General features: G+C 43.6%; 3 protein-coding genes across 5 annotated transcripts; 2 read left to right on the forward strand and 1 right to left on the reverse strand.

Annotated features, from left to right (window-relative positions):
* Positions 1 to 1697: 1697 nt before the first annotated feature.
* Positions 1698 to 16312, reverse strand: IMP4 (IMP U3 small nucleolar ribonucleoprotein 4). Its single transcript, XM_073599775.1, has 9 exons — positions 16201 to 16312; positions 13172 to 13280; positions 13008 to 13091; positions 11934 to 12043; positions 9513 to 9645; positions 4455 to 4609; positions 3353 to 3447; positions 3059 to 3132; positions 1698 to 1858 (listed from the first exon to the last, which is right to left on the reverse strand). Exons 1-9 carry the CDS (start codon positions 16201 to 16203, stop codon positions 1746 to 1748), a joined length of 876 nt encoding a protein of 291 aa, XP_073455876.1. The 5' UTR covers positions 16204 to 16312; the 3' UTR covers positions 1698 to 1745.
* Positions 16313 to 16317: 5 nt separating this feature from the next.
* Positions 16318 to 34192, forward strand: VMA22 (vacuolar ATPase assembly factor VMA22). Of its 2 annotated transcripts, none has more exons than XM_073599777.1 (6): positions 16318 to 16391; positions 17758 to 17935; positions 21501 to 21604; positions 23050 to 23156; positions 23812 to 23973; positions 34051 to 34192. In XM_073599777.1, exons 2-6 carry the CDS (start codon positions 17807 to 17809, stop codon positions 34062 to 34064), a joined length of 516 nt encoding a protein of 171 aa, XP_073455878.1. In that variant the 5' UTR covers positions 16318 to 16391; positions 17758 to 17806; the 3' UTR covers positions 34065 to 34192. The 2 variants fall into 2 exon arrangements, with proteins under 2 accessions (XP_073455878.1, XP_073455877.1); XM_073599776.1 differs by lacking the exon at positions 34051 to 34192 and adding an exon at positions 25861 to 26069.
* Positions 34193 to 34584: 392 nt separating this feature from the next.
* LOC141108290 (rho guanine nucleotide exchange factor 3-like) lies at positions 34585 to 95549 on the forward strand. 2 transcript variants are annotated; one of them, XM_073599773.1, is made up of 12 exons: positions 34585 to 34792; positions 44111 to 44162; positions 44240 to 44293; positions 50819 to 50926; positions 53611 to 53772; positions 57310 to 57372; positions 60149 to 60245; positions 61785 to 61861; positions 67940 to 68197; positions 71677 to 71847; positions 72965 to 73154; positions 94857 to 95549. In XM_073599773.1, exons 1-12 carry the CDS (start codon positions 34719 to 34721, stop codon positions 95093 to 95095), a joined length of 1545 nt encoding a protein of 514 aa, XP_073455874.1. In that variant the 5' UTR covers positions 34585 to 34718; the 3' UTR covers positions 95096 to 95549. The 2 variants fall into 2 exon arrangements, with proteins under 2 accessions (XP_073455874.1, XP_073455875.1); XM_073599774.1 differs by lacking the exon at positions 53611 to 53772.
* Positions 95550 to 144179: the final 48630 nt, after the last annotated feature.

The following is a 144179-nucleotide window of genomic DNA, read 5'->3' on the forward strand; positions in this document are numbered from 1 at the left end:
AGTGATTATAAAGGCAGAAGGTTTTTTTATCCTCATGTATTCTATGCATTAAGATAAAAAGCCTTCTGTGTGCAACAGCCCTACTAATACTTACATGAGGTCCCTCTAGATCCAGCGATTTTGCAGGAGTGTCTCAGCTGCCCGGGACTCCCCTCCTCATTGGCTGAGACAGCAACGCCATGCCATTGGCTCCCACTGCTGTCAAAGTCAGTCAGCCAATGAATGGACACCTGGAGCTGTGGATCGGCTCGGGTGCCCTCATAGCAAGCTGCTTGCTGTGGGGGCACGCAACAGGAGTGAGGGGCCAGGAGCACCGAAGAGGAACCCGAGAAGAGGAGGATCAGGGCTGCTCTGTGCAAAACCATTTCACAGGACAGGTAAATATAACATGTTTGTTAATATTAACTTAAAAAAAAAATTGACTTTACAATCACTTGAAGCACCCCTGAAATATCTACAATAATTTACAGTTGATCTTGCAGCACTACATATGGTAAAAACTATATAAAATACTTGGGATAAAAAGTTTCTTTTTACACATGTATACCTAAGGTACAAATATTTAGTCTTGGAGAAAATGCTTTAGTTGCAACCAAACAATAATGACAACATGCCAGGTTGGATTTAACCATCATCCCTGATAGTGGTCCCAGGAAGATATCTGTCAACTGTAGAATATGCTACATGCATACTCAATAACCCAATTGCCATTGCAGAGGCCAGAGCTTGACTTCATAACTATGATCTCATGCTTCCTAACTGTGCCTTTGTGCACTGGCATGTTGGTAAGGGATGCAGGAGGGTGAGTTTATTGAGGCTCAAAAAACTTGGCTGTACTGGAAAAGTACTATGAAGAGGTGGGGATAGATACTGCAAAAGGTTGGAGGGGAGGAGCACTAAATCTATAGAACGGTAGATGTATCCGTACACACATTTAAATGTTATCTGCTGTTAAAGCGTATCTAAATCCAAAAACAAAAATGTATATACTGTGGCTCACCAGTCCTTAGATGTGGTGGCTGTGGTTTTTTTTTTCATGCTTATTTCCTTTTTACCTAGTGTATTATGCCAGTAAGATGCTTGCTATCATAAGACGGGAATACTCACTAACCCTTCTGTATCAGAACAACAGAAGAAAGGTAGGCCTTATGCGCGAAAGGAGGGAGGTAGGATTCTATAACAGAAGAGTGTTTTTTAGTTCTGGTATTTTTTTATTATCGGACAAACAAAACACTTTGAACTGTTTTAGTTTGAGTTTTTGCTGCTTGGGAAATACTTGTACAATTTAGGCCCAGATCTTCGCGTTTTACCCCACGTTACCGCAGAGTGTAACAAGCGCACCATAAAACCATTCATTTTGAATGCCATTGCATAATAGCAAGCCATGCACCCACACTGCGGCTTACCACATTTTTGCTTATACTGGTTTGCTACCATCAAGCTGATGACTGTTGCCCAATTACTTCACGCCCCCCTCCCTCTATCTGTGCTTGATCAGTTTCAGTGAGGTCTATAGGAACACTAACTTTACTGTATTTTGTATTGAAAATTTGGGTTTGATAAACCTGTGCCCTATATCAGGTGGCATAAATTAAAGTTTGGGGGGGGCGTTAGGGCAGGGGCCCAAAATGTGCATTTCAACATGTGTGAAAAAACTGAAACTGGATTGTAAAAAAGTGATTAAGAAACTCATGACGTTAAGAAAAAAAAAAAAAACAACTTTATTTACAGAAAAACACATGACACTATTCAACACTGAGGTATTTCCTCTTCTTGGCTGTGTTGGTGTATGGGTGCCAGCGCCATTCCACCTCTGCTGTATTCTCATTTTCCAAGGTGCCCAATTTGATCATGTACACTGCAAAAAAAATGAAACAATTAGGAAGGATATTAACCTGGTGACAGTAACTGCACACAGACCTTAGAGGAGTTCCACCCAAAAACGGAACTTCCACTTTACGCACTGGTGACCCCCTGACATGCCACATTTGGCATGTCATTTTTTTTGGGGAGGAGCGGGTACCCTGTTTTTAGAGGCATCCAGCTCCCACTTCCTCCCCTGGCTCCGCGGCACCGGAAGGAACATCACCTCTCCCCCCGCAATCTTCTGGGACACGTCACAGGTCCCAGAAGATTGCGCGGCCATTCACAGCGCGCAGCATGGCTCGCACATGCACAGTGCGCACCCGGCTGTGAAGCCACAGCCAGGCGCCCACGGTAAAAATGCCGGCGCCTCAGAGAGGAGTGGGAGAGGAGCGGGGCTTCGTACACCCGCATCGCTGGACCGTGGGACAATTAAGTGTCTGGTTATTAAAAGTCAGCAGCTACACTTTTTTTTAGCTGCTGACTTTTAAATGGGTGAAACTCCCCTTTCAGCCTAGGTTCACACCTGTGCGATTACAGCGCCGGTTTCCACATCGCTTCTCTCCTGCAGGCAGTTCACACTACTTTGATGCAGCTTTGATCCAGAGACTGTAAAGTTGGATCAAAGTTGCACTCAAAGTCCCACTCTAAATCGTGCAACTTTGGGGTCGCAATAGTGGAAACGTAGCCTTACTGCTGGAAAGCATGTAATTGGCTGCAGCAAACTAGAACAAACACTGGATCGTTCTTCCATTGTGTGAAGTTGGTTGGTGCTTTGGCACATGCAACATTTGTCATTTTAGTAAGCATAGAATTAACACAGCCGTTAGCAAGGGTGAAGGCTCCAGGGATGCGACTGGGGAGTGTGACTTTGCACACCACATGCTCCCCTTATCCCCCCCCATCAAAATGTAAAAAAACTAAAAAGTGATATTCTTCTAACTATGTCTATTGTGCCCAGAGCCCCTGCAGGTCAAGATCCTCACATCCTCCTGAACGTATTAGCTTTCCTTCAGGAATATCTCACTTTTTGGATAACAGACAACCTAGTGTGGACCAAACCCCACCCTATTCAACCCAAGATGGAAACGAAATCTTTGGTATAGAATTATTTTCTATAAATGAACAGTTATGTTTGTAAGATGTAGAAATTAATGTACAGTATGTATTATGACTTTTGTTTTTTCACACTTACATTTCATCTCAAAGCGTGGGCCAATCTCAGAGAGCTCAATATTTCGATGGTCAGTTTTCCTGTAAACATGATGCCTGAAACAGAGAGCACCACTCAGTACCTGTAGCATATACACATGCGACACTGCCACATATTGCAATTTCTACCAGGAATTGTTGTACACTGCAGAAACATACACTCAAATAAAACATGTAAAAAATAACCCAAATATATTACAAAAAAAGCTTCTCACAATGTACAAATGAGACAGACACCGTAACAGTACTGAGACTATATTCAATGTTCTCCACATACCTCAACGAAATATAGTCGTCGTTATTAGAAAACGTCATCACTCGCTTGCTTTCTTCTTTTGGGACAGGGAACAAATATTTCAGGATGTTGGACACCTAGAGAGAGTAAAAGAAGAATTTAGTGCCTTTGCACACTTCAGTTGAATCTTTGGACATTCAGGTATTATGGCCTGTGCAGACAGGAACTTGATCATATCAGAACTGCTTCTCTCCCTATACAAGACAACAGGCACCGATCTCAAATGCAAGTGAACGTACCTAAAAGAACGCCGAATTCCCCCATTAACACAATATCTTAACATGCAGTAAATAAGCTTTAAAGTGACCCTTTCAGCACAGGGTGCAAGGCCTTACTTTTCCAGCAGCCCATTTGAGGAAACGCTGCCTCTTCGGTGCTTGCCAGCCACTGCCAGTAATCCACACCTCCAAATGCATTAAATACCTGCTCCCTCTTGCTGTGGTTTCTCCCACCAGCTCATATGCCACTAAAGAACATACTAGTCTGCGGGAGGAATATTGTGCAAGGTGGGAAAATAGGTACGTGACCTAGCTGGCAGGTCTAACACCTGCGGTGGCCAGTGAGCAGCATAAAAGTTTAAATTAATGGGTCACTGGACAAATAAAGTATAGAGCCTCTCTTATGACAGGTAATTCTTTACAAGTGGCCTTGAGCTGAGAGGGTCACTTTAAAACAACCCTTTCCCACCATCTACTTAGCTGCAGGCTCTGTAGAGCAATTAATCCTTAAAGAACACAGCATAAGCATTGAAGTTGTATAAGTTGTTCTTTTGGAAGGTCAGCTCTCCCCGTTTTCTCCAGTGACTTTGTAATCTCTAATGTAAGCACAAAGCAGAAGCTGTAGGAGGGGGGACCAAAGTGATGGACACTGCTTAGAGAGCAACTTGGAATACTTCAGTGCTTCTGCTGTGAATTTTGGGAATAAACAGCTCCACAACGCCTGCAGGTGCAGAGGTCAGTAAAGACTTGTTTTAAAGTTCTTTTACTACTTGATAAGTATGTATAAATACTTAACTATCCATAGCCTGGCCACTGATTAATTTTAAAATGTGATCTGTGTAACTATTCAAGAAGGAAGGCCTTACACGTTGTCCGAGGCGGGAAGTGAAATTGTGGAAGATGAGGTGCGGATAAGCTTCTGACATTGTGCCCAGGTCTGGAATATCATGCCTCATGACCACATTACAAAGGGTGAAATATGCTGTGGGTCCAAACGGAAGGTGGCACACAATTAATCCATCTAGAAGACAATAAGATTGTTCCTTATTAGTAACTTCAACTTAATAAATGTTAAATAAAATTTTAAAAAGGCATAACTGTCAAGATTATGCGGTTGCAACACACTTAAAGTGGCAAGGAATAAAAAAATTAAAAGAAAATTAGGACCCTTTGTTACAGTTATCAGCAGCCTTAATCTCTTAGCAACAGATGCTCAATGGCAGAGCTTGACAATTGCTGGTCATCATATTGTGATTAAAATTTTAGCTGATGCTGTGCAAGACAGACTGTCAGTGTGTAAAAAAGGTGGACTTAGCTCTCAGTATGTCTCGCTTAATGCTGACAGTCAACACAATCACATTAGCTGCTACATTCTCGTGTAGTGCCTGCTTTACCTAACTAAAGCCCTGGCATTTCAGGTCCTGCCACTCTAAGCCAATATTTCTCAGCTCCTGGACCATGCGACTTGACTGCGGTGTGGGAGCCAGGTACAGGCACCGTTTACTGTTATTTGCGGTTTAAAGTTGAACTGCTGGTAATCTGTTCTGTATTATTGTTAGTTTAAATATTAAAATGAAGTCTATTCAAAATTAACAGAACAAATGTTTTCATTTTTGCTATGCATTTTTTATCTACCTATATAGTCATATGTAGGTTGAGTAGTGCTGGCTCTATATTTTTAAACCTGGCTCCTAGTTTTGTGTTAGAACTGACTAGCCCTGCTTTAAAGCTATAAAAAAGCATTATGTACAGGTGCATCACAAAAAATTAAAATATCATCAAAAAGTTAATTTATTTCAGTAATTCAATTCAAGAGTTACACACAGAGTGATATGTTAATTATTTACTTTTTTTTAATTGTGATGATTATGACTTACAGCTAGTGAAAACCCAAATTCAGTATTTGAGAAAATGTGATTATTACATAAGACCAATAATAAAAAAAAAGGATTTTTAATACAGAAGTGTTTGCTGAAAAAATATGTCTATGCACGGTATAGTATGCACTATACCAATACTTGGTCAGGGCTCCTTTTACATGAATTACTGCATCAATGCGGCGTGGCATGGAGGCGACCAGCCTGTTGCACTGCTGAGGTTTCATGGATGCCCAGGTTGCTTTGATAGTGGCCTTCAGCTCATCTGAATTGCTGGGTCTGGTGTCTCTCATCTTCCTCTTGACAATACCCCACAGATTCTCTAAGGGGTTTGGGTCAAGGCAAGGCTAATCGCCTCCATGCCATGCTGCATTGATGCAGTAACTCATGCAAAAGGAGCTCCGACCAAGTATTGAGTGCATATTATACTGTACATGGACATACTTTTCAGTAAGCCAACATTTCTGTATTAAAAATCTTTTTTTTTTATTGGTCTTATGTAATATTCTAATTTTCTGAGATACTGGATTAGGGATTTTCAATAGCTGCAAGCCATATTCATCAAAATTGAAAGAAAAAAATGCTTTAAATATATCACTCTGTGTGCAACACATCTGTAAAAAATATGAGTTTCACTTTTTGAATCAAATTACTGAAGTAAATTAACTTTTTGATGATATTCACATTTTTTGAGATGCACCTGTATAGACCAGCAATACTGATTACATACTGGGGTATGGAAGAGAACACCAGAGAGATGTTTATGCTGCTAATCTCTTGGGTATGAAGAAACACAAAATTAAAGGGTAAGTTCACCTTTATAGAAAAATCTGTAAGGTGAACTTACACAGGACCCCCTCCTTACCACTTCCAGTCCCGCTGACCTGGAGAAATCATCCGCTAGGAGACATCGGGTCGCCACCTCACCGGTCCAGGGCTTAGAAATCCCCCGCAGCTTAATCTCCAAAAATGTACCTCGTCAGGAGGTTTGTTTAGAGCATTTTAATTGGTCAGCGGCGACCAATCAGAACCCGCGTAGCCCGTCCTGTCACCGCAGGCGAAGAAGAAAGAAAGCCGCGGCGATTTGAAATCCTCGGACTGGTACAGCGGCGATACAATCTGTCAGTGCAGGAGATCGCCGGACTCAAGATTAGCGGGACCCAGTGCATTGAGAAGGGGATCTAGTGTAAGTTCACCTTACAGATTTTCTGTAAAGGTGAACTTACACTTTAAAGTGCAGCGCTCTATAATAATGAAATAAATAAAAGTGGATATCCAAATGAAATCCCTATAAAATGTATAAACAGGCAAAGCTCTCTGAAAAGAAAGCAACACTCCTAAACTGGTGCTTCCTGAAGACATCCTGGATCAATGACACTTGTAGGGGCGTGGCTACGGCTGCTGATGTTATTTCCGGTATTTGGAACACACAATTGCACTCAGGTAATAGCAAGTGGAGTGGCGGTTCCTACACAGAGAGCTTGGCCTGCTAATCCAGGTGCCAGCTTGTGGCACACAATAATGTGAGTTTTATACATGTTTTTATTGCCAATTTAATAAACGTTGGTAAACAATGGAGATCCCTTCCCTGTCTTTGTCTTCCCCGATTTCTGTATGAGGAGAGAAGAGGAGGAGTGGCATTTGGATCTGGTCTTTACCCTGAGTACTTTAGAACACTGAATTATCCCTTGATGGCCCCCGTCAGCCTGGAGAGTGTGGAGGAGCAAAATGATACCTTTATCAAAAGTGCATATAGACCTACTTATTTATAAAGAGGTTACACTGGCTCTGGTGAGTGAGCTTTCTCGGGGAAAGATGCACCGAAGAGCACCTGTCTACAGTTCAATTTATGTGTAGCACGACAGCACTTATGCACTATAAATACTTTAAAGGGGTTGTAAACCCTCACGGTTTATCATCTCAATGTATTCTATGCATTGAGGTAAAAAACCTCTTGTAGTGCACCAGCCCCCAGAGCCCACCTTTTACTTACCTGAGCCCAATTGCTCCTGCGTCAGGGACGAGGACACCTGCTCCAGCCACTGTCTTGGGTCATGATTGAATAGATTGATAGCAGCGCAGCCATTGGCTCCCGCTGCTGTCAATCAAGTCCAATGATTTGATTGACAAATGAGTCGGGGGGCGGAGCTGAGTCCTGCTGTCTGTGTCAATGAAAGCAGCAGCAGGACAGGGGAGCGCGCCCACACGAGCGCCCTGAGGGAGAGCGCTTCTCCGACGGGGCACAAGAGAAGAGGAGGAGCTAGGATCGCCGCTGAGGGACCCCTAGAAGGAGGAGGATCAGGGCCACTCTGTGAAAAACCAACTGCACAGAAGAGGCAAGTATGACATGTTTGTTTAAAAAAAAAAAATTGAATGTTTACATATCCTTTAAATTTGTTTGTTGCACAATATATTAGTTCACCAATTGGCTTCCTTTTTTTTTTTCTCGCACAGGAGCTTATGCAATTGTTTTGGGATTGCGACGCAAGCTTGACCACTTTAATGATTCACCAGATTGTATTCCGTTTTTATGGATTTTTTTGCATTTTTTTTTTTTTTTTTTCATTTTTGGTGTCTTTATATATTTATTCAGATAATATATCTAGAGTGTTGTACTATACTAGTGATTCAAATTGGATGTTTATACACCCAATGAATACAATTCAAAGTACTAACAATAATTTACAAAGTCATTCATAACTCTGCCCCAGCTACATCACTAACCTAGTCCCAAAATACCAACCAAGTCGTTCTCTTCAGTCCTCCCAAGATCTCCTGCTCTCTATCTCCTTGTCACCTCCTCCCATGCTCGCCTCCAGGATTTCTCCAGAGCTTCTCCCATCCTTTGGAACTCCCTACCCCAATCTATCCATTTTTAGACGATCCCTGAAAACCCTTCTCTTTAAAGAAGCTTATCCTGCTTCTAACACTGTTTTACTTCCTCCATCAACTCATCCCCCACAGCTATTACCTTTTGTATCAATTGACCCTCCCTCCTAGATTGTAAGCTCTAATGAGCAGGGCCCTCTGATTCCTCTTGTACCAAATTGTAATGTAAATGTAATGTCTGCCTTTATTTTGTTAAGCGCTGCGCAAACTGTTGGCGCTATATAAAACCTGTATAATAATAATAATAATAAACTATAGGGATTTCATTTGGATACACACTTAATTTTTTTTATTAGTTTATTTATAGCGCTGCACTTGTAGTTATAGGTTTTGGGCGAAGTTTGGGTGAGTGCAGGTGTCCTTGTATATTATTGTGAAGAAACATGCCATGCAGTGAGCTACCCAACCACGAACATGGAGAAAAATGGTAAACTTATTTTTCCTTTGTTGCAACATTCACACGCGTTTCATAATTTCAGGAATTCATTGGAAAGGTGGCTTAGTGACAGTGTTTGAGAGCATCAAAACCTGCACTGTATGGCACCTTTATCTTCTCATTGCCAAGAGACTTAACAGAGGGCTAGATGACATCATTTAGAGAAAGGAGGCCTGCAGTCAACAGACAGCTGTTGCATTAGCTTTAATCAGCATTGTTTATTATGTCAAATTTTATATCATATTACTATATATATTTAGTCTTGTTATCACCCCAAAAGTCTTGTTATCATCCCAAATGGGCATGAATGATTGTTACATGAACAATGTGACATATCTGTGTCTGACTTTTTTCTTTCTGGCAATAAAAAACCCTCTATGTTAGTCTATGTGCCCATGCACACATAGGCGTTTAGAGGCAGAGGCTTTCAGGGGCAGAAAACTGAATGCGTTTGGGCAGAAAACACACTAAATGAGTCTAAAACACACACCTAAACACTAGGCTTGTTTAGTGCTTGAGCTTTCATTCAACGGCCAGAATAAATTATTATTCTGAGCAATGAAATGAATAAATGCTTGATGCAACTAAAATGAGTTTAAAAAAAAAAACACAGCTTTAGGCAAATTTTTAACACTGATTTTCTCCTGTCAGGAGAACAGCATTCGGAAGAGCATACTGTGTCTGAGGCCTAAAAGGGACAATAGACAGTTAACACAACCAACCTGGCATTCCTCTGTGCTCATGTACAATGAGGAGGTCAGTAACTTCATTGGCTTTACATGCTTGCACCAGTGCCCCCATCTCATGTTTTCCTCTGTTCATGCGCTGGGCATTGGGGAAAATAAGCTTCATTTCCTAAAAGAAAGACATTTTTAAAAATTTCAAAATTTATGAAGGCCAAGTATACCATTGTCATCACAGATAACATCCCAAACAAGGAAACACTGATCACCAGTTATTATGTGTTTGGGTGTACCCTGCACTACAGAACAGAAGCAGCTATGCTAAAGACTGCAGCTATAAACTGTTTAGGAACGTGTGACCGAGTCTTATTTAGTAATGTGGGTGAAATAGGACTCCCATTGTAAGCCCCTAGCAGCCAGTTAAAGTTTCTTTTCATTCTTCAAATGGTTTCAGTGGGTAATCACAGCAAATAGTTTTGCACACTGATAAAAAGAGGTCAACTGGATTTATGCTTTAAAAATGGCTGCTTTTATAAACTATACTAACCCCTTAATGCCGAAGGGTAAAACAAATCTTAATGCCTTAGCCCAATTTTGCAACTTTGACATGTGTTAGTAAAAATATACATATTATCACTACTTTGTGCATCCAGGTGGATTATACCTTGTTTTTTTTTTCAGGACAAAATTGGGCTTTCATTTGGTGGATAATGGTAAGGGATATCTCCTGATTTTTTTTTTTATTATTATTTAAGAAAAACTGGTCCAAAATAGTAAAAAAACATTTTTTTTTTAAATGTAACTGTATATTTATTGCTACTGCCATAACCTACCACAGAACAACCCAACTCCTGACAATCTCAGCAATACAACATATGTGTATGTTAGTTGTATGTACCCATAGTACAGCCCAGAAACAATAGTGTGCATTTTACTATTTTTTTTATCCTACCTAAAACACACTGACACTGATACTAATTAAAAAATATATATATATATATACCGAATCTGACCTTTGGTCTTGACCTTTGACCCAAACACTAATCATGGGGCTGACCTAGATCAAACCTTGATCTAGGTATTTTTTTAATTATTATTATTTTATTTTTTTTCCTACACACTTTCTTTTTCTATTTCTGCAAGGACAGAGAAAGATACAATGTCTCTGTCTCATCCATTCACAGAGTCAGTAGACATGGGGGCGGGTTTCACAGTGACTGATCACTATGATAGCTAATCAGAGGCATTCCAGGTTCCAATCATTAGAACGGTGGGACTGCAGTATCTGTGCTGGGAGCGCGTCATGCTTCCAGTACAAAGGGAAATAATCAAACATGCGGTCCCATGGAAAAAAAAGCACAGTCCAGTGAGGCCACATATTTGCATATGGTCGGCGTGAAGGGGTTAAAAGTATAAAAGGAGAAAATGGTTATACTCTCAACCTCAGATATTTTAACCAGTTTGGTTCTAGAGCTAATTTTTTGTTCATATTTGCACACATGTACAAATCTTTATTTCGTTTGGTAAAATATAAAAGATGAGGTTGTGTGGAGTAAATAGATATCAAAACATGGAAGGTCTCAAAATTGTGTGCGCCCGTGATATCGCAAAAAACGATGGTACCTAAAAATTTCCATAGGAGATGCTTGAGGCTGGATTCACACTATATGCGGAGAGACTCGCAGCAGAGGGTCCAGTGCATCCCTGTTCACCATTTCAGAGGTGAATCACATCCGAATTTTTGCCCAAATTCAGACTTGAAACGGAACCAAAGACGCAAAGGAATCTTCTGCAGTGCGCTCCGCGTCCTCCCTGGAGATGTGTGAACCGGCTCCATTGAGAGCCGGTCACAGCCTCCTGTCATGCAAATTAGATACGAGGAAACCCACATCCAATTCGCATAAGTCTGAACTAGTTAAAGCTCAACTCTAGGCAGATATAAAAAAAAAAAAAGGACACATTAAACCAGCTCTGTAATCCATAATGCATCATTAAATGTATTTTCTAAATGCAAGCAGCACATGTACTCAATTCTGACCTGGAATCAGCCTCTTGCAGTCCCAGTACAGCAGGGCTGGAGTGCAAGAGGAAGAAGCAGTACAAGGAGCCAGTTAAATCATGTGCCGACAAGAAGCATGTTGATTGGATAAGGGCACAGTGACAAATGGATATGCTTGTCACAGTGCTGCTTCCCCTTTCACTGTTCAGAAATAGGCTGGGGTGGGACCAGGATGACCTGGCCTTAAAAGAAGTGGGTTTAATGATGTTGGGCCTCAGACTGAGCACATGTAGTGGCAGAAAAAATTACTGCAGGGAAATTTTCTGAACCGAATGTGAATAGTGCACGGCTGACCAAGGAAAGCTGGATTTGTTATTTTATCTTTTAATGGGCTATTTTATCTTTTAATTTTTATCTTGTCAGTTCTGGCTGGAGATCTGCTTTCTTGGATGAACTTGTACCTTAGCGAACATTTTTAATCTAGAGCTTGGGTCTCTTGACGTTGTAACCATGATCTTTGGATCTTCAACTCCGGCCCACCTGTACTCATCATCCACATGGGAGGAGACCCCTAGGAGAAAGCACAACATGGTGAGTTCTATATAACTTCCATACATCTATATTGTTCTATGCATTATAAATTCTCATTATATACAGCATGTCACCTCATTTACTGCTAGGTATACTGTTCCCTAGAGGCTGTGAAAGTACATGTCCCAGCATACTCTGAAAGCTCAGTGCAGAGACCTCGAATGCCCAACCTTTGGTAATCGCTGTGTGGCTTGACTTCAACAGCTGTTAGTAAATGGGATGTAATAGTAGTAACCTCCAGTGGTCTCATGTGATAGCTCTCCAATATCCCTCCTTTGTGGGAACAGTTTGGGGATGGCCCCTTCCTGTTCCAACATGACTGCGCACCAGTGCACAAAGCAATGTCCATAAAGACATGGATGAGCAAGATTTGGGTGGAAAAACTTGACTGGCCTACACAGAGTCCTGACCTCAACTCGATAGAACACCTTTGGGATGAATTAGAGTGGAGACTGCGAGCCAGGCCTTCTCATCCAACATCAGTGGCTGACCTCACAAATGCGCTTCTGGAAGAATGGTCAAACCTTCCCATAGACACATTCCTAAACCTTGTGGACAGTTCCCAGAAGAGTTGAAGCTGTTATAGCTGCAAAGGGTGGGCCAACTCAATATTGAACCCTATGGACTGAGACTGGGATGCCATTAAAGTTCATGTGTGTGTGTGTAAAGGCAGACATCCGAATACTTTTGGTAATATGGTGCATATTAAATATTATATGGGCCCCTTTGGGCATCAGTTGCTGCAGTTCGGGCCCCATTTCTCATCAATGGCCCCTTATATCTCATAAGTTGACCATCACTGGCACAGACAGATGAAAACCATTTATCTCCAGGAAAGAATGCTACAAAGTCTTTCCAATCCTATACATAACCATTTTAGAGAGATCATTTATCTTCAAGCTTGAACCATTTTAGGTGATAAGGCACCCTTCCTCAGTGTTTACCTTCGCCACCTTCATCATCAAACTCGAGCTGCTTCTGTAAAGCGAGAGCCTCTCTGCGGATCTCTGTGGGGATCAGCCGATTTTCTGTGGACAGAGATACAAGTTTAGTATTTATCAAATCATACTGTGTAAGTCTGGTGTCAGCTCCCCTTCTTGCCACCAACCTTCTAAAGCTCTCTTCAGTCGTTGCTTCTTGTCCTCTATGCTGTGCTGTTTGGCTTCTTGAGCTTTTCGATAGAGGTATTCCCTCCGCAACCGAGCCTCCCTGCGTAGCTGTAAAGGAGACGATTAGACAAATCAGCTTTAGCATTAATGCATTCGACTTCAGACTCAGAAACAGGCTCGACGTAGCATGCTTTCAAAGAAAATGCTTTGAGTTTAGGGTAAGGCTGAGATGTATTTCAGACTAATTGAGGAATAAAAGCAAAATACATGTACACGGCACGATCAGCCATAACTTTATAATCACCCACCTACAATTTAGTAGGTCCCTCTTTTGCTGCCAAAACAGCCCCAACTGTCACAGCATGGATGCCAGTAGTCTACTGAAGGAATGCTGTGGTATCTGGCACCAAGCCGTCAGCAGCAGGTCCTTTAAGTCCTGTAAGTTGCAAAGTGGGGCCTTGATGGATCAGACTTGTTTTTCCAGCACATCCCACAGATGCTCAACTGGACTGATATTTGGAGAATTTGGAGGCCAAGTCAACACCTTGAACCTTTTTTGCAGGGTGACAGAGCACATTATTCTGCTAAAAGAAGCCACTGGCCTCAGGGAATACCATTTCCACAAAGGGCTGTGCTTGGTCACCAGCAACGTTGAGGTAGGTCAGTGGTGGCGAGATGTTTCGGAACTACATTTCCCATGATGCTTATGCACTCCACAGTGTAGATGGGCATCATGGGAAATGTAGTTCCAAAACAAATCTCTCCTGCGCTCAGGTGTCCAGGAACTGAACATGTGGTGCGACCACCTATACCAAGGTATTGCCTAGCGTCTTGCAGCCCTCCTCTGAACAATGGGTATTCATGCTAGAAAAAACAGAAAAAGAAGGAGGGCGCACTAACCTAGTGCATTACCACTATAAAACTTTATTGCAGCATAAAAACAGCAAAGATTATACTCACAAACGAGCTATTGAAGCCAGCTTTAAAAAGGGCGCAAATGCGCTGTTCTATGGATCGACACACCAGGACCTATTGCCAAGAGAATCAGACCGGTGCAAATGGCCAATGGCTAACGCGTTTCAGGGGAGCACCCCCTTCTTCAGAGCCTGAACGGGCAATGGCTAGTCTCTCGAAATTGCCTCTCTCAATGTAGTTCCAAAACATCTGGGGTGCCAAGGTTCTCCATCACTGAGGTAAGTGGTAAGTAACATCCACATGAATGTTAGGACCAAGGTGCAAAAAAATCTGATTCTCCACCAACACATTTGGCAGACAGTACTGACCACTAAAGTAAATTCAAGTAAATGAGGCTGTGCCGCAAATGCCCCACAACCGCTTGTAATACACAAGGTCGTGGCATGGTGGTGCAGGCTATTGGGTGGATTAAAGGAGCAGGTTACACCCTAAATACAGGTGTAATGTGTAACAAGAGCCAAAGGTGATATTATCCTTTAAAACAGGTGAAGGGGTGACAGAAAACCTCCTCACTGCTTGTTAAAGTGGTTATACACCCTGTACAACAACTTTTACCTACAGCTAAGGCTATATTAGGGCTTACCTGTAGGTGCTGGAAATATCTCCTAAACCTTCACGGTATAGGAGATATTTACAATAAAGCCGCGCGCCGATGTCTACGGTGCATGCGCACTTTACAAAGGGCAGATTGTGCCGATTCTAATGGGGTCATGCCGTGACTGGCGGCTCCCGCGCGCATGCACGAGTGTGACGCCACGCAACTCCGGCCAGTCACAGAGCCGGAGTTCGCGGCCCCGGAAGGAAGAGGGGTGAAGACGGACGCTCGCTGCTAGTGGCATCGCAGGCTTCGGTTTGAGGTAACACATAATGGGCCACTATGCTTTACCTTTGCAGGGAAATAAAGAGGAAGCAAAACCCATCAGGTTTTACTCTTACTCTTGAAATGCTATCTGAAAAGAAATCTACTATAGATCGCTCTTCAGAGGGCAACACAAGCGTAAACAAGCGCTTGCTGCAACTTCTTAAAAAGTATTAGCGTACGTTTTAGAGATGCACCAAAATGTTGGCCGAAAATTGTGTTTTCGGCATTTTGCTGATAAAGAAAAAGGTGCTGATTATGGCACTGGAAATGCATGCGATTTTGCGGTGCTTATAGTGTGTCAAAAGCCATATCAAGAATGAAACAACGGTGCGTTATTAATACTTTTTTAATGCATTTCAACAGGGAGGTGTGTTTTTGTTACTTTTTTTTTTTTTTTTTTTCTAACTGACCAAAAATGCAGCAAGCAAGATTTTTAACACCACAAAGGAAGCGCAAAGGACTGCGTGAAGACATGGATAGAATTTAATGGGATACATTTTTTCTTGAGCTTTTCTTGTGCTAAAGGTGCCAACAATGGCCTTCCAAATTTGTTTTCATTTAAATGTATGATATTAATTAAAAAGTCCAATATAATACAAATTTATATAACACACATATTTTTTAAGAACTGGCATTTTCAGTTTTCGGCCAAGTGCATCCTGAATTTTCAGTTTTGGCACCAAAATTTCCATTCGCTGCAACTCTAGTAAGTTTGGTTTTAATTTTTTAGTCAAGTCCATCTAATTCTGCTCGTACATCTAACATCACCCTCTCCCCAGACTGACAATGCTGCTGCCCAGAGGTGTCTCCATTGCTCCTGTATCCAAGACAGGAAGTGTGTTACTGGCCAGATTACCAGGTGAAAACAGAGGGGAAAAGGCCTAAAAAGGAAAACTAATGCAGCCACCACATCTAATGATTGGTAAGCTACATTATATTATATTTTTGGTTTGGGGCTTAATACCGATTTAAGCAGAAGCCCCAATCATGTAGAGACCAGTCCATATTATGAAGTATAAAGCACTGGGACAGGCAAGGCAGAGTACAGATCTGTCTGGACACCGAGGATCATACATGGGGTGGGATGGGTACAACACATAGAGGATTGCACTACAGATCAGCCTACTTCCAGGACACAGAGGTAAGTACACGGCGTAGAATAAGGTACATTCGGGAGATCTCTACACTCACCATGATAGCAGACGAGACCACACGTGGAAGTGATCAGCACGCCCTAACAGCAGCCGCCCAATCAGAAGCCTCCTTTCCCTTGCCCTTAGTAAACATGGCGGAGCCGCGGCAGGAAGTGACCCGACAGCAGATTCCAGTTCCGGGCCAGGAAAGTCACATGAGAAGCTCAGGTCATACGATAGAGCAGGAGGGTGAGTGATGTGTAGCCGGTGTATTGCGGGTCGGAGAGGCTCTGTGAGCTGTCCATCTTTAGGGGATGTCAGGAGGAAGGGAGGTCCTTGGAAATCTCTGCTACTGACAATGGGCTTCAGCAATTCTGTCTCCACACCTGTTGTCTTATTTTGCCATGTTCATTTAATATTGCAACCAAATGTGTCTTTAGTTTCAGATAAAGTGGGGAAAAGTTCAGCTTTCTAGTCAGGTTTTTATTTCTCTCTGTGACCCCTTATGAGAGTTTTCTCAGCACTTCCTGTCACTGTGAGGTGTAGCTGTTACCTGGACAGGAAGGTACAGACAATAATAAAAATACTGGGAAGTTCTAACCCTTCCTCACTCCCATTGTCTGTGTTCCCATTGGAGAACTTCCTTCCTATCCTGAAAAGGGGAAATTTCCCCAACATGGGCACACATTACATTAAATAGGTGAGCAGGGGCTCTAACCCTTCCCTGCTCCACCTAATACAATACCTAAAGTTTTGGCTGGTGTTGGGCATAGATAACCTCCTGAAATTGCAGCAGTTAAAAAAAGAAAAAGTGCCATTTGTTAATGAGGAGCAGGTCAGGAGACCTTAAAGTGGAACTTCACCCAAAAGGGTCTCAGAAAGCCAGAGGGGGTCAGCATGGCAGCCAAGCAATAGCTTTCTGAGACCCTTTTGGGTGAAGTTCCACTTTAAGGTCTCCTGACCTGCTCCTCATTAACAAATTGCACTTTTTCTTTTTTTAGGGGATGGATACCTGGTTTTGACAGGTACCCACTGCCACTTTGATCCGAGGAGACGTTCTTCTCCTCCCCTTCCCCCCTGCAGTTTTCTGGGTCCCAGAAGACTGCAGGACCATTCACAATGCTCAGTTGGCTGTGAAGCCGCAAGATGTGCGCCAGTGGAACAAAGGACACAGGTGAGTACAGCACCGGATCCTGGGACAGATAAGCGTTTATTAAAAGTCAGCAGCTACAATCTTTGTAGCTGCTGATTTTTAATTTTTTAGAAGTTTGACTGGAGCTCCTATTTAAGAATGCACTTGAGAAAAGTCTGAACTTCTTATCTACACATTTTGTTTCGTTCATCGATTCAAAGTATTGACCTGGAGGGTCAGCAGCCAGGCACACTGCCATTTCAGAAGCAGGATAGGAAAGGCAGTCTGGGTGTTTTTGTTGACAACTGTCCTTTATGTACAAAGCAACTTGTACAAGCAAATTCAAAGTGTGTATGGTTAGCCTTAGAGATTTGAAAAAGTACAGGCATTGCAATGTTATGTCTCACCTTATTTATCTGGTTCCTTATTTGGAGTAAAAACTGGATAGAACTGGATCTTCAACCTGTGCTCTGCTTGTTACAGAAACATAAGCATTGCCTTGTTTCATCTGGATTGCACAGCCCAGAACAAAATGGCACCAGCTACAAATGAGACGCTTACTGAGGTGAACGAAAGGCTGGATCAGCTTCTTCTCCAAATAATGGATGACCTGGAGGCCCTGAAGGAGAAAAGAGAAAACCTCAACAGCCTCATAGAGCAGGTATGTGTTCTGTATTATCTCAGGTCTGGAAATAGATCCAATCCAGTGTTTTGTTTATTTTTGTTTTTTTTTTAACATTGTGCACACTTTAGAATTGTGCACAATCCCAGGGCACACCAGTCTGAAGGCTGGTCCACAACATCTGAGCTTGCATGCTCCCCCCTCCTCCTCCGAGCACAAACTCTCTGCTCACAAACTGCCCCTCCCAACACAAATTCTGTTTATCTCCTTACTAAAGGAGTAGTGTCAGCAGCAGACAGGAAGAGAAAGCTGGGAGGAGGTGTGGGCTGTGCTCTCCCCCCTGTCTCTATACAGGAGCTAGTACAGAATTGCTCTCAGATTCGACTGTACAAGGTTTCATTGCCCCCCACCCACAGTTTTTCCTGGACAGGAACAGTGTGGGGAGAAGGTGGCGGGGTAGTAATTAAACCCTGTACGTTTAGATGTGAGAGCGATCCTGTGTTAACTCCTGTGCAGACAGGAGAGAGAGAACACAGGCCACACCTCCTGCCGGTTCCCTCTTTCTCCTCCCTGCTGCTGTCTGTACCATTGCTGACAAAACAGAAAGCTGTGCAGGCACTCTGACATGTCCTTGGCAACCAATGATGTCATTGGTTAGTAGAATCCGCGTGGGTGGCCCGCGCAGATTTCTGTTTTGTCAGCAATAATACAGATAGCAGCAGGGAGGAGGAGAGAACAAGGAGGAGGTGCGGGCTGTGTTTTCTCTCCTTTCTGTGCACTGGAGTTAACACAGGATCGCACTGAGTTTGGGCTGTTGCCGTGGCATCCCAGTATTAAAAAACATTCTCTAATCTGTTCAAAGTATTGTCCGTCAAACAGACCACTCTTGATCCATGACAGAACCAAAATTGTATCAGTTGCCTAGGAGCCAGTCACATTTCAAAGGCATGGAGTGTCTCATTCCTGCAAGCTGTATCAAGCCCCCCCCTTCAAATTAATCTGATAAATACAATTTAAAGCATTCTCTAGTATAGTCTAATTAAAGTGGTTGTAAATCCCCTGAACCTATTTTTACATATAGGTAAGCATATAATAAGGCTCACCTATATATATATATATATATATATATATATATATATATATATATATATATATACTGAAAATATCTCCTAAACGTGCGCCGTTTAGGAGATATTTGCCTTGCAGTGCGCCGATGATGTCATCAGCGCATGCACAGTGAAGAAACTGCCCTCCATGCAGCCCCGGAAGGAAGAGGGGCTAAGATGGATGCTTCCACCAGCGGGGACATTGCAGGCTTTGTTTGCAGGTAAGTGCCACATAATGGGCTAGTATGCAATGCATACTAGCCCATTATGCTGTTACTTTTCAGGGGAATGAAGAGGAAGTAAAACCCATCAGGGTTTACTTCCTGTTTAACCACTTCCAGCCCAAGGACGTCACATGACGTCCTTGACTTTCAGTGGGGATATCTGAATGATGCCTGTAACATCAGGCATCATTCAGATATCATTTTCTGCCGGCGATTCTGTGCACCGTAAGAATGATCATAGCAGCAGTCCCGGCGCCCTTCTCTGGGCTCTCCCATTTCATCGGGGACCCGGAGAAAGAATCCGCCGCCGCCGGATGAAGAGCATAGAGATTTCCGGTGACCAAATGGTCACCAGTCATCTCTATGATCGTCGGAGGCCCGGGTGCGACGTTATGACGTCACGTGTCGCGGATGTCAACAAAGCGGCAATCTCGGCTAGGAAGCATCAGATCTGTCTTTTTTTTTTTTTTTTTTTTTTCTCGATCTGATGTTTTTCAGCCTGGAGGAGAGATGTGGCTTCTTATAGACCCCATATCTCTCCAAGTGGACCTGTCACGCACCATTCCTATTGTAAGGGATGTTTACATTCCTTGTAATAGGAATAAAAGTGATCAAGAAAAAAAAGAATTTAAAAAGAAAGTGTAAAAATAAAAAAATTTAAATTAAATAAACAATAAGAAAAAAAACGCACACATAAGTCCCTCCCACATATGTAAACGCCGTTCAAACCACACATGTGAGGTATCGCCGTGTGTGTTAGAGTGAGAGCAACAATTCTAGCACTAGACCTCCTCTGTAAGGCCCCTTTCACACGTGGTGGACCTGCTTCCACGGAGTCCGCCGGCTCAGCGGGAGATCTCTCCGCTGAGCCGGCGGATGACAGGTCCTTCTCTGCTCACTGAGCGGGGAGGGGCTTGTCAAGCGCCGCTGCTGCCTATAAAGAGATCGGACGAAAACGGGCAGCATGTCCGTTTTCATCAGATATCACCCGATCCGATCCGCCGGTGGCGGATCCGAACATAGAGGCATCCGTCTGCTTTTAGTGGATCGGACCGAGTCTGATGTCAGCGGACATGTCTCCGCTGACATCCGTTGCTCCATAGGCTAGCATGGAGCGCCCGTTCAGGTCCGCCGTCAAAACTAACAAGCAGACCTGAACGTCTGACCGTGTGAAAGGGGCCTAACTCTAAACATGTAATCTGTAAAAAAGTGTGCGCAATTTTAAAGTGTGACATGTTGGGTATCTATTTACTCAGCGTAACATCATCTTTCACATTATACAAAAAAATTGGGCTAACTTTACCGTTTTGTTGTGTGTTTTTTTTTTTTTTTTTTAATTCATGAAACTGTTTTTTTTCCCAAAAAAAAGGCGTTTGAAAAATTGTTGCGCAAATAACGTGTGACATAAAAAGTTGCAACGACCGCCATTTTGTCTGCTAAAAAACTATATATAATGTTTGGGGGTTCTAAGTAATTTTCTAGTAAAAAAATTATCATTTTTACATGTAGGAGAGTGCCAGAATAGGCCCGGTATGGAAGTGGTTAAGCCTTTTCCTCTTGGAGTAGAACTTTTTGCCACTTTTTAAACTGCCAAGTGAGAGGGGGGGATGTATGTTGACGTCTGAGCTCCTATTTGAAATCATTAGTGTGATTGACTTGTTAGGAGCTGGGCTACTCAACCACCAGTCTGTCTAGTTCTAATGGTATGAACAGCAGCCTTCCCCTTAAACTATATCTACAGCCATCTTACATATTTATATTAGTGTAGGTAAGAGTTAGGCCTTCGGTTTTTATTGATGTTTTTGTCCTAACTGGTGAGATTCATCATCTCAGTTTTGTTCTCGATGACCATTGTCATTGAGACGGTAAGCAAGTAGAAAATCTGGAATTTTGAGTTGAGGCAAAATCCTTAAATAGGTGTCAGCTGCCTGAGATCAGATTTTATTTTGAAGGAATATCCTCCCACTTCTTGTGTCTTAATTCAGGAAATAAGGGCAAATCACCCCCAATGGGACAAGACAGAAAAGAAGTAAAGGGGTTTAAAACTGTTTTGACCTTTTGATGTGCTTTACCAACCAGTCCATTTCGGCTTTGATTGATTTCAGATGAGGGTTCAAACCTCAAATCTCCCTATGAAAGACAATAAGCCTATGTGTGTAAAATCACAGAACTGCTTCCTGTGTAAAATGAGGGGGAGCTATGCAATAAAATACTTGCCTTTTTATATATGGGTCACTCGGTCACTCCTTCTTCTTCCTTTTTTTTTTTCCCCAGGGGTGGTTCTACCTCTCTCAGTCACGATATTCAATGGGGAATAAATTTGTATCTTCTCTGCAATATAAACAAGACATGGTTCCCTCCGTCTGTGTCCAGGGCAGGTGAGTTGTGAGCAACATGCTTAATTTAAATACAATGAATATCTCTCTGAAAACTTATCAGGTCCCTTTTGTTCTCCTGAACGTTGCTATCCACAAAAATGATGTACACTATAGAATGACCTTATGGCTTGGGGTCCACAGTTCTTTAAAGTAGAACTGTAAGCAAAACTTTTTTTTAATTTTGGATAGAGTAAGGGAGGGTTATTTTCTTCCATCTGTGTCTAATTAGGAAGTCTTCCCTTCACTTTCTGACCCACCAAACCAGGACGTGAGGGGAAATCCATGCAAATTAAGGGAATTCCTTGGACCCATTGGAAGATGTCCCCTCTATTACTTTTCTGGGGACAGCCCACAATTTTACTTTTACTTTCACTTTTAATGATAATGGTAAACAGGACAAATAGAGAGGATGAATCTCCCTAACAGGAGAACAGGCAGCAATAAAAACAGACAGGTGTTTTAATCCCTCTCCACTCTGTCCAAAACTTGTTGGATCTTTCACACAAGTCAAGAGGAAAATGGCACAGCTCATTGCAGCCAAACAAAATTGTACTTGTCATTTTCACTGGTTAAAATAAAGAAGTGAAAGTTTGCTTGGTAAGCATACATGCACGTGCAGCATTTGCACAAAATAAGTTTTAAATTACATCATGCTGCAATGCATGGAGATAAGTCCACCTTTGTCACATGTTACACCTGTATTTGGGGCGTAATGTGTTCAGCTACCGGTAAAAACAAAACCAAAACACACACACCTATTATTTCCTAGGGGGTTAGTGCAGTCATGGACCCAAACTTCATTTGTGGAGTGAAGTTCCACATTAATGAAAGCTAGACTCCAGTTATAAAACATTCTTAAAGTAAAATCTTTTCTGCACTTCCTGCTGCTCTGTTCAGGTATCAAAAATAAAGAAAACCATCCCTCTGTAAACTTGTAAGTTGCTCTTGTTGGAGCTTACAAAGGCTGAGGACTCTTCCTGCCCCCATGTGACAGTGCTGGGCAAATCGCTTAGCTCCTGCGCTGTCATAGGCCTCTCCATACAGAATGCATCAAGTAATTTTTTTTTTTTACTCTTGATGGCTGAATGCTGCCGCAAGTAAGAAAAAATGTTTAAATATGTTGCTGGGGAGGAATGTATTAATATGAACCTTTTGCTTTGTTTGCTTATAGTTAACATAGTTGGTAAGATTGAATAAAGACATCAGTTCATCTAGTTCAGTGTGTATAAGTGTGTATGTGTTCATGGTACTACCATTTCCTATATCCCTGTATATTGCTCTTGCTAAGATGCACATCTAAAAGTTTTTTTTTTTGTTTTTTTTTTTTTTTGTTTTTTTTTTTTTTTTTTTTTTTAAATTTGGCATGGACAAAGCACACGTTAGCTTGATTATTTCCGTGTACTGTGTATGATGTATCCCTTTTTCATTTACATCTTGTAATTTAGCATCTCAGAGGAGGGTGTGACAATGTTTCATGTTGGGAATGTTGAGTCAGAAAAGGGGGAGCCTGAGGAAACTCAAGAGGTCGAGACAATCGGAGCAGTGGATCAAGGTAATTTTAAGTATGTATACATATATATTATGTATACTCTAGTAAAGTGTAATAATTATATATTTTATGTCCTTATTTTGGATATGGTTAGAAAGAGTGGGAACCTGTGTCAGGTTTTAAAGCCATAAGGTTTTCTCACCTTAATGCATTCTGCTAAAACTTATATGAATTGGTACTGTTTGTACCTTAAGGAAGGGGACATACCCCAAAAGCTTGTCCTGAAAAATTGTATGTTAGTGCAAATAAAAAAAGCATCACGGACAGTACTCAATTTTCTCTGTCACAATTGCACTAATATGGCTACAATCACCTCCATTTCATCTTTGTATAGCTGGTTAGCCTGCTCTCTAATTCAACTCCCTTTTACCTTTTTTCTCCGAGCCTGTGAATATGCATCCATCTTGTGTACCATTTGCAGCAATACCCTGTCTAAACACCAGGGAGCCCTGTGTACTGAAGCATAGGAACTGCAGTGGACAGAACTAGGTGACTGAAAGCTGCATCGCGCACACAAACCATGTAATAATGGAGTATAAGAAAACGCACTAACTTTAGCAGAGTTGATGTATTTTCTGGATAGTATTGGAATTAAAATGTATTTAAACTTTTTGTAAACCGTAAAAAAAATTAAAATTCTTTTTTTATTCCTTTCCAGTGCTGAGGCACCGAGGCCACAAGTCCTCCACAGAGACTCCTAAATACCTAAAGACTGAAGGAAATGAGAAACCGAGGCCGCTACCTAATAATGACCCGTTGCGCTGGTTTGGCGTTCTCGTTCCTCAGAGCTTACGCCAAGCACAAAATACTTTCCGCCAGGGTGAGTATATATATATTTTTTTTGTTTAATATTTGTTTATTAATTAAACAAGGAAGAAACAAGAATGTGTAGCAACACTATATGCATGCAAGTATAACAATTACAATATCCGAAGACACACAGGAGCAATAAAACGTATGAAATACGGCATACAGTTTTGTGTAAGGGTCTGGGAGGGTGTGAAATATGTAGATGCATATTATATAGTAAGGTAACTGAACAATTGATAGACAATTTTAGGGGGAGGGGGGAGGCTAAGGGAGAAAGTAAAGGGGAAGAAGTAGGAGGTTGGGGGAGAGGGGGAAGTGAGTGAAAGATGAAAGAAGGGGTGATAAAGAGGGTTAGGGTGGAGAAATGCTGGTAGGCGATGTGCTACATAAAACAACATAATGCAGGCTACATAGTATAACATTACATTAGGCTAAATCTAGGGTGAGTATATTTACAGCATACACCTGACGTAATGGGTTCAGTAAACAGCTTAACCAAACCTAAGTGCAAAAGGGGTTTTGAATAGAGTAGATAATGGTTTAAAACCCTGGTTTGTACAGTAGGAAGCAATGAAACCTCTCTTCTTCTTCTTTCTTCTTTCTTCTTCTTCTCTCTTCTTCTCCCTTCTCCCTTCTCCCTTCTCCCTTCTTCCTTCTTCCTTCCCTGTCAACTGGATCAGCAGGCTCCATTGAAATTACTCCCTTCACAATAGACTGTTGTTCGCCGAAAATTTACTAGCCTGCCATCCAACATTTGTTGGCGGAAAGTTGGACAACAGTTGTCTAAAGGAGCGTACTAACGGTCGGATTTTAGGACAACAATCTGTCATCACACAATCCCCTGCTAACAATCAGATTGTGTGTACAAGGCTTTAGACATAGGAGGTGCATGGGGAGCTGAAACAAGGTTTTCCCAACCACCCCAAGGGATTCTGGGTTTCCCCGGCCCGCCCGCCCAAAGTGACTCCGTCACAGGCTCTGCAAGCGAACCGCCCCAGTGTGAAAGTACTCAGGCTTTCACACTGGGGAGGCTTGAGAGGCGCTTTACAGGCACTATTTTTAGAGCTAAGACGCCTGAAAAGTGCCTTCAGTGTGAAAGGAGTCATAAAGAGATATAGAAACTCAACAGGGCTTCTAAACAATTTCCAATTTATCCAACAATAACAAAACATTTGAAGCAAACAGACTCCACTACACAGGTAGATCCAAACCAGAATAGACAAATCCTTAACCTCCAGGGGAGAAGAGCCCCGGGTGCTGGCTAATGCTGGAATAGGCAGGAAGTGTACAAAAAAAGTTCTGGACAGCCGCACACCGGGAGAAATTTCAAGTGTTTTTATTGAAGATACCGGATTATGAAGTACACAGGACACTGCAGCGAAAAAGTACAGGACAACAGCTGACGCGTTTCAGCTTGCTATGAGTAAGCACTTAGTATAAGTGTGAAACACGTCAGTGTGTACTTCATGATTCAGTATCTTCAATAAAGTCACTTGAAATTTCTCTCCCGAGGTGCGGCTGTCCAGAACTTTTTTCGTACACTTCCAGCCAATAACAAAACATTGCTGGGTTATACAATGGAGTGAACATGTCACGGTTATGTGGTAAAAAGGTTTTTAATATGTTAACACCCATTGATGAGATTACAATACGCTAATCTCATGTACTATATGTATGAAAATGGCTTTCAGGTTTCAGAAGTGTTGAAATTATCTGAAATATTTCCCTGTGCTGCCCAATTTTCTCTACTGTATATTTTTTAGTCCTTCTATATTTCATACAAGAATGAAATGAGCAGCAGACAGCCATGTGAACTGGTTTTATGTAATTTAGTGGAGAGGATGAAGGTCCAGCTTTGAGCCAAGTCAGCTCTCATCTCCTATGCTGTCTTCTCCAGGTATCCTCTTGACTGCTGAAGTTGCCTCTCTACAAAGCAGCATCGATGAGACCCGCAAACAGTACCGAGCATTACTGACTGATAAGCACCAGCTACAATCTCAGTCTGTCTGTGCATAAACTTTTTCCTTCAATAAGATTTAAAGGGTAACTCCACTTTCATGAGAAAAAAAAATAGCATATATTAAAAAAAAAAAAAAAAAAAAAAAATATAGCATATACAATTGCAACATATTGTAATTGAATGTTATTAAAAATTACCTTTCCTTTTCAATCTGCAGCTGCTGTAATTTTCTGTAAATGCAATGAAATATGGCAACCTGGAGATATTCTGTACACAGAATGTATACAGAATGCCCTCCCAGAAACATTTCCTGCTTGTGTGATTGGCTCACTGATTTTCCCAGAAGTCTACACTAAGTCCAGATTTTTGGCATCCTCTGCAACAAAAATGTATTTTTTGGTAAGATATTCCCAATAAGAAATCACATCTAAAGGGATGCAGCCCCTCATTAGAGCTCTACAGCTGCAGCAGCTGTTTGATATTTATGAAACCTCTCCCATTAGACTCACTGAACATGGGCACAGACAAACGCACAGGGATTTCTTCAGAATAACAAAAGGTAGGATTCTGCAACAACATTTGTTAAAATCCTTGTAATGTACATAGATCACCCAAAAAAAGTGGAGTTGCTCTTTAAAGGTCGATTCACCAAAAACTGATATTTCAACTCCGACTGGCCAATTTTGGACTTAATCAGGAGATACGGCTATGGGAAAATGGCCTATAAGAACAGGCATTAGGCCGCCTCCATCAGAGATATTAGGAAATTAATTAATGAAGTGAATTAGAACTATATGCAAAACTTTTTTCTTCATTTTTTTTTTGGATAGAGTAAGAGAGGGTTATAACCCGTCAATTTTCTTTTTTTTTTTTTTTTTTTTTTTTGCCATCTGTGTTCGGTTGCAGAAATCTCCCTTCACTTCCATTCCCATAGCCAAACAGGAAGTGAGAGAAAATCCCTGCAAATTAAGGGAATCTCTTTGGGACCCCCAGGTCACCAGAACTTGTGTCCCTATTGGAAAACTTCCCTTCTATTACTTTTTTGGGGACAATCCAACATTTTAGATTTTTCTTTTACTTTCACTCTCAATGATAATGGTAAACAGGATAAATATAGAGGGTGAATCTCCTTAGGCCCCTTTCACACGGGTGCCTCCGTTCTGCGGGATCCACTTGCTGAGCGGGGAATCGCTCCACTGATCCCCGTTGAGCAGGCGGATGACAGGTCTGTCTCTGCTTACTGAGTGGAGATGAACAGACTCCCGCTCTCTCCTTTATGGAAAGATTGGATGAAAACGGACCGCTTGTTGGTTTTTCATCCGATCCCATTCGAACCGATCCACCAGGTGGATGGAAAATAGGACCCCATCTGTCTGGTTTTGACGGAGAGGATCGGATCGGGTGTCAGCGGACATGTCACCACTGACATCCGCCGCTCAATAGAGGTGAATAGAGTGTCTGATCTGGTCTGCCTGAAAAACTGACAGGCAGACCTGATCGGACAGCCTTTGTGAAAGGGGCCTTAATGGGAACACATGCTGCAATAAAAACGGAAGGGGGTTCTAAACCCTCTCCACTCTGTATAAAACCAAATCGTTCTACTTTAATGTTCATCTTATCAACAGGTTACACTCAAATGCGGGTGCCCTCTATCTCTTGTAAGTCTTATATGTGCATTAGGTTGACTTGGGACCTTTTCTAGGGGTGCTGCTAACATCTTCATAAGTGACTTTTTCTATTGACTACCACTCTCCATTTGGTGCCCATTCTTGGCATCAGAGGTGCCACAGCAGAGCCATAGTTTTTTTGCATGGGATATTGGCTTACTTGTGTTCCAGTAGCTTTAGGGGTAAAATCTGCCTTCTGTCACTGCCTGTCCCCATCTAAGCCATTATGAAGCAATGCAAGGGGGTGGGGGTCTGTCATGGTGACCAGTCTATGCCATAATGGCTACCAGTGATGATTGGAACTAGAAACACTGGTACAGACCTTGCAGCTGAAATATCAGATTTGGGTGAACTTCAGTGTATTGGCTCAGGGGCTTTCTGTTTTATTTACACACAATTCAGACTTTATTTTTATTAGTTTATCTTCTTCTTCCCTTTTTTTTTTTTTTTTTTTTTTTTTTATATTTATTTTTGTTTTGTTTTAACTCATTCGGCTCAGAATTTCCAGCTTTCCTGGAAATGTTTGATCCCCAACCTTTGAATTACACACAACTGGTGGCTCTCGGCTCCCTCTAATGTTTTCCTAACTGAATCCCTTACTTTGGATCTGGGATCTGAAATCCCTCCTTCATCACACACTTCTCATGAGAGCGAGACCAATTATTCAATTGTTTAGTATTGTTAAATGTTTGAGTTCCTTTTAGGGCTCCAATTTGAATCTCTCTCATATGTTATGTGTGAGTGTAGCTCATCTAGAAACTACAGCTGTATAATTTATGTGCATTTTTTTCTGTCTGTAAATTAATATGTGTACTTGTTTGTTTACATTAAAAGTGTATTATTATGGCAATACCCATCCCTGGTTAATTCGGTGTCAAACATATTATTTTTATACAGCACCTGCATATCCAGTGTAAGGAAACATTTATTCACAAACAAAACACTGAGGACAGAACCTGCAGGAAGCATACCCAAACTTTCTATAGCCATGTGACTTTTTTTTGTTTTCCCTTTAGAATGATGCATATATAAAGTGATATACTGTAATTCAATCTCATGTTTGGAAGACACATAAACAGGAGGGAATAATTTCAAAACAACTCTGCTGTTTTGGGGAAAACCACCATTTTCTATGGTTGTCTAAGTTGTTTTTTTGGGCTCAATTTAGCTCTTGCTTTAGAGCAGTTAAATTCTGATGGGACATAGACATTACTTGTCTAAAATAAGAACTGTCTATTACTAATAGCAACCAATCTGAATCTCCAATTCTTCCCTTTTTTTTTTTCTCTCTCTTTGCTCATTGCTTTGATCAGTTGCAACACACGCAATGGGGTTTATTTACTAAAGGCAAATCCACTTTGCAATACAAGTGCACTCGCTGTAGATCCGAGAGGGACATGCAAGGAAAATAAAAAAAACAGCATTTTTGCCTGCACGTGATTGGATGAAAGAAATCAGCAGAGCTTCTGCCGATTTCAGATCTTCGCCTCAGATTTACAGCGACTGCACTTCCAAGTGCACTTGTAGTGCAGAGTGCATTTGCCTTTAATAAATCAACCCCAATATGCTGTTAAAATATGCAAACCTAGTCAACCTGATTAAAGCTGATCTCCAGGCAGATAGAAAAAAAAAAACACAAATTGTACTACTTCTTACAAGTAGAGATGGGCTTAACACTCCCCTGTTTGGTTTGCAGCAGAACTCCCGAACAGAGAAAAGGTTCTGAACTGAACAGCGAACCCTATTAAAGTCTATGGGAACCAAATGTGAAAAATCAATTATATGCCAGTAATTGGCCATAAAAAGGGTATGGGGTCCGAGTACTGCCCTGTTTTAAAAAAAAAAAACAAACGTTTTTACCGGAGCAGTGATTTTAATGATGCTTAAAGTGCAACAATAAAAAAAGAAAAAATCCTTTAAATATAGTGCCTGGGGGGTCCTCCTAGTCTGCCTGTAAAGTGTCGCGTCTGTACCCTGAATAGAACCTGCTGCAGCAAAACTAACATTTCTTAAAATAAAAAAAAATGAATTAAATCACATTACAAAAAATCATGGAGGACCCTTCGCGTCTGGTATGGGCATGAAAAAACAACTGGCCTGTGCCCCCCCCCCAAATCTATACCAGACCCTTATCTGAGCATGCAGCCTGGCAGTTCAGGAAAGGGGGGAACAAGCCCCCTCCCCCTCCTGAACCATACTATAGGGCAGGGGGTGTCATCCCCACAACCCTGGGATGTGGTTGTCTGCGCCTTAACAAGGAACCCCCAGATCCTGCCCCCCCATGTGAATGAGTATGGGGTTCCCCTACCCATTCACCAAGTAAGTGTAAAAATAAAAAAAAAACAGGAGGCAGTTTTTGACAATAACTTTATTTAAAAAAAAAAGAAAAAAAAGTGTCTCCCCCTCCCTCCACCTCAAATGATGCCACCCAGGTGCTCCGCGGCCTTACCCATATAAGAACCATCAAACGGCAAGCCAGGCATTCTTTGGTTTGTCTTAGTTGATGGCAGAGCATTTTTGTTTCTTTTCTTTTTTTTTTTTTCCGGGTCCAGGGGTGCAGTGGCGTTGTGATTGACGATGGATTTACATCGAGGGGAGGGATTGTGGTTTTTTTTTTTTTTGTTTTTTTTTTATAAAGGAATTTTTGACAATTTTTGGTGGATGGTTAGGGGTACCCCTATGTACCCCATACTCATTCTTTTACTAAAGGTTTTATTGATAATCATAGCAATTTCACAGTTAACAATGTAGAGAATGCATCATGAATAAACATAACATGAAATTTAGCATCTTATAAATAAAATAAGTATGCTAGTAAATCAGAGAAAAACAAAACAATAAGAATATAACAGAAGCTGAAAACAGTTGTACGTTGGAAACATGAGAGTGGTTGGACACATTAAGGTTTCAGGAATGCCCGTAGGCTTGCTTCCGATTTTTAACAAATACTTGAAGAGTTTGTCTCAACAGGGGCCTAACTGTAAATAGTCCTGAGTATCTATCCATGTAACCATCTCATCCAAGGCTATGCTCGGTGCCCAGATGGATTCTTAGGTGCAACTGAGAAGAAAGAGTATTGAGAGGGATGTTAAAGAAGAACTAGGGGTTGAGATTAGCTAAGAAGGGAGGAGTGAAGAATAGGGGGGAAGGAGGGGGAAGGGTGGGTCCTCGCGGTGGGGAGCAAGAGTGCATTAAATCCAAAGAAGGGTGGTATCAAATCTGGTGGGTTTAGTATATTCGACCCATGGCCTCCATACCTTCAGGAACTTATCATGAGTGTCCGGACAGCAGTCAGCTTTTCGTTAACCATTATATCGTCCATGCGATTCTTAACCGCCTCAAAACTTAGGGCCTGTGTCTTCCATGCCCTAGCTATCGTTAGTTTGGTTGCAGTAAAGAGATGCAGAGCCAGTTGCCGCTCTGGGAGAAGCAGTTCTGCAATTGGGTTGCGGAGAAGTGCTTCGTATGGATCTTTTTTTGAGGTCAGCATGGAGTATGTTTCGGAGGAGGGAGTAAACTCTGATCCATAACCTGCGTATCCGTGGACAGGTCTACCAGATGTGCGTCATTGTGTCCTCCTGGGAGCACCCTCGGAAACACAGGGGGGAGTAGGCTGGAATTAAACGGGCCAGTCTAGCCGGTGTGTAGTACCACCTGTAAAGTACCTTATAGGCATTTTCTAAAAAGATGACGTTCTTTGAGCATTTGGATATCGTTAAAGTCATGACCTGCCAGTCCTCCGGATCTAGCTGTTTCCCTAGTTCCCTTTCCCACTGAAGGCGATAGGGCCGTGTCGGTGGTTTTTTAGAGGTAATAATAGAGGAATAGATCAGTGATATTAAACCCGAGGTTTGGGGTCTTGCTCTGCAGAAGTTCTCAAAGGGGGTCAAAGTGTAATGGGTCGGTTGAAATTTTATAAGCCCCTAGGTAGCTGTAGTGTTCGCTTAACGGGATATCGTGAGAGCGTAGAGCCTCAAATGATATTATCCTAGTGGGGGTAAAAAGAGTGGATGTCCGTGAAACCATTTGTCTATAGTGGCCCATAGCGGCATTTGGTGTTGTGCATGGAGTTGGGATAACGGGACTATGTTTGCAGCTATATAGTAGGTTTGTAGGTTAGGGACTGAGAGTCCTCCATTGATTCTGCGGGCATATAGTATTTGCTCGTACCCCATACTCATTCACTTAGGGGGGTGGGGGCTGGGATCTGGGGGCTCCCTAGTTAATCTGGGCTTCCAGATTTCGATAAGCCCCTTGCCTGCAGACCCCCACAACCACAGCCCAGGGCTGTGGGGTTGAGGCCCTTGTCCCCATCAGAGCCCTGCCCCAAAGCACCCACCTCCTCGTGTTCAGGGCATGTGGCCTCCACCCCCCCCCCCCCTCCTTGCCTGGCTGCATGCTCGGCTAAAGGACTGGTGTGGATTTTGGTGGGAACCCCAACACCTGCCCCCCTTCTTCCCCCCCTTTTTTTTTTTTTTTTTATTCAGCTGTCAGTGGGGAAGCCCATAGACAGCTGATGACTCATCGATTGTGAAGGATGCCACGGCTCTGCTTTTTAACAACCAGCTATTCACTGCACCCTGATTGGGCAAAACTTTGCCCAATCAAGGCTTACAATGCACTGTGCAGCGAACAGGCGATGTTCGGGCCGAACTTTTGCTCGGCCAGAACTATTTGCCCAACTTTGCTTGCAAGGAAGAAGCAGTACTTCTTTTCACTATCCAGTAGCAGGCTGGGACAGCGGGAGACGACATGGGTTCAGATGAAATGGGTTGAATGTTGCTGTACTGAGGGCATCTAGTGGCAGAAAAAAGTACTGTGGAGTAAATCTCTGGATTGAAGGTTGGCACAAAATGCAGGTTTTGATATGTTACTTTTTAACAGGCTGCTAAATGATAATTTTTGCTGGAGTTCTTATTTAAAAAACTTTAAATTAATACACATACTCATGTCTGTAATCATATTATGGCTGCTTAGTATGGAGAGGGTGACCTCACTTTTCCGTGTGGTTTTGCAGACCGTGTCATTGGCCCTTTTCCTGCTGAACATATTGTAATTTCACTGCACTAGTTAGTGGTGCTGCTATGAACACTTGCCTTCCCTTAAAACCCAACCTGCACTTTCAAATTTGCAACTGGTGCAGAAACTTGGCACAAATGTTAGGTCACCACATTGTGACTTTAAATGTTGCCTGACTACTGAACAGAAGTTTTTATGCTGTAGATTTGCCTGGAGCTGTTCTTACAAGGGGCAGATCCACCCAAAACCAAAACGGATATTGAAATAATACTGTTGGTTTATCACCCACAAGCCTCTTGCTTCTCTGGAATAGTGGCAGTAAGATTTCCCCTACTAGATATCCAATTCCTTTAGTTACTGTGGCTATTTTGATTAAGGGCCCATTCACACTGATCAGTTTTTTTTTTATATGCTATTTTAGGATTTATAAAGTGGAAGAAAAATGCTTTAACAATGTATCCCTTTAAATCCTATGGAACTCTTCACACCATTGCACTGTGGGCATGGTGTGTTTTCAGAAGTCCTGCATGCTTTAAAAGCAAAAATGCTCCTCCCAATTGAAATTAATAAAAAATACATCAAAAATGCGCCACAATTTCATTTTTGGTGTGTTTTTTGAGTTGCATGTAAATGTTTCACAGGTGCATGCTGAGAGTCAGGCAAACCAGAAAACATCCAAAACACGGAGTAGTATGGAAGGGCCCTAAAGGTTTCTTGTTTTCCTTGCTGGATTCTATATCAGTGGTCTCTAAACTGCGGTCCGGGGCCAAAAGCGGCCCTTGGCTTGCCTTTATCCAGCCCTCTGACTTTTCCTCCCACTAATACAGGATCTATTTCTCTCACTGACACCAACAAATGAAGCAGAATTACTGCTATTGACACCAACGATGGGGCACTATTCCCTGTACTGACACCAACGATGGGGCACTATTCCCTGTACTGACACCAACGATGGGGCACTATTCCCTGTACTGACACCAACGATGGGGCACTATTCTTCTCCCAATACCAAAAATGCACTGTTTACTCACCAGGACAATTTCTACTCACACAGTGCCCCCCTAATGTCTGAAGGACAGTAAACTGGCCCTTTGTTTAGAAAGTTTGTGATTTAGACTCGGGTGCGCTGACATGCATTTGTTTTACCACATTCAAAAAATGCTTTTAATAGAGGTAAATAAAAGGCGGCTACAGCAAAAAAGGAAGGGGAATATAGGGAAAAATCCATACGAAAACAGAGAGGATCATAACAGGAAAAGTATTACAACCCTCTTGATGTGCATTTTAGCTTTGTGCTTTTGTAAAACTGAATTTCAACTGCCTTGAATGGCAAACTGAAAGGCACCAAAACTACAGCATGCTGCAGATTAGTAAATGATGTGAACAACCTTTTTAAACCAATAGGATATCACATGTTGATGCCTTTTTTTTTTGCTTGCAGCCTATCTTGTGTGAACAGGCCCTGAGTGGTATACAAATCTGAAGGATAAGGTTAGCCATAGATATGGAACAGAAAATATTAAGGCTGGAGAATAAATATGGGTACTGACTTATCTTGAATGAAACATTAGGGATTGTTGTACCATATGTGTATCTTTTTTTTGTTTCCCGAATATACAGTACGTCATCCAGGGGTGTCGGGTACTACCAGCCATTTTTTGACTGATTACGGCTGACATGCCATTAAAATTAAAACATATTTTTCAATGCGCTGATTCTTTAATGCCCGCCCACAAACCCACAAAATGGCTAACTCATGGCATACTGTATGTGAGTATTGCTTCTCTTTAATTATTTTCACAAGACATCTCCAGGACGATTCATCGTAAAATATAATACAATTCTGTGATGCAACTTCTAGTCAAGAAGCATTTCTCTTCACTAAGGAAGTATTGCTCAGAAGCTGACCACAGAGAGCCGAGGTAACAAGCCAGGAAGTGATGTCGTTTTCATATCGAACCATGACAGCTACCTATGACAGGAAGCCACAGCCACAGGGAGGAAACTAGAGAACAGCTTCAGAAGAGCCGGGGGGGCACACAGCATTCAAGATGAATCTTGATCTATGGAGCCAATGCTCACTATGAAGACCAGGAGCAACCTTTTTTGATGGCACCTGCAGTGAAAACCATGGACGGAGGTGAAAAGCCCCATGAATTCCTCGAGGAGGATGGCGAAGTTTGGTATGACAGATTTTGGGGATAATTGAGCACGGATTTAGCGTGACCTACTTTAAATAAAAGGAAATGTGTTCTGTGTAAAAAGTCTCTGCTGGATGCTGATGTCTTGACTCCTGATCATGTTTAGTTTCAGTTCAATGCGATGACTTCTACTAAATCTAAATTTTGCTTGTTTGGAATTAATGTGCAAGCCAGTAGTCAGAATGGCAGCTTCCATCAAAGCCTTCTCATATATTTTTGCATTAGGGGTGATTTCCTTTTTAAAAGCTCAGTAAAACAAATATGTAATTACATTATTGAAATACTAATGACACTGTTTGTGAGTTCTACTCCTGCACAGATAATTTAGGTATTTGTTATTCATTTACTGTAACTTCACAATACAGTCTATCATTCTATGTAAGTTGCCATTTTTGGCTAAACGAGGTTTAAAAGGGACAGTTGGCGCTGTTTTGTGATTACTGATATACATGGAAAGCCAGCACACAGCATGGGTAAAACTCAAAAATAAAATTTATATAGTTTCAATTTTAAAGTCTATATTTATAGACTGCAAACAAAATAAGACATATCGACTTTTCAGGGCCTCCATGGACCCTTTTCCTAGGTGACCGACAATGATGCCTGTCACCTTTGGAAAGGGGTCCATTGATTGTCTCCCTCTTTGGGAAAGGGGAGCAATGAAGTGTGCTAGTTTTCCATATGATTGAGCTACAATACGTCTCCTAAGGGGTGAGAAAGGTACAGTGCTGGGTGGATTGGACTGATTTGGTTATGTGATTAATGGACAGGAAGTCAGCTGTCCGTTTTGACAATTATCACTTCCCAAAACATCATCTTTACTGTTTCTTAGATCTAAAAAACCTCTAAGTACTCGCACGTATTATCCATGAATGTTTGTTTTTTTTTACTGGTATTCCTTTTAGCATTATTTTAGCTGTTCAGTGTTAATGATCACCAAAAACCCAATGTCACTAATAAAAATTTGGATATGTTTGTATGAATTATTGTTGCTACCTTTTGTCTGAGAGAGACTAGTGTAATAAGCTGCCAGATTGTGCTATGTGAATGGCAAGGTTATTTTCCAGCTGCCGTCATTCAAAACACCAGCCGCTAGCTACTGCTGTAGTATATAGTTACATAGTTAGTCTGGTTTAAAAAAGACACAAGTCCATCTAGTTCAGTGGTCTCCAAACTGTGGCCCGGGGGCTGGATTTGTTTGTCTTTATCCAGCTGAGGCATTATTTCTGCCACTGACACCAACAATGGGGCACAATTCCTCCCACTGACACTAACAGTAGGGAACTATTCCTTCCACCGACACCAACGATGGAGTATTATTCCTCCCACTGATATTATTTCTCCCCCTAATACCAAAGATGGGGCATTGTTTACTTCCACTGGGTACGATCTGCCCCCCCCCCCCCCCTAAAGTCAGTTATTTACTCACAGTAAACTGGTCCTTTGTTTAGAAAGTTTGGAGTCCCCTGCCCTAGACTGTTCATCAAACCAGAAAAATGACTGCTGCTGTGTGCCTGGCTGCTATTGCACCAATCTGGGAAAGGAACCTGGAACAAATCAGCGGGCCCCTTTGAGGGGTGAGCACTACAGTAACGTGCAGGCTGAGAGAACAAGAATAACTTCCAACAGTGCCTTCCCACAAAGGTGTTTGTTAAAAAAAAAAAAAAAAATGTCCTTTTTAAAAGCAAGCCTATTACTTGGATGATTGTGTTTAAGTGAGAAAAGAACCTAAAAGTACAAACTTCAAGATGCTTATATGTACTCTTAGTTCTGAAGTGCTCCATGGGGGCCCTGCACAAACCGTCAGATTGGAAAGCCTATATTTTCATCAGGCATTGCACAGTGCTGTGTTAATCTGAACGTCGCATGAATTTATTGGGCTAGGCACTCATGCCAATCGCTTTCTACCAGCGGAGCAATAACAACTCAGTCTGGTTATTGGTCAAAATAAACTCTGCTTGTGGATGTGCTTTGAATCCAGTGTCCACGTGGATGCTTTCTAACTGAGACTGTACCCATAAAGTTAACCTGCCAGGATAGAAAAAAGAAAAAAATGGTAGCCACCACTGGCGTCTAATTTTGGAAGCTGTAACACTTACCTTATTGTTTTACTGCTGGATATCTAACCCAGTACTGATTTGTGGCAAATAAAAAAACTAAATGTTTTTCATCATGTCATCTTCAGTAGATCTACAGAGAAGTTGCATTGCTGGCTAGAACCTGTGGTGTGTGTTGCTGTTGAATACGGAAAGCCCTGGATTTCTTAGTTCAAATCTCTGACGTGGTAATAGTTTCAAAGGCTTAGAGCAGGGGTCCTCAAACTTTTTAAACAGGGGGCCAGTTCACTATCGGTCAGACTGTTAGAGGGCCGGACTATAGTTCGGACGCGCTGTGATAAAAGTCCCACCCGCCTCCTACCTAGACCAGCTTGTGGCTCATTCTAGCGGGATGCACAGGGGGAGGCAGTGGGGTGGAGGGGGGCTGCAGAGTGGTCAGAAGGACAGTGGGATGCACAGGAGAACAGTGGGATGGAGAGGGGGACAGTGGGATGGAGAGGGGGACAGTGGGATGGACAGGGAAAAAGTAGGATGGAGAGGGGGACTGTGGGATGGAGAGGGGGACAGTGGGATGGAGAGGGGGACTGTGGGATGGAGAGGGGGACTGTGGGATGGAGAGGGGGACAGAGGGATGGAGAGGGGGACAGAGGGATGGACAGGGGGACTGTGGGATGGACAGGGGGACTGTAGGATGGACAGGGGGATGGACAGGGGGATTGTGGAATGGACAGGGGGACAGAGGGATGGACAGAGGGATGGACAGGGGGGATGGACAGGGGGACAGAGGGATGGACAGGGGGTCACTTACACATACGGACTTGCCTCTGACTGTCTCCCTGATCTCTCGGTTCTCACGTCTTCCTAGTAGGCTGTTCCCTGAAGCCTGCGCTCTCCCTGCTGGACTCCTCTTCCTCCTCGCTGTCCTGGGACAAGGCGAGCGTCCCCTCCGCGCCTCCTATCTGCCATGCCAGTGAGAAGTGAATCCGCGGGGCTGCGCTAGAAACTACACTTCCCAGCGTGCAGCGCGGCACATGGAGCCCTCCATAGAGATGACTGGGGTGGGGGAGACGGCTTGTGTAGCTTGTCAGAGGAGCGGACATTCTCCCCGCCGGAGCAGAGTGGACCTGCCCAAGATGAGCCGACCTGGCCCCGGCCCGAGCCAAGCAGATCCGCCCCCGTCCGTGCCGTTTATTAGTGTGGCTGTGTGTCCTGTCAGGAATCCGGCCCTGGGTGGGGTGGGCCAGATAAATGTCCTCGGCAGGCCGCATGTGGCCCGCGGGCCGTAGTTTGAGGACCCCTGGCTTAGAGTGTCCAGATTCATGATATAGGTGCACTAGCAACTACTTCTGACATCTTCTGGTACCATGGCACAGCATGAATGCTCCTGAAGTGTGAATCGGGGGCCTGTAAGTTTGATTCCCATGAATGAGCAAAGATGGTTCCTCAAAGTAGCACCAAGGCTTTGGGGGTTGTCGGAAGGGCGGATGGACTTGTGATGAAGTAGTCAGGACTTAGGTCAGTTGGGGTTTGATGGTCCTGTGACCCTAGAACTTGGGCAGGTATATGGTGAAGGAGAATGGTATGTTGATGAAAAATATGAGATTCACTGGTAAAATGCCCCAAAAAAAAAAAAAAAAAACACAAAAATGTCTTCCTCGGTCTTAGGATGTTTGTGTGGCATTTATTGACTTTGTGGGTTCATTCCTAAGCTTTCAGCACCTAACTTTCTATGTTCAAGTTCCCCTTTGTTCCATTATAGGGCACAGTATCCACTTTTCATTTACATGGTTTCAAGGACTCCCACTTGATGGTTGCATAGCTAGAATTAATTTAATTGAGGCTTCTTTCACATGGTACCAAGGTCACCCACATCATGGTTATACAGTGAGAAGGTCTGTTCCTTAACCCCTCTTTGCTAAGAGAGGCTCCCTTGCCACCAAGCACATAGTTGCTGTTCCACCCCAAACAGTTCTGAGTAGACACCTGCTTGATATGCTTTGGTAATCACAATTTTAGATTCCACATTCACCACCCTACATGCTGCGCCACAGACCTAGATGCTCAAGCCTGAGAGCTGTGCCTATACATCCTAAATTTAACCAAGATTCAAGCTGCAAAGTGTAGTAACCCATAGCAGCCAATATGAAGCGGATTCAAAAGAAGATTTGTTTCTATTGGTTTTTATACGTTTGTACAACGTTAATAAATACATCTTGAAAGGCAACCACCTAAGGATTTGAACTCGCAACCATTTCAAATTTGAGATTACATACCCTCAAGACTATAGTCTCAGATGGTGGGTGTTGTCTCTAGCCAAAGTTGTATTATGACATACCATATGATCAGTGGATTAATGTTCAAACATTGTACTAAATTGCCGTAATCTATAAATGTAATACTTCGGAATGTGCATTGTTTATTATACTGTTAAAAGTTGTTAATAAACTTTATTCTGATTAAAAAAAAAAAATTGCCATCATTTAACAAAAACTAGTTTCCCAGTTGACCTTCCAAAGGATGTTCCCATCTGGTAAAACTGTATTTTCAGGAATACGTTACCTTGAGCATTAGCTAAATTACATAGTTACATAATAGATGAGGTTGACAAGACACAAGTTCATCAAGTCTAACCTATGTGTGTCATTATATGTCAGTATTACATTATATATCCCTGTATGTTGTGGTCGTTCAGGTGCTTATCTAATAGTTTGTTGAAACAATCGATGCTCCCCACTAAGACCACCGCCTGTGGAAGGGAATTCCACATCCTTGCCATTCTTACAGTAAAGAACCCTCTACATAGTTTAAGATTAAACCTCTTTTCTTCTAATTTTAATGAGTGGCCACGTGTCTTGTTAAACTCCCTTCCGCGAAAAAGTTTTATCCCCATTGTGGGGACACCAGTATGGTATTTGTAAATTGAAATCATATCCCCTCTCAAGCGTCTGTTCTCCAGAGAGAATACGTTCAGGGCTCGCAACCTTTCCTCATAACTAATATCCTCCAGACCCTTTATTAGCTTTGTTGCCCTTCTTTGTACTCGCTCCATTTCCAGTACATCCTTCCTGAGGACTGGTGCCCAGAACTGGACAGCATACTCTAGGTGCGGCCGGACCAGAGTCTTGTAGAGCGGGAGAATTATCGTTTTATCTCTGGAGTTGATCCCCTTTTTAATGCATGCCAATATTCTGTTTGCTTTGTTAGCAGTAGCTTGGCATTGCATGCCATTGCTGAGCCTATCGTCTACTAGGACCCCCAGGTCCTTTTCCATCCTAGATTCCCCCAGAGGTTCTCCCCCCAGTGTAAAGATTGCATTCATATTTTTGCCACCCAAATGCATTATTTTACATTTTTCTACATTAAACCTAATTTGCCATGTAGTTGCCCACCCCAATAATTTGTTCAGATCTTTTTGCAATGTTTCCACATCCCGCGGAGAAGTTATTGCCCCGCTTAGCTTAGTATCGTCCACAAATGCAGAGATTGAACTTTACTCCATCCTCCAGGTCATTTATAAACAATTTAAATAGGATTGGTCCCAGCACAGAACCCTGGGGGACCCCACTACCCACCCCTGACCATTCCGAGTACTCCAAATTTTAACACCACCCTCTGAACTCGCCCTTGTAGCCTGTTTTCAATCCATGTACTCACCCTATGGTCCATGCCAATGGACCTTATTTTGTACAGTAAACATTTATGGGGAACTGTGTCAAATTGCTGCTTGCAAAGTACAATAACCCAAAGCAAACATAATGAAATAATACCTAGTCTGAAAGTAGATTGGCTATTATGGGCTTCTTCAGTTTATGTAACTTTAATAAATGAATCATGAAAAGGTGATTGCTTGAGGATTTGAACTTGCAAACTTATCGTTTGTGAGAACAGAAGCATACACGCAGGGCCATAGTCTCAGATGGTGGGCATGGCTTTAAACTAGAGCTTTAATATCATGAAATAACACGTGACTAGGGGCTTAATATTTGAATATTTTAAGTTCCTACCATCAAACCTTAGACTAGCCACTTGACCTAGAGGAAATTCCCATTAGGTAAAACTGTACTTTCAAGAGTCCATTGCCATAAACCACAGGGCACTATCTCAACTGCTGCCTACAAAGTGCAATAACACATAGCAATTAATAAGAAAGGATAAGTCCTTGCAATTTTAAATGTGTCTGAAAAGGTGGTTACCTGGGGATTCAAACTTGCAACCATTTTACTTGCCCAGTGTCTTACATACAATGCCACTGCCTCAGATGTGGCTTGGGTTCAAAACTAGACCTTTAATTTAATGGAATACAATATGACTAGTGGATTAATCTTCACATAATTTACTAAACTGCTACCATCATCAGACCTAGACAAATCTCTCACTCGGCCTAGCAGAAATTCTCATCTGGCAAAACTTTACCTTCAAGAGTCTCAACTGCTGCCTACAAGGTGGAATAACACATAGCAACCAATATGGAAGGACACCTCCTCTTAAAGTTGATTGGTTGCTGCAACTTTAATAACTAAATCTGAAAAGGTAGCTACTTGAGGATTTGAACTTGTAAACATTTATTTGTTAGCTCAGTGGCATACATACAAGGGCATTTCCTCTTATGGTAAGTGGTTTTGGGAACTAGAGCTTTAATATCATGGAATACCATATGACTAGTGCATTAATATTCAAACATTTTACTAAATTGCTACCATCAGACCTAGACTAGTCTCCCACTTCACCTCCTAATAAGAGCACTTTCAAGACTCCATTGCCTTGAACCACAGGATGCCATCTCAACTGCTGCCTACAAAGTGCAGTGACTCCCCAGCAACCAATCATCTAGTCTGAAAGCCAATTGGTTGCTATGAGTTTCTGCAACTTTAATAAATAAATCAAAGCATAAGACCACCTCAGGATTCAAACTCACAAGCATAGCATTTATGTAACTACTGCCATACACACACCACCGGCAAAGATGATATGAGTGCCCAAACCAGTAGTTATATTATTACATATTATAATATTAGTGGCTTCATATCTAAAAATTGTACTGAATTTCTATCCCCAGACGTAGATTAGTCTCCTACTTGGTTTACTAAAAGATCTTCTCATCTGGTAAGAATGTAGTTATTACCAGGCCATTCTCCTAAACCACAGGGCACAATCTCAACTGCTGCCTACTGTGCATCCGGAAAGTATTCACAACGCTTTACTTTTTCCACACTTTGTTATGTTACAGCCTTATTCCAAAATGGATTAAATTCATTATTTTCCTCTCAATCCTACAGACAATACCCCATAATGACAATGTGAAAGAAGTTGGTTTGAAATCTTTGCAAATGTATTAAAAATCACTGAAAAAAAAACCCATGTACATAAGTATTCACAGCCTTTGCTCAATACTTTGTTAAAGCACCTTTGGCACCAATTACAGCCTCAAGTCTTTTTGGGTATGATGTTACAAGCTTGGCACACCTATTTTTGGGCAGTTTCTCCCATTCTCCTTTGTAGGACCTCTCAAGCTCCATCAGGTTGGATGGAGAGCGTCGGTGCACGGCCATTTTTAGATCTCTCCAGAGATGTTCAATCGTGTTCAAGTCTGACTAGGGTCATTGTCCTGTTGGAACCTTCGAACTGAGGTCCAGAGTGCTCTGGAGCAGGTTTTCATCAAGGATGTCTCTATACATTGCTGGATTCAGCTTTCCCTCAATCCTGACTAGTCTCACAGTTCCTGCTGCTGAAAAATATCCCCACAGAATGATGCTGCTACCACCATGCTTCACTGTAGGGATGGTATTGGCCACGTGATGAGCAGTGCCTGGTTTCCTCCAGACATGATGCTTGCCACATTCAGGCAAAAGAGTTCAATCTTTGTTTCATCAGACCACAGAATTTTGTTTCTGTTTCTCATGGCCTGTGAGTCCTTCAAGTGCCTTTTGGCAAACTCCAGGCGGGCTGTCATGTGCCTTTTACTGAGGAGTGGCTTCCGTCTGGCCACTCTACCATACAGGCCTGATTGGTGGAGCGCTGCAGAGATGGTTGTTCTTCTGGAAGGTTCTCCTCTCTCCACAGAGAAACACTGGACCTCTGTCAGAGTGACCATCGGGTTCTTGGTCACCCCCCTGACTAAGGCCCTTCTCCCCCGATCCATCAGTTTGACTGGACGGCCCATTATAGGAAGAGTCCTTGTGGTTCAAAACTTCTTCCATTTACGGATGATGGAGGCCACTGTGCTCATTGGGACCTTCAATGCTGCAGAAATTTTTTTTGTACCCTTCCCCCAGATCTGTACCTCGATACAATCCAATCCTGTCTCGAAGTTCTACAGACAATTCCTTGGACTTCATGGCTTGGTTTGTGCTCTGACATGCACTGTAAGGGTCCTCTCACACGGGGCGGATCCGTGATGATTCGCCCCTTGAACATCCGCTTGCTCAGTGGGGATCGCTCTGTGGATCCCCGCTGCGCAGGCAGATGACAGGTCCGTCGCTACACAATGTGCAGCGATGGACCTGTCACAGTGCCGCTCTCCCCTATGGGGGATCGGATGACGACGGACCGTAGAGTCCGTCGTCATCCGATCCGAAAACGAATGGTAAAGTAGGTTTTTCCTCCGTTACACTTTTTCGGATCGGAGCAGGTCGGATGTCAGCGGACATGTCACCGCTGACATCCGACCCTCCATAGAGGTCTATGGAGGGTCCGTTCAGGTCCGCCTAAAAAACTGACAGGCGGATCTGAACAGATCGTTCATGTGAAAGAGGCCTTAACTGTGGGACCTTATATACAGGTGTGCGCCTTTCCAAATCATGTCCAGTCAACTGAATTTACCACAGGTGGACTCCAATCAAGTTGTAGAAACATCTCCAAGGATGATCAGTGGAAACAGGATGCACCTGAGCTCAATTTTGAGTGTCATGGCAAAGGCTGTGAATACTTATGTACATGTGATTGTTTTTTTTTTTTTTAGTTTTTTATTTTTAATAAGTTTGCAAAGATTTCAAACAAACTTCTTTCACGTTGTCATTATGGGGTATTGTTTGTAGAATTTTGAGGAAAATAATGAATTTAATCCATTTTGAAATAAAGCTGTAACATAACAAAATGTGTAAAAAGTGAATCGCTGTGAATATTTTCCAGATGCACTGTATATGCCACCAGCATACTCTCAATGCCACGGCCTCTTGCAGGCTTGGAATGCTACAAGGCAGGATGCTATAAAACAAATAATATTCCATCTTTTTGCCTCCTACAGGGCTCCAGTACAGCGAGAGCGATCCTATACCACTGGGTCTGAGACCTCGGGGGTAAGTAGTTAGGGGCACTGTGTGAGGCACAGTGCTTAGGAGTGTATCAAATGATTGATTTATTTTTTTGGTTTTAGCTGAAGAGGAGGAAACATGGAGACAGTTTACCAGCCCAGGTCACAGATGAAAAGGTGAATAAAGATGATACTGCCGCATGACTAGCTTCACTCCTACAATCTTCTGCTATCTGCACATTGGCCCTACTCCCAGAATCCTCTGCTTTTTTCACACTGACTCCACTCAAAGAATCTCCTGCTGTCTACACACACACACACACTGGCCCTAGTTCCAAAATACTTTGCTTATTACTCCCTGGCACATCTTACACAATCCTACACAAACTGGCCCCACTCACAGGATCCTCTACTCATTGCAGACTGCCCTACTCACAGGATCCTCTACTCATTGCAGACTGCCCTACTCACAGGATCCTCTACTCATTGCAGACTGCCCTACTCACAGGATCCTCTACTCATTGCAGACTGCCCTACTCACAGGATCCTCTACTCATTGTACACTGACTCTACTCATAGAATCCTCCTCTCACTACACATTGGCTCCAATCCCAGGATCCTGTGCTCTCTACACATTGGTTTTAATTTCAGAATCCTCTGCTTTCCGCAAACTGACTCAATTCTTTGAATCCAATGCTATCTGCTCTCTACACAATGCTTTCAAACCCAGAATCCTCTGCCCTTTGCTCCTCTCAATTACACGATGCAAGGTGTAATAATCAATGGCAACAACTCCAAGATCTTCCTAACATCAATAATTTGAAATCTGGTTGCTATAAGCTACTGCACTTTGCACTGTCTTTCTAAATAAGTCCCAGATAGGTTTTGCATCTTTTGTGTAATTTAAAACAATAGTGTGAAGCCATCTCTATGTTTATATTAGTTTATATGCACATCATGTATTTGTTGATAAAAGAGGTCTCTAAAATTTGTGTGTTTCTCTTAAATTCACATCAGGGCTTCCTGTAAAGTTTTGTGAATTTATAGAACACTTCAAAACCACATCCTTCTTTCAGAAATGCACAATTCAGACAAGTGAAGCTGCTTGCTGTTTACCTACTCTATCCTTGTGAACAAACCCATCAAGGTGAAACGCATTTAGGGAATGTGGTTTTTCGTGTGGAGATTACATGTATGCAACTGCTTTATTGATAACAGAATAAAGTATCAGGACGAGCTAACTATGGAGTTCGACTCTCATCCTCTTTTATTCAAAGTTTTCAGCTGCTGCTGCTTAATCCTGGATGCTGCACCTCCTGGTACACATTTCCTCTGTCGCTGCACCGCCTCATTACATCCACAACATGCCATTTAGATTAGCAGTACCAGCAGATAGATTGCATCCCTAATTACTGCCCTGTTAAAATTATTCGGTCCTGTAATCCTAATACCGATTCCATTCCGTGATCTTATGCTCACCACATATTAAGCTCTGATAAATTATTAATGGTGCACCAAGTACTTGGCCCACGGAAAACTGATTTATAGAATGTGGCAAATAATTTTTTAAGTTGAAATGTGTTTAGAGCGCCAACTATTAAAAAATCCCAAACTGTGATGTGCCATAAAAGTCACATGATCTCCACAAATAATGGTTCAGAAAATATGTCTGTCATTATTTTGTGTAATAGAGGTGTGCAGTATTGCATTAAGAGGATGGTGGAGCAAGACAATCAAGACCTTGTTTTATAAGCGCATGGTAATGTGCTTTGAATGCAGTTTAATTTCATTTTCATGGATAATGATTTAAAAAGGAAGTAAATCCTCCTGATGTTTTCAACCAAGGAAGCAGTTTTTGTGTGTGTTTTTTTTTTTTTTTTTTTGCACACATGTTTAAAAAATCATTTTAGGCCTGAAGATTACACAAAACCCACAAATATTATATAGTTTCTGAAAGCAGACACCCTAAAGAATAAAATAGCGGTAGTTCCAATTTTTTGCGTCACACAATATTACCGCAAAGGTCTAGAAAACGGGGGGGGTTATGTGCTTGGGTGTAACTTTATTTTTTTTGCAAAAAAAAAATACATTTTGTTTTACTTTTTTTTTTCATCACATAGGGGACAAAAAGTCCCCTATGTCTCCCCTGTGCTCCACTAAGGCTGGGTTCACACCTGTGAATTGGATGTTGGTTTCCCGGCATCCAATTTGCATGACAGGAGATTGTGACCGGCTCTCTATGGAGCTGGTTCACATATCTTCGTTGCGGCTCAGGAGCGGCATGCACAGGAATCCTGTGCGTCTTTGGCTCTGTTTCAGGGCTGAATTCAGGCAAAAATGTGGCCCTGATTCGTCCCTGAAACTGAAAACAGGCGTTCACTGGACCCCTGATGCAAGCCGCGTCTGTCGAAGGTGTGAACCCAGCCTTAATGTTTTGCAATGCAGATCACATTAAAAAAAAAAAACATTATATCCCAGCTGAGCTAGCCGAGTGACGTCAGAGGTGTCGCTTTCCGGGTCACAAGAAGAAGGCGAGGAGATATGTCCGCCCTTCTCCTCCCCCCCCCAGCCGTCGGCACCCGCCATGGAGCTCCTGGGCCCGCAGATGGGCAAGTGGGGGGGTGGCGCCGGTATCGGGGGAGGGGGGGTGTGAGAGCAATCGGGCAGCAGCGCTGCCGCACGAATGCTCTCACCTGACAGGCACGAGTCTGTCTGTCAGTTTCACACACAATCCCGGTGGCTGCAGCCTGGCAGTGAGAGGTTTAACCTTCAACTGCCATGATGCGGCACGTGATCAGTTATGACACCAGCCATTGGATGGTTCGATAGTTTGGTAGAGAGCACAATCAATGTGACAGTTACATTCCCGAAACATGTTTTTTTAAGCTTTAATAAAATGGATGTGCGGTATAAAAAGTAAATGGCGATACACATCAAATAGCACACGGTAAGTAAGAATTATTCTTTCAATGTTAGACATGCACTATACTGTATGCAAGATTTGTGACGTTATCAAATAATTGATTGTTTTAAATGATCCCCATTTCTAAGTAAAACATGTAGTATACCTGAAATGCAGTGCACCAAAATCAGATGTAATATTTGACAATTCACATACTTTCTCAAACCGTCAATCATAGTTTATAGGCCCATTGTCTTTGATTTATCAATGCGCTGATTTAATTTTTTCTTTACTTTACTGTACTTTGAGGTGGGGAAGTTGAAACGCAAATGAAAGTGTAAATCAATTAACTACATTCTGGGTGACCAAAACAAATGGTGTGCAAAGTCTTATGCCCCGTACACATGATCGGACCTTCCAACAACAAAACAGTGGATTTTTGTTTGAAGGTTGTTGGCTCCAACTTGTCTTGCATACACACAGTCACACAAATGTTGGCCAACAATTACGAAGGTAGTGACGTACAAGACGAACGTGATATCTCCATTGCGAACGCTAGTTTTACAAGACCGAGCGCTTCCGGCTCGTACTTGATTCCGAGCATGTGTGGACTTTTGTGCGACGGACTTGTGTACACACGATTTGAAAGTCCGACAACAAATATTTGTTGGTGGAAAATTTGAGAACCTGCTAGCCTACATTTGTTGGCAGAAAGTCCGACAACAAATGTTTGGAGCATACACACGATTGGACTTTTCGCCAACAAGCTCACATCCAACATTTTGTTGTCGTAAAATCCGATCGGGTGTACGGGGCATTACACTTTTTTTTTTTTTTTTTAGAAAGCAGCCACGGCCTGAATATAAAAGTCGTTTATCTTTGGCAGTATGCTGCAGAGAGAGTCCCTTCTCTCTGTATGGAAGCAGTGATCCCTCTGAAGAGGTCTGATACACCCCCTGGGGCGTCAGTCAGACTTTTACTTTTGCAGTCAGTACATTTCAAGCTGTCTCGCTGATTGAAGAGCTTTAGCTGTGACTCAGCATGGAGTGTGTAAGACATCTGAAGGGACTTCTGCTGGATGAGCTTTTATACTCTGGCTGTAGCAGCTGTTTAAAGAAAACAAACAGTAAGGTCCCATTCACACCAGTGTGATTTTGTCCTGTGTGTGTTTGCCATCATGCTGCACCACAACGGAAATCACATTATTATGTTGGCCATTCACATCAATGCAACATGGTGCAGTGCAACTTTTGAAAAGGTACAAGTGCTTCTTTGGTGCAACATAGTGCATGTTTGGCTTCATAGGCTTTATGGAGACAAATATTTCAGCAAGTTACTAAGGCTAGACATATGTGCTCTGGTGTTAATGTGAGTAGGCAAAGCTTGGGGTACATTTGTCTAATATTAGTAGCTTTTGGACCCACTTTTAATCTAGACCCAGTGTCCATGTCAAACTAGCAACAGTTGTCATGTGTCCTAGGGAATTAAAAAGAAAAAGATTTAACATTTTCCTTGTACAGTGATGAGCAGTTGAGACATCAGCTGAGCGTATTACTGGCTCCTAAAGACACATCTCCTCACCCGGGGTACCTGCATTTGGACTATCTGATCAGAGTAGGAATAGCCCCTGTATTCATTAGATACAAGTACAATGGGGGAATGTTTCAAAATGTGAGCAGCTGTGCATGGAAATCAGCTTCTAATTTCAGCTTGCTCAGTTAAAGCGGAACTTTACCCATAACAACTTGATAAAAAATAATGTTCTTTAGCAAGGTACATACATTCCACAATAATAATTATTCTGCCAAAATTAGTGTGTGCTGTTAATTGCCTTCAGCATTGCTCCTGTTTCTTCTTGCCGGAGGATGCCATTTTGCTGAAGCCCAGAGCCCCAGCAGTAAATCAAAAAGTGGAACTAAACCCATCGCTTTACGGTTTCAAAAAAGTTAAATTTCTGGAATGCCAGGATTGCTAACTGTGATATTTGTTTTTGCTCTCAACCAAACTGTCAAACCATCAAATGGCCGGTGTCATAACTGATCACATGTGCAGCACCATGGCAGTTGCAGATCAAACAGAAGCAGCTTCCTTGGCTGTAAAGCATAGGAGGGGAAAATTCTGCTTTAAAGCTGTCAGCCAGTTGGCCTCTACAAACTCCGCACACTACCTAAAAATTTAGAGCAACTGAACATGTACAGAGCAGGGTGAGTGTATTACTGGATTTTAAACAGTATGGACACTTATTTTTAATGTTTTACATTACATACCGGGAAAAGGGGCCAGTCTGAAATGATCTAGAAGGACTTTAAGCTTTGAAAATTAAAAATAGAAGCTGATTGGTTGCCATGCATAACTGGTCCAGATTTTTGGCTGCTCCAGTTTTGATAAATCCCCCTCTATGTTCTCAGTACCATCTGTAAAACCTCTGTGCTTATCTACCTCTTTTCCTGCCAGCATTGCTATTTGCAGTGTAGTAGAGGCTCAAAGCATAAAGGGGGAGGATTCAGATATAGGCTACAGAGAAGCCTGGCAAACAGGTTAACCAGTCGTGTGAAGAGGAAGGCAGAATTCTCCTTTTAACCATTCTGCGTTTGGCACTTTTTGGCTTCTGCCATTAGACTGTCCTCATAAAGAGGAACTGTACTCCGGAATAAACTCCCAAAGAAAGGCAAACAGAGGGCAAAGGACTGGTCACCAGTATAGCATGTGGTCTCCCTGCAGCTGATCTTTCCCCCATTACGCCCTTACTATGCCTAGTTTTGCATTGTATCTCTGTTTGAAGGCAGCCAACTTTGCAAAGGGTGATCTTTGCAGTAAGCAGCACAATAGGGACATAATCAAATCTGAGACAGGCTGAGGCAGCAGTGCATTAGATCTCACACTGCAGATATGATGCTGTAGACCAGAGGTCTCAAACTAGCGTCCCTCCAGCTGTTGCAAAACTATAAGTCCCATCATGCTTCTGCCTGTGGGAGTCATGCTTGTAACTGACAGCCTTGTAATGCCTCATGGGACTTGTAGTTTTCGCAACAGCTGGAGGGCCACCAGTTTGAGACCCCTGCTGTAGACACAGGAGTGCCTAGGCATCCTTGCATACCAGGAAAAGCACTGTTATTTTTTCAGGATGAATTTAACACAAAATGTACATGTTTCAGGGTACTGCTCAGGCACAATATATTACTAAATGTTCCCTATAACTTTCATTTTTTGAGTATATGTCCCCTTTAAGAAGCATGTGATTTTGTGTTCATTGTTCATTTGTGTGACTTTTTAGCATAGCCACCCTCGAAAGAGATCAGTGTTACTAGGGTTGCATCGATACCGAATATTTTCACGAATACTTGTACTTGGAAAAATGCTCCGACACCCGAAATAATTGGGCTCAAATTGCACTGCAAAGAACCGCATATAATCTGAACAGTAATGTGGTGCGATACCTGACGGAATTGCATGCGGTTTTTCCGCACCACTCCTGTGTGAACCCGGGCTTGTCTTAGTGACTTTAGCCTGGGTTCACACAGGAGCGGTTTGGGAAATCGTATGCCATTCGGACAGGAATCACACCACATTTCTGTTCAAATCTCTTGCGATTCTTTGCAGTGCGATTTAGGCCCATAATTTTGTAAGGGCCCAAATCACACCGCAAAGGTATCGGTAATCTGTATCGGCGAGTACTTGACTGGTACTTGTACTCGACCGTAAAAAAAACGGTATTGGTGCAACCCTAAATATTAGCAGAAAAATGTTTTCTTGCTAACAAGCTGTTGTCACAGTCTGTTTTCTTTGTGTGTCACTCGTAGGAACCCAGTAACAAGAGGGTTAAGCCTGTCGCCAAGACTTTATCGGCCAACAGTACGCCACAGCAAATGAAAGTCACTCCACTGAAGAAGCTCAGCTTATCCATCCAGGTAATAAAAGAGGGGAATTTACTAAAACTTGAGGTGCCAGAATCTGGAGCAGCTGTGCATGGCAACCATCAGCTTTCATGTTTACAGCTAAAAATCTGAAGTTAGAAGCTGGTTGGTTACTATGTGCAGATCCTCCAGATTCTGTCAGCTCTAGTTATATTAAACTTCCCCCAGAAAGTGATGGTTTAATGCTTGTGGTCTGTGTTCCAACAACTAGGCCCTGGTCTGCAACATGACTGGTGATACAGCTAAACCTTCTGGTAATCACAAGAGCTAAATGGCTACCACAGGCTCAGAAGAGGAGGTCATTGACTATCACCAGTAATAGAACATTTTACCAGAGAGGAAACAGACCTTTACTGTCCCTGATCTCTTCGCTAGCGTTTTTATTCAGGATGATAAAAAGGGAAATTTCTGTATGTCCCATCGAACATATCTAGAGAAAGAACGAGAAAAAAAATCTGGCACCAAAATGTCTCATGAATAAAACATATACGATTTTATTAAATCCATCCAATAAAAGGAATCAATACGTATAATTATTGATGCTTTTCAGCCTCCTACATAGGCCTTAGTCATAATGGTCATCATCTTTATCTAATCCTGTTTATCTTTAAGGGCTATTTTGGTAGCAGTACTATTTCAATAGATATCTGAATGTGTCCTACATACACCAATCTTCTTGGTTTTTCAGTAAACATAGAATTCTCAGTCCTAAGGACGTCTGGGTTCAGTATTAGTGTGTGGCGCTTGGGGGGGGGGTCTGGGCTCTCTGCTTTTCTAATCTCCTTCTGCAGCAGATAGTGAAGGCATCTAAGTAGGTTTAATTCTCTGATGGTCTCCTTAAAATGGACCTGTCATCATCTCTAACGCTGTATTAGACTGATGGGCAAAAATACATGGTAAATAATAAAGGATACAATGATAATAATACAAAATGAAACAAAATTCATATAGACAAAATGCACACACTTGGGTACCATTAGAGTGCAGGGGTGCACATTGGATCTCTATTTACAGGTATCCCAGGACATGTGAGATGTTTATTAATGACTTTATTGACATCATTGTAACAAATCACCATATAAAGTAGCAAGGGCTTTTAGTGTTAGTTGCTTAATTACTTTTTGCGTACCTTTTGATTTTTCACTGCTTTGTAAAATTGTTCTTAGGGAAGCCTAGCGGAGGAGATAGGAAAAATTCTTGAAGAAGAAATTAGTGAACTGAGTACCTACTGGTGATTAGTAAGAATAAATATATAGTATTTATAGATGTGACCAGCAAATAAAGTTAGAGGTGTAGATTGAACAGTGTGTGCAGTAGTTAAGAAGGGAATCACTGGGCTTCCCTAAAGAGAAGTATTTTCAGTTTTTCCAGATCTGATCCCTGAGTTTAGCTGGAAAATTTGCTCTACTTCTGGACTCAAAGATGGGCTTTATGAATGTGGGGAACAGGGTCCTGGTTTGGGGAGAGCTGGTGAGTGGGATGGTGGCATATTTCTTCCTTTTGTTCCTTCTTTTTCTACTGCTCTGGGCTATTTCTGCTTTTTTTTTTTTCTGCTTTTTATACTCTTATTTCTTTATGTAGTATTGGACCATTTCTAGAGCATCAATGTTTACTTGAAATAAGTGTTAGGAGTTACAGAATATTCATACCCAAACTTTACTTGGTTAAAAATTTAGCTTTTTTAATGACCAAAATTGAATTGTATTGAAGTGCAGAGACGTAATGTCAACGAATACAGAAAAATGTGAATATCTCTTAACTGTAACAATATTACATTACACTTACTGGATCACTACTGGTTTATTGATACTTCATTGAACATAATGCATAATCTGTATTGCACTCTTTGAAAACCAATAAAACTGTTGGTATAAAGATGAACTTTACACTAGTTTAGTGTAAATCTGCCATCTGCCTTGATACCATACTGCTGGACATCTTGTTGTCTTCCCCTCAAGGGTGCCGGGGTATTTTCTTTTCTTTACGGGATTTGACATCCATCAATTTGGTCTTGTTTGGGAGTATAGTCATCTTTCTCCCTTCACAGCTCCCGGTGGAAAAATAGTGGACCTTCTGCAAATTTTTTTCGGGCCTCTGTTATTATATATATATTGCTATACATTTGAATTCATTCCTTAGCCTAACCACCATCTGTATTGAAGGTGGCCAGTACTTTGCAGCGAACTATACTTTCCCCTGTGCCTCTCCTGAAGAAGCGAGATTTCCCTCACAAGACGCTTTGAGATTTGTAGCACAATTGTTTCAGATTGCTGGTGGTCATCTCTATGAACTACTTAGGTTCTATGGAAAGGTTTCTTTGTTGATCTTAGTTGAATATTATATATGTACTGATGTTCATTCAATTCTTGCATTATGTGTTGTTTTTAAATGTATGTTAATATATTTTTCATATTTTTTTTTTTTATATACTACATTTGAGGTGTGACTCATTAAAAGTCCTGTGGGCTAAATCCTTTCGTTGTTTACACTAGTTTACTCTTCTTTGGATACAAATTGCTCCAGTGAAAAATGGCACAAGGGGAGTACATGCAGAAAATAAAGATGAGCCAGATTTTCACAAAGCCTTTAGTGATGTTGCAGCTGCTTTTGGGCTCAAGCAATTGGGGGGACTCTAAACCTAAAGCAAAATGTTGACTAACAGATTCCAATCTCTGCAGCGTTCTATAGGTTGCTGCAATGACAACCGGCTTTTTAGCTTCTACCCACGTACACGGAGCCGAGATTCAGCATCCGCTAAGAAGAGGAGCAGCAAGTTGTGGAGTGAGACCTATGACAGTGCACGGGAGGAGCTGTCCACCCGGGAGATTAAACGTCAGGAGGTGAGGTCCAACCATACCATGAATACTGTTACAAATGCCAGTTTCTTCTTTGTGGTTTATTAAAGAGTACAGTTATCCTAAACTAAAATGTGATGTGCCCAGTCAACTATGATCTTTTTCTAACCTTTATTGATTCTTCCAGAGCCAATCTATCCTTTCTGTCTCCCTCTGTGGCCTTAAAGAATATGTAAACCCAACATTTCACATTCCTGATATGTGCTTGTTGTACCATATACTACTTGTATGAAAAAGTATCCTCTTTACTTTGTATGGCTTTCCATGTGTGAAATCCCTTGTGTTCCTGCTCCTCTGATTTCCTATTAAGAACTGACCACACTAAGCAGGAGAACACATCGTGGTCATTTCTCTTGCTATGCTGGGAACTCAGGCTGCTTTCCTAAAATGATTAGGCTTGTCCTGACAACCCCCCCTTGCACAGCCATTCACTGGGAAGCTCAGTGTACTGCTTCTTTCCCCAGCCCTTATGCAGATGAGAACAGAGGGAATGTGATCACTTATAGATAAAGGGGAGAAAAGGGTATTTGATAATGTTTTTGTTTACAATCACTTTAAAGCGGTGTTCGCCCCCCCCCCCCCCCCTTTAAAAATTAAAAGTCAGCAGCTACACATACTGTAGTTGCTGACTTTTAATATCAGGACACTTATCTGTCCTGGAGTCCAGCGATGTCGGCACCCCAGCCAATGTTTACATCGGCTGTTGGTTTAATTAAACTCTAGTAAAGGGGAAGTGGCGCTGTTCAAAAAAAAATATATATATAATAAAAATAAAACCTATGTGTAAATTCATATGAAAAAAATAAATTATAATCTACTAATGTGGGTATTGCCAATACTCCCTATAAAGTGAATAGTGCTTCAATCAGAAATAAATAAAACAAAGGTAAGTGTAACATTCAACACATATTTGGAGCAAAGGTATAAAAAATAATTTCCCATATAATACATCAACGCACACAGAAAATAGTATAAAAAGTAAAGTGACAAGTGCTATTTCCTACGTGATTCAGTCCCAAAAAATGTATATATATGTGTATATAAATACACACAAATTTCCATGTTAAAAAAAACACAATAAAAACAGGTCCCAAAAAATATATTAAATAAATGTCTGTGAACAGTAATCCGCGCACAAGAAAAATCAAGGTGACTCTTTAGTGCTCCTCTCTTCCATCCGCATCCCCCTCCTGTGACTGCACTCACCAGAGCGCCTCACCCCCTTATATACACATATATATACATATTTTGGGACTGAATCATGTAGGAAATAGCACTTGTCACTTTACTTTTTATACTATTTTCTGTGTGCGTTGATGTATTATATGGGAAATTATTTTTTATACCTTTGCTCCAAATATGTGTTGAATGTTACACTTACCTTTGTTTTATTTATTTTTGATTGAACCACTATTCACTTTATAGGGAGTATTGGCAATACCCACATTAGTAGATTATAATTAATTTTTTGCATATGAATCTAAACATAGGTTTTGTTTTTATTATATATTTTTTTTGAACAGCGCTACTTCCCCTTTACTAGAGTTTAATTATTTCTGGACTCCACCTAGGTGGTGTTCCCCATTAGGGAGGCTGCAGTTCTCTATTTTCCTAAGCGCGGATATCTGTTGTTTTAATCGGCTGTTGGGTGCTGCGCCGCCATTGACGGTAAGGGAACCCGGCAGTGCAGCCTTGCGCTTTCACAGCCGGGTCCCTACTGTGCATAAGTGAAGTGCGCTGCGCTCTTTTTCTGGCCCGTCAGCTGGGGAAGGAGGAGGGGGCTGAACTTGTGATGTACCTCGCCGCGGCGAGGTCCGACAGAAGTGGGGACAGGGTACCTGTCAAAAGCAGGTACCCGCTCCCCCCTTTCTCCCCGAAAGGTGCCAAATGTGGCACCGGAGGGGGGGAGGATTCAGATAAGCGGAAGTTCCACTTTTGAGTGGAACTCCACTTTAAAGAGGTTTTGTTCAGACATCTCTTAAACATCCTAATAATTAAAATGAGTCACTCCTCAAATGTAGTATATAAAAAATATATGAAAAATGTATTAACATACATTTAAAAACAACACATAATGCAAGAATTGAATGAACATCAGTACGTAATATTCAACTAGGATCAATAAAGAAACCTTTCCATAGAACCTAAGTAGTTCATAGTTCACCATCAATCTGAAACAACTGTGCTACAAATCTCAAAGCGTTTTGCGAGGGAAATCTCGCTATTTCAGGAGAGTGGACCCCAGACAAGGCTGTTAGTTCTGACAAAAGCCGCCCTGAGAACCAGCAGCGGGGCTCCCTGGGTTATGGGTCATTTCGCCGAGACACCAGGGACTGCGTCCAGTCTAATCCACACATGGACAGACAGCCAACCATTTAGACCAGCCAGGTAGAGGAGCACACCTAGGTCCTGCGCATAGGAGGAAAAAAGAAGAACGCAGAGGCTGTAGGTGGGCTCAAATTTATATGAATTAAGTCCTGGAGGCATGGGGGGGGGGCAGAGCCTATACCCAGCTGTGCTGACATTGAGCCGTCAGGAAAAGTATAGTTAGTTGCAAGGTACTGCCCATCTTCCACCCAGATGGTGGTTAGGCTAAGGAATGAATTCAAATCGAATGTATAGCAATATTATTCACTTTACTTCAGCACCTACCATCTTTTGTTTTTGCAAATGTTGTGCATTTATGAGCACTTTTTTCCGCTGCTATTCAGCTGGCAGGTACCTTTACTTGCAGTAGCACCAAGATACACCAGGACAGTTAAACAAAGATATCTAGTGTTGTATGCAATGCAAATTTTGCAGTTTCTGTGGAGTTAATTACCTTACATTGTTGTAGAATTGTATGTACAGGGAATCTGCCTGCAATTTTTCCAGTAATATACACTTCAGATTGTTTTAGTATGCACAGTATTTTTGTATAGTATTTTAACTTTATCGGAACACTACATTTCACTTTTATTTATGTTTATTTTATATACATATATGTTTGGGTTTGTATACACTGGGTTCTCACATCATACAAAAGAACTACACACTAAATTTTGTAACTGAGTGATCTACATTTTTTTTTGTTTTACACCTAATTGATGTTTACTGCCAGCACTTACCAACACCAATGCTGTGATTTATTCTTCTTTCTCCCATGTTTTTTTTCCACTAAAAGAAGTAGGTTCACTTCTTTTTAAACCACCAACTAAGTATCTGCTATTAATAGAACAGCGCCACATCTACTTTGATTTCCTTTCACTTTTCATTTACTCCACCTAGTAGTAGTAATTGGTAGAGGCAGCAGTTCCTTTAACCAATTCCAACCCTTGAGTCAGTACTTATTCCTTTGCGCGGAAACTTTTTCTTTTCTTTCCAAATTAGATACTTTCATGTGTTTTTGATGGAGAATAAAAATGCACCAGCCTCAGGTTCTGTACATCACATGCAATATAAGTAGGTCCCAGGGTTTCTTCTGTGTAATGCATGATCTCTATTCACTCTGTTGTATATATGACAAATATAATTCTTACACAGGTGATCTTCGAGCTGATGCAGGGGGAGCACATGTTGATAGAAGACCTCAACCTGGTCAAGAAGGTAAAAAACCTGCAAGAACAACAGTTTTAAAAAAAAGATTTAAGATTGTGAAACTCCAATTGCACTCCTGTGTGTTTCCAATCCTCCTCTTGCTTTCTATGTAATTTAATTCGTAATTTAATTCATAATATATAACTTTAAATTTCTCTGTAATATACAGTAAAAATAAATGAAACTCCAGAATTAAAACATTTGTATTTTTTTCCTTACTGTGTCTGCATTGAACAAATTTTCCCATCACTTCTTGTCCCAGTGACAGAACAAGAATTGCTTACTGTGGGTCCCTACTTTGCTATCCCACTGACACCATAGGAAGTCAGGAGATATCTCTATAACAGAGCCACAGAAAGCAATTAAAACTTGGCAAAAGTGATTTTTGTTCCATGTAGAATTAAGTCAAAAAATGTTTGGCGGGGCTGAGTCTAATGCTTCAGCATCTAATGAACTCTAAAGTTGTCGTGTTGGGTGTTGCCGACCATTTAAATTGGTAATTATCCTCTTATGAGATATAGATGACCTCAACTAATGGCCACCGACATCACCGCTCTGTATGTAATGCTAGAGAAGAGTCTAGATAGAGTCATGGCCAAAAATATTGACACCCCTGCATTTCTGTCAGATAATGCACCACTTCGCCCAGAATATTGTTGCAATTACAAATGTTTAGGAATTCTCATGTGTATTTCTTTTGTTTGTATTGGTATGACACAAAAAAGTGGAGAAACAAAAAGCCAAATCTGACACATTTCACACAAAACTCCAAAAATGGACTGGACAAAATTATTGGCACCCTCAATTTAATATTTGGTAGCACACCTCTTGGAAAAAATAAATGAAATTAATTGCTTCCTGTAACCATCAATGAGTTTCTTACACCCCTCTACTGGAATTTTGGACCACTCTTCTTTCGCCAACTGCTCCAGGTCTCTCAGATTGGAAGGGTTCCTGTTCCCAACCGCTGTTTTGAGACCTCTCCACATGTGCTCTATGGGATTTAGATCTGGACTCATTGCTGACCAGTTCAGTACTCTCCAGTGCTTTGTCTTAAACCATTTATGGGTGCTTTTTGACATGTGCTTTGGTCCTTGTCCTGCTGTAAGACCCATGACCTCTGACGGAGACCCAACTTTCTGTCACTGGGCCCTACATTGCACCCCAGAATTCTTTGGTAGTCTTCAGATTTCATAATGCCATGCACACAGTCAAGATATCCAGTGCCTGAAGCAGCAAAGCAACCCCAAAACATCAGTGAACCTCCGACATGTTTGACTGTATTCTTGTCTTTAAAGGCCTCATTTATTTTTCTGAAAACATTAGAATGATAAAAGCTGTAATTTTGTTTTGTCTGTCTACAGCACATTCCTCCAAAAGGATTTTGACTTCCTCGGGTAAATTCCAATCTGGCTTTTTTATGTTTATGTGTCAGCAGTGGGGTCCACCTGGGTCTCCTGCCATAGCGTTCCTTTTCATTCAGATGGCGACGTATAGTATGAGCTTACACAGTTGTACCCTGTGCCTGAATGCCAGCTTGAATTTTCTGGAAGTTGATTTAGGTTCTTTATCCACCATTTGAAACAATACTTTGTTGCAATCTTTGATCAATTTTTCTCTTTCATCCACGTCCAGGGAGATTAGCTACAGTGCCCTAGGCTGTAAACTTCTTTACAATGTTGCGCACAGTAGACACAGGAACATTAAGATCTCTGGATATGGATTTGTAACCTTGAGATTGTCCATGCTTTTCCACAATTTTTGTTCTCAAATCCTCAATTCTTTGCTGCTCTTTCTCTTCTCCATGCTCCACATGGCACACAGAGACACACAACAGAAATGTTGAGTCAATTTTCCACCATTTTAACTGGTTGCCGGTGTGATTTCTATATTGTCAGCACCTGTTAATTGATACAGTTGAATTTAATTACAAATTACAGGAGCATCATAAACTTGGAATGCAATTATTTTTTACAATTTTGAGAAGGTGACAATAAATTTTGTCCAGTCCATTTTTGGAGTTTTGCGTAGAATGTGTCAGTTTTTTCTTTTTGTTTCTCCACTTGTTTTGTGTCATACTAATACAAACAAAAAAAATAACCATGAGAATGCCTGAACATTTGTAACAATTTTCTGGGCGAAGTGGTGCATTATATGACAGAAATGTAGGGTTGGCAATATTTTTGGCCATGACTGTACGCTTCAGGTGTGGTTGGAGACTGGAGGCATGCAGCAGGACTCAGGATGTTACATGAGACTGCTAGAGAGCACTGTTATGTGCATGAGTGCGAATATGTGTGTGTTTCGGTTGTAATATGATCCTGTACTGCCTCATATTTTATATCGGGGTCTGTGTAGTCCCCATAACCTGTACTAATTTTGTTACCCTTGGGTAATGTATCTGTGGATGTTACCTATACTCTTTTTCTACTTTTGTAATAGTTCTCTTTTTGTATGTTTATGCGGAATCTTAAATAAACACCTCTTAAAGAGATACTGCTATCACAGCACCCTTACACATTTAAATTGGTGCTTCCGCTACTGACTGCTGGGAGCCAAGGGATGCACAGCAAGTACTAAAGGGCCTCCAGTTTGGCCCCGGGTTTTTATATAAATCTTTTGCTGGTTTAACTTGCCTAGAATTAGTTCCACCATCCACAAGTTAGATATGGAGTTTCTTTGGTATATGTTGGTACTGTTGACCCCTCTGTAAAGCCCCCCCCCCCCCTTCCCGTTTCTGCAGTGTAGAACCTGCTCACCATTCCTTGTTGAATTGTTCTTCTAGAACTACTATGAGCCCATGCTAAAACTGGCGATCATGAGTGAGGAAGAGCTGAACCAGATATTCGGCATCCTGGACTCCCTGCCCGCATTGCACCAAGGTGAGATAGTTATTGGATATACAGTACTGGTGGTTGTGCATTTGGACACTGGAGGAAATGCAAGTTGGTGTCATTAGTTAGGTTTAGGTATAAATTTATAGCATGCCAACAAAATTTCAGCAGATTGTCATGGAGATCACCTCTGCTGTCTCTTGAATGTTTATTAATGTATTATATACTGTTACTACATAGAGAATAACAATCTCTGGAAGATACCACCATACAGAGCAAAATTAAAGTGACACTGGATACAGTGCCTTGAAAAAGTATTCATAAATCTTGAAAAACGAAAAAACGTAAATGTATTTTATTGCGATTTTATGTGATAGACCAACACAAAGTGGCACATAATTGTGAAGTGGAAGGAAAATGAGGTGTAGAACCACCTTTTGGTGAAATTACAGCTGCAAGGCTTTTTTGGTATATGTCTACCAGCTTTGCACATCTAGAGAGTGAAATTTCTGCCCATTCTTCTTTGAAAAATAGCTCAAGCTCTGTCAGATTGGATGGAGAGCATCTGTGAATAGTAATTTTCAAGTCTTGCCACAGATTCTCAATTGGATTTAGGTCTGGGCCATTCTAAGACATGAATATGCTTTGATCTAAACCATTCCAGTGTAGCGCTGGCTGTACGTTTAGGGTCATTGTCCTGCAGTCTTTTGCAGACTCTAGCAGGTTTTCTTCTAAGATTGCCCTGTCTTTGGCTCCATCTATCTTCCCATCAACTCTGACCAGCTTCCCTGTCCCTGCTGAAGAAAAGCATCCCCACAACATGATGCTGCCACCACCATGTTTCACGGTGGGGATGGTGTGTTCACGGTGATGGGCAGTGTTAGTTTTCCACCACAAAGCGTTTTGCTTTTAGGCCAAAGAGTTCAAGTTTGGTCTCATCTGACCAGAGCACCTTCTTCCACATGTTTGCTGTGTCCCCCACATGGCTTCTCCCAAACTGCAAACAGAACTTCTTTTGGCTTTCTTTTAACAATGGCTTTCTTCTTGCCACTCTTCCATAAAGGCCAGATTTGTGGAGTATACGACTAATAGTTGTCATATAGACAGATTCTCCCACCTAAACTGTGGATCTCTGCAGCTCCTCCAACGTTACCATGGGCCTCTTGGCTGCTTCTCTGATTAATGCTCTGCTTGCCCGGCCTTTCATTTTAGGTGGACGGCCATGTTATGGCAGGTTTGCAGTTGTGCCATACTCTTTCCATTTTCGGATGATGGATTGAACAGTGCTCCATGAGATGTTCAAAGCTTGGGATATTTGTCACCCCATAACAGGAAGTACCTAAACAAGAACCTTCTATTTTGTTAATCAAAGCTACAGTTTCAACATTCGTTAATTATGTTCAAATGCTGAAGCTTACATTAGATTTTAGTAATTGGGTGTAGATCTACTTTGTCTATTTGGATGGATAAAGTTAACTTCTCATAGAGATGAAGGTTAATGGAATTGAAATATTCTCTGTGAAGCTGCATGATTTTTCTATTCACTACGAGAAATTATCTATGAGAAAACCTCTCCTTTTATTCCAGATCTCCTAGACCGCCTGCTGAAGTTACGCCGTGAGGATGGAACAGTGAATCTAGTGGGGCCAGCAATGCTGGAATGGGTGAGCAGAATCTCAGCCTGGTGATGCTGCACCAATCAGGTTTCCAGCCCTTCACTGTGTGATAGTTACACTGACAATTAACAAACACTATTTTAAAGCAAATTCTTAATATGTCTTTCAAATGTCGAATATGATAATAATGATAGAATAATTTGAGTTGCATTGAACAAGGCATTCCAGGTACCTGTCTTTGTAATCCAAAATTTTAAGGATCCGATTCCTAACCTGCAGTTTGGATAAGGGGAGGCAGTTACAAGAAGCAGCTAGTAATGTTAATCTGGCCACACTTTACCATTATCTAAGTAATGCAACAGGCCTGCCTGGTTGGATATAGATTGAACGGCCCTCATTTGACATATGATCTAAAGGAAAAATTACAAAAATTGTACAATCAGATTTTAACATTGGCCAGAAAACAGTTCACCTAGAAGTAGTAATTCATTTTTGTGGAAATAGAGACTTAAAGCATGTAACCGATTCTTATATCTCTTAGGATGAGAACTAATGAGACATGTGTGTGTGTGTGTGGGGGGGGGGGGTATAGAACTATGGTAGGGCAATCTAGCCAATAGTGCTGCTAGGAGATACAAATCGCTGATGGGTGACTCAGCCCCCTAGACTCCATTTTTAACTGAGATATCACTGTTGGGTTGAATAATTAAATCCAGTTATAGGTAACTGCAATCCTTCAATATACATGCATCAAACACAAGGCCCGCGGGCCCAATCCAGCCTGCTAGGCCTTTCATGTGGCCCGTTCACCCAGGGGTCTTTTCATCCAGAATATGGCGGAACTAAGTTCCACCACTCCCGGCTCTCGCCCTCCTCTCACCACTTTTACTTGTAGACACAGAAGCTTTCTGTGTTTACAAAAAACAACTTTTCTCGGCAGCCTGCAGCTTTCACAGATCCATGCCTGCCCTGCATGCACTTACGGCTATTCATGGCGGGGACAGATGCTGATCAATGATCTCTCTGCAAGTGACGGGAGGTACTAGAGCCGTGCCGGGTAGGTGAGATGCGAAGGAGCTATTTGGCTTGGGGGGGGGTGAGAAGAGATGAGGGCTGTGGAGGGAGATGTGTGCAGAGGTGGGGGGGAGTAGTGCGGAGGTCAAAGGAGGAGAAGGTTTGGAAGTGAGATGTGGACAGCCTATGAAAGAGAGCTGAACCCTGCACTCTGTATGTAGCACACTCCTCAACCCTGCACTTTGTACACTGCGTACTCCTGAACTCTGCACTCTGTATATAGTGTTACACGACACGCAACCGTAATGCTAATGCAGCCCGCAATGAATTTGAGTTGACACCCCTACTCCAATATATACTCTAAACCCTACACAGAAATATCACATTGGCCACCAAAAAATAGCATTTAATATAAACTCACTACTGAATATGTCAAACGTTCACTGAATTTGTATATATGAGGGGTATTTCCTAAGACTCACAAAGATGACTTCCTGTCCTGGCAATCCAGCTGCTGCTATTGTCTCCTAAAGGGACTGGGCTGAAACAAGAATAGCAATCAGGCATTCTGACTCAATGGTTTCATGCTTGTTCTGGATTAGTGGTTAAAAATACTAAAAAGTGGTTCTAAAAGCAAGGCATCTTTATTTATTTATTTTTTTACCTTAAAGTGGTTGTAAACCTCAGACATGAAATACGAACAAATGAGGACCTCTGGGGCCAGAGACAGCTGACATCCTTCTGTATGTAATGGGTTGTTAGGCATAGTGGGTGCAAAGATGGTGAATGTCATTGAGCGCCAGACACTTCTTGGATGTAAAAGAGGTTTTATTTCTCTTAACAGTCCTTTTTGTAATTTTGGGGGGAGAGAGGGTTAGGGCCAGGACAACCTTAGGTAGTTGCAAGTTCAATTAGCAGATGCCGAGACTTCAATAGGAGGACAGCCGTGCAGGGAAAGGCCTCCAGCAAGAAGCCACATCTGCACGTGCAGGAATGCTGTCTTTAACAGTTCCTAACACAAAGCGTAACAGTTCTTTCACCTTCACTACAACTTCTCCTTGTAGTTCTTCCATACACTGAGCTCCCGGTCTCTCACTAGACCCACTAATTCACTGGCACTGAGTCCCTTGAGCTCCTCAAATCTTCACGGTGGTATCTTCCTCAAGCATCCCCTCCGCTTCTCTGCTGGGTCCCTAGCTTGGCACTCTAGATACCTCTCCAGCTTCACCCACGCTGGCCTGCTTGCTCCCTAGCTTGACACACAAGGCTGCTCTGCAAGCATCCCCTCCACTGGCTGGGTCCCTGGCTTGATTCCCACTGAAGTTTCCCAATTTTTTACTGTCCCCGTCAGGTGAGAATGCTGCTCCAGTACTTGCTTCAGTTACTCACTGTGGTCCCTGGTAATAAGACGGATAGTCCTTTACTGGCGACAGCTTCCCCTCTACCTCCAACCACGACAGGTTCTCTGGCCGGCAGAACCGTCACTTTTGGTTGGACTGCAAGCCGCAATCCCAACCCTGCTCTGCTCTCTTGCTTCTGGATAGGCCTGCAGACAGCCTAGCAGCCAGGAGCCCCGGGATAGGCCCAGTCTCCAGCCCAGCAGCCTGGGCGCACTACACATGTCCACCCAGACAACCGTCCAGCTGGCACAGAACATAGATCACCTGACTCCCTAGAATATATAGGTTCTCCCAGCAGGCCAAGGGATTCAAGAAAACCCCTTCCCATTGGCTGAGATACCCCACATACCCATAACCTGAACTTGAGTTGCCCTTCTCATATCTAGTACCCGGCCACCTAGTGGTAGCAGAGAAAAGTGCAACAAGGCCAAACTTAGGGTGAAATCAATAGATCTCTATCAGTAAACCAGGATGACTACCCCTGGCAAGTAAATTTGGGAGGAGCTCCCTGCCTAAACTACAGGGTGCTACATCCTCCCCCTGCCCAAAAAACTACGTCTCGGAGTTTGAAGAAAAAGTAAATTTTCAGTCCTCAAGCCTGAGAGCGAATGTCCTGGTAAAAACTGGGATGGGTGGGGAGAACAGGGAAGGAATAACAAGTAACCGTGTATAACTGTATATGGCGTACCACATAAAATAAACATGGTGTTAGACATATGAGATAGTAGATCACATATGACAAGGAAATATCAAAAATAGTTATGTTCAATTTTTAAAAGTAAACAAGAGCAATGGTATTGCTTCCTAACTATCTATCCAATATATACAGTAATAACAAGGTATAGAAAAGGATTAGGGTTGTTGTCCAGTTAGATCCCTGTCTCTCCTTAGCCAAGGAAGAAGCGCCAACTCAGCAACACCTGAAAGAAAGTAAACAGCAATGCAAAGGCATCCTATTCTATGGTAACACAGTGCAATATATATACATACATGATTGAATGGTTTTCAATTGTCTTCAGCCGAAGACAGCATAGCAGTGTAAATACACCCTATAGAATATTACATTATTTACATCTTTAGAAGCAGATCCCATCCTTCATAAAGAATGCCACCTTCTTCCCATTTATCAACAAACTTAGATCTAGCACATAATGTGAATAAAGTTCACTCAGGTCGGCATCACTCACGCCACCTAGTGACCACACTAGAGACAGTCCATACATATGGTTTAGTCCATTATTCACATGCATAGTGAGAATTGACCCTTCTATTATAGCATAATCTAACTAAACACTTCCAGTCCATCGATTTCCCTCTGGGTGGACTATAAATGTGTCAAGGCATTCCCTTAACACATTTACTAAAAGCATCAAGCTGAGTGTTAAATAGCAGCGGCAGTTGCTGGACTATTTGCTCAGTCAGTTGATGCGATTTCTTCTGGTAGTACCTCTGCATTTGTTCATCGGGCTATAGTCAGAAGGGGGAGTAGAAACACCCCAAAAAAAGGCTCAAGAGGGACTCCTTCAAGCTCAAAAAAGCGCACTCCACAAGGGCTGTTAGTGCTTCGTGGGCAGTGCATCACCAGGCCTCCATGGCTCAAATCTGCAAGGCTGCAACTTGGTCTTCAGTCCATACATTTACCAGATTCTATCAGGTAGATGTAAAAAGTCATGAGGATATTGCCTTTGGGCGCAGTGTGCTGCAGGCTGCAGTATAAGTCCTCTAATTTCATGGTGCCCTAATTTTGTTGTCTTCCTCCCTTCAGTTGGCATTGCTCTGGGACATCCCACATAGTAATTACTATGGCTCTGTGTCCCGTGATGTACGATTAAGAATATAGGATTTTTATAACAGCTTACCTGTAAAATCCTTTTCTTTGAAGTACCTCACGTGACACAGAGGTCCCTCCCTTCTTTCTGGTATACACGTGTATTGCTTTGCTACAAAAACTGAGGTACTCCCAGTAGTGGGAGGGATTATATAGGGAGTGGACTTCCTGTCTTGGGGTGTGCCAGTGTCCATCACCTGAAGGTGGTCTATAACCCACATAGTAATTACTATGGCTCTGTGTCCCATGATGTACTTCAAAAGGATTTTACAGGTAAGCTGTTATAAAAATCCTCTTTTCCCAGCAGTTTCCCTTCTTCTTCAGGGACAACTTCTGTGGACAAAAAGGCACAGCTGCATTTCAGGGAACAAGAAGCCAGGCCTTAGTGCAAGGGACCGTACTTCAGAACATCGGTCCCCTTACAAAGACATCCTTAGCCTGTCCACACAACAGCCGGGGACAAAGAAGATTTTCTTCTTAGGAGCAGCAACCCGCTGAAGATCACAGGTCGCCCTTCAGGGTGGATCACCCAACAAACTTTAGCCATAATGAAATTAAATAAAAGTCCAACACTCACCACAAAAACAGTGATCTTCTAATTACTTCCTTCATCCAGTGATTCGTGCACCTCTACACACCAGGTGAAAAACCTGCTTACATTTAAACATGCTCCTCCTCACTCCTCCTCAGATCCATGATGTTCTGGCCCTCCAACTTCCAATATACTCATGTCTCAAATTTGGAATAGAAAGGCGGATACATAGTGCTTGCCATTTTAAATATTTATTCAAATGACCCCACAATAAAAATACACTTACAAAATTAAAATAACAATGCACTTGTAAAATCACATTAGCCGCCTACTGTGCAAAGATGGCAGCACGGGCCAGGCTCCTCCCTCCTAGACGCGTTGCGCCCTGTGACTTGGCTTCTACAATAGGCGAATGTCTCCGAGTATAATGGGAGTTGGAGGGTGAGATATATTGATATATGTATGTAAATGTATACTGATTAGATTTTGGTAGCGGTGCACTGTTTTATTTTGTAGTTCTAGCTGATTGACAGCCTCAGCTCTGTTGCTGTGTGAAAGTGGGTGTGTCCCTTCCCTCCAATCTGCTGTCAGAGCTCTCCTCCCTGAGCTCTGCAGAGTGTAATTTCAGCTCTCCGCCCATTTTTTTTCTGACAGCTTAGATAAGCTTTTTAAATTCTAGATTTTAAATGGCTGTAGAGAAGAGAAAACTGCAGATAGTCAGGTACAACTTATGTAGAAGTATCACCTGAGGACGATCACTTCACTGGGTATATGTTGGGGTTTACAACCACTTGAATGCATTCCTTGCATTAGGGTAAAAAATGTCTAAGCAGTTGTATCGCCTACCTACCTGTAGACTTACTTGAGTCCTATGTCACTCCAGCGCTGTGCCTGTCTGCAATGGTGCTGGTCGTTGTTCCTCTCCTCATAGGGCACAGAGGCAGCAGCAGAAGCCAATGGCTCCTGCAGCTGTCGGTCAAATCCTGTGAGGAAGGAGCTGGGGTGAGCCGCACCACGCTGTGTGTCTATGGACATACATAGGGCTCGGGAGCACGCCCACACTTGTGTCCCCATAGAAAGTGGCTTGCTATGGTGGCAGACACAGAAGAACTAAAGCAGAGGGCACCGATGGGAGACCCCAGAAGAGGAGGTTTGGGGCTGCTCTGTGCAGATAAGTATAACATGTTTATTATTTTAATTTAAAAAAATAAATAATTACACTATACAACCGCTTGAAGAGTCTGCTATGAAAATAGTTAACAATGGCAGCCTCTGCATTGCTCTCATTACTCCTTTAACACAGGTCACTATTACTATTTTGTTCCGTTAAATAATTAAAAAATTCTCTGCAGATTCCTCATCTCCAGTCCTACAAGACATACTGCTGCAATCAAGTGTCTGCCAAGACTCTGCTGGACCACAAGAGGAGAGGCCAGGCCGTGCACAACTTCCTACAGCTGTGCCAGGAATCGGCTTTTAGCCGTAAACTAGATGTGTGGAGCTTCCTTGACCTGCCCCGAAGCCGATTGGTGAAATACCCACTTCTGCTGAAGGAGATATTGAAGCACACAATGGTGGATCACCCAGACCATGGACCCTTAAGTCAGGCTGTGAGTAATGCACATAGAAGTGCCCCATCATTTATTTCCAGGGATGTTTCAAGATTTTGGAGAGCTATATAGAATATACAGAACTATCTACAAAGCCCCAAAACAGCTTAAAATCTACTGCTCTGACCATAGTCATTTATCTTCTAGCACATTTTTGAGGAACAGGAGCAAATACACAAACACAAAAAGAACATACAAACTCCATGCAGACAGGGTTATGATGGAGTTTAGGTCTAGGACCCCTGCAATAAAAGGCCACACTGCTGACCCCTAAAGCACAGCACTGCTCGCTACTTTCAATCAGCTCTAACGAGCCGGGCCCTCTGATCCCTCCTGTATTGATTTGTATTGTAAGTGTACTGTCTGCCCTCATGTTGTAAAGCACTGCGCAAACTGTTGGCGCTATATAAATCCTGTATAATAATAATAATAATAATAATAATAATAAATAGTTAGCATGAAGAAATTGTTGATCACTGCAACACCTCTAACCTTAATAACATACAGAGCAGGCCGAGGCACTATGCAGTGTTGCAGATACTCTCATTGATACTAGGGCTCTCTTCACTCCGGGAGCCACTAATCCTTGGAAAATGCTGAAACTTTCTGAGTCACATTCCGCTGTATCTCGAGCCAGTGTTAGTGGTTCAGCTGCCAATAACACATCTCTTATTAGTGGGATTCTGAAAGGAGACATAGATCCAAAGTCAGAGAGGCCGAGGCCACAATTGCAGTGTGCTTGAGAGCCAAGTGTCCCTGTGTAATAATAAATATACAGTTGTGCCAGAGAATAAATGAATGATAACACAAAAACTTTTCTTTCACTCATGGTTAGTGTTTGGCTGAAGCCATTTATTATCAATCAACTGTGTTTACTCTTTTTAAATCATAATGACAACAGAAACTACCCAAACTACCCAAATGACTGATCAAAAGTTGACATACCCCAGTTCAAATACCATGTATTTCCCTTTAACATCAATGACAGCTTGAAGTCTTTTGTGGATGAGGCTCGTTATCTTCTCAGATGGTAAAGCTGCCCATTCCTCTTGGCAAAAAGCCTCCAGTTCCTGTAAATTCTTGGGCTGTCTTGCATGAACTGCACGTTTGAGATCTCCCCAGAGTGGCTCAATGATATTGAGGTCAGGAGACTGAGATGGCCACTCCAGAACCTTCACTTTATTCTGCTGTAGCCAATGACAGGTGGACTTGGCCTTGTGTTTTGGATCATTGTTATGTTGGAATGTCCAAGTACGTCCCATGTGCAGCTTCCTGGCTGATGAATGCAAATGTTCCTCCAGTATTTTTTGATAACATACTGCATTCATCTTGCCATCAATTTTGACCAAATTTCTTGTGCCTTTGTATCTAACACATCCCCAAAACATCAGCGATCCACATTCGTGTTGCACAGTAGGAATGGTGTACCTTTCATCATAGGCCTTGTTGACTCCTCTCCAAATGTAGTGTTTATGGTTGTGGCCAAAAAAAGCTCCATTTTGGTCTCATCAATCCAAATGACTTTGTGCCATGCTGTTTGGTTTATTGTAAGCGGCATACTTTGTGGAATTTACATAGTAATGACTAGACATGTGCACACTGAAATATTTCATTTCGGAATTTCGTTTTCGTCCGAAAAATAAATTTATTTAGTTACTCCCGAAATTCGTTTTTATTTATTTCGTTTTTCGTTAAAAATTGCATTTGTCCGAAAATCCAAATTAAGGTCGAATCTGTCACAGAAGGCTTATGGTGTCTGTCGAATGTTCGAAGAAGATTCGACGGAGCAGCTAAACTGTACAACGCCATATAGTTTACCTGCTCCATCGAATCCCCTTAGAACTTTCAACAGACACCATAAGCCAAAGTACGTGTGTACTTAGTTCTAGCTATTTTACTGCTCCTCCTCTTTGGTTACAATCAGCCAATAACATTCATCATCATCATCATTATTTTTATCTATCTTTTCTCTCTATGTAGAATAATCTTGGACTAATAGAGTTAAGGTTAGGAGCATTCGACCACAGGTTCGATGGTCACAGATTGTTATTGTCATCATCACGTCGAATCTCCCATCTATATCGAACTGTTGTAGCAACAAAAACGAAAATAAAGCATTTGTTTATGTCGGATCTTTCGTTTTTCAGATTCTGCACTTTCGTTATTGTTTGTTAAAACGATAACGAAAATACCTGAAATTTGGATGAAAATGCATTCGGACGAAAACGAATGCACATGTCTAGTAATGACTTTCTTCTGGCGACTCGACCATGCAGCCCATCTTTCTTCAAGTGCCTCCTTATTGTGCATCTTGAAACAGCCATACAAACATGTTTTCAGAGAGTCCTGCATTTCACCTGAAGTTATTTGTGGGTTTTTCTTTGCATCCAGAACAATTTTCTTGGCAGTTGTGGCTAAAATTTTAGGTGGTCTACCTGACCGTGGTTTGGTTTCAACAGAAGCCCACATTTTCCACTTCTTGATTAGAGTTTGAACACTGCTGATTGGCATTCTCAATTCCTTGGATATCTTTTTATATCCCTTTCCTGTTTTATACAGTTCAACTACCTTTTCCCGCAGATCCTTTGACAATTATTTTCCTTTCCCCATGACTCAGAATCCAGAAACGTCAGTGCAGCACTGGATGAAAGATGCAAGGGTCTGTCAGGAGTCCAGAAACTCATTGACCTTTTATACACACACTAATTACAAGCAAACCGATCACAGGTGAGGATGGTTACCTTTAATAGCCATTTAAACCCCTTTGTGTTAACTTGTGTGCATGTTATCAGGCCAAAATCACCAGGGTATGTAAAATTTTGATCAGGGTAATTTGGGTAGTTTCTGTTGTTGTTATGATTTAAAAAGAGTAAACACAGTTGTTTGATAATAAATGGCTTCAGCCAAACACTAACCATGAGTGAAAAAAAAAGGTTTTTGTGTTTATCATTCATATTCTCTGAAAAATGGCCAAAAGATCATAAATTCTACCAGGGTATGTAAACTTATGAGCACAACTGTACCTGTAGGCATCTTAGTGTCTGATTTTACAGGATATTGTATAGGGGCTGTAACATTCTCTAGATCACTGTAAAAAAAAGCTAAATCTACCACTTATTAGGGGCAAAATTTCCTCACCGGAGTTCCCATTTCCGCAATTCCCTATCTGTCAGTCTCACTCCTCCTGCTCCATAATGTAAAATAAACTAAAAATCCCAAAGGAGAAGCAAGACCCCTTTTTATTGAATGTGAACAAAGGGAGAATTTGGGGACACAGGGACTCACAGGTAGCTTGGCAGGTCAGTCCTACTAAAATAGTAGGCAGTTCATATTCAGTAGACTGGCCCTTAAAAATGCCAGCAGCAGGCTAATGACTGATGTCCCTTGAACAATGCCACCTCTGCAGATATTTCTGTGCTTCATGTCTTTTAAAGAGAAATCTTATGAGCATTATTGTTAATTGTCCATTCTCTGTTTAGGTGAATGTCATTCAGACTATGATAAGCCAGATAAACAGCAAAGCTGGGGAGGCAGAGTGTGAATATTATAAGAAACGGTTGTCCTATCTGTACGAGAATCAGAATGAAGAGGATGTGTCACGTTCTCGGATCCTGCATTGCCATGGAGAGTTGAAGAACAACAAAGGCCAAGTGAGTAAGATTGTCAGTCTTCTATTAGGAGGAATGGGTGGAAACCCACATCTGCCTGGTGCTGTTAAAGTGGTTGTAAAGCTGACATGAAATATGAACAAAGCATATCTTTCAATTGTGTGTGCTTCTCTCAATCTAGAGCACTATGTGTCTTTTCTGTCTGCTGCCTTGTTCATCTGCTATCTGCAGTCAGTCACTTCTGACAAGTTTTCCTGACACCAGGAGGTAAAAAGGTGACAGGGGAGGGAGCTCCACACACAGCTTGTGACTGACAGCCTTGGTTCTGTTCCTGTGTGCTGTGTGAAGGGGGGGGGTGTTAGTACAGACACAGGGAGAACATGAAAACACCATGCTCATGATGGATGTCCTACTGGAATTCAGTGGCGGTTGATGGATACCTCAAACCCCCACCCAGCTGCTGTCTGCCAGTCTGGCACTTACCTCATCTAGGTGGCGGGCATCCGGGCAGTGGGCATTCGTGCAGCGGCCCTGTATCCACTCCTCCTCGCTTCTGCTGTCCCCTCCTCCTATGTGTCCAATAGGATAGCCTGTCCTTTTAGCCAATCAGGTGACGGGTCTCAGACCCGCTTCCTGATTGGCTGGGAGGAGGATCAGTGTTACAATAGCTAATATTCATTCGCTATTTTAACAGACCTGGGTGGGCTGTGAGCGCACTCTCTGCACCCCAAGCCCACCTTATTTTGAAGCCTATTAGAGCCTCTGGCTCTAAGCCATGCTTCAAAAAAAACACCCCCGTCATAGGAATTCATGCGCCCGGTATCCAGCAAGGGGTCGAATGGATGGGGGGGCGCTGGATAGGGGCACCCTCAATTGATGGGCCGCCCCTGCTGGAATTTGAACCAAAGACCCCAACACTTTCAATTATTAACTATGTAGCCACAATGCTGCCCTTAGAAACGCACAGCCGACAGATTTTATTGTTTGCTGAAGTGTCATCCTGTAAATCTGAGTTACAGTTCGCTGCCTTTTATTTCTTTGCCTATATCCTGTAAAATCTGAGTAAAAATTTCAGAAACATTTTTCAGGATTGTGAAAAGTAGTCATTTTTTATTCAGGAGCAACAAGTTTATATTTACTCATGTTCTTTTCACTCTAGAGGCTTCACGTCTTCTTGTTTGAGAGCGTTTTGGTCCTAACACGCTTAGTGACCCACAATGATCAGCCTCAGTTCCAGGTCTATCGTCAGCCCATCCCTCTACCAGAGTTGGTGTTGGAGGACCTCCCTGACGGTGAAGTGCGAGTTGGTGGCTCCATCCGAGGAGCTTTCACGGCAGCCAGTGAACGAGGTACTGGTTCACTGTTTTACATCTCTAGCTATGTTTGTTACTTCAGCCTAATAGTCAGATTTTATTCACTGTGCACCAGAAATACAAAAGAAATTTGATTGCTGTGGAAAAAATTTTGATTTTTTTTACTCACTGCAAAATCCTTTACATGGAGTCCATCAAAAGAAGGTCTTTAATCTTTGTGTTATACTCCTGCCCAGGGGAGGATTGGACACTGGCAAAAACTGCAGGTCAGTCCAGCATGCCTCAGTTTAGTAGTAAAGCATTTAGTACTGCATGATCATAAACACAGAGGGGTGGGACTTGTGTCCCACCAAGATAAGGATTTTATAGCGAGTGCAAAAATCATATTTGTTTTTCTTGTCCACTGGAGGACACAGAAAGTATTTAACATATGAATAGTTAAAAAGCAGTCTAAGTGAGAGGTGCGCAACACTGCAAAGAAATAGGCCCAGGAAAAAAAAAAAGAACAGAGCAGCTCAAAGAGCTGCCTAAAGGATCTTATGCCTGAAGTTGGCATAAGAATAGGTCTGAACATTTACCTAGTAGAGTGAGACCATATGAATGGATGATGATCTGCCTAAGCTGATGCACCCTTTCAGATACACTTAGGATGACAAAGGGAATTAGTCATCCTGAATTAGGCAGTGGCTGAGAGGCTCACACAGCCCAAACCACTTCCAGACAGTGGAGAGACATTTCCTTTTGGTGAACTGGCTGCGCAATAAGTGATGAAAGAACAATATCCTGAGTGAAGTAAAAGTCAGAAACTACATTGGGCAAGAATCACAGGCTTCGAGACACCCCTGGACCGATGCTGCATCCACCTAGGTAAATATGAATGGGCAAAAAACAAAAACAAACCCATACTTCTCTTAACGGCATGGTTGTTGAAACCTAGGTTTTGAACCTAGGTTTCAACAACCATGCCGTTAACCACTTTAGCCTCGGACCATTATGCTGCATAAGGACCAGAGGACTTTTTCCAATTTGGCACTGCGTCGCTTTAACTGCTAATTGCGCGGTCATGAAATGCTGTACCCAAACAAAATTTGCGTCCTTTTTTTCCCACAAATAGAGCTTTCTTTTGATGGTATTTGATCACCTCTGCTGTTTTTATTTTTTGCGCTATAAACGGAAAAAGACCGAAAATTTTGAAAAAAAATGATATTTTCTACTTTTTGTTATAAAAAAAATCCAATAAACTCAATTTTAGTCATACATTTAGGCCAAAATGTATTCGGCCACATCTTTGGTAAAAAAAATGTCAATAAGCGTATATTTATTGGTTTGCGCAAAAGTTATAGCGTCTACAAACTAGGGTACATTTTCTGGAATTTACACAGCTTTTAGTTTATGACTGCGTATGTCATTTCTTGAGGTGCTAAAATGGCAGGGCAGTACAAAACCCCCCCAAATGACCCCATTTTGGAAAGTAGACACCCCTAGGAAATTGCTGAGAGGCATGTTGAGCCCATTGAATATTTTTTTTTTTTTTGTCCCAAGTGATTGAATAATGACAAAAAAAAAAAAAAAAATTACAAAAAGTTGTCACTAAATGATATATTGCTCACACAGGCCATTGGCATATGTGGAATTGCACCCCAAAATACATTCAGCTGCTTCTCCTGAGTACGGGGATACCACATGTGTGGGACTTTTTGGGAGTCTAGCCACGTACGGGGCCCCGAAAACCAATCACCGCCTTCAGGATTTCTAAGGGCGTAAATTTTTGATTTCACTCCTCACTACCTATCACAGTTTTGAAGGCCATAAAATGCCCAGATGGCACAAAACACCCCCAAATGACCCCATTTTGGAAAGTAGACACCCCAAGCTATTTGCTGAGAGGTATGTTGAGTCCATGGAATATTTTATATTTTGACACAAGTTGCGGGAAAGTGACAATTTTTTTTTTTTTTTGCACAAAGTTGTCACTAAATGATATATTGCTCACACAGGCCATGGGCATATGTGGAATTGCACCCCAAAATACATTTAGCTGCTTCTCCTGAGTACGGGGACACCACATGTGTGGGACTTTTTGGGAGCCTAGCTGCGTACGGGGCCCCGAAAACCAATCACCGCCTTCAGGATTTCTAAGGGTGTAAATTTTTGATTTCACTCTTCACTGCCTATCACAGTTTCGAAGGCCATGGAATGCCCAGGTGGCACAAAACCCCCCCCAAATGACCCCATTTTGGAAAGTAGACACCCCAAGCTATTTGCTGAGAGGCATGGTGAGTATTTTACAGCTCTCATTTGTTTTTGAAAATGAAGAAAAACAAGAAAAAAATTTTTTTTTTTTTTTCAATTTTCAAAACTTTGTGACAAAAAGTGAGGTCTGCAAAATATTCACTATACCTCTCAGTAAATAGCTTGGGGTGTCTACTTTCCAAAATGGGGTCATTTGGGGGGGGGGGGGGGTTGTGCCACCTGGGCATTCCATGGCCTCCGAAACTGTGACAGGCAGTGAAGAGTGAAATCAAAAATTTACGCCCTTAGAAAGCCTGAAGGCAGTGCTTGGTTTTCGGGGTCCCGTACACGGCTAGGCTCCCAAAAAGTCTCACACATGTGGTATCCCCATACTCAGGAGAAGCAACAGAATGTATTTTGGGGTGTAATTTCACATATTCCCATGGCATGTTTGAGCAATATATCATTTAGTGACAACTTTGTGCAAAAAAAAAAAAAAAAAAAAATTTGTCTCTTTCCCGCAACTTGTGTCACAATATAAAATATTCAATGGACTCGACATGCCTCTCAGCAAATAGCTTGGGGTGTCTACTTTCCAAAATGGGGTCATTTGGGGGGGTTTTGAACTGTCCTGGCATTTTATGCACAACATTTAGAAGCTTATGTCACACATCACCCACTTTTCTAACCACTTGAAGACAAAGCCCTTTCTGACACTTTTTGTTTACATGAAAAAATTATTTTTTTTTGCAAGAAAATTACTTTGAACCCCAAACATTATATATTTTTTTAAAGCAAATGCCCTACAAATTAAAATGGTGGGTGTTTCATTTTTTTTTTCACACTGTATTTGCGCAGCGATTTTTCATTTCATTTTTTGGGGAAAAAACACACTTTTTAAAATTTTAATGCACTAAAACACACTATATTGCCCAAATGTTTGATGAAATAAAAAAGATGATCTTAGGCCGAGTACATGGATACCAAACATGACATGCTTTAAAATTGCACACAAACGTGCAGTGGCGACAAACTAAATACATTTTTAAAAGCCTTTAAAAGCCTTTACAGGTTACCACTTTAGATTTACAGATGAGGTCTACTGCTAAAATTACTGCCCTCGATCTGACGTTCGCGGTGACACCTCACATGCATGGTGCAATTGCTGTTTACATTTGAAGCCAGACCGACGCTTGCGTTCGCCTTTGCACAAGAGCAGGGGGGGACAGGGGTGTTTTTTTTTTTCTTTATTATTTTTTTGCTTTTTTTATCTTATTTTTAAACTGTTCCTTTCATTTTTTAAATCATTTTTATTGTTATCTCAGGGAATGTAAATATCCCCTATGATAGCAATAGGTAGTGACAGGTACTCTTTTTTGAAAAAATTGGGGTCTATTAGACCCTAGATCTCTCCTCTGCCCTCAAAGCATCTGACCACACCAAGATCGGTGTGATAAAATGCTTTCCCAATTTCCCAATGGCGCTGTTTACATCCGGCGAAATCTAAGTCATGAAATGCTCGTAGCTTCCGGTTTCTTAGGCCATAGAGATGTTTGGAGCCACTCTGGTCTCTGATCAGCTCTATGGTCAGCTGTCTGAATCACTGGCTGCATTCTCAGGTTCCCTGTTGAGACAGGAGAGCCAGAGAAAAACACAGAAGATGGTGTGTGTGTGGGGGGGGGGGCATTCCCTCCCAGTGCTTGTAAAAGCAGTCTAGAGGCTAATTAGCCGCTAGGATTGCTTTTACATGAAAGCCGACCACTGGCTGAAAAGAATGATACCAAGATGATACCTAAACCTGCAGGCATGGGGGGGCGTGGCCAGCGCGGCATGTGAGCAGACGTCTAGTCACAGAGCTCCCGCAGTGATCCTGATTTGATCCGGTTACCGGCACTCTATTACCCCCGTTTTCGGCTAGATCGAACGGGGAGAACCCCCGGCACATTCCGCGCCCGCTCCGGTGTACCAGAAGGGCATGATGACCCGTGGACAGAGAGGAGAAGGCTCCAGGATGGATCCTCAACATGGCGCCGCTCCGCCGTCCACACAGAAACGTGACAAGCTGAAGGAGGGACAGCACAAGCAGCTGAAAGGCTCTAAGGATGGCTCCACTGATCACCCTAAGGACATGAGGTACTATGCTCAAAAACTGTCTGAAAAACCAAGCCTAGATGCAGCACAGTCACTAAATGAATGCCCTGACTTTAATAGCACTGAGGAGGAAGAATGTATGGAAGCACAGGGAGCAGGGGCCATGTTGATACAGGGAGAGGATAGTGAGGCTATAACTGATAAGCCTGAAGAACATGAGGAGGAGGAGGGGGGTGCACAGCCCACACTGGCAGACATTTTAAAAGCAGTTAACAAATGTACAGCCTCTGTAAACAATCTACAAGTACGATTTGGTGGCCTCAAGGAGGAGGTTAGTCTCATCAGACAAGATATTCAGAAAATTCGAGAGCGTACCACTGCTGCAGAAAGCAGAATAAGTGAGCTTGAGGATAAACTACCTACACTGATTAGAGACTCCCAATCCACCACACGTCTAGCAAGAGCTACGGATACCCGCGCTGAGGATTTTGAAAATCGCCTCAGGCGCAATAACGTGCGCATAGTTGGCTTACCGGAAAAGGTGGAGGGCCGTGACCCCACGCAATTCATAGAACAATGGATGGCTGAAATATTTGGCAAGGAGGCTTTCACTCACTTGCATGCGGTGGAAAGAGCTCACAGAATACCTGCCAGACCTCTCCCGCCAGGAAACCCCCCCCGCCCAATACTGGCCCGTCTCCTGAATTATAGAGACAGGGAAATTATCCTGAAACTAGCCAGAGAAAAGAGGAATGTCCAGTACAATGGCACGCGGATTTCATTCTAACCAGATTTCTCAGCTGCAGTCCAGAAGAACCGCGCGCGGTTCTCGGAAATTAAAAAACGCCTGCAGAGAGTACAAGCCTCTTATGCAATGTTATATCCTGCAAAACTCAAAGTTACATTGAGAGGCAGAGCATATTTCTTTGAACACCCGGCGGAGGCTGCGGATTGGCTAGATGCCAATGAAAATGAGCTTCGTCAGGATAGGAGACCAGAAGCGGAGATAGATTGACATCCCTAACAAAGGCCCAGGGACCTATCCCTTTCTTTTCCCCTCGGAGGAGGGTTGTGCCGGAAACATATATTGATTCATTCTCTACAAAAATGCGAGTTCGATGACAAGATGGATCATGGCATTGTACTTCCCAGTAAGTACCAGAAAATATGTCATTGTTGTTTGGAGGGACCGGTTGTCCCACACAGTTTCGGTATATCAGTTGACACACCGGTGTCGTGGATTACAAAAAAAAGTTGCCTTTCAATACGACAAGTGCATATTGATGGATAATCCAGGTCAGAAGAGGCACTTTTGTTCGATTTATGCACCGTTGTGCGTTTTACGATACTTCTACACACAAGTTTGTTCCAGAGCAATCGAGGTATTACGGTCCTTGGATAGAGCGGTAACTTTCTTTTTCTTGCATTGGCAGTCACATCACTTCTTGGCCCCTGCCGGGTACTGCGTGATGGCCCTCCCCCCCCCATGGGTGGGAATCAGGGGGGCTCTATGTTGCTTTACCCTGTTATTTTCCAACTAGACACCCAAAAATGACGACAGTAACTGTCCTTTCTTGGAACATTCGGGGTTTGCAGGACCCCCTAAAGCGGACGATGGTATCATCCTTATTGAGGAAACGTCTCCCGGCTATATGTGCTTTACAAGAGACCCACCTTACTGCTGATTCTCTGTCATGCATTAATTTTAGATGGGTGGGTAAGGCATATCACTCCACTCACACCTCTTATTCTCGGGGTGTGAGTGTACTGGTACCTGGCTCCATAGATTTTGTAGAGTTAGATTCTGAGTTGGATGATGAGGGGAGATATGTATTTTTATGTTGTAAATTGTTTTCCTTTAAATGTATACTGGCATTTGTATATGTACCCCCGCCGTACAATAATCTAGTGTTGAGGTCACTGGTGACGTTCCAAATGAAGTATCCGGAGACGCCACTGTATGTCTTCGGGGACTTCAACAATTATACAGACGCAGTACTAGATAAGCACCCGCCTGTGATGGGAGGGAGGGGAGTGCACCGCACGGCTCTGGGGAAATTTATTGAGGAGGTGGGATGGAGGGACCCATGGAGAGCCAAAAACCCGGGGGTAAAACAGTTTTCCTGTTTCTCAAAGAGTTATGCATCACTATCAAGGATAGATTTATGCCTATGCTCTAGTGCAGCTGAACGACACATCTCTGAGGTGACTTATGCTCTTAGGAGTGTGTCGGATCACTCCCCATTGATAGCAACTCTAGAGGTGCGCCCCCCTTCCACGATGGCAAAAGCCCCATGGAAAATGAACGCTTTTTGGCTGAGTCTCTTCCCTTCCCATGAGCAGATAGAATCTCATATAATAGATTTTTGGCGCCTACATGAGGCTGACGAACAATGGCTTGTGAATTGGGAAGCCTTCAAGGCTGTCCTGAGAGGCCTATTTATAACTGAAATTCAAGCTGTTAAGAGAAAGACACATGCTCAGAGGGAGGGAATTGAAAACATGGCAAAAGAACTGGAGAGCAAATTTATCACAGATCCAACCCAAAGTAATAAAGAGGCGTGGCTCTCTGCGCAAGATGCGTTGTATAAAATCACGACATCTACAGCAGAGAGAAAGAGATTTTTCCATAAAGCAGCATATTACGAGGAGGGGGAGCACACTGGACGCCTGTTAGCAACCATTGCCCATGCCCATCAAACTTCCCCCTCAATTGGGGCCTTACGTACACATCTTGGTGGGCTGACCAATGCCCCGGACCAAATCTTAGCAGAACTAGTGGAATTTTATTCCTCCCTCTATGAGTCTAAACAAACATATACCCTAGACTCCTTAACCGAATATCTGGATAATATTCAGCTCCCCTGTTTACAAATGGCAGCTAGGGGGGAACTTGACGCCCCTTTGACTGTTGAGGAACTACAGTTGGCGACCAGTTTGTTCCCCAATTCCAAGGCCCCGGGTGACGATGGACTCCCCATCGAGGTATACAAACAATATGGCGAGCTTATACTTCCACGTCTATTGAAGGTATTTAATGCAGCGAAGCAGAGTGGCAGCCTCCCTCAATCAATGACTAGAGCAAATATAGTTTTGATACTAAAACCCAATAAAGACCCTCTCGACCCGGGGTCATACCGCCCTATATCTCTTTTACAAACTGATGTAAAGATATTAGCCAAAGCATTAGCAATCCGCATGAATAAAGTCATATCCAGTATAATCCACTCGGATCAGTCCGGATTTATGCCCCAAAAGTCGACCGCGATAAACCTCCGCAGACTTTTCCTCAATATCCAATCCCAGGCGGACAATAGGGGAGATAGAGCGTTGCTGTCACTGGACGCCCACAATGCGTTTGATAGCGTCGAATGGGACTATCTATGGGCAGTGATGCGAAAATTTGGAATTGGGGAAGACTTTATCAAGTGGGTGCAGTTACTCTACTCGTCTCCTATAGCGGCCATTAGAGAGGGAGGAAGGATTTCATCACCCTTTAAACTATACAGGGGTACGAGGCAGGGGTGCCCCCTGTCTCCGCTCCTGTTTGCTATGGCTATAGAGCCCCTAGCGGCTACGGTACGCGCTAATCCCTTGATACAGGGTTTTAGATACGGAGACATTCAGGAGAAGGTAATTATGTATGCAGATGACACCATGCTGCTACTGGGTGATACATCTAACTCACTGACAGAGGCAATGAGTGTGATTAAACAGTTCGGGAAATACTCAGGTTTAGTTATTAACTGGACCAAGTCCTCTCTGCTGCTTCTGGACCGTGACCCGCCCACAACCCAACAAAATATGCAGGACATACCAGTCTCGACATCCTTCAAATATCTGGGTATACAGATTACAGCCCATATATTAGACTATGTGAATCTTAATTTAACCCCATTGATCAATAGATGTCGGGATCGGGTCAAAGTGTGGAGTAAATTAAAGCTGTCCCAAGTAGGCAGAATAAACTTAATAAAGATGATTCTTATGCCACAACTACTATATGTGCTCCACAATTCTCCAATGGTTATTACTCTGAAAAAGTTTAGAATCATCAACTCCCTCTTCCGTTCATTTATATGGCTTTCAAAGCCTCCTAGAATTAAACTAGAACAGCTACAACGTCCTAAAGACAATGGAGGTTTAGCATTGCCTAACCCCTGGGTGTATTATTTAGCCTCCCAGATGAACCTGAGAGACCCTTCGGCCCACATACTCTGGTTCACTTCCAGGAGAGGGGTTGTGGATGGATTAGAGGCCTTACAATATAACAAATCTAATAAACTTTTCCCAACTTATGCACTTATGCAGAAAATCTGGAACAAGGTCAGGATGCTACAGGGGGTGGAGGGCTTCACCAGGTATAGCCCCATCTGGGAAAACAATCACTATTCAGAAATAGCTAAAATACCCTACGGACCCAAATGGCAACAATACGGGGTGTCCCACATGGTACACATAATTAGAGACGGTAAATTGAGACCCTTCTCGGAGCTCGGGGAGGCCTTTCAATTGCCGGGCTCTATGCTCTTCTATTACAGACAACTTAAACATGCAATAGATGCACAAAGGGGCCCCGATATTTGGAACCTGCAACCCACTCCTATTTTCAACCACCTACTTGCCATAACCACTTATAAAGGTTTTATATCTGACTGCTATACCATGCTTCTGAACCTTTTCCTAGGGGACGCGCCTCTGAGGGTCGTGTCCCACTGGGAACAGGATGTTGGCTCCTTTGGGGAGGAACAGTGGGAGGAAGCCCTGCTGGCGGTTTCCACGTGTTCATTAAATGCTGCTCAAAAGCTCTCACAGCTCTATATTATTTCCAGAGTGCACTACACACCGGCTAGACTGGCCCATATGGGTTTGGGCACTGATCCCACCTGCACCAGATGCTCCAGAGACCATGGAGATCTCATACACCTCCTGTGGAGATGCCCAAAATTGCACCTCTATTGGAACGAGGTCATTAACACCATTAATAGAGTTTTCCAAATAGTGATACCTTTGGATCCAAAGCCATGTCTGCTGGGGATTGTGGACGATCTACTGACTGAGGATATCCTTAGACAGGCTATCAGAAGAGCTTTGTTTCAGGCCCGCCTACTTATCCTCAGGCACTGGAGGTCCACGTGTCCTCCCACGGTACAAGAATGGATTACACAAATGGGGGCCACAATCCGTATGGAAAAAATTATTTACCAGCATAGGGGAGCGACACAAAAATATGAGAAACTATGGGCTCCATGGTTGGATACACCAGGTCTAGCGCCAATAGATTTGATATATGATCGCTTATTCTAAAAGCGGCCCTCATTGACCTCAATTCCTATGGGATATATGTTATGCACTATATAATTAGCCAGTATGCTAAGAGGTAATAAGCAAATGATCCATTGGAGGAGTGTGGATGGCTCACGGAAGGATTTTTCTGATGAGAGGTTAAGTTTTCTCCTTTCTCCTCTTTGTTTTCTCTTTATCCGATGCAATGGAGTATGTACCCCCTTTTTTTTTTTTTTTTTTTTTCTGTACTTATTTTTATATATCGTTTTTGCTCCTTATCCTAATACATATGTAAGATGTGACTACTGCCATGTAAACTGCTGTATGTGCTCTGGAACTGTATACACTTATTCAATCTTAATAAAACTTTTTGTTTGAGAGAAAAAAAAAAACCTGCAGGCATCATTCTGGTATAACCACTCAAAGTCGTGAATGGAGTACCTGAAGACAAAAAAAATGGTTAACAATAAAACACAGTAAACGGTAAAGTATAAAAAATTGCATACCTGAAAAGCAAACATGATAAAACATAATAACAATAAAACATTGCAGAATAGAATACAGTAAAAAAAGCAGAACAATAGAGAGAGAATAGAGAGAGAGAGAACAATAAAATGACAACTATTTTTTTTTATGTTTTATATATATATATATATATTTTTTTTTTACACTTTTTTTTGTAACTAACTTTTATAACTGTAACCGGTTCCAGGTTCGGGTCTCTCAAAATGCGATGGCATCTTGGGAGACCCTGTGAAAGTGTGTCCTAGTCTGTGCAATGCTGTACCCTACGCTAATACTCAACTAGTGTATGGTAGCGTTCAAAACATTCACCAATGCAAGGACCAGGATTGTCAGGACAGGAGGGACAACAATAGCGGGTGTCACGCCTATATCCGCGCTTGCTGCAGACACGACATCTTTTTTGGGGGGGGTTCGCTGGGTAGGGGTACTCGGGAGGACATAAAAATGCCTCTCATGCAGCCGACTGCATTTGGTTGGGGATGTGAATGGGGGAAGTACGGGCGCTGCAGAAGTGGTGGGTTCCCAATTAGGATTGGCGAATGCAGCAGGAAGGGCACTATGGGCACGACAGGCCTGTTTGTCTTCTTCTTGGTGGCAGCGGGACACTACTTGTGCTTGCCACCTCACCAGCTTGAACTGCACTTATGGGACTCGCCACATCACCAAGTGTTACTGCAGTGCTGGTTTGACTACGACCGGGGTGTACTAGGCCGCTGGCGCTTGCCAGTTCAATAAAAAGCTACCAAAAAAACTGTTAGCGATCGCAGGGATCAGGCCTGACTCTGCGAACGCTGCAGTTATGCGTTTAGTGTTTTGTAAGTGACAGTGATCGATCGATACTGCACTTGGGTGGGCTGGGCTGGGCCGGGCGGAGGGACAAAACGCAGGTGCTAGCAGGTATCTGGGCTGATCCCGCTAACACTGCGTTTTTGGGAACCCTAAACTGCTGGGGACGCTAGTATAGATCTGATCGGATCAGATATTGATCCGTTGAGATACTATACCACTAAGGGAGGCGTATGCTGCGTGCGTGCGTGGGTGTTAGCGGTTCTGGCGCTAACCTGACGCTGCCTGGGGCTGGTGCTTGCCAGTTCACCAAAACGCTACCAAAAAAACTGTTAGCGATCGCAGGGATAAGGTCTGACTCTGCGAACGCTGCAGTTATGTGTTTAGTGTTTTGTAAGTTACAGTGATCGATCGATACTGCACTTGGGTGGGCTGGGCTGGGCTGGGCCGGGCGGAGGGGCAAAATGCAGGTGCTAGCAGGTATCTGGGCTGATCCCGCTAACACTGCGTTTTTGGGAACCCTAAACTGCTGGGGACGCTAGTATAGATCTGATCGGATCAGATATTGATCCGATCAGATACTATACCACTAAGGGAGGTGTACGGTCCGTGCGTGGGTGTTAGCGGTACTGGCGCTAACCTGACGCTGCCTGGGGCTGGTGCTTGCCAGTTCACCAAAATGCTACCAAAAAAACCGTTAGCGATCGCAGGGATCAGGCCTGACTCTGTGAACGCTGCAGTTATGCGTTTAGTGTTTTGTAAGTGACAGTGATCGATCAATACTGCACTTGGGTGGGCTGGGCCGGGTGGAGGGGCAAAACGCAGGTGCTAGCAGGTATCTGGGCTGATCCCGCTAACGCTGCGTTTTTGGGAACCCTAAACTGCTGGGGACGCTAGTATAGATCTGATCGGATCAGATATTGATCCGATCAGATACTATACCACTAAGGGAGGTGTACGGTCCGTGCGTGGGTGTTAGCGGTACTGGCGCTAACCTGACGCTGCCTGGGGCTGGTGCTTGCCAGTTCACCAAAATGCTACCAAAAAAACCGTTAGCGATCGCAGGGATCAGGCCTGACTCTGTGAACGCTGCAGTTATGCGTTTAGTGTTTTGTAAGTGACAGTGATCGATCAATACTGCACTTGGGTGGGCTGGGCCGGGTGGAGGGGCAAAACGCAGGTGCTAGCAGGTATCTGGGCTGATCCCGCTAACGCTGCGTTTTTGGGAACCCTAAACTGCTGGGGACGCTAGTATAGATCTGATCGGATCAGATATTGATGCGTTCAGATACTATACCACTAAGGGAGGCGTATGCTGCATGCGTGGGTGTTAGCGGTATTGGCGCTAATCTGACGCTGCCTGGGGCGACACATATCACCGCCGGAGCGATCAGGGGGCTAAACCTTTATTCAGTAATAAACAGCGGGTGCCCTGACACTATAAAAAGTAAACAAACTAACCAGCGTCACCCGTAACAGTTATACGGTGATCAGTGGTGAAAGGGTTAACTAGGGGGCAATCAAGGGGTTAAAACATTTATTAGTATATGGGGGTCCCTGACACTATAAAACGCTGACGGCGAACCTAAATATTTACGTCCCTAACTAGCGTCACCAGCGACACTAATACAGCGATTAGAAAAATGATCGCTTAGTGACACTGGCGACGGGGGGTGATCAAGGGGTTAAAACTTTATTAGGGGGGGTTAGGGGGGTACCCTAGACCTAAAGGGGGCTAACCCTAACTGCCCTAACACAGTAACTGTCACAAACTGACACCATGCAGTAATCAGAAAAAAAACAAAAAAACTGCTTGGTGTCAGTGTGACGGGGGGGGGGGGGTGATCGGGGGGTAAAGGGGGGTGTAATGTGTGCCTGGCATGTTCTACTGTGTGTGTGTGTTTGGTGCACTCACATTGAATCTTCTCTCCTCGGCGCCGGAACGGAAACTGCCGAGCCGAGGAGAGATGACATCACATCCTCTGCCTCTGTGTACTACACAGAGGCAGGGGACGATTCCCATTGGCTGGGAGCGATCGCGAGGGGGGGGCCACGATCGGATGGCCTCCCCCTCATCTCTGATCGCTGCCAGACCAAAGGCGACCGTCGCTGGCACCGGGGGGGGTCCGATCGGACCCCCCACCCGCGGGAAGGGAAGGACGTATATGTATGTCCTTTTGCCTGCCCGTGCCGCTCTGCTGATGTATATCGTCGTGCGGCAGTCGTCAAGTGGTTAAGAGAAGTATGGTTTGTTTTTGTTTTTTGCCCATTCATATTTACCTAGGTGGATGCAGCATCGGTCCGATGCTGCATCTGTCCTCCGGCACCTCTACACTGAGAACCGAACGATCGCCGATGACTCAGTTCTCACAGATCCCAGAGCAGAGAGCTGCTGACTGTCAATCAGCAGCTCTCCTCTCTGCTCTTCCATGCTCACTGGAGCGCTGAGCTGTGGAGGGGTGGGGAGCGGCCATCTCAGGCTCTCAGTGGCTCGATCAGAGGCTGAGACGGGCATCAGTCCAGGCACCTGGCGGATCCAGACTTTATTGTCGTGATGACGCGGTGCCTGGACGGATTCCTGTGACGTCAGCAGAGAGCAGACTTCAGTCCGCTCTCTGCTGAAAACGGGTCACAGGTGTACAAAAACGGTTTGCACTCCTGTGACTCATAGAAGGAGCCCTGCCAAATGAGCTTGGGCTGGACTTCTCCTTTAAAGTCAGTGACTGTGAAGCAGGATGGCAAATCAATCCTTGGGACAGAAGATTCTGACAATCTGGCAGAACCCACGGAGTGTGTGCCAGGAGTTTTACCAGGTTAGCCTACCACATTTGCCTTGGCCAGCCCGGAGTAATGGGGGAACACCAGAATACCCTCCATCTTGATCCTGCAATGCATACTAGAAGGAAGTTTGGTGGGAAGAAAGGCATAGATCAGGGTGTGCAGATCACACAAAGCCACTGCTTCTGCCAAATAATCCCTGTACATCAGTGGTTCTCAACCTTACTAGTGCCGTGACCCCTTGAATAAAATTTCCCAAGTTGTGGGGACCCCTAACAGTGAAATTATTTTCGTAGCGTGGGTTGTTAGCACCCAAGGCAAGACAAGAAATTTGCGCCCCTAATGGACATTTAGCGCTCCCGGAGTCCCTTCAACTCGTACAATATTGAAACCCCTTATGGTACATTTTAGGATGTACCACTCTCTTTGTTCTCCTTTCTTTCTCTATCCTAATTTCTTGTTTTTCCCCATCCCTATCACTAGCCGTCTTTCTTGTTTTTTTATTATTTTTTCTCTCCCCTTTTCTTTGTTCCTCCCCCTCTTTTCCTCTCCCTTCCATGTATTCTCTATTTTTATTCCTTCTCTTACTCCTTGGTGGGAATGGGATGAGTGGCATTGCTGGCGGGTAGTTGGGATAAGTGGCAATGCTGGGGGGAGTTATGATCAGCCAGCTTAGGTGCTCTTAATCAAGCTTATCTGCTGATCTGAGAACTGTAGTGGGGACTTTTAATGTTAACTATAATCACAGGTAGTGTTACATACCTCCCAACATTTTGAGATGGCAATGAGGGACACCTACTAGCAAACGTATGTAGGCATAGGACACACCCCCTGCCACACCCTCTTAAAGGGGAATGAACCAAAACAAAAGGTTAATTGAATCCACAAGAGCTTTTTTTTTTTGTACCACTACTATTCCTTTATATTGGCTTTTAAAATTTACAAATGCACCAATTTAGAATTTGGATGAAAAGTTGAGCACTGGGAAACACTTTTTGAAAGATAAAAAGTGCATTTCATATACAACTATATAGATCAGACCAAAATGAGGGACAAATGAGGGGGAACGAGGGACAGAGGGACATTGTTCCAAATCAGGGACAGTCCCTCGAAATCAGGGACCGTTGGGAGCAATGGTGTTACTCACTGTGTCTTCACCTTTGTGGTGTCTCGTAACAGTGACACCTATGCCGAAATCAGGAGATAGGGTTTCCTCCAGCCCCTCCCACTTCACATTCCTCACCAGTCAGCTGACCTCTAGTCTCTGTCCCCCATCCATGCCCTGAAGTGAATGGGCGGCTGCGAAGAGGCTGAGTGGGTGGCCGCGGACTCCAGGAACAGCCAAGCTGGGCAGCCACAGGCTCCACCTCACAAAGAGTATTGTTCCATTGAAAATCCAGGGCCCATAATCAAAAGGCAAGAGGCTTGCATTCAGTCCTCTCCAACAGCCTCTGTCCCGGCTAGGTCTGTCACACTGGGAAACACTTTTTGAAAGATAAAAAGTGCATTTTATATACAACTATATAGATCAGACCAAAATGAGGGACAAATGAGGGGGAACGAGGGACAGAGGGACATTGCTCCAAATCAGGGACAGTCCCTCGAACTCAGGGACAGTTGGGAGCTATGGTGTTACTCACTGTGTCTCCAACTTTGTGGTGTCTTGTAACAGTGACACCTATGCCAAAATCAGGAGATAGGGTTTCCTCCAGCCCCTCCCACTTCACATTCCTCACCAGTTAGCTGACCTCTAGTCTCTGTCCCCCAGCCATGCCCTGAAGTGAATGGGCGGCTGCGAAGAGGCTGAGTGGGCGACCGCGGACTCCAGGAACAGCCAAGCTGGGCAGCCACAGGCTCCAGGGACAGCCCTGCTGGGCGGCCGCAAGAAGGCTGGGAGAGCGGTGTGGGCTTCAGGAACAGCCCAGGATTCGGTGACCCCTGGCAAATTATCATTCGACCCCTAGGTTGAGAACCACTGCTATACATGGAGACAAACATCTTGGTTGTTGTTGAACCTGGAGGAAGTCCATGTCCAGCATTCCCCACTTGTGACATGAGTCCTTGAAGAGTTTTGGGTTTAGGGACCACTCCCCTAGGGCTCAGGGACATTCCTAGCTGGATGGTCCAAGTCTGCAAAGAAAGCCAAGTCCCTTGCACCGACAAGATACCCAGGATTTATCCCTAACCCGACAAGCTCAAGCTGGCACCCATCATGAGGATCTTCCAGAAGACAGGAAGGAAAGATTTCTGCGATTCCAGAGCCAATCAGGAGAGAGAGGGCATAGGGCCGAACCACAGCTCCGTGACTGAATGGATACACGGAGCTGCAGCTCAGCTCGAGTGCCCCCATAACAAGCTGCTTTCTGTGGTGGCACTCAACAGGAGGGAGGGGCCAGGAGCTCCAGCCAGGGAATCAAGAAGAGGAGGACCCGGGCTTCCCTGTGCAAAACAATTGCACAAAGCAGGTAAGTATGACATGTTTGAAAGTTTAATAGAAAACAAAACGAGACTTTACAATCACTTTAGGCTGTTTCTAGGAATAGATGAAGATACTCCAACGGATAAGTCTGTTCCAGGAACAATTTCTGAAGGTTCAGGATTCATCTGAACTGCTGTAATATTTGAACAGTCAAAGTTATGGAACACCAACTGTTCCTTCAACAAAAGGTTGTTCAAGTACATGAACTGCTGTAATATTAGGACAGTCAAAGCTATGGAACACCAACTGTTCCTTCAACAAAAGGTTGTTCAAGTACATGAACTGCTGTAATATTTGGACAGTCAAAGCTATGTTGTCAGACACAGCCCACACCAACTGTTCCTTCAAGAAAAGGTTGTCTAAGTACTTATTTAGAGCTTTGAGATGCAAGATAGAGCAGAAGCCCCCTTTAGCTTTGGGAACTGAGTAGGTTGGAGAAAAATTCTTGAAACTTTTGTGCCACAGAAAAGGGGCAATGACACTTTGGTCCGGAGAGCTCAATGGAGATATGCTAACTTGTGTGGTAACACAGGAAGGTTGGAAGTGAGAAATCAAGGAAGTGGCAGGGAACAAAACACCAATTTTTAGACCAGGGATACCACATCTTGCACCTAATTGTCTGAGAAGCAGGGCCGGATTAACATAGGGCTATTGGAGCTGCAGCTCCAGGCCCCTTACCTTAAGATAGGCCCATTTATTTGCCAAAAAAAATTAATCGACTTTGAGGGTTGTGGCTTGGCGACCAGGGGTCACAGAGAGGGGGTATGTAGCTGAAGACCTACTTCACCACTGGCTAAGATTTGGGGCTCCTATCGTCTATGGTCCCGGAGATAGGGGGCTCCTTGCACAGCCTCTCAGAAGCTACAGTAAATACAGAGAGGCCAGTTTAAATACAAGCTGGTACACTCTGTTTGCAGCAGACTGAGAGGATGAGCTCACAGTGCCTCTCACTTCTTGTCAGAGGCACTGAGCTCAATGGACAGCTTGGAGCCTGCAGAGTTTGACAGGCAGCACCGCCTGTTAAACTCGCCTATTGATTTCAATGGGGCCACTCTGCAACTGCAATCCAAACTCGCTCGCAGTAGCAGCATAGTCCAACAATGTAAGACTACCATTCAGCAATGTAAAAAGAAGGAGGCAGTAGCACATCATAAACCACTGTCAGCTGCTGCTATACCACTCATTTAAAAGCAATCCACCACAGATCACTTTATAGAGGGCAGTAAGCATTACCACAAATGTGAAAGATTTCCCAACCTGCAGATGACAGACCCTACTCCAAAAGATATCACAGTTACTCCCCCCACCCACTGATTGATATCCCTCCATGACACCCCTGCTGACAGACCTCTCTCCCCAGCCTGTCCCCACACACCCTCTCACCTGCTGACCTGTGGATGGGGGAATCATTCCCGCAGTGTTATTGTGTTCTGCCAGTGGAAAGCCTTCCCTAGCCACAGTATACAATGATCAGTGATGCTAACTATAGCTTGCAGCACTGATTGTTTTGGGGAAAACCTGACAGCCTGGTTGTACTCAAGTCAATTAATAGATTGACTTGTGTACAACCAGCTAGCCCATACATAGATCAACTATGCTTGGTCTCTGCTTAATTGGCTTAATTTCAATCCATGTATGGCCCGCTTAACCACTACGCAGTCCCTAAACATCCTTCCACAAACCTTTACATTTTTCCTTCCCAGATTCCTTGATCCTCCTCACCTGTACATAGTGCCCGCTGTCATACCCTCCACACTCGTCTCCTGTACATACTGCCCACTGTCTTGCCCTCCACACTCCTCTCCTGTACATACCACCCACTGTCATACCTTCCACACTCCTCTACTATACATAGTGCCCACTGTCATACCCTCCACATTCCTCTCCTGTACATACTGCCCACTGTCATACTCTCCACACTCCTCTCCTGTACATACTGCCCACTGTCTTACCCTCCACTCTTGTCTCCTGTACATACTGCTCACTGTCTTACCCTCCACACTCGTCTCCTGTACATACTGCCCAAGGTCATATTCTCCACCCTCTTCTGTACATAATGCCCACTGTCTTACCCTTCACACTCGTCTCCTGTACATACTGCTCACTGTCTTACCCTCCACACTCATCTCCTGTACATACTGCTCACTGTCTTACCCTCCACACTCGTCTCCTGTACATACTGCCCACTGTCATATTCTCCACACTCTTCTTCTGTACATACTGCCCACTGTCATACCCTCCACATTCCTCTCCTGTACATACTGCCCACTGTCATGCCCTCCACACTCCTCTCCTGTACATACTGTCATACCCTCCACACTCCTCTCCTGTACATACTGTCATACCCTCCACACTCCTCTCCTGTACATACTGCCCACTGTCATATTCTCCACACTCTTCTCCTGTACATACCCTCCACACTCCTCTCCTGTACATACTGTCCACTGTCATACCCTCCACATTCCTCTCCTGTACATACCGCCCACTGTCATACCCTTCACACTCTCTTCTCCTGTACATACTGCCCACTTTCATAAACTCCTCTACTGTATGTAGTCCCGACTATCATACCCACTGCACTCTTCTCCTGTGCATACTGCCCACTATCATACCGTCCACACTCCTCTCCATACCGCCCACTGTGATACCCTCCACACTCCTCTCCTGTACATACTGCCCCATCATACCCTCCACACTTCTCCCCTGTACATACTGCCAACTGTCTTTCTCTCCACACTCCTCTCCTGTACATACTGCCCCCATCATACCCTCCACACTCCTCTCCTGTAATACTGCCCACTGTCATACCCTCCACACTCCTCTCCTGTACATACTGCCCACTGTCATACCCTCCACACTCCTCTCCTGTACATACTACTCTCTGTCATACCCCCACACTCATATCCTCCACACTCTTCTCCTTTACATACTGCCCACTGTCTTAACCTCAACACTCGTCTCCTGTACGTACTGCCCACTGCCATACCCTCCACACACCTCTCCTGTACATAGTGCCCACTGTTTTACCCTCCACATTCCTCACCTGCACATACTTCACACTTTTATACCATCCATACTCCTCCCCTTTGCCTCTTACCCACAAAAACAGTTCTTTAAAATTATATTGAATATCCTCAGTGTTACCAGCTCTAGAATGGGCACACTTTTGTTAGTTCAACTAAAGGAAATCTTCTCAGTCCTCATATTTGTTCTGCCCATTATAAGTACTCATTTAATTTTGTGATTACTTTTGTGATGTATAGAAGAACATAGGGGATGTCAGCTACTCTAAATATACCACTGGTAAAAAAGTGTCCCTGAAAATATTTTTGAAATGTTGGCAACAGCATATTAGCACATTAGGAAACACTTACCTGTCAGACTGAGCCCTCCAGCGCTGTGCTTCCACCTTCACCCGGTCTTCTTTACGGATTCTGTGCCTTCGGTCACTTGCCTTGGCTGTGCTGCATTGATGTCCCTCCCACACATGCTCATGCGCATCCTCTCTCTCATCCCCCCTCTCCCTCTCTCATCCTCCCTTCCTTACCCCTCACCCCTCTCTCATCCCCCCTCTCTCTCGTTAATTTAATTTGTTATAACAAAAAATAGTTTGCATTTTTTTTTTTTTATAAAAAGCCCCACCAAAATCCTCAGCACCAGGCCCATGATGTTCTTAATCCAGTCCTGCTGAGAAGCAATCTGTCAAAGTGTCCGCAATGGTTAACAAATGTTTCCCCCACTCTGGAAAGTGCAGATGCACTTTTATGCAGAGAAAGGTTTGTCTGAGCATTTGGCAGACTTCAAACTCCAGACCTTTAGGCTCGGTTCACACTGGAACCAGCTGCGGATCACAGAGGAGCGCTGTGCATCCCTGTTCCCCATTTCAGGGACAAATCAGGGTCGAATCTATACCTGAATTCGGCCCTGAAACGGAGCCAAAGACGCACAGCGTTTCTGTGTGGTTCGCTCCGCAGCTGCAACGGAGATATGGGAGCCAGTCACATTCTCCTGCTAAGCGAATTGGATGCGGGGAAAATCCGCATCTAATTTGCATAGGTGTGAACAGGCCTGAAGGTGAAATGAGACCCAAGCTGGACATGGAGAGTAGAGAAAATAAAGGAAGTTTTCCTGACAAATAAGAGGGAGAAGACTTTGCAGTTAATTTTGTTTTGGCTTTTGCTGAGTTAGATGGGTACACTTACCATCAATAGCATCCTTGATAACAGTAACAAGGTTATATCAGAAGAGGTGTCCTTCAAAGGCCACCAGGATCAGATGCTTCTTGGACACACGTTCCACAGTCCAGCACCTTAAAGTCTATCTCCAGGGAAATGAGAAATCCCACCTTGCAATTTAAAAACTCCTTTAAGGGATTTTGCCCAGTCAGCCATGGTTTGGCAAAGTAAAGTCACAGCCAGGATTGGATGAAGATCAAGGCCCGCTAAAGAGAACAAAGCTTTAGAAAAGGCTACCAACCACTTGTCCATTGGTCTCTGAAGACAGGTGCCATCTCTATCGATATAGTAGTTACTGTGTTAAGGTAGGGCACTGCTTGATCCCCAGTGTGGGTAGACCATTTTTTTTTTTTAAATCCTTTCCAAATGGGTACAAGGTTAATAAGTGTTTCAGGAGAGCAAACAGCTTGTCCAGGTGTTTCCAATCTATATAAGGAGAATTGGAACAACAGGTGCAATGGGAAAATCTTTGCAGCTTTAGGGGCTGTAAGGGATCCAAGACTGGAGGCAGCACTAGTAGATGCAACAGGCTGGATCTTTAATTTCAGAGTGGTGCACACCACATCAATGAGAGTAATAGCAGTGGACTGACAGAGTCAACAAAAAATGGAGGATTTGGTCTATAAAGTAATTGCATGCATGTATTAAAAATCTTAACCGAAAGGGCAGAGGAACCAGTAACACTGAAAAGTGCTAAGGTGGATTACAGGATAAAATCTAGGAGCAGCGGGCAACAGAATTCGAGGCTGCAGCCATTGGCACCATCAGGAGGTGCGCTGTAACTTTTCAATTAAAGTTCAATCCAAAAAAATGTAAGGCATAGCTATGATGACGTAGGGAACTTAGATTGATATTAAAAAGTGTAGATGCGTATCTTTAGAATGTAAATTTTAACAATTCTGTATGGTACAATGTAGACTCAAAGCTGATCTTCAGGAGGTAAACAACTATATATACAGCTAAAATACATATTTTGTGAACTGTCATACCTGGCAAAGAATGTCTAATTCTCTTCAGCCAGTCCTGTAATCTAGGCATTCCACAGCCAGGTCCCTGACCTTCACTGCAGCACATTGAAAATTACTCTGCTTACTACTCCTGTTAACAAATGCCCAGTGTTAGACTGACAGCCTGGGATGCCACTTCTCAATTTAAATTTTTTTTTGCAGGGCATTGCAAGAAGCTCATATAAACACACCATAAAGGATGTTTTAGTGTGCTTACAGCTGTATTACAATAAATATAATATGGCTAAATGTGCTAATCAAACACAAAACAAAACTATGAACCACAGCAAGATTTTTACATTTTATTTTCTTTAAACAGCCAAAAACTTTTTTCGAGTGAGTTTCCGAGACCGATCCAGAGGCCAAGCTCACACGCTACAAGCCAACGACTCTTTCAACAAACAGCAATGGGTCACCTGTATCCGGCAGGCCATGGTGGCAAGCAGAGAGCAAAGTAGCAGCCCCCTCCAGGTGCAGGAGACTTCTGGTACTCTTATAGACTTTTCTGACCTGAGCCTCAATTGCTATGAGGAGAGCAAGAAGATGGAAGATGGGTGAAAGTTGAAAAGGCAACTGTGCTTCTCTGGTATGGAAATGCGGTCAGTAAAGAGACGATTTGATAGATAAGACTATTGGCAATGACCTGCAATTCTAATGAATGAAGCTGAAACCCCAAGACTGTTAAAAGAAAAAAAAAACTTATAGATTTTACCTATTTCAAGTCTATATATTTTTATACATTGTTTATAAGAGTATAATTTTAATATTCTGATAATGAAAAGTGATTTTCTGGTTGCTCTCCTATACTGAAATGTTTCTGCACTGGGCTTTACAGAAACTGATCTTTCACCTTAAAATCTTACTAAAACACGCAATGTGTTAAAGCTGGCCATTAACATTTTTATGTATACCAATAACTAAGAACTGACTACTGTATTTACTGTTGCAAATAGTGAATTGGTTGCATTTTATAAGAAATCAATAAATGTGAGTGCTGACTACAGCAAAAACATTGGAGTTTGTATGTCAGCTCATACCTAGCCTGTTCCAAGATTCATATAGCAAATGTTTCAAAGCATAGTATATTTTCTTTAGAACAGAGGTAATAAATTAAAATTCAAAGAGGTCTGTTCAGTAAAAAAAAAAAAATTTCCAGCAGAGGCTTGAATATCATGTCGGTACCTGTGGCGCATTTTTGGGTGCGCCAAACTGCAGCGCGATTTAAAAAAAAAAGGTCAAGGACTTCTTTATTCGTGTTTCTTTCTTCGTGCTTCTTGGGGTAATGCAGCCCATTTAAATGGGCTGATCTACCCACGATGGGTGCAGCTAATGATGCAGAGATCTGAACCCATTCTTACATCAGCGTCCTCAGTCCCCACTGCACATCAGAATCGTGGCCCCCCCCCCTTCAAATCAAGATATTGATGAGTGTCTTCAGCTCCCCCTCTACATCACCCCCTCCACCCTTTCATGGTAGTGTTCTCACACTTTCTTGACATCAACCCCCCACATTCCAGTCCTCAGCCCCCCCATTCCAATCCTCAGCTTCCCCCCCCCATTCCAGTCTTCAGCCCCCCCCACCCATTCCAGTCCTTAGCTCCCCCACTTTATTTTCCTCAGCCCCCCCCCCACATTTCAGTCCTTAGCTCCCCCCTACTTTATCTTCCTCAGCCCCTCCCCCCATTTCAGTGCTTAGCTCCCCCCACTTTATTTTCCTCAGCCCCCCCCCCCACATTTCAGTCCTTAGCTCCCCCACTTTATTTTCCTCAGCCCCCCCCCACATTTCAGTCCTTAGCTCCCCCCACTCTATTTTCCTCAGTCCCCCCCCCCCCCCCCACATTTCAGTCCTCTGCTCTCTCCACTATAAGGTCCTCAGCTCCCCTGGCTTTTTTGTCCTCAGGTCCCCCCACATCACAGTCCTCAGCCCACCACATCAGTCCTCAGCACCCCTCCACCTTAATAGCCTCAGACCCTCCCATATTGCAATCCTCAGCTCCCCCCCCGTCCTTAGCTCCTTTTCAGCCGCCCTTCACACTGGTGTCCTCAGCCCCCTTTAACTTTGCCCCCCCACTGTCCTAGCTTACACAGACAGATCAGAGGGAGGCACAGCATGTCTGGATGGAGAGTGGGAGTTACAAGATAGTGAATGGTTGCTAGAACCGCCCTTCATCTTAGCAGCCAATCACCTGTGTGTTAACCACGGGCAGCTCCCGCCCTCCATCCAAAACTGTCCTGCCTCCCGCTGTCAGCTCTGTGAGGATTACAGAGCAACGGCAGGGGGAAGAAAAGGCTCCTAAATGGCAGGACCCCAGCGGTCCGAATGGGACAGCGATGCGGTCCGCCATTTAATGATGCCTGCTTTAGAAGGTCATTACGGAATGGAAGTTCTATAAGTAGGGAGTATTATAGTGTTACAGAATCCCTTTTCTTGTCAACCTTCAAACCTGATAGGTGAGGTTGTATGATACAGACATTTCCCCCACCCCCCGATCATGCATGTTTAGGTTGAAGGAGACACCTCTAGCACTGCTATGTGTCCTGGAAAAATATCCAACCGGGACTTTACTATTTTCCCTGAAATTGTCAGATAGTGAGTGTGAGGAGCTCAGCCAGTTCCTATTAAACTCCAGACAGAAAAAGGAGGGTAGAGGGAGGCGCACCTAATGCCGCGTACACACGAGCGGACTTTCTATCCTACTTGGTCCGGCACACTTTCCGACGGACTTTGTCCGCCAGGTGCGCCGGACTTTAAAACGAACGGACTTGCCCACACACGCCGGGATTTTCCGGCGGGCTAAGTCCGCCCGTCTTTCCGACGGACTTTCGCCGGAGTTCCGGCGGACTTTCAGAATGAACGGACTTGCCCACACACGGACAAGTCCGTTCATTTTGAACGTGACTCAGGTGCGACGGGACTAGAGAAGGATGTCAATCTTGCCGCTTTTATCGGCGAGATTGACACCTTGCTAGCCCCGTCGCGGGGCATACCAGGCCCTTAGGTCTGGTATGGATTATAAAGGGGAACCCCGCTACGCCGAAAAAACGGCGTGGGGTCCCCCTAAAATCCATACCAGACCCCGATCCGAGCACGCAGCCTGGCCGGTCAGGAAAGGGGGTGGGGACGAGCGAGCGCCCCCCCCCCTCCTGAACCGTACCAGGCCGCATGCCCTCAACATGGGGGGTGGGTGCTTTGGGGGAGGGGGGCGCCCTGCGCCCCCCCCCCCCAAAGCACCTTGGTCCCCATGTTGATGAGGACAAGGGCCTCTTCCCGACAACCCTGGCCGTTGGTTGTCGGGGTCTGCGGGCGGGGGCTTATCGGAATCTGGGAGCCCCCTTTAATAAGGGGGCCCCCAGATCCCGGCCCCCCACCCTATGTAAATGAGTATGGGGTACATGGTACCCCTACCCATTTACCTAGGAAAAAAGTGTAAGTAATAAAACACACTACACAGGTTTTTAAAATATTTTATTAAACAGCTCCGGGGGGGGATCTTCCTCCGGCTTCGGGGGTCTTCTTCCGGCTTCGGGGGTCCCTCCGCTTCATCTTCTCCCGGCGTCCGGTTGGTTCTTCTCCGCTCTCCGGCCTCTTCTCCCGGTGTCGCAGGTCTTCGGCCGGCCCCTCCGCTCTCTTCATGTAGCTCTATTGCGAGCGGAGGTCCGGACTTCTGGGCTTCTTGGCTTCTTGGCTTCTCTTCTCTTCTCTTCCCCCAGATGTTGACACGACGCTCTCTCCGGCTGGACTGGTCTCTGAGGGCTGCGTTGTGACTTATATAGGCGGAGACCCCGCCCCCATATGATGTCACAGTCCTTGGGCATGCTGGGACTGTGACGTTTTAGGGGGCGTGGTCGACCACGCCCCCTAAAACGTCACAGTCCCAGCATGCCCAAGGACTGTGACATCATATGGGGGCGGGGTCTCCGCCTATATAAGTCACAACGCAGCCCTCAGAGACCAGTCCAGCCGGAGAGAGCGTCGTGTCAACATCTGGGGGAAGAGAAGAGAAGAGAAGCCAAGAAGCCAAGAAGCCCAGAAGTCCGGACCTCCGCTCGCAATAGAGCTACATGAAGAGAGCGGAGGGGCCGGCCGAAGACCTGCGACACCGGGAGAAGAGGCCGGAGAGCGGAGAAGAACCAACCGGACGCCGGGAGAAGATGAAGCGGAGGGACCCCCGAAGCCGGAAGAAGACCCCCGAAGCCGGAGGAAGATCCCCCCCCGGAGCTGTTTAATAAAATATTTTAAAAACCTGTGTAGTGTGTTTTATTACTTACACTTTTTTCCTAGGTAAATGGGTAGGGGTACCATGTACCCCATACTCATTTACATAGGGTGGGGGGCCGGGATCTGGGGGCCCCCTTATTAAAGGGGGCTCCCAGATTCCGATAAGCCCCCGCCCGCAGACCCCGACAACCAACGGCCAGGGTTGTCGGGAAGAGGCCCTTGTCCTCATCAACATGGGGACAAGGTGCTTTGGGGGGGGGGGGCGCAGGGCGCCCCCCTCCCCCAAAGCACCCACCCCCCATGTTGAGGGCATGCGGCCTGGTACGGTTCAGGAGGGGGGGGGGCGCTCGCTCGTCCCCACCCCCTTTCCTGACCGGCCAGGCTGCGTGCTCGGATCGGGGTCTGGTATGGATTTTAGGGGGACCCCACGCCGTTTTTTCGGCGTAGCGGGGTTCCCCTTTATAATCCATACCAGACCTAAGGGCCTGGTATGCCCCGCGCTCGCCGCAATAGGAAGATTTGTTTTTCCTATTGCAGCGAGCGCGAGATGCAATACCATCCCCTCGTGTCGTATTTGGTCCGTCGGACCAGCCTACACACGAGCGGGCTTTCCGTCGGACCAGCACACACACGAGCGGACTTTCCGCCCGAAACTGAGTCCGACGGAAAGATTTCAAACATGTTTAAAATCTAGGTCCGGCGGGCTTTTGGGAAGAAGTCCGCCGGAAAAGTCCGCCGCCGCCCACACACGGGCGGATTGTCCGGCACACTCTGGTCCGCCGGACCAAGTATGCCGGAAAGTCCGACCGTGTGTACGCGGCATAAGTGTAGTATTAGTAACACAGTTTATTGCACAAGATACAGTGCGCCTACAAAATGTAGGCAGAACACACGCATTGTGTTAGGAAACCATCATCCTCAAAGACTGCCACAGTCGAGTGCGTCTCCCAGGGTCCAGATGGCTGTGCAGGAGATAGCTGGGACACAGGCTTCCTGTGTCCTCCGCTGCCGCCAGATATAAGGGTTGCCTATAAAGCAGGGGTCTTCAAACTATGGCCCTCCAGTTGTTCAGGAACTACAATTCCCATCATGCCTAGTCATGTCTGTGAATGTCAGAGTTTTACAATGCCTCATGGGATGTGTAGTTCCGCAACAGCTGGAGGGCCATAGTTTGAGGATCCCTGCTATAAAGAGTCCACCAGCAGAAACTGAGAGAAATTCTCATGGAGGGGCAACTGAGGGGTGCTAATGAGGGTATGTTCCTGAACATGGGACCTGACAGACAAAATATCATAATGAAGGGAGAATGGGAATGATGTGAGAATTAAACCCAGGTACTCCCAGACCGTACAAAGTCAGGGGAGGAGCCTGACAAGGATGAAGGATCAACTATTTCAGCAGGACAATGCTAAACCGCATACTGCATCTATGACAACAGCATGGCTTTGTAGTAGAAGAGTCCGGGTGCTTAACTGGCCTGCCTGCAATCCAGACATTTCACCAACTGAACATATTTGGCGCATCTTGAAACAAAAAACAAAAAATATGGCAGAGAAGACCCAGGACTGCTGAGCAGTTAGAATCCTATATCAGGCAAGAATGGGACAACATTCCTCTCCCAAAGCTCCAGCAACTGATCTCAGTTCCCAGACTTTTATAGAGCGTTGTTAAAAGAAGAGAGGATATTATAAACATGGCCCTGTCCCAACTCTGAGAAGTGTTGCTGCCATCAATTACAAAATTACCTTTTTTTTTTTCTTAAAATGGTACATTTTCTCAGTTTAAACATTTGATATGTTTTCTATTGTGAATAAAATACGGTTTATGAGATTTGCAAATCATTGCAAACTGTTTTAATGTAGATTTTACGCAGCGTCACAAGTTTTTGGAATTGGGGTTGCATATGCACCAATGAAATATAATTATATGTGGCAACCACGATCTGTATTTTTAAGATTTTTTTTATTGTGTAAAAAATGTTAATTTTTTAAAATTAAATTAGTGTATGTTCACTTTGTGGCACATCCAAAGTCCCGTCTTCTCTGACCTCCTCCCTTCTCATTTGTTGTGGGTTAGGAGTTGGGATATTATAGTTTGTGCATTTTGGGATGGTGCCCAAAGAGTCTTATAGGAAGGCTCCACCAATATACAGTATCTCACAAAAGTGAGTGCACCCCTCACATTTTTGTAAATATTTTATTATATCTTTTCATGTGACAACACTGAAGAAATGACACTTTGCTGCAATGTAAAGTAGTGAGTATATATATTGTATAACAGTGTATATTTGCTGTCCCCTCAAAATAACTCAATACACAGCCAGTAATGTCTCAACTGGCAACAAAAGTGAGTACCCTCCTAAATGAAAATGTCCAAATTGGGCCCAATTAGCCATTTTCCCTCTCTGGTGTCATGTGACTCGTTAGTGTTACAAGGTCTTAGGTGTGAATGGGGAGCAGGTGTGTTAAATGTGGTGTCATCGCTCTCACTCTCTCATACTGGTCACTGGAAGTTCAACATGGTACCTCATGGCAAAGAACTCTCTGAGGATCTGAAAAAAAGAATTGTTGCTCTACATAAAGATGGCCTAGGCTATAAGGAGATTGCCAAGACCCTGAAACTGAGCCGCAGCACCACAGTGGCCAAGACCATACAGTGGTTTAATAGGACAGGTTCCACTCAGAACAGGCCTTGCCATGGTCGACCAAAGAAGTTGATAGAGTCATATTCAGAGGTTGTCTCTGGGAAATAGACATATGAGTGCTATCAGCGTTGCTGCAGAGGTTGAAGGGGTGGGGGGTCAGCCTGTCAGTGTTCAGACCATACGCCGCATACTGCATCAAATTGGTCTGCATGGCTGTCGTCCCAGAAGTAAGCCACTTCTAAAGATGATGCACAAGAAAGCCCGCAGTTTGCTGAAGACAAGCAGACTAAGGACATGAATTACTGGAACCATGTCCTGTGGTCTGATGAGACCAAGATAAACTTATTTGGTTTAGATGGTGTCAAGCGTGTGTGGTGGCAACCAGGTGAGGAGTACAAAGACAAGTGTGTCTTGCCTTCAGTAAAGCATGGTGGTGGGAGTGTCATGGTCTGGGGCTGCATGAGTGCTGCTGGCACTGGGGAGCTACAGTTCATTGAGGGAACCATGAATGCCAACATGTACTGACATACTGAAGCAGAGCAAGATCCCCCTCCCTTCAGAGACTGGGCCGCAGGGCAGTATTCCAACATGATAATGACCCCAAACACACCTCCAAGGTGACCACTGCCTTTTTAAAGAAGCTAAAGGTAAAGGTGATGGACTGGCCAATCATGTCTCCAGACCTGAACCCTATTGAGCATCTGTGGGGCATCCTCAAATGGAAGGTGGATGAGCGCAAGGTCTCTAACATTCATCAGCTCAGTGATGTCATCATGGAGGAGTGGAAGAGGACTCCAGTGACAACCTGTGAAGCTCTGGTGAACTCCATGCCCAAGAGGGTTAAGGCGGTGCTGGAAAATAATGGTGGCCACACAAAATATTGACACTTTGGACCCAATTTGGACATTTTAACTTAGGGGTGTACTCACTTTTGTTGCCAGCAGTTTAGACATTAATGGCTGTGTGTTGAGTTACTTTGAGAGGACAGCAAATTTACACTGTTATACCAGCTGTACACTCACTCCTTTACATTGTAGCAAAGTTTCATTCCTTCAGTGTTGTCACATGAAAAGATATAATAAAATTGTCACGGAACGTCCCACACTCCGCTTGAGTGCTTCCGTCAGTATACCGCTTCCTAAGTTCTGGAACACGAGTCCAATGGATCTGGCTATAGGAACCCCCAAGAACTAGACAACACCAGTCTTGGAGTCTAATGTGATCAGCTCACTCAATTAACAGGTTGAGTTCAGAATCAAACAAACCAATAATAGTCTCTACATACATCCTGGGAGATATTGTGGACAAATATTACTGTCCATTTTAAGTAGTAAGAGGCAGAGACATAAGAGGTATATGGGGAGCTGAAACAAGGACATCCCCTACTTTCCAGGAGATTCTGAGTTCCACAGGCCCTCCTGTCACATCTCTCCCCTTTCAGCAGAAGACTAACACAGGAGGAGACCCCAGACGGGTTGACTCCGAAGTTAGTAAGTAGTTCCAGTCCTCTAATGCCTGTACCCACACAGTACCCCAAATAAATTGTTCCAAACAAAGCATTACTCACCCAGCCAACCTCTGCCTCTCTCAGAGAACATATCTGCCGCTGGGGAGAGGCCTGGACTGGCCCTTCTCCCTGAAGTCCTTTCTGCCGCTGGAGAGAAGACAGGGTGACTGGGCTCACTCTGTCATGCTGTTGGGGATCTGGGCCAACTGCCCAGCATCCCTGGGGTATACAGGTGGAGACTGAAGTCCCATCCACTTTCACAGGAAATCTATCCTCTGTTAGTTGAGGGCAGAGTCCAGCAGTCCTCGGCCCTGTTGCCAGCCCTTCTGCTGGAAACCCCACACCATCTGCTCCGGCTAACTGTTGGGGAGGGAGGCCAACTCTGTAGTTGCCGATGCTGGGCAGAGGTTGGTAGCACTCTGCCCTGTTGCCAGCACTTCTGCTGGGGACTCCGCATCCTCCGCTCCGGCTAACCGTTGGGGCAGGAGGCTGGCTTCCTCCACTCCCAAACTGTGTAGCTGCCATTGGGGAGGTGAGCCGGTTGCTTCCTTTTCCATTCCCTCATCTGGCTGCTGGGACGACATGTCTATGGTACTGTCTCCCAGGTGCACAGATCTTTGCTGGGGAGAAAAGTCCACTTCCTCCACCCTGGCCAACTGTTGGGGAGGGACAACACACACCTCCTCTCCCTTCTCCCCCTGTATCTGCTGCTGGGAAGTGATTGCCACCTTCTCACCCTGAGCCTCCGAAACTGCCACAGGTGTGGGGCAGAGGTCTTGGACCCTCTGTCCGGTTGCCAGCACTTCTGCTGGGGGTTTGCTAGGTGATTCCTCCTCTACAGAAACGTCTATTAAATCCCCAGTCTCTGCAACTGATATCTGGGGATATAGGTTCACCATCTCCTGTCCATGGAACCCAGAAGATGCTATCATTGCTGGGCAGAGGTTAGCAGAGCTCTGCCCTGTTGTCAGCACTTCAGGTTTGGGGATGGCAATCTCCGGATTTTCCACTGCCGATTCTCTGGCATGCTACTGAATGTGTTCTAGCAGTTTCCTGTATGCCCTTTCCAGATGCTGTTCCTTCCTTAGCAAATGGTCCAGATCAGGTTTGAGCTCTGAGACCCCTGCAAGACCGAGCACAGCCTCTCTATATTCTCGCAGGTCCTCAAGGTCAGGTTCCCCTTCATCGTCAAACACAAAATGATCTGTAAGGCTCTCCCACAGCAATCCAGGGCCTCCAAAGTCATATCCCTCTGGAGAGCATTCTGTTGTCTCCCCTAAATATCCCTCCTCTGCGTGCCATTGCAGAGCCCGATAATGATTGTCCAGCTCTATCTCCTGCTGGACCAGCCTGTCCAACTCAGTCACCCATTGCTCCTGTGGCTGCTCTCCCAGGAATGCCATCCACAATGTCCGTTGGTCACTGGCCCGTTGCTCTTGGGTTGGAAAGCACTTGCCCTGTTTTATACCAGCGAGCCGGAGGGCTCCAATCCAGAGCTCCACCTGAATTTGCTGCCTAAGCTCCAGGTATTCATCCTCAGACACAGTCCTGGTGTATGTTGAAAGGATGATCCACAGCAGCCGCGGGAACTCTGATGCCAGGTCCATATCTCCGCTGGGGTGACTGAAGTCTGCTATCCTGATCTTGGATCCAGGTGGAGGTTTAGATTTCCCAGACTGCCGGAAGCTTTCCGCTGCTTGCCACCAATGTCACAGAACGTCCCACACTCCACTTGAGTGCTTCCGTCAGTATACCGCTTCCTAAGTTCTGGAACACGAGTCCCGATGTACCCCAAGACTGGTGTTGTCTAGTTCTTGGGGGTTCCTATAGCTAGATCCATTGGACTTGTGTTCCAGAACTTAGGAAGCGGTATACTGACGGAAGCACTCAAGCGGAGTGTGGGACGTTCCGTGACAAAAATATTTACAAAAATGTGAGGGGTGTACTCATTTTGTGAGATACTGTATATGGTGAAAAATAGGGGGGCAGGGGAGGGGGGTCGACTGTGGATAGTGGGGTGGTAACCCCCTTCCTTCTGTAAAGTTCCCTCCCTCAATGTATATTTCAAAGGATTTTTTTAAAGAGAAGCTCACTTTCAAAGGTGCAAAAGGTACCTTTCCTGAGCAGGGTTAGGCAACCAAAACTCTAAGCCATAAAATTCTGCTCAAATGCACTAAAAATAAGGACTGGAGATTTGGAGATAAGGACTGGAGAAACCACATTCTCCTTGGCGACTATGCAGAATATTAGGGTAGAGGAGAAGAGCTGTAGTCTTGCAGAAAGAACGGTATTATTTATACCAAGAGGAGGTTTACTGTTGACAGAGTGGCCATAGCCAGCTGCAGGGCTGGACCCCCAGAGCAAAGAAGGATGTTAAGTCTTCAAACACCTATCAATTGAATCCTTAAATGAGGGAATGCCCTCAATAGGAACAGAAGATTGATTATTTAGTGCAAAAATAGTCTACAGTGGGAGAAGTCCATCCCTTTCCAAATTTCTCTTACATAGGGTACAAGATAGTAAACAAGCCAAGAAGAGTGAATAACCTCTCGGAGTTGAGTCAATAATCATATAGAGCCCAACTGGCTTGATTAAGAATAGACAAAAGCTTTCTAGATATTGCTCTTTTTTTGTGCTCAACCACTTCCTATCCGGGCCAATTCTGGCACTTAGCGTCTATATGTAAAAATCATTTTTTTTTCTAGTTACCCAGAACCCCCAAACATTATATATGTTTTTTTTTGTTTTTTTTTAGCAAAGACCCTAGGGAATAATGTGAAAGATGATGTTACGCTGAGTAAAAATAGATACCTAACATGTCACGCTTGAAAATTGCAAACACTCGTGGAATGGCGCCAAACTTTGGTACTTAAAAATCTCCATAGGCGACACTTTTAAAATTTTTTACAGGTTACCTGTTTAGAGTTACAGAGAAGGTCTTGGGCTAGAATTGTTGCTCTGGGGGGCGTGGCTTGCCTTGAGAGAAGATGGCTGCTTGATCTCCCAGCTCCCTCTCACCACAGCCTAAATTTCGCTTTTACCGGGGTCTACGGCTACCTTTCACCCCCCAATAATGGGAACATCCTCCCGCGGATAATCACAAAGCAGATCCCGATCCCTGAGAGAAATCGCCGGCCGTGTGAGCCACACGATACCGGAGATCTTCCGGACGCAACGCACAGCAATGGCGACTTCACCTCCCGCCTCAGCCTCCTCTCAGTCTCACACCGAGATCATCCTCACCCGAACCGATATCAACAACACCCCGCTGGCACCTTCTCTGCCATCTCACCGTCAGCCTAGTTTACAAGACTTACAAACGGTGGTGGCAGACATCAAGGACACGCTGTTCTCGGCCATTACAGATCTGCGTCATGAATTGCAGGCCATCACAGGCCGAATACAGCGTGTGGAGGACAACGCAGCTAAACAACAGTCAACAGTGCAGAACGTACAGCACAAAGTTGACTATCACACTGTGCAGCTGAGAGATCTTCAACGCCATGTTGAAGATCTCGATAACCAGGGTCGCAGACATAACTTAAGGGTAAGAGGAATACCCGAATCGGTGGAACAAGACAGAATTTCTCCGGTAGTGACAGGTCTCTTTAACCACCTCCTGGACCGCCCGGAACAAATGCCGATCACCATGGAATGTATCCATAGGGCGCTTCGCCCCAAAGGAAGAGACACAGACCCCCCACGGGACATTATTTGTTATGTGAACGACTTCTCCATCAAAGAAGCAATCCTTCACAAAGCCCGCGAAAAATCTACCTTGGAATACAATGGCTACCCCATCCACGTATACCAAGATCTCTCTGCCATTACATTAAGACACCGCAAAGACTTACGCCCTCTATTGGATATCTTGAGAACAAGGGGAATCTGATATCTTTGGAAGTTTCCCTTCGGCCTATCAGCCTCCTACCAGGGCCGCTCAGCACTCCTAAGGGTACCGGAAGACCTGGATAATTTCTGCCATACACTGGACATACCATACACCCCAGTTCCAAATTGGTACGCAGAAGTTAACCTACAACCTCCCAATCGATGTCCTCAAATGGAAGAACCGATGGACGCTCACAACACCAGCTTCCGCAGGAGACGTTCACCATCCACCGCTAGATCCGGCTCCTCTCCAGGCTCACGCCACCAGCCATCCAGTCCCATGACTGCACCCCTTCCTCGCAGGGCCCGCCGAGATCGCTGACAATCCGGTTCTCCGCGTGAGATATCACTCTGAAGCTACCGATCTTCATACTTTCGACTTCCCCACGCATGCCTCTCTTATCAGATGACTGCCAAAGACTCCCGACGGATCCTCCACTGACACGCAGAAGAAAAAATGAAGGTAACTTAATTGCTTAACAGCCGCTTCCTGACGCCCATGCAGACCGTAACAGTAAACGGAACACTGTGACTCTTTATCCCCACATTCTATCCCCAGTGACATGTGGAAAGTATCCTACGTTTCACCCCCGTCCACTTATGTTTTGTTATGCCCCGTACACACGGTCGGACTTTGTTCGGACATTCTGACAACAAAATCCTAGGATTTTTTCAGACGGATGTTGGCTCAAACTTGTCTTGCATACACACGGTCACACAAAGTTGTCGGAAAATCCGATCGTTTTAAACGCGGTGACATAAAACATGTACGTCGGGACTATAAAACGGGGCAGTGGCCAATAGCTTTCATCTCTTTATTTATTCTGAGCATGCGTGGCACTTTGTCCGTCGGATTTGTGTACACACGATCGGAATTTCCGACAACGGATTTTGTTGTCGGAAAATTTTATCTCCTGCTCTCCAACTTTGTGTGTCGGAAAATCCGATGGAAAATGTCCGATGGAGCCCACACACGGTCGGAATTTCCGACAACACGCTCCGATCGGACATTTTCCATCGGAAAATCCGACTGTGTGTACGGGGCATTAGACTGATTCCCTGTCAAGGAAACTATGCAAATGGCTATCCCTGTCCAAAAACTATTCAACCGAAACGTCAAATTCCCCCCTACTGCAACAGTATATGATGTACTCTCATGACCTGCGCTATGCGCTGTATTATACGATATTATACCTCCCAGTAAGGGAAACCAACTAGACCTTAAACCACTTATAGAGTTTGGATGCATGGGTTTTCATATTGCTTTATTTTAGGAATTTAAGCTAGCCGATCCTACCGGTCTAATACATTCTCTTAAAACAATACCCTCAGCGAACAGCTGGATTTAGAGGCATAGATACCTTATAATACACCTACAATACCCACCCCCCAGCACTATACGCAGGAAAAGGGGGACAAAAACATAAAAAACATAGAAGTTATATGGTGCTCTGACATTGCTTACAATACATCAACCCTCACGGGCAACCAAAACTGTAGGTATTGATGTACTAATACGCTTCCACACTGTTCACCTCGCAACACCTCACAAGGACAGCTGAAGACAGAGACACAGAGGTTCTATTATAACCGCACACTGCGCACACCAATGCACCCTTCATGGAAAGAAGAAACTAGCAACATACATACTCTACTATGCCCCCACACTGCACACTGCCCACAACAATGCACCCTTGACGAGATGATGGAGATAGAGACATAGAGGTCCTAACGTGTTCATTTTCTGATCACACCGCAACACCCTTCATGGGTTGTTGAGTTCAGAGACTTAGATGTCTCATCACTTACACATACAGCTTACACCATAATATCACCCACAGACAACAGAGATCACAGACATAGACGTCCTGTTGAGCCCCTACACTGTTCTCCTCTCAGCTCTCTACACAGATAGCGGAACCTAGACGTTTAGATGTTCCACCGATTCTGTAACTTTTAGTTAAAACTACTTTATTTTGTTTTTGTTAGACTATATTACTGTTGTTAAAGAATGTAGACAGCATATGACCAATCCGTGTGCCAAGTTGAAAATGCATATTTGATACAAGAATGTCACTTATTACATGCTACGGTTGATGTCATTACGTTCAGAAATCGATTGTTGTTCTTTATGATTATATTCTTCTCACCACACTCCCATCTAGCTTACCTAACCTTAGTCGTCCTACACAAAGCGTTACTCTGCACTATCTTTGTTGCAAATGACAGCATGAGGTTTCACCCCATCACAACCATCTCACCCATCTTCCACACACTTTCCACAAACCCTTTATGATCGCTCCTTCTACACACAAGTTCTCCGAAATGACTACCCCGATTCACACCCCCAAGCATACGTTCTAAGGCTACTGGTGAGACGGACCTCATTGGTCACTCCTATATATTTTTTTTTCTTTTTTTTTCTCTACATAACCCCATATCCCTCAATTGATAAGCCAACCCCCACACAGTGGTCAAACATACTTTACCTAACCCCTACGTACTGCTACAAGATTAAAACCACTGAATTTTACCGTCGAACATAATTCTGTGGCTTGGAACACCGAATTAGGTGATCGAGACGCCACATAGTGCCAGATCCTCCTACCTTTCCCCCTCGATACTTTCTCCTTGCCCCACTGCCCCTACCTAATCCCCCTTTCTCACTCTAACCCACACCCTGCCACAGCCAACACCACATCACAGGATACTTACCAATAATTTTACCATGACATCGAAATCTAGAGACACAAATAAACCCATATAAAGGTAAAGAGTTAGGGTATAATGGCGCTACCTATAAACATTATATACAGGGATAGCCTAAAAGTATATCCCCCTTACTTGTAGTGATAAATCTATAAGGTGTGTAGGTTATCTAAATTCCCCTTATAGTATAAATGATACCCCAGCAAACAATTATATGCCTACTAATCATAAATTATGGTAAATATGTAACACACGTCAAGTGTCGCACAGCATAGAAGGTCCTACAGCGTCTAGAAAAAAGGCCAGAGGCTATATTCCATTATGTGCATTTACTAAAAACCATATACCAATGCGGTGATGTGCATATAGGTTATATATACCAAATTAATACCATATGCGTTTTAGACATAACTTGAAATCGCATACAAACAGAACAGCTAGTAGAAACACAGAGCATCCAGCAGTTAAATCTCCAATATATATTATGACAGTCCATATACTGATGTTACTATGACAATATTCAGATTCCCAATGGTGACTTTGGTGATGAATCAATTTGTCAGGTGACTCTCGTGCTCCCCCTATTGGTTGCCTACTCACCAGCTTCCAGAACCCCACCAGGGGTATAACGCCTGTGGTGTAGTATGCTGGGTCACTTCACTTGCTGCTTCATCTGGTAGATATTGCTGTAATCAGCTCCCCAGACCCCACGCCGGGGAAATGCTCCTATGTTGGAAAATGGGCCGTCTAGCTGTTGTATATTGTGCTGGGTGTCTCCTATATTTTTCAATCCATAGAGGCGTTGCTTCCCCTCATATATTCAAAAAGAAAGAGCTTCCATGGCGTAATAACGTATGACCACTTTATTTAAAAACATATATGCCCACAAAACAAGGATACTGGGCTAAAAAATAGTAAATTCAAACAAACAAGGCTAGACCACAGAAAATGATTGCAATAAAAAATTAAAAATAAAAAGTAAAAAAGGAGAAATCCAGGCACTATTGTGTATCTCTGTCCAGATGGAATAGGACAGCAATAGACCTGAGCAATGTAAAATTTAAAAAGTCCCTCCAAACAGGCATAAACAGCGAGGTGGGGGTATGTATCCACCAGCCGCTACACAGCGTCCTCCTCTCTCGTATGCCCTGGAGCTGACTGACAGAGCGTGATGCCGTTGTGCGCGCTTCGTCACATGACGTCCTCAGCAACGGCAGACCATTGCTGAGGACGTCATGTGACGAAGCGCGCACAACGGCATCACGCTCTGTCAGCAGGCAAAAGCCCCGGACCCGACGGCCTAACCACTGGTTATTACAAAACCTACGCAGAAATACTTACCCCCTCCTTTTTGAAAGCCTTCAACTCTTTCGCACAACCAGCCAACCAGCCAACCAGCCAACCCCCCACGAGATCTCCTAACAGCCCACATAGCAGTAATTCCCAAACCAAACAAAGACCACTCCTTAGTCACTAACTACAGACCTATTTCACTGCTCAATGTTGACCTTAAATGGTACGCAAAAACTTTAGCAAACAGACTCCTACCTCTGATCCCCCATCTTGTTAGCCTTGACCAAGTGGGCTTTGTTCCCGGAAGGGAAGCGAGAGATAATACTCTCAAAGCGATTAATATCCATCATTGGCTCACATCCACCAAGAATAAGGGATTTATGCTTTCCCTCGACGCGGAGAAGGCATTCGACAGGGTGGCATGGGACTACATGAAAGAAACCCTCAAAGCTATAGGCCTCCCCCAAACAATGCTAAACTATATATCTGCTCTATATTCTTGTCCCACTGCAAAAGTCCAAGTAAACGGCCATCTGTCGGATGCCTTCTCCGTGTCAAACGGAACCCACCAAGGCTGCCCACTCTCCCCCTTAATCTTTATTCTCTCTCTGGAACCCCTCCTCAGAGGCATTATTACCAACCCAGACATTAAAGGTATCCAAATTAAACATCGCACATATAAATTGGCAGCATTCGCTGATGACATTCTCCTATTTCTCACAGACCCACTTACCACAATTCCAAACCTACTTAAAGACTTTCAAACCTTTCATACCCTATCAAATCTTCAAATCAATTTTTTGAAATCAACCGCCCTTAACATCTCCCTTCCCCCAGAAATCTGTCAACAATGCCAACGTAACTTTCCTTTCACCTGGAATAAGCAAGCAATCCCGTATTTAGGCATTCAATTGCCAACTTCCCTAGCTGATCTATACACCCTAAACTATGCTACTCTCCTTCAAAAAATACAAATAGACTTAAAAAAATGGTCCACAGGACAGTTCTCCTTGTTCGGCAGGGCCGCTATCATCAAAATGAACATCCTACCCAGAATCTTATATCTTCTACAAACCATCCCAATTAAATTACCATCCAAATTCTTTTCTACTTACCAAAAAACATGCACGACTTTTATATGGGGTAAATCACATCCGAGACTTAGCTTCATGAAATTGACGACACCCAAACTCTTAGGAGGCATAGGACTTCCTGACATACGAAAATATCAACAAGCATGCCACCTAGCTAGAATCATCGACTGGAACGTACACTCCAAGCATAAAGACTGGGTCCATTTAGAACAATCATTGTCAATCGTGCACATTCAACACCTCCCATGGGTTGATTCCTTCTTTCTACCCCCTGAACACTCTCAACACCCACTTATTAACCCTACACTGATCACATTCCGCAATACATGTATCAAACATAAAATCTCATCAGTAAAAGGTCCGATGACACCTCTACGTTTAAACCCTGAATTTACTCCAGGAATTCACACTTCCTTTTTAACAGACATATGGCCCCACCAAACTGTTAGAGCCGAACAATTCTTCGAGAGAGGTCACCTTTTATCTCAAGCTGCTCTGGCTTCAAAATTAAAAATTGTCACCTTTCCCTTTTGGACATACGTCCAACTACGAAATTTCTTTACCAAACCTAAGCCTACACCGAACTGGTCCAGATCCACGACCCCATTTGAAAACCTATGTTTAAGTGACAGAACTCTAACACACCTGATTTTGCAAACATACAACCTCTTATTCAACGATCAAACACAAACAAAACACTGGACCATCCGTCAGTGGGAAAGGGATCTCTCCATACAATTCAGTAATCAAGAATGGGCCAACATCTACACTTTGATCCATAAAGGTTCGTTGAACGTGCAAGTCCAAGAAAATGCCTATAAATTACTCTCCAGATGGTACAGAACACCACTTCTGCTACATCATTTCAACCCAACAATACCCCAAACCTGTTGGAGATGTCATTCAGACACAGGCTCTCTATTACATATCTGGTGGTCTTGCACCAAAATCCAACCTTTCTGGAAAGAAGTCCACACAATGATCACACAAATTACTACATACTCCCTACACTTTGAACCCACAATGTTTCTGCTACATCACTCATCAACACGTAAACCAGCCTACCACCGCTCTTTAGCCATGCATTTGGTGAACGCAGCAAGAATGTGTATACCCCCCAAATGGCGCTCCCCTGAACCGCCTACCATAAAAGATTGGTTTCATCGCATCAATCAAACAAAGATCATGGAAGACCTCATCCATCAATCTAAAGACACACAGGCTAGGTTCACCAAAACATGGACATGTTGGATACACTTCACCACAACGGATGAATACAAAAAATACATAGTTTGATTGACTTCACCGGGCTGTGGCAGGACAAAGGTGATTCCTTGTCTCCCAATCCCAATTTATCCCCAAACTTCTACCCCCATACTTTCACCTTTTTCCTCTACCCCAACTCAGTTTCTAAGTCCCAACAATATACATAAGATACCTATAACTATCAGCCAAATTACAAAACACGCATTATCTCACTGGTCTACCATACTAACTCCCCCCCCCCCCGATTACCTCCCCTGTCTCCCATCTACAATCTTCCCTTTTTATCACTCATCCTCAATACCTGACACCAAATATAGACATAAGCTATAGTCGGTTTCAAAAACATCCTACTCTACACACATTACTATCCCATACATGGTAAAGGGATTTATCAAAAACTAATATCTCTAAGTAAATTCACAATTACAAACTATAAGATTGTACTTTGACTTTGACATGTTAACTGTAACAAAAAACGATATCATTTCTGTGCTCCTTAAAACAAACACAGCTACATAACTTTATTGTTTAATCTTACAATCAAAGCGGCTGCGCCCGCATTGCCACATTTACATGTGATTTCTCCTATTTCTTTCTGTAAATGTTAATTTTTGTTTGAAAACTTCAATAGTTAAAAAAAAATAAAAAAATAAAAAAGAATTGTTGCTCTATAGCATGTGGCAATACCTCACATGTGTGATGTGAACGCTGTTTACATATGTGGGCTTGACTTACGTATGCGTTCGCTTCTGCGTGCCACGCGGGGATGGGGGCGCTTTAACCACTTCCCGACCGGGCCATAGCCGAAAGACGGCTGCAGCGCAGTTGGCTAGTTCTGGGTGGACGTCCATGGACGTCCTCCCAGAATACTGCTCTCGCACCCGAGAACTTCCGTGACCGCCGGGTCCAGAGGACCCGGCGCATCACGGATCACGGTGAACGGCCGCTAATCGCGGCCGTTTACCATGTGATCGCACCGTCAACTGACGGTACAGAGGAGGAGGAGCGGGGGAGGGATCGGATGGTAGCAGCGTTGTGGGCTGCATCTGTAGTGCCCACAACGCTGCTCTGTGACAAATACAGTCACATCCATCCATCCATCCCTCCATGCTCAGCCATCCCTCCATAATATAATACCCTGCAATGCTCTGCAATACCCCACAATACTCTGCCATACCCCACAATACTCTGCCATACCCCACAATACTCTGCCATACCCCACCATACCCCGCAATACCCCACAATACTCTGCCATACCCCACAATACCCTGCAATACCCCACGATACTCTGCCATACCCCGCAATACCCCACAATACTCTGCCATACCCCGCAATACCCCACAATACTCTGCCATACCCCACAATACTCTGCCATACCCCACAATACCCCGCAATACCCCACAATACTCTGCCACACCCCACAATACCCCACAATACTCTGCCATACCCCACAATACCCCGCAATACCCCACAATACTCTGCCATACCCCGCAATACCCCACAATACTCTGCCATACCCCACAATACTCTGCCATAATCCACAATACCCCGCAATACCCCACAATACTCTGCCATACCCCACAATACCCCACAATACTCTGCCATACCCCAAAATACCCCACAATATTCTGCCATACCCCACAATACCCCGCAATACCCCAAATACTCTGCCATACGCCGCAATACCCCACAATACTCTGCCATACCCCACAATACCCCGCAATACCCTACAATACTCTGCCATACCCCACAATACCCCGCAATACCCCACAATAATCTGCCATACCCCGCAATACCCCACAATACTCTGCATACCCCACAATACTCTGCCATACCCCACAATACCCCACAATACTCTGCCATACCCCACAATACTCTGCCATACCCCACAATACCCCGCAATACCCCACAATAATCTGCCATACCCCGCAATACCCCACAATACTCTGCATACCCCACAATACCCCGCAATACCCCACAATACTCTGCCATACCCCACAATACTCTGCCATACCCCACAATACCCCGCAATACCCCACAATACTCTGCCATACCCCACAATACCCCGCAATACCCCACAATACTCTGCCATACCCCACAATACCCTGCAATACCCCACAATACCCTGCAATACTCCGCAACACCCCACAATACTCTGCAAAACCCACAATGCTCTGCAATACTCTGCACTACTCCGCAACACCCCACAATACTCTGCAATACCCCGCAATACCCCACAATACCCCACAATGCTCTGCAATACTCTGCACTACTCCGCAACACCCCACAATACTCTGCAATACCCCGCAATACCCCACAATACCCCACAATGCTCTGCAATACTCTGCACTACTCCGCAACACCCCACAATACTCTGCAATACCCCGCAATACCCCACAATACTCCGCAACACCCCACAATATTCTGCAATACCCCGCAATACTCTTCAATACCCTGCAATACCCCACAATACTCTGCACTACTCCGCAACACCCTGCAATACTCTGCAACACCCCGCAATACCCTGCAATACCCAGTCATACTCTGCAATACCCAGCCATACCCAGTCATACTCGGCGATACCCTGCCATGCGCAGCCATACCCAGCCATACCCAGCCATGTGCAGCCATACCCAGCCATGCGCAGCCATGCTCGGCCATATTCAGCTGTACTCGGCCTCTGTATGTGGCCAGGCTGTGGAAGTCTCACACATGTGGTATCGCCGTACTCAGGAGGAGTAGGAGAATCTATTTTGGGGTGTCATTTTTGGTATGTACATGCTATGTGTTAGAAATATTGTATAAATGGACAACTTTGTGTTAAAAAAAAAAAGTGTTTTAACCACTTCCGGCCCGCCGGCCGTCATACGACATCCTTGACTTTGTGCGGGGATATCTGAATGATGGGTGCAGCTACAGGCATCATTCAGATATCAGCTTTTTCAGCCGGCGATTCCCTACACCATAGGAATGATCATAGTGGCTGTTCCACTGCTTGATCGTTCTTATGGGAGGCGAGAGGGGACCTCCCCCCCTTCCCGCCGCCCTCCGGTGCTTCTACCGTCTCACCGCTACGATCGAAGCCAGTATTGTTTTTTTTTTTTTTTTTTTTTTTTTTCAGGCTTCCCAGCCTAGAGGTGAGATGTGGGGTCTTATTGACCCCATATCTCACTGTAAAGAGGACCTGTCATGCCATATTCCTATTACAAGGGATGTTTACATTCCTTGTAATAGGAATAAAAGTGATCAAAAAAATTTTTTGGGGGAAAAAAGTGTCAAACTAAAATAAATAAAGTAAAATGAACAATAAAAAAAAAAAAAAATTTTTTTAAGCGCCCCTGTCCGTGTGCTCGCATGCAGAAGCGAATGCACACGTAAGTCCCGCCCACATATGAAAACGGTGTTCAAACCACACATGTGAGGTATCGGTGCGAACGTTAGAGCGAGAGAAATAATTCTGGCCCTAGACCTCCTCTGTAACTCAAAACATGTAACCAGTAAAAAATTTTAAATCGTCGCCCATGGGAATTTTTAAGTAGCGAAGTTTGGCGCCATTCCACGAGCGTGTGCGATTTTGAAGGGTGACATGTTAGGTATCTATTTACTCGGTGTAACTTCATCTTTCACATTATGCAAAAACATTGGGCCAACTTTACTGTTTTTGTTTATTTTTGCACAAAACTGTTTTTTTTCCCAAAAAAAAGCGTTCAAAAATTTGCTGCGCAAATACCGTGCAAGATAAAAAGTTGCAACAACCGCCATTGTATTCTCTAGGGTCTTTGCTAAAAAAAACATATATAATGTTTTGGGGTTCTATGTAATTTTCTAGCAAATAAATGATGATTTTTGCATGTAGGAGAGAAATGTCAGAATTGGCCTGGGTGCTCCAGAACGCCTGGAGGTGCTCCCCTGCATGTTGGGCCTCTGTATGTGGCCACGCTGTGTAAAAGTCTCACACATGTGGTATCGCCGTACTCAGGAGTAATAGCAGAATGTGTTTTGGGGTGTAATTTGTGGTATGCATATGCGGTGTGTGAGAAATAACCTGCTAATATGACATTTTTGTGGAAAAAAAAAAAAAAAAGAAAAAAAAAATCTTGATTTTGCAAAGAATCGTGGGAAAAAATGACAACTTCAAAAAACTCACCATGCCTCTTACTAAATACCTTGGAATGTCTTCTTTCCAAAAAGGGGTCATTTGGGGGGTATTTGTACTTTTCTGGCATGTTAGGGTCTCAAGAATATAGATAGGCCATCAGTAATTCAGGTGTGATCAATTTTCAGATATTGGCACCATAGCTTTTGGACTCTATAACTTTCACAAAGACCAAATAATTTACACCGATTTGTACTTATTTTTACCAAAGATATGTAGCAGTATAAATTGTGGCCAAAATTTACGAAGAAAAATTACTAAATTTGCTAAATTTTATAACAAAGAAAATTTTATTTTTTACTGAATTTTCAGTCTTTTTTCTTTTATAGCGCAAAAAATAAAAAACCCAACGGTGATTAAATACCACCAAAAGAAAGCTCTATTTGTGCGAAAAAAAAGGACAAAAATTTCATATGGGTACAGTGTTGCATGACTGAGTAATTGTCATTCAAAATGTGAGAGCACCGAAAGCTGAAAATTGGTCTGGTTAGGAAGGGGGTTTAAGTGCCCAGTGGTCAAGTGGTTAAAATAATAAAATAATTTATTATTCTTTAATTTTGAAGAGAGAGTGTAAAAATAAAATAAAAGTAAAATACATTTTTTATCACTTTTATTCCTATTACAAGGAATGTAAACATCCCTTGTAATAGGAATAGTGTGTGACAGGTCCTCTTTATGGAGAGATCTCTCCTTCAGGCAGGAAGGCTGAGATAAAAAAAAAAAAAAAAACTCTGGGCCTTTCCAACCACATCCCCGGCATAGTTTACTTCCACTGGCCTGGACGTGACATCATAACGTCACGCTCGGGCCTCCGAGGGTCATAGACATGACTGGGGATCATCTGGTCACTGGAAATCTCTGATGTCATTATGAAAAACATGTTACATCAAACTGCACTCTGAACTCTTCAAAACCACATTATCAGACAAAATACAATCGCTAAACTTAAACCTCTCAACGGAACAAACACTCAACTCCATAAACAAGGCATTACTACAAACAGCAGACTCAGTAGCGCCAAAACGCAGAACACTCATCCGCAAAAAAAACTCGAGATGGTTTAATGGCACTCTCACCCTACTCAAGCAGGAATGTAGAAGAGCTGAAAGAGCATGGAGAAGAAATCCTACCAAGGAAAACCATACAAACTTCATAGTACTCACTGTGAAATACCACAAAGCAATCTTCACAGCCAAAAAAGAACATTTCTCGAACACCATCTCAACTGCCTTAAACCGGCCGCGGGAACTTTATAAAATAGTCCCCCAGTCAATGAACCCAACCTGCTTAGAGCCCCCTGCAAACGACACTCAAGAATTCTGCAATGAGTTATCAAATTTCTTCATCGACAAAATCAACAACATTCGGAAATCAATTCAACAGAGAAAAACAACCAACCTTACCCAACCAAAGCAAAAAGAGGACATCAATACGAACATCACACAATCGCCGGACTTCTTCTTGACCCCAATCACCACTGACACGACTAAAAACCCAAAACCAAGACTCCATGGACACCTCCCACCATCTTTGGACAGACCATCTCTCCGAGCACCAAAGCCAAGAGTCTCGGAGTTATCTTTGACTCAGAAATGACAATGGATGCACAAATAGGATCAGTAGTTAGCGGATCTCACCATCTCCTCCGCCTGCTACGCAGACTCATCCCCTTCATCCCAGAAGAGGAAAAAGCAGCAGTAGTTGGAACAATCATCAATTCCCGTCTCGACTACGCAAACTCCCTCTACATAGGATTACCCCAATATCATCTTGCGCGCCTACAGGCCATTCAAAACGCAGCGGCAAGACTGCTAACAGGAAAAAAACCCTGGGAGTCCATCTCCCCATCCCTGAGGAGCCTACATTGGCTAACGGTAAAGAATCGGATCACATTCAAGACCCTCTGCCTCACCCACAAATGCATACAAGGTAACTCCCCTCAATACCTCAGAGAGAAAATAAAACACTACACACCCAATCGCAATCTGCGATCATCTAACCAAAGCCTCCTCCTTGTTCCCAAATACCGCTACAAAGCAAGGGGAAAGCACAGATTTGCAGTCCAGGGACCTCGGCTATGGAACACTCTTCCAACTCACATCCGCATGGAAGAAAACCATCTGGCCTTCAGGAAAAAACTCAAGACCTTCCTCTTCTAAGAAGCTGTCAACACAAAACGCATTTAGCGCCTTGAGGCGATTCAGTTCGAATTTGCAGCGCGTTACAAATCATTCATTCATTAATGTTAATTTAATTTTGTAATCTGTTCATACAGCAAATTTTGTGTCTATATTTTTAGACTTTGTATTATTAAACTTATATTTTTTTACATACATATTTTTGCATATGCAATTTTTGGAGTCCTTGCCCTTTAAAGTCCCGCCAGAGGGTCTTCTGTTGTTTTCCGGAAATCTCTATGCTTAACTTCCGGCGGCGACCGATTCGTTCTCCGGCTCGCTGATCGCAGGGGCGAGCCGGGAGAAGCAGCGGAGGGCGGTGGGAGAGGACGGTTCACAGAATCGCTGGCTGAAAAAGATATCTGGACGATGCCTGTAGCTGCAGGCATCATTCAGATATCGTCACTCAAAGTCCAGGATGTCACATGACAGCCTACGGGTGGGGATTGGTTAAAAAGGGAACTGCAGTCTGCTCACAGCATTTACAACGCCCCCCCCCCCCCCCTCCCATTTCTGGAAGTAGCGATAGAATTTGGAATAGATCAGACATGGCAATGGCAGAAAATTTTGTTTCGGTCAGACAGGCCGCATGTTGTCCATCTTCGAAGGAGCCGGATTCAGGAGGATGAAGCGGTGTCCGTGTTGCTCCAGGACAAGGTAACAGTTATCGCCATGAGAGGAATGGAGTTTGCACAGAGCCTGCAATGGTATTCTCTCTATTTGTCCCATATTATTATTATTATTATTATTATTATTATTATTATTATTATTATACAGGATTTATATAGCGCCGACAGTTTACGCAGTGCTTTACAACATTAGGGCAGACAGTACAAGTACAATACAATTCAATACAGGAGGAATCAGAGGGCCCTGCTTGTTAGAGCTTACAATCTAGGAGGGAGGGTCAAGTTATACAAAAGGGTAATAGCTGTGGGGGATGAGCTAATGGAGAAAATAGTGCAGTTGTTAGATGGAGGCAGGATAGGCTTCTCTGAAGAGAAAAGTTTTCAGGGATGGCCTAAAAGTGGATAAATTTGGAGACAGTCTGACAGATTGAGGTAGGGAGTTCCAGAGGATGGGCGAGGCCCGGGAGAAGTCCTGGAGGCGGATATGGGAGGAGGTGATGAGGGAGCTAGAGAGCAGGAGATCTTGGGAGGAACGGAGATGGCGATTAGGTTGGTATTTTGAGACTAGGTTAGTGATGTAGCTGGGGGCACAGTTGTGGATGGCTTTGTAACTTATTGTTAGTATTTATATGCTCCTGTATGCATGTAATCCGCTATTCCTAAGCGAGAATCTTCCGTGGCGGAATACTCATGGAATGGATGCAGACTGAGGTTCCTACCCTCAGGTGAGACAGAAATGCTCAGCTTAATTCTTTGGCGAGCAATGACAGTCAGAAACATGCAGTTAGGAGTCTTATAAGCAAGATGTCACTAGCCAGAGTGGAACTTTCAGCAGTGAAGTGAAAAAAAGGAGCACCAAATTTAAACAGGTAAAATCTTTAAAGAATAAGTTCAGCTTTCGTAACGTTACACCCATATTCAGGATGTAACATGCTACCAATGGACCGGCCCCCGCATCCCCGATCCCCGCTGTGACAGCTAGAGGGGTTCTTCTCCCTCCCCGCTAGCTTTCACATTTTAAAAAAAATGTGACCAAGCAGGCCGTGTCACTGATTGACAGGGCTCTGTGCAATAAAAACTACAAGGTCTGGCAGACTTTGCGGCTGTTGGCTTGCAGTTTTCAATGAACTACTATGGCACTGAGAAGCACCATGGTAGTTCATTCATGCTTCCTGTCAGATAGGATCTGATTGCCCATACGGGATGTATGGGCACACAGATATACTGGCAGATCTGCAGGAGACCTGCATGGCACCAGTGATCTGCGCAGTCGTGCGATTGTACCCACAAATAGAGCTTTCGTTTGGTGGTGTTTGATCACCTCTGCATTTTTATTTTTTGCGCTATAAAACAAAAAAAAAAAACAATTTAACAAAGAAAACCCAATTTTTTACTTTCTGTAAAAAAATAAAATGTCTTCATCAATTTAGGCCAGTTTGTATTCTGCTACATATTTTTGGTAAAAATCCCAATAAGTGTATATTGGTGGCTTTTTGCAAAAGTAATAGCATCTACAAACTATGGGATATATGTAGGGAATTTTTTTTTTTACTAATAATGGCAGCGATCAGTAACTTATAGCGGGACTGCGATATTGCGGCGGACAGTCGGGACACTGACACTTTTTGGGGACCAGTGGCACTAATACAGTAATCAGTGCTAAAAAATATGCACTGTCACTGTACTAATGACACTGGCTGGGAAGGGGTTAACATCAGGAGCGATCAAAGGGTTAACTGTGTGCCTAGCCAGTGCTTATGTACTGTGTGGGATGTGCTTTTACTAGGGGAAGGCATTGATCCGTGTCCTCGCTTTGCAGGAACACAGGATCAATGCCTTGTTTACATAATGATCGGTGGGTGCTGGCGGACATCGAGTTTGTGGTACCCGCAGATCAGCTCCCACTGTGTATAATGACAGCGGGAACATGTCGCCGGCAGCACGCATGCATGCCCTACACCCAAAAGTACAGAATCACATACTAGGTACATGATCCTGCGCAGAAGAGCCGCCTTGCTACCGCATATGTAAGTTATATGGTCGGCAAGCGGTACAAGGCTGAGTAATGCAGGGACAATAATACAAAGGGGAAAAAACATGAAAAATGCAGAATACCCCGTAACCGGTGCCTTCAAAACTGCTTGAGTGGTTAGCACTGCGATGTGCCTTGTATGGTAAAAGGATATAATGTAGTGTGTACTACATTCAAATAATGATCCAACAAGACATGTATAGCAACGAACCAGTATGTAAAAATACAGGGAAACCCTGTCTTTCCTTGTCCACATCATTGGTCTTTTCTAGGCTTTGCCTGTCATGGTGGTTATGCCCACGAAGAGGTCTTCAGGGTCTCGGTGCCATTATATTGAACCATGGCCCTGAACCTGTGTAGCACATAGCATCCTGCGGCCAACTACACTTGTCACACTACGTGCCAAGGTGAATGCCTAACAAAAGATCCAGTGCCTGACGCAAACATTGCAGGGGATGTGGGGTCCATGTATGGATCCCAAAGAATACACTGAGGGCAACCAATCTGAAAACTGCTAGTGTGCCATAAGCAGTCAGATGTTGATCGAAGTGTCAGCTCGAAGGAGATCTGGTGAAAGAAAATAGAAAAAAAACTCTTCTCTAACTGGAGACTAGGGAATGCCCCCCCCCCCCCCCCCCGTTCGGTCCGCACCAGAACCTGCGAACGGACCAAAAGTTGTTTGCGCAAACTATAGAACCCCGTTAAAGTCTATGGGGCTCGAACGGTCAAAATCAAAAGTGCTCATTTTAAAGGCTAATATGCAAGTTATTGTCCTAAAAAGGGTTTGGGGACCCGGGTCCTGCCCCAGGGGACATGTATCAATGCAAAAAAAAAGTTTTAAGGACCAGTGATTTTAATGATGCTTAAAGTGAAAAAAAAGGGAAATATTCCTTTAAATATCCTACCTGGGGGGTGTCTATTGTATGCTTGTAAAGTGGTGCGTGTTTCCCATGCTCAGAACAGTCCCATTTGTAAAGGAATAAAAGTCATTTAAAACTGCTTGCGGCTTTAATGTAATGTCCGGTCCTGGCAATATGGATGAAAATCAGTGAGACAAACGGCATGGGTACATACCCCCCCCCCCCCCCCCCAGTCCATTACCAGGCCATTACCAGGCCCTTTGGGTCTTGTATGAATATTAAGGGGAACCCCACACCAAAATTAAAAAAAGGAAAGGCGTGGACCCCCCAGGCCCTATATACTCTGAACAGCAGTATACAGGCGGTGCAAACAAGACAGGGAATGTAGGTTTGTTGTTAAGTAGAATCTGTTTGTAATTTTGAACTGGTACATTTTTAAAGCGTAGCTCCAGCCAAAAAAATCTATTTTTAAGCTTTTTGGAAAACATAGGGAAGGGTTATCACCCCTGTAACATTTGTTTTGCTGTCTGTGCACCTCTTCAGAAGATTTCACCTCACTTTCTGTCCCAATGACAAATGTTTTTTAAAAATTTGGGGTTTTTAGTGAAACAAGGATTGGTGATGAAGCATCAGTGGAGAGGAGACACGTTTTTCCCATATTAACTCTTACAGGAGAGAATTTCCCTTCCTAGGGGTAGATTTCATCTCACTTCCTGTTGTCTCCTTCTGTTTGCAAGTAGGAGTCGTTTGTAAGATGGATGTTTGAAAGTAGGGGCCTGCCCTATATACTCTGCAGAAATTGGGGCCTTAGGTGTTGGTGTTGCCACAACACTGTAAGCCCTCACAGTTACTCTTGGTGCGCACAGGAATGGGCTGCTGTGAAATATTAGATCAAGAATTGTAATTACATGCCATTGTTGAACAGTGGTAGAAAAATTGGGCCTTTGGTGGTGGTGGTAGTGCTGGTGCCACAACACTGTAATGCCGCGTACACACGAGCGGACTTTACGGCAAACTTTGCTCGGCGGACTTTTCCCTGGACTTTGTCCGCCAGACTTTAAAAAGGACGGACTTGCCCACACATGACCGGACTTTCCGGCGGGCTAAGTCCGCCCGTCTTTCCGACGGACTTTCGCCGGAGTTACGGCGGACTTTCAGAATGAACGGACTTGCCCACACATGGACAAGTCCGTTCATTTTGAACGTGACTCAGGTGCGACGGGACTAGAAAAGGAAGTCAATCTTGCCGCTTTTATCGGCGAGATTGACACCTTGCGAGCCCCGCCGCGGGTCATACCAGGCCCTTAGGTCTAGTATGGATTTTAAAGGGAAGCCCCCTACACCGAAAAAACGGCGTGGGGTCCCCCCTAACATCCATACCAGACCCCGATCCGAGCACGCAGCCCGGCCAGTCAGGAAAGGGGGTGGGGATGAGCGCCCCCAACCGTACCAGGCCGCATGCCCTCAACATGGGGGGGTGCCTTGGGGGAGGGGGGCCCTGCGGGGCCCCCCCACCCCAAAGCACCTTGTCCCCATGTTGATGAGGACAAGGGCCTCTTCCCGACAACCCTGGCCGTTGGTTGTCGGGGTCTGCGGGGGCTTATCGGAATCCGGGAGCCCCCTATAATAAGAGGGCCCCCAGATCCCAGCCCCCCACCCTATGTGAATGAGTATGGGGTATATGGTACCCCTACCCATTCACCTAGGGAAAAAGTGTCAATAAAACACACTACACAGGTTTTTCAAATAATTTATTAAACAGCTGGGGGGGGGGTCTTCCTCCGGCTTCGGGGGTCCCTCCGGTTCCTCTTCTCCCGGTGTTCCAGTTCTTCGGCCGGCTCCTCCGCTGTCTTCAGGCTGCTCTCTTGCCAGCGGAGGTCCGGACCTCTGGGCTTCTTCCCTGTTCTATTCTCCAGATGTTGACACGATGCTCTCTCCGGCTGGACTGCTCTCTGAGGGCTCCGTTGTGACTTATATAGGCGGAGACCCCGCCCCCTTATGATGTCACAGCCCTGGGCATGCTAGGACTGTGATGTTTTAGGGGGCGGGGTCACCGGGTGATGTTGACCACGCCTCATAAAACGTCACAGTCCCAGCATGCCCAGGGACTGTGACATCATAAGGGGGCGGGGTCTCCGCCTATATAAGTCACAACGGAGCCCTCAGAGAGCAGTCCAGCCGGAGAGAGCATCGTGTCAACATCTGGAGAAGAGAAGAGGGAAGAAGTCCAGAAGTCCGGACCTCCGCTGGCAAGAGAGCGGCCTGAAGACAGCGGAGGAGCCGGCCGAAGAACTGGAACACCGGGAGAAGAGGAACCGGAGGGACCCCCGAAGCCGGAAGAAGACCCCCGAAGCCGGAGGAAGACCCCCGAAGCCGGAGGAAGACCCCCTCCCCGGAGCTGTTTAATAAATTATTTTAAAAACCTGTGTAGTGTGTTTTATTGACACTTTTTCCCTAGGTGAATGGGTAGGGGTACCATGTACCCCATACTCATTCACATAGGGTGGGGGGCCGGGATCTGGGGGCCCTCTTATTTTAGTGGGCTCCTGGATTCCGATAAGCCCCCGCCCGCAGACCCTGACAACCAACGGCCAGGGTTGTCGGGAAGAGGCCCTTGTCCTCATCAACATGGGGACAAGGTGCTTTGGGGTGGGGGGGCCCCGCAGGGCCCCCCCTCCCCCAAGGCACCCCCCCATGTTGAAGGCATGCGGCCTGGTACGGTTCGGGGGGGGGGCGCTCGCTCAGCTTTCCTGACCGGCCGGGCTGCGTGCTCGGATCAGGGTCTGGTATGGATTTTAGGGGGGACCCCACGCCGTTTTTTCGGCGTAGGTGCTTCCCTTTATAATCCATACCAGACCTAAGGGCCTGGTATGCCCCGCGCTCGCCGCAATAGGAAAATTTGTTTTTCCTATTGCAGCGAGCGCGAAATGCAATAACCTGCCCTTCCGTCGTATCTGGTCCGTTGGACCAGCTTACACACGAGCGGGCTTTCCGTCGGACCAGCACACAGACGAGCGGACTTGCCGCCAGAACCTGAGTCCGACGGAAAGATTTAAAACTTGTTTCAAATCTAGGTCCGGCGGGCTTTTGGGACAATGTCCGCCGGAAAAGTCTGCCTGTGCCTACTGTTGTGGAATCTCATATTAGCCAATGTATTTCATATTATATATATTGATTTGCATATGTTTTATTGATAATTATTATTATTATTATTATTCATATTATTATATAGTAGTGGTTTTATCAATATTATTATTCAATAAGTAAAGCAACAATTATTAATCTTTAATAATGTATACTGTATTTTCCAGATTTAGAAAGTCTTCATTTTTAAGTGTTGAACTTTAAATGACCTCTGCTTTATGACAAGTACTTGTAAACAGGTGTTCTCGAAAATGTATTAAGATAGTCTACTGGGTGAAAGTTCATTAGAATAGATTCAAGTTATGTAGAATGGTCTCAGACAGATAAGAAAACAGGTGGTTAAAATAATTAGGTGGAATACAGGAAAGTTATGTACAGAACATTAATTAAGTTTGACAGGGTCAAACAAAGGTCTGCTTGTGCCCTCATTAAAACTGTTAAAATACATGCATATAGTGAAACATATAAAACATCTGGTGGGGTTATTGAAAGTTAATTGTCTCAAAGTTGTAAATCTGCAAATCCTTGAAGCTAGTTAAATCTTATCAAGATAAGGAGAGTTTGATAACACAGCTGGGTGCCAGACTGTCTCTATACAGGTGTTTTTAATTGGACAAAAACAGTTATAAATCACTTTAATGAACATATAGGAATTTTGGGAATAATTAAGTTTATCTGGTTGTAGAACAGGTGTCAGATTTATGGTTGGTTACTTTGACGTAGATCTTAGCGACCAATCATATGTAAGAGATATGATAAGATAAGACTTGTAAAAAGGGTATATAAATGCAAGCTCTACAATTGTTAGACGGACAAGTCAGATAGGAGCTCATAAGGCTGAACTCTATGTATGCTGCCCTATTGCACGGGTCATAGAGGTCAGAACCAATGGGCAAGTATCTGTCCTAACTTGTCTCCTCGGACAAGTCAGATAGGAGCTCATAAGGCTGAACTCTATGTATGCTGCCCTATTGCACGGGTCATAGAGGTCAGAACCAATGGGCAAGTATCTGTCCTAACTTGTCTCCTCGGACAAGTCAGATAGGAGCTCATAAGGCTGAACTCTATGTATGCTGCCCTATTGCACGGGTCATAGAGGTCAGAACCAATGGGCAAGTATCTGTCCTAACTTGTCTCCTCGGACAAGTCAGATAGGAGCTCATAAGGCTGAACTCTATGTATGCTGCCCTATTGCACGGGTCATAGAGGTCAGAACCAATGGACAAGTATCTGTCCTAACTTGTCCCCTCGGACAAGTCAGATAGGAGCTCATAAGGCTGAACTCTGTGTATGCTGCCCTATTGCACGGGTCATAGAGGTCAGAACCAATGGGCAAATATCTGTCCATAACTTGTCTCCTCGTACGAGTCAGAGAAGACTTCTTGACTTGTTCCAGAATGTGGTCTCAGGTGAATTTCCCTCAAAAACTTGGTCGAGCTGGAACCCAGAACTCTGTGAGGGGACCAGACCACTGGTCGACCGGCTGGTCCCTATCAGGTGACAGGTTCCCAAGAATTGGCAGTAAAGACCCATTCTGGTTCAAGGTGAGAACACTTCACAATCGTTTCAATTTGGTTAGAGGATAAGAATATTTATATCTAATATGCTTGCATTGTAAGAAACTGTATAAATTAGACCTGTATATTGTAATATTTTGAACATAAACCTGTATGTTATCAGCTGTTAATAAACCTGCATTACAAAAAACAGGGATTACAAAAATACCTGGTGGTGCTGCTGCACCCACGGACGGGCCCATTCCATTATTATTATTTGTTGTTGTCTTTTGATTTGAATGGCTGTCTATCTGTTGTGCAGTTGCCTAGACAACGGCTAGTTGACGTACTTACGTCTTCAACTGGTATTGTTATTTAAGCCGCCTACTGCAATTACTGCGCATGCTCTGAAGAAATCCTTTACGGATGAAACGCGTCAGCATGACGCCATCACGTTCGATGTAGCACCCGTACAGATCCACCCACCAGCCCCGGGGATCTGATTCGCTACTGCTGAAGCCGCTCAAGCCCTGCTGAAAGTCCGTCGATAGCCCCACAGCACGGAATCCGGAAGTAACTGTGGCTCCATTCCGCAAGCAGGCGGTACGCCACTACGTTCCCCCACTTCCATTTACCTGGCGGGCATCTATTCACACGGACTTATCAGCCACTTTACTTTGACCAGAGGATGATTTAGCTTGAGGAGGATTGGACTGTCCAACTTACCTGTTGTACCTGGATGCCTATGGTCTGGTGAGATCGCATCACTCCACACGCTGTTGTCGTTTATCTAAAGTTACACAGGCACACCATCCTCCCCTGCACCTCTGCCCAGCACTGACACAGCCGCTCATGCATGCCACTTGCTGCGGCTGATATCCACTTGTCAGTGCTATTACCAGCAACCCTCATAGTTTGCACACTTACCTGTAGTCAAACCTAGGCCTGCCATCGGCAGTGTATATTGCGGACTCCCCTTCATCCAAGGCTGCATACCGTCACCCATTGGCTTCTCATTTTTCAGCTAGACATACTATACATGAGACTTTTTAAGTCCAGCTGGCCAATTAGATGTGTCTGTATGTGTTGTGGTGGCCATCTGTATGTTGTTCTTTGTTTTTTAGACAACGTTGTCTATTTTAATTGGTAGTGGTGGTTACTGGTTCATTTATTGTCAAACTTTGTTGACACTATCTGGTGTATATGTGGTATCGTTTTTTCTATATTAAACATTTATATTTTTGCTAAACATGCCGGTTCCTTATTGAAGAATTCTTTTTGCCTTCTACCCCTGTTTTTTGTTATGCTCCCCAATTCAGAGGAACACATCCACCCATATTACTCTGGATGTTAGCAAGTTTTAGCATCTGTAGGCAGATTCTATTTGGGCATTACCCCTATCTGTCTATAGCTATATGTAACTAGAGCAAAGTGTCTGTTTCATAAGTTTTTTCTTGTTGATTAATAAACCTGCATTGCTGAAGTTCTGCCTGGTTCGATACTTTACTATTCTACTTCATTTGGTGGCCCGTACGGGGACAGCATAACCTCAACTCCGATCTTGCCTAACTCCATGCTGGTGAGGCACTGAGCTCAACACAATTTTGCGCAATTTATATCAGGTTAGCAGACACCTATTATTAGTTCTGCATTGTGTTGTGCCGTGTTTTGCTAGCGCTAGGATGGACGGGTGGTTGTTGTTGGGGTATCGCTGTCCACCAGGCAGATCTTTGTGATGGCAGGTTGGGTTTTCTCAACTGTGGGTGCCTTAAAGTACATTGTACAGGATGAGATACCCTGGGTAGAAAATGTATTTATTTATTTATTTTTCTCTTTTTCTTTTCTTTCAATTTTTTCTTTTCCGAAGGGGAACCCCTGTAGAGGGTTAATTACTCTCTATGTAAACCTAGGTGTAACATGCATGTTGGTTCCCTGGACTGCAAAAATTAGTCAGGATGAGGTTTTGGGGACTTAAAGACCCCTGGAGAACTTGCGTAACATGCATGTTGTTTACCTGGACTGCAAAAATTAGTCAGGATGAAGTTTTGGGGACTTAAAGACCCCTGGAGAACTTGCGTAACATGCATGTTGATTCCCTGGACTGCGAATTTAAGTCTGGATGAGGTTTTGGGGACTTAAAGACCCCTGGAGAACTTGTGTAACATGCATGTTGTTTACCTTGACTGCAAAATTTTGTCTGGATGAGGTGTTGGGGACTTAAAGACCCCTGGAGAACTTGTGTAACATGCATGTTGTTTACCTTGACTGCAAAATTTTGTCTGGATGAGGTTTTGGGGACTTAAAGACCCCTGGAGAACCTGCGTTAACATGCATGTTGGTTTCCTGGATTGGTAATCAATCAGGAGAAGGCTTTGGGGTTATCAGATCCCTAGAAAGCCTAAGTTAAAAAACTGAAACAGTACTGATATGTAGCTACTAGTAGAAAAGGTACCTTTGTGGTGTAAAATAAAACTCATGAGTTTAGAAGGTTGATGTCAGGAAAGGTAAGTCCTGACAGGTAAATAAGGTGAAGGTTTTGGAGCTCCATTTGTTAACAAAGTTAAAAGGTATGTATCGTCTTTGTGCTATAAGTGTATGTGTTTATATGTATCTGTTATAACGGTCTGAGTTAAGATCAGGTTGAGACATTCCTGATCGCCGTGGCAAGCAGGGCTTGGCGGTTTTTCGTGTCTTGAGACAAGCGTTTTGGTAAGGAGACGTATGCGCGTACGGTGCCTATTGGCTTTACTCTGAGCACTGCTGTCCATAAGTAATTACTAACTAAGCTGTCAGTTTTAATATTCTGTGAATATTTGTATATTTATATATAGTCAGGAATTTGTGTTCATATGTATGCATACTTTGCTAGGTGGAGTGACTGTGTATTGCTATATAGAAAACAGAAGATAATGACATTTTGTTAATGAATGTTCACAAATGTAAGTTAATTTATTTGTAATGTTTGTAGAATGTTAGGGAATATTGTATGTGTGAGGGAGACTGATCATCTCCCAAATTAGGTTAGAATAAGTCTGTAGTGGTTGTAAAAACGTTGGTGTGAAAGGACCCTATGTGTTAGTTCTATGAGTGAATTGTAAGAAGTATGTAACTGATGCTGAATTCTGCATAGTGTATGATGAATGTGGAAATGGTATGTATCTTCCATACAAATACAATTAGAACTTTCTGTGTCATATCTTTGATTTCGTGACACTTGTTATTAGTATTTGATAGAAGGATTTATATTTATATGAGTTAAATGTGTGTGTGTGTTTTTTTTGTATGAGGTGTAAAATGAATCCCTATGTGATTGATTGTATGTGTCTTTCGTTGAGAGGCTAGGGATTGATACATCTATGGTGACTGATTGACTTTAGCGTCAAAGTTCTAAATGTTATTGGCAGTGAGTGAGTGAGTGTGTGTGTGTGTGAAAGGCACGATTCATTTTTTATTTTTTTATTTTTTTTTATATTCTTTTGAATATGTACCTCAGCTAGATAGCACCATTAATGAGCTGAGGGAGTTAGAAGTTATTTAAACTGTAGAAAAAAGAAAGTTGTTTGTTTTAAGTAATTTACGACACAAAGTTCTCCCATATTTTTTTTGTATCCAGCATACTGCTTTTGGAAGGAAAATATCTGTAGATAAATTCAATGTTGCTAATGTAATTAATGTCATGCTTAAAAACATTTTACAGTTGTAGGTTTTACATGTTAAGCAAGATAATGTATTTCTTTCAGTATGAGTGTAGGAGAGCAGAAAAGTATAGTCACCATTTTAGAAATAGCTGTCTGCACGTACGTGCAACAACTACATTAAATCACTTTTTGTGACAGCTCATCTCAGTGCTCTGTACTGAGATAAAGGGGCACGTTTAGGTCCCTTTAGACAGAAACTGGATGAGCTGACCAGTAAAATAAATAAAATCTCAGAATACGTTCTTATTCTCAAACATTTGTTGATTTTTTATTAGAATATAAACTGTAGATTATAATAGGTATTTTGTCTTTTATATTATGGACTGTAGTAGTGAAAGGTGCATTTTATGTTTAGTGTATCACTCTTGTAAGTAGGGTGCTTATTCTCCCTTGTAGCTTTTGTTTATTTTGTCATGTCTCTATCTTATTGTACAGTATTATGTATACTGTCATCTTTATATATTTGCCTATTTAGTAGTATTCACAAAGATAGCAATGGGATTTATTTATTTGGTAACAGGGAACTCCAAATTTATATTTGTTTATTATTTTTTAAAAAGAATAGTGAAGAGTGATGCATGGTAACAGTGCTACCATCTTATTATATGTGCTATATGTAGCACATACAGGGGGGTGAATTAGATAATTAGAGTCTTAATTTTTAATATTAGCTTGTAAGCTCTGGTGAGCAAGGTCCCTTATTGGTATTGGCTATAACTTATTTTGTCCTACCTGATTACAATATTTAGTAATTATCAGGTTGATTATTAGTTTGCCTAAATAAATAATTTTCATATGTAAAGTTATACTTTGTAAAATTTCACTCCTTTTGATTTTTTTATTATTCAAGTTCCTAGTTATGCTACTACAGGTGGCAAAGTCAGTTTTTGGATTAGGGTCACTCTGCATTAATATGATCTAATTAACAATAAAATTTGTATATAATTATTCTTAAGGAAGGGACATAGTAATGCACATTTTCTTAACCTCTTTAGATTTAACAGACTGTGCAAGTGACCATGTAATTTTATTTTGATTTATTTGTAATTATGAACAATCACAATGTAGTTTCACAAAATGTAGTTCTTCAAAGTCTATTTTGTGTGCCTGTATATAGGCTTTATTGCAATGAAACAACAAAGCTGTAGATATAGATATACTTTAATAAATGTCTGCTCCTTTTTAAAGTAAATCACAGTTTTTCATATGGTCATGCAAATGTATGAGACAACAGCTAAGTGTCTGATGTGGGAAATTTTCCCAGGATTGGAGTGTATACAGCACTGATATCAGATAATTGTACCCATTTTTATGAAAAATCAGTTCCATTTTGCTCTATGCTTGGCATAGAAAATAGAACCTTGTGTCCACACTCATATTCATTGGTGGATAGGTTGTATGGGCTGTTCTAGACCAAATTAACCACTTGAGCCCCGGACCATTATGCTGCCTAAGGACCAGAGGTCTTTTTCCAATTTGGCACTGCGTCGCTTTAACTGCTAATTGCGCGGTCATGCAATGCTGTACCCAAACGAAATTTGCGTCCTTTTCTTCCCACAAATAGAGCTTTCTTTTGATGGTATTTGATCACCTCTGCGGTTTTTATTTTTTGCGCTATAAACGGAAAAAGACCGAAAATTTTGAAAAAAAATGATATTTTCTACTTTTTGTTATAAAAAAAATCCAATAAACTAAATTTTAGTCATACATTTAGGCCAAAATGTATTCGGCCACATGTCTTTGGTAAAAAAAATGTCAATAAGCGTATATTTATTGGTTTGCGCAAAAGTTATAGCGTCTACAAACTAGGGTACATTTTCTGGAATTTACACAGCTTTTAGTTTATGACTGCCTATGTCATTTCTTGAGGTGCTAAAATGGCAGGGCAGTACAAAACCCCCCCAAATGACCCCATTTTGGAAAGTAGACACCCCAAGGAAATTGCTGAGAGGCATGTTGAACCCATTGAATATTTATTTTTTTTGTCCCAAGTGATTGAAAAATGACAAAAAAAAAAAAAAAAAAAAAATATTTACAAAAAGTTGTCACTAAATGATATATTGCTCACACAGGCCATGGGCATATGTGGAATTGCACCCCAAAATACATTTAGCTGCTTCTCCTGAGTATGGGGATACCACATGTGTGGGACTTTTTGGGAGCCTAGCCGCGTACGGGGCCCCGAAAACCAATCACCGCCTTCAGGATTTCTAAGGGTGTAAATTTTTGCTTTCACTCTTCACTGCCTATCACAGTTTCGGAGGCCATGGAATGCCCAGGTGGCACAAAACCCCCCAAAATGACCCCATTTTGGAAAGTAGACACCCCAAGCTATTTGCTGAAAGGCATGGTGAGTATTTTGCAGCTCTCATTTGTTTTTGAAAATGAAGAAAGACAAGAAAAAACATTTTTTTTTTTTCTTTTTTCAATTTTCAAAACTTTGTGACAAAAAGTGAGGTCTGCAAAATACTCACTATACCTCTCAGCAAATAGCTTGGGGTGTCTACTTTCCAAAATGGGGTCATTTGGGGGGGTTTTGTGCCACCTGGGCATTCCATTGCCTCCGAAACTGTGATAGGCAGTGAAGAGTGAAATCAAAAATTCACGCCCTTAGAAAGCCTGAAGGCGGTGCTTGGTTTTCGGGGTCCCGTACGCGGCTAGGCTCCCAAAAAGTCTCACACATGTGGTATCCCCGTACTCAGGAGAAGCAGCAGAATGTATTTTGGGGTGTAATTTCACATATTTCCATGGCATGTTTGAGCAATATATCATTTAGTGACAACTTTGTGCAAAAAAAAAAAAAAAAAAAAAAATTTGTCTCTTTCCCGCAACTTGTGTCGCAATATAAAATATTCCATGGACTCGACATGCCTCTCAGCAAATAGCTTGGGGTGTCTACTTTCCAAAATGGGGTCATTTGGGGGGGTTTTGAACTGTCCTGGCATTTTATGCACAACATTTAGAAGCTTATGTCACACATCACCCACTCTTCTAACCACTTGAAGACAAAGCCCTTTCTGACACTTATTGTTTACATGAAAAAGTTTTTTTTTTTTGCAAAAAAATTACTTTGAACCCCCAAACATTATATATTTTTTTAAAGCAAATGCCCTACAGATTAAAATGGTGGGTGTTTCATTTTTTTTTTTCACACAGTAATTGCGCAGCGATTTTTCAAACGCATTTTTTGGGGAAAAAACACACTTTTTTTAATTTTAATGCACTAAAACACGCTATATTGCCCAAATGTTTGATGAAATAAAAAAGATGATCTTAGGCCGAGTACATGGATACCAAACATGACATGCTTTAAAATTGCGCACAAACGTGCAGTGGCAACAAAATAAATACATGTTTAAAAGCCTTCAAAAGCCTTTACAGGTTACCACTTTAGATTTACAGAGGAGGTCTACTGGAAAAATTACTGCACTCGATCTGGCCTTCGCGGTGATACCTCACATGCATGGTGCAATTGCTGTTTATGTTTGACGACAGACCGCCGCTTGCGTTCGCCTTAGCGCGAGAGCAGGGGGCGACAGGGGTGTTTTTTTTTTTTTTTTTTTTTTCTTTATTATTTTTTTGCTTTTTTAATCTTACTTTTAAACTGTTCCTTTCATATTTTTTTTTTTAATCATTTTTATTGTTATCTCGGGGAATGTAAATATCCCCTATGATAGCAATAGGTAGTGACAGGTACTCTTTTTTGAAAAAATTGTGGTCTATTAGACCCTAGATCTCTCCTCTGCCCTCAAAGCATCTGACCACACCAAGATCGGTGTGATAAAATGCTTCCCCAATTTCCCAATGGCGCTATTTACATCCGGCGAAATCTAAGTCATGAAATACTCGTAGCTTCCGGTTTCTTAGGCCATAGAGATGTTTGGAGCCACTCTGGTCTCTGATCAGCTCTATGGTCAGCTGGCTGAATCACCGGCTGCATTCTCAGGTTCCCTGTTGAGACAGGAGAGCCAGAGAAAAACACGGAAGACGGTGGGGGGGGGGGCATTCCCTCCCACGGCTTGTAAAAGCAGTCTAGAGGCTAATTAGCCGCTAGGATTGCTTTTACATGAAAGCCGACCGCTGGCTGAAAAGAATGATACCAAGATGATACCTAAACCTGCAGGCATCATTCTGGTATAACCACTCAAAGTCGTGAATGGCGTACCTGAAGACAAAAAAATGGTTAACAATGGTTAACAATAAAGCACAGTAAAGTGTAAATAATTACACACCTGAAAAACAAACATGATAAAACATAATAACAATAACAATAACAATAAAACATTGCAGAATAGAATACAGTAAAAAAGAGCAGAACAATAGAGAGAGAGAATAGAGAGAGAGAGAACAATAAAACAACAACTATTTTTTTTTATTTCATATTTTTTTTTTTTTTTACACTTTTTTTGTAACTAACTTTTATAACGGTAACCGGTTCCAGGTTCGGGTCTCTCAAAATGCGATGGCATCTTGGGAGACCCTGTGAAAGTGTGCCTAGTCTGTGCAATGCTGTACCCTACGCTAATACTCAACTAGTGAATGGTAGCGTTCAAAACATTCACCAATGCAAAGACCAGGATTGTCAGGACAGGAGGGACAATAATAGCGGGTGTCACGCCTATATCCGCGCTTGCTGCAGACACGACATCTTTTTTGGGGGGTTCGTTGGGTAGGGGTACTCGGGAGGACATAAAAATGCCTCTCATGCAGCCGACTGCATTTGGTTGGGGATGTGAATGGGGGAAGTACGGGCGCTGCAGAAGCGGTGGGTTCCCAATTAGGATTGGCGAATGCAGCAGGAAGGGCACTATGGGCATGACGGGCCTGTGTTTGTCTTTTTGGTGGCAGCGGGACACTACTTGTGCTTGCCACCTCACCAGCTTGAACTGCACTTATGGGACTCGCCACGTCACCAAGTGTTACTGCAGTGCTGGTTTGACTACGACCGGGGTGTACTAGGCCGCTGGCGCTTGCCAGTTCACCAAAACGCTACCAAAAAACGTTAGCAATCGCAGGGATCAGGCCTGACTCTGCGAACGCTGCAGTTATGCGTTTAGTGTTTTGTAAGTGTCAGTGATCGATCGATACTGCACTTGGGTGGGCTGGGCCGGGCGGAGGGGCAAAACGCAGGTGCTAGCAGGTATCTGGGCTGATCCCGCTAACACTGCGTTTTTGGGAACCCTAAACTGCTGGTGACGCTAGTATAGATCTGATCGGATCAGATATTGATCCGTTCAGATACTATACCACTAAGGGAGGTGTACGGTGCGTGCGTGGGTGTTAGCGGTACTGGCGCTAATCTGACGCTGCCTGGGGCTGGTGCTTGCCAGTTCACCAAAACGCTACAAAAAAAACTGTTAGCGATCGCAGGGATCAGGCCTGACTCTGCGAACGCTGCAGTTATGCGTTTAGTGTTTTGTAAGTGTCAGTGATCGATCGATACTGCACTTGGGTGGGCTGGGCTGGGCCGGGCGGAGGGGCAAAACGCAGGTGCTAGCAGGTATCTGGGCTGATTCCGCTAACACTGCGTTTTTGGGAACCCTAAACTGCTGGGGACGCTAGTATAGATCTGATCGGATCAGATATTGATCCGTTCAGATACTATACCACTAAGGGAGGTGTACGGTGCGTGCGTGGGTGTTAGCGGTACTGGCGCTAACCTGACGCCTGGGGCTGGTGCTTGCCAGTTCACCAAAATGCTACCAAAAAAACTGTTAGCGATCGCAGGGATCAGGCCTGACTCTGCGAACGCTGCAGTTATGCGTTTAGTGTTTTGTAAGTGACAGTGATCGATCGATACTGCACTTGGGTGGGCTGGGCGGAGGCACAAAACGCAGGTGCTAGCAGGTATCTGGGCTGATCCCGCTAACACTGCGTTTTTGGGAACCCTAAACTGCTGGGGACGCTAGTATAGATCTGATCGGATCAGATATTGATCCGATCAGATACTATACCACTAAGGGAGGCGTATGCTGCATGCGTGGGTGTTAGCGGTACTGGCGCTAATCTGACGCTGCCTGGGGCGACGCATATCACCGCCGGGCGATCAGGGGGCTAAACCTTTATTTGGTAATAAACGGCGGGTGCCCTGACACTATAAAAAATAAACGAACTAACCAGCGTCATCCGTAACGGTTATACGGTGATCAGTGGTGAAAGGGTTAACTAGGGGGCAATCAAGGGGTTAAAACATTTATTAGGTAGTATATGGGGGTCCCTGACGCTATAAAACGCTGACGGCGAACCTAAATATTTACCTCACTAACTAGCGTCACCAGCGACACTAATACAGCGATCAGAAAAATGATCGCTTAGTGACACTGGTGACAGGGGGTGATCAAGGGGTTAAAACTTTATTAGGGGGGGTTAGGGGGGTACCCTAGACCTAAAGGGGGGTAATACTCACTGTCCCAACACTGTAACTGTCACAAACTGACACTATGCAGTAATCAGAAAAAAAAAAAAAAAAAAAAAAAAAACTGCTGGTGTCAGTTTGTGACAGGGGGGGGGGGGTGATTGGGGGGGGATCGGGGGGCGATCGGGGGGGGGATCGGGGTGTTTTGTGTGCCTGGCATGTTCTACTGTGTGTGTGTGTGTTGGTGCACTCACATAGATGTCTTCTCTCCTCGGGCCGGAACGGAAAATACCGACCCGAGGGGAGATGACATCACTTCCTTTGCTGCTGTTTAGCATACAGCAGCAAAGGAGTGTTTTCATTGGCCGGCGGCGATCGCGAGGGGGGGGCCACGAACGGATGGTCTCCCCCTCATCACCGATCGCCGCTGGACAAAAGACGACCGCCTCGGGCACCGGGGGGGGTCCGATCGGACCCCCCACCCGCGGAAGGCAAATCACGTACCCTGTACGTGATTTTGCCTGTCCGTGCCACTTTGCCGACGTACATCGGCGTGAGGCGGTCGTCAAGTGGTTAAATACAATTTGCTGGGCCATATGAAACTTTGGATAGATTTGTGACTAAGTTTAGGAGTTCTAGAGGCAAATCATAGTTGCTTAGACTTCATGTTGTACAGTGGGAGATAAAATGTTCATGTGTTTAAAATAATTAACCAAATTGGTGTAGTTTTGTTTCTAAACAGATCCTTGTTTTAGATGTGATCTCTTGTTCCAATCAAAGCCACTAAAGGAATGTATGTCAGTAACCCTTGATGACTGCAAGTACATTAAAGATCATAAAAGGAAGTGGAAGAATTCACAATTCAAGTGTCCATTTAAATCCACATTTGTGACAGTGACATTTTCCATTTCTATAGTAGTCAAAGTCTGAGTGAGATTACCAAGAGTGTTATTCACATAAGTGCAAGTCGAATACATACAAGAGACTGTTGCAGACAAAGACATTGGAAATATTTCAGTAATGGACATTTCTAATTAATTATATGTGATACTTTGTATGTAGAGACTTACTGTTGTTTTGTTTGTTATATATGTTATAAGTATTAATATTGTGAACACCTTAAAGTGGAACTTTGGTCAGAAAATTGATTCCTGCTGGATCACTTGAGGCTAACCCTTTTTGCAGGTGTAGCTATGAAGCACAGTAAAAAAAATAAGTGCCTATACTGTTTAAAATCCACTGTTCCACCCTGCTCTACACAGGCTCAGTTGTGCTCTATTTTTTTGCACTGCTTAAAAATCTAGAGGCCAGTCTGCTGACAGCCTGAAATTCTACTGCTGCTCAAAGGTTATGGGCTTCGGTAAAATGGTAGCATAATAATTAATGTGGAATGTATTTTTCTTGCTAATGAACCTTATTTTATCACATTTTTGTGAGTAGAGTTCCACTTTGAGTAATGTTCAATCATTATAAACAAATAGTTTTATCATTTTTTTTGAAAAAAAAAAAAAAAAAAAAGTGGGGAGGTGTAATGTAATGAGTATGACATTATCGCTAAAGACTGTATGCTATTGATGCTCTATAGGATATGTTATGATATTTGTCATGATTTTGTTTTATAATTTATGTTTTAAGACATAGGAGAGGTAGGCTACTGACTTAGACAGTATAGCAGTGACTGACAGAAGAGACCCATGCTGACTGTTATTGTAAAATATTCTGCAGTATAGTATGTGCAAAAATTGACAAAAAGTGAAATGGTTTTGGGTTTAGCAAACTTTGTGGGAAGACTACAAAATTAAAACTAATGAAATATCTGGACTGACTATATTGACAGTATGACATGACCAGGGTAATAGTGACTGATAGGTGGAGTCAAGGTTAGGAAATTATAAGAATTTTACAATTATTGTATGGGAAATAGTATAGGTTGGGAAATGTAAAAGAATAGTCTATATAAAATACTTTGTAGTGAAATTATGTACTTCAAAGGATTTATACTAACAATTATTATTAATAGTGTAAGAGTATATAGTATATAGATACATGTATATTATTTTAGCGAATGTTGTAGAAGTAAAAGGAACACACTAAATTAAGTTATTAGATAAAATGAAAATGTAGGAGCCATTGCTTTGTAGGTTGCCCTGAAGTGCTTGCCAGAGACCTATTGTATCCTGACACTGACTTTATTTTTATTTTTTTTATAACTATATTTTTGAAGTGTATTTTATATCCAGACAAATATCGGGTGATCGCAGAAGACATGATGCAACTTGTTACAAATGTTAATTGCTACAAAGAAAGTATTTCATGCAATAAAGGAACATCTGAGACTTGTACCCTTGCAGAACAGGTATACCCTGAACTTGTGTCTTACAGCATCCAAAGCAGCTTGTGCTATGATACTGGACCAGCAACTGATGATGAAGAAGGAGATCTCTCCAAAAAACATCAAGCACTTGGCTAAGCTGAAAAGACCTATGCAGGAAAAGGCAGAGCCTTATGGGACTGAGTCTGCTGAATGGTCCCTGGGACCACATACTTGGCTTTCATTCACTAACTAAACGGATTGTTCCTCTTCCCTGATATCCTTGATGTGATGTTGCTGAGTAACTGTTGCCTGTTGCAAGAAGTTTGTGGCAAGAATGATCACAATGCCACTGAGACTGACAACTATGTTTTCCGTGCCACATATGGAGAAGGACTTTGCAGCTACAGAAGATGCAGTGTGTTTTTGATTGGACTGATTTATTTATTTTTTATTTTTTGGACTGATTTATTTTTATTTTTTTTTGGACAATTTATGTGATCAGTGTTGGGTGCATGGGGTCTCTGAAGAGCATGGTGGGTGATCTGTACTGTAATTGCTGTGAGGCTTATGCCTAAACAGGGGGGAAATGTTGTGGAATCTCATATTAGCCAATGTATTTCATATTATATATATTGATTTGCATATATTTTATTGATAATTATTATTATTATTATTATTCATATTATTATATAGTAGTGGTTTTATCAATATTATTATTCAATAAGTAAAGCAACAATTATTAATCTTTAATAATGTATACTGTATTTTCCAGATTTAGAAAGTCTTCATTTTTAAGTGTTGAACTTTAAATGACCTCTGCTTTATGACAAGTACTTGTAAACAGGTGTTCTCGAAAATGTATTAAGATAGTCTACTGGGTGAAAGTTCATTAGAATAGATTCAAGTTATGTAGAATGGTCTCAGACAGATAAGAAAACAGGTGGTTAAAATAATTAGGTGGAATACAGGAAAGTTATGTACAGAACATTAATTAAGTTTGACAGGGTCAAACAAAGGTCTGCTTGTGCCCTCATTAAAACTGTTAAAATACATGCATATAGTGAAACATATAAAACATCTGGTGGGGTTATTGAAAGTTAATTGTCTCAAAGTTGTAAATCTGCAAATCCTTGAAGCTAGTTAAATCTTATCAAGATAAAGAGAGTTTGATAACACAGCTGGGTGCCAGACTGTCTCTATACAGGTGTTTTTAATTGGACAAAAACAGTTATAAATCACTTTAATGAACATATAGGAATTTTGGGAATAATTAAGTTTATCTGGTTGTAGAACAGGTGTCAGATTTATGGTTGGTTACTTTGACGTAGATCTTAGCGACCAATCATATGTAAGAGATATGATAAGATAAGACTTGTAAAAAGGGTATATAAATGCAAGCTCTACAATTGTTAGACGGACAAGTCAGATAGGAGCTCATAAGGCTGAACTCTATGTATGCTGCCCTATTGCACGGGTCATAGAGGTCAGAACCAATGGGCAAGTATCTGTCCTAACTTGTCTCCTCGGACAAGTCAGATAGGAGCTCATAAGGCTGAACTCTATGTATGCTGCCCTATTGCACGGGTCATAGAGGTCAGAACCAATGGGCAAGTATCTGTCCATAACTTGTCTCCTCGTACGAGTCAGAGAAGACTTCTTGACTTGTTCCAGAATGTGGTCTCAGGTGAATTTCCCTCAAAAACTTGGTCGAGCTGGAACCCAGAACTCTGTGAGGGGACCAGACCACTGGTCGACCGGCTGGCCCCTATCAGGTGACAGGTTCCCAAGAATTGGCAGTAAAGACCCATTCTGGTTCAAGGTGAGAACACTTCACAATCGTTTCAATTTGGTTAGAGGATAAGAATATTTATATCTAATATGCTTGCATTGTAAGAAACTGTATAAATTAGACCTGTATATTGTAATATTTTGAACATAAACCTGTATGTTATCAGCTGTTAATAAACCTGCATTGCTGAAGTTCTGCCTGGTTCAATACTTTACTATTCTACTTCACTACACACGGTCGGATTGTTCGGCGGACTCTGGTCCGCCGGACCAAGTCTGCCGTAAAATCCGCTCGTGTGTACGCGGCATAAGCCCTCACAGTTACTCTTGGTGGGCGCAGGAATGGGCCCTGCTGTGAAATATTAGATCAAGAATTGTAATTACATGTCCTTGTTGAACAGGGGAAGAAAAATTGGGCCTTAGCCACTGCTGCCAGAACACTGCAACCCCTCACAGATACTATCGTTGGAGCGCAGGAATGAGCCCTGCTGCAAAGTATTGCATCAAAAATTGTAATTATACGCCCCTGTTAAACAGGGGCAGAAAAATTGGGCCTTAGCCATTGGTGGCGGTGCCCAGAACCAAAAATGTTCTTACAAGCTATCAGCATGAAAATTGAGGAGGAAGAGGATTGTCACTCAGCATAACAGGATAGTCACTCAGCATCAGCATAGTCTTGAAGGGATCTCACATTAAAAAAAAAAATTATTTGGTTACATCAGCATCAGGTGCTTGGTAACTGATGATCCAAGACTGATTCATTTTTATGAAGGTCAGCCGATCAACCGATTCGGTGGACAGGCGCACCCTGTGAACGGTTACAAAGCCTCCAGCAGCACTGAATGTGCATTCCGAAAGAACGCTGGATGCAGAACAGGCCAGTAGCTCAATTGCATACTGTGCAAGCTCTGGCCAGCGATCCATCCTCAAGACCCAGTAACCCAGTGGATTTTCGGTGGGAAAGGTGTCCAAGTCTGATCTTGCCCCTAGGTAATCCTGCACCATGTGAATCAGACGCTAGCGATGGTTGCTGGAACCGATCATACCTTGGGGCTGCGGACTAAAAAATTGTCTGAACGCATCGGTCAGACGGCCACCTTCTTCACCGCTCCTTCTGTGACTGACCGAAGCCTCAGCAACACGTTGTCCAGGAGGACCAGGAAATTGTAACCTCCAGGCTCTGGAAATGCGTTGCACAAAACTTTCTGCAAGGCCTCCCGAAGATGTTTCATCCTCTGCTCCCTCTGCGACGGCAAGATAAGGTCCGCAACCTTACCCTTGTAACGTGGATCAAGGAGGGTTGCCAGCCAGTAATGATCCCTCCCCTTGATACCATGAATATGAGGATCCTTCCGCAGGCTTTGCAGGATCAGGGAGGCCATGCAGCATAGGTTTGCTGAGGCATTCGGTCCAGAGTCCTCTGGGTCCCTAAGGACGACATGATCCGCAGCCACCTCTTCCCAGCCACGTACAAGTTCATGGGTTTCTTCGGACTATAAATGATCCCTTGAAGACTGCTGCTGATGCTGAGTGCCAGGCTCCACCTCCATGCTGACACAATCCTCCTTCTCCTCCTCGACCTCTTCCTGTGTGATCGGTGGGCACGCAGGAACACTGTCTGGATAAAGGGGGCCTTGAGAAGTAAGGAAGTCCTCCTCTTCCTCCCTCTGTTCTGCCTCAAGTGCCCTGTTCATTATTCCACGCAGCGTGTGCTCCAACAGGTGGACAAGAGGGACAGTGTCACTGATGCATGCACTATCACTGCTCACCATCCTCGTGACTTCCTCAAATGGTAACAGGACAGTGCATGCATCCCTGATCATAGCCCACTGGCGTGGGGAAAAAACCAAGCTCCCCTGACCCTGTCCTGGTGCCATAGTTGCATAGGTACTCATTGATGGCCCTCTGCTGCGTGTGCAGCTGCTGCAGCATGGCCAACGTTGAGTTTCACCTGGTGGGCATGTCAGAGATTAGGTGGTTCTTGGGCAGGTTAATTCCTTTTGGAGGTCAGCCAGCTGAGCACTGGCATTATATGACCTGCGGAAATGCACACAGACTTTCCTGGCCTGCCTCAGGACATCCTGTAAGCCCGGGTACCTGCCCAAGAACCGCTGCACCACGAAGTTAAGGGTGTGAGCCAAACAGGGCACATGGGTCAGTTGTCCCTGTCGGAGGGCAGAGAGGAGGTTGGTGCCATTGTCGCAAACCACATTCCTGGCTTAAGCTGGCATGGCGTCAACCACCTATGAACCTGCCCCTGCCCCTGCAGAGCTGACAGAATCTCTGCCCCAGTGTGGCTCCTGTCCCCCAAGCACACCAGCTCAAGCACCGCATGGCATCCTTTTGCCTGCGTGCTTGCGTAGCCCCTTG

The sequence above is a fragment of the Aquarana catesbeiana genome, linkage group LG09 (genome assembly GCF_042186555.1).
Source record: "Aquarana catesbeiana isolate 2022-GZ linkage group LG09, ASM4218655v1, whole genome shotgun sequence".
In the NCBI taxonomy this organism is placed as follows: domain Eukaryota; kingdom Metazoa; phylum Chordata; class Amphibia; order Anura; family Ranidae; genus Aquarana; species Aquarana catesbeiana.

Excerpts from the sequence above, each read along its gene's own strand:
- IMP4 (XM_073599775.1), bottom strand. Across the intron at positions 12,044-13,007 it reads TGATGATGAAGGTGGCGAAG|GGGTCTCCTCCCATGTGGAT; the intron begins GTAAACACTGAG and ends GCTTTCTCCTAG. Across the intron at positions 4,610-9,512 it reads TGAGCACAGAGGAATGCCAG|ATGGATTAATTGTGTGCCAC; the intron begins GTTGGTTGTGTT and ends ATTGTCTTCTAG.
- VMA22 (XM_073599776.1), top strand. The coding sequence starts at position 17,807 with ATGGCACCAGCTACAAATGAGACGCTTACTGAGGTGAACGAAAGGCTG. Across the intron at positions 17,936-21,500 it reads TCAACAGCCTCATAGAGCAG|GGGTGGTTCTACCTCTCTCA; the intron begins GTATGTGTTCTG and ends TTTTTTCCCCAG. Across the intron at positions 21,605-23,049 it reads TCCGTCTGTGTCCAGGGCAG|CATCTCAGAGGAGGGTGTGA; the intron begins GTGAGTTGTGAG and ends CTTGTAATTTAG.
- LOC141108290 (XM_073599773.1), top strand. The coding sequence starts at position 34,719 with ATGGCACCTGCAGTGAAAACCATGGACGGAGGTGAAAAGCCCCATGAA. Across the intron at positions 50,927-53,610 it reads AGCTCAGCTTATCCATCCAG|CGTTCTATAGGTTGCTGCAA; the intron begins GTAATAAAAGAG and ends CAATCTCTGCAG. Across the intron at positions 73,155-94,856 it reads CACGGCAGCCAGTGAACGAG|CCAAAAACTTTTTTCGAGTG; the intron begins GTACTGGTTCAC and ends TTCTTTAAACAG.